The sequence below is a fragment of the Watersipora subatra genome, chromosome 4 (assembly GCF_963576615.1).
Source record: "Watersipora subatra chromosome 4, tzWatSuba1.1, whole genome shotgun sequence".
In the NCBI taxonomy this organism is placed as follows: domain Eukaryota; kingdom Metazoa; phylum Bryozoa; class Gymnolaemata; order Cheilostomatida; family Watersiporidae; genus Watersipora; species Watersipora subatra.
The window spans coordinates 16,333,377-16,477,555 of record NC_088711.1 but is presented as its reverse complement, the minus strand read 5'-3'; the positions used below and the strand labels follow the sequence as shown (position 1 = coordinate 16,477,555).

General features: G+C 36.1%; 8 protein-coding genes and 1 long non-coding RNA gene across 10 annotated transcripts; 5 read left to right on the top strand and 4 right to left on the bottom strand.

The window, feature by feature from the left end:
- Positions 1–10,188: 10,188 nt before the first annotated feature.
- On the top strand, positions 10,189–18,754 carry LOC137393982 (uncharacterized). Its single transcript, XM_068080698.1, has 9 exons — positions 10,189–10,420; positions 11,060–11,461; positions 12,844–12,891; positions 13,594–13,689; positions 14,975–15,150; positions 15,878–15,985; positions 16,821–16,926; positions 17,538–17,621; positions 18,402–18,754. Exons 1-9 carry the CDS (start codon positions 10,189–10,191, stop codon positions 18,440–18,442), a joined length of 1,293 nt encoding a protein of 430 aa, XP_067936799.1. The 3' UTR covers positions 18,443–18,754.
- Positions 18,755–20,595: 1,841 nt separating this feature from the next.
- On the top strand, positions 20,596–31,991 carry LOC137394726 (uncharacterized). Its single transcript, XM_068081489.1, has 9 exons — positions 20,596–20,711; positions 21,061–21,308; positions 23,796–24,077; positions 24,779–24,871; positions 29,272–29,426; positions 30,079–30,147; positions 30,416–30,488; positions 30,635–30,718; positions 31,576–31,991. The coding sequence occupies exons 2-9, from the start codon at positions 21,077–21,079 to the stop codon at positions 31,587–31,589; spliced, it is 1,002 nt and encodes a 333-aa protein (XP_067937590.1). The 5' UTR covers positions 20,596–20,711; positions 21,061–21,076; the 3' UTR covers positions 31,590–31,991.
- A 1,319-nt stretch (positions 31,992–33,310) lies between these two features.
- LOC137394594 (uncharacterized) lies at positions 33,311–43,486 on the top strand. 2 transcript variants are annotated; one of them, XM_068081326.1, is made up of 8 exons: positions 33,311–33,366; positions 33,577–33,915; positions 34,111–34,284; positions 38,014–38,289; positions 38,599–38,634; positions 39,528–39,590; positions 42,310–42,410; positions 43,351–43,486. In XM_068081326.1, the coding sequence occupies exons 2-7, from the start codon at positions 33,678–33,680 to the stop codon at positions 42,393–42,395; spliced, it is 873 nt and encodes a 290-aa protein (XP_067937427.1). In that variant the 5' UTR covers positions 33,311–33,366; positions 33,577–33,677; the 3' UTR covers positions 42,396–42,410; positions 43,351–43,486. The 2 variants fall into 2 exon arrangements, with proteins under 2 accessions (XP_067937427.1, XP_067937428.1); XM_068081327.1 differs by lacking the exon at positions 33,311–33,366 and having other exon boundaries at positions 33,574–33,915.
- A 23,564-nt stretch (positions 43,487–67,050) lies between these two features.
- LOC137394595 (uncharacterized) lies at positions 67,051–74,170 on the top strand. Its single transcript, XM_068081328.1, has 6 exons — positions 67,051–67,368; positions 67,563–67,988; positions 68,241–68,276; positions 69,479–69,541; positions 72,486–72,583; positions 73,548–74,170. The coding sequence occupies exons 1-5, from the start codon at positions 67,131–67,133 to the stop codon at positions 72,557–72,559; spliced, it is 837 nt and encodes a 278-aa protein (XP_067937429.1). The 5' UTR covers positions 67,051–67,130; the 3' UTR covers positions 72,560–72,583; positions 73,548–74,170.
- Positions 74,171–76,733: 2,563 nt separating this feature from the next.
- LOC137393980 (ion-translocating oxidoreductase complex subunit C-like) lies at positions 76,734–77,780 on the bottom strand. Its single transcript, XM_068080697.1, has one exon. The coding sequence runs from the start codon at positions 77,778–77,780 to the stop codon at positions 76,734–76,736; it is 1,047 nt and encodes a 348-aa protein (XP_067936798.1).
- Positions 77,781–87,915: 10,135 nt separating this feature from the next.
- LOC137393979 (cytosolic carboxypeptidase 2-like) lies at positions 87,916–110,525 on the top strand. The gene is made up of 23 exons (XM_068080696.1): positions 87,916–87,952; positions 90,238–90,382; positions 92,674–92,919; positions 94,256–94,386; positions 94,518–94,710; positions 94,956–95,110; positions 95,611–95,689; positions 96,100–96,362; positions 96,486–96,610; positions 96,970–97,158; positions 100,306–100,461; positions 101,030–101,175; positions 102,081–102,179; positions 102,913–103,109; positions 104,158–104,368; positions 104,830–104,935; positions 105,043–105,216; positions 106,927–106,986; positions 108,648–108,800; positions 108,975–109,194; positions 109,698–109,929; positions 110,192–110,270; positions 110,425–110,525. Exons 1-23 carry the CDS (start codon positions 87,916–87,918, stop codon positions 110,503–110,505), a joined length of 3,477 nt encoding a protein of 1,158 aa, XP_067936797.1. The 3' UTR covers positions 110,506–110,525.
- A 232-nt stretch (positions 110,526–110,757) lies between these two features.
- Positions 110,758–119,606, bottom strand: LOC137393320 (transmembrane 6 superfamily member 1-like). Its single transcript, XM_068079816.1, has 9 exons — positions 119,470–119,606; positions 118,857–119,061; positions 116,472–116,673; positions 116,076–116,161; positions 115,303–115,403; positions 114,622–114,726; positions 113,424–113,516; positions 111,396–111,518; positions 110,758–110,958 (listed from the first exon to the last, which is right to left on the bottom strand). The coding sequence occupies exons 2-9, from the start codon at positions 119,047–119,049 to the stop codon at positions 110,776–110,778; spliced, it is 1,086 nt and encodes a 361-aa protein (XP_067935917.1). The 5' UTR covers positions 119,050–119,061; positions 119,470–119,606; the 3' UTR covers positions 110,758–110,775.
- A 10,344-nt stretch (positions 119,607–129,950) lies between these two features.
- Positions 129,951–134,530, bottom strand: LOC137394696 (solute carrier organic anion transporter family member 4C1-like). The gene is made up of 6 exons (XM_068081459.1): positions 134,354–134,530; positions 133,888–134,086; positions 132,660–132,816; positions 132,311–132,492; positions 131,398–131,462; positions 129,951–130,933 (listed from the first exon to the last, which is right to left on the bottom strand). The coding sequence occupies exons 2-6, from the start codon at positions 134,064–134,066 to the stop codon at positions 130,677–130,679; spliced, it is 840 nt and encodes a 279-aa protein (XP_067937560.1). The 5' UTR covers positions 134,067–134,086; positions 134,354–134,530; the 3' UTR covers positions 129,951–130,676.
- A 3,164-nt stretch (positions 134,531–137,694) lies between these two features.
- Positions 137,695–141,366, bottom strand: LOC137392889 (uncharacterized). Its single transcript, XR_010978263.1, has 3 exons — positions 141,212–141,366; positions 138,433–138,551; positions 137,695–137,814 (listed from the first exon to the last, which is right to left on the bottom strand). It is a non-coding gene; the product is annotated as an uncharacterized lncRNA (long non-coding RNA).
- Between the last annotated feature and the right edge of the window lie 2,813 nt (positions 141,367–144,179).

Here is a 144,179-nt window from a genome sequence, read left to right as displayed (position 1 = left end):
TTCGAAGGTTTCTGTAATAAACGTAGACTGTTTGAAGCGTTGACCGATTTATAGGTACGAAATTGTGGTACACAGTTTATCAGCCTATGTTTTTTGGTCCAATCACCGAAGGTTTCATTTTTTAAAGCGTTAGCCAAAATTCTTTACAACTTATGTACAAGCTAGGGCCAAACTACAGCGCCCCTTTATGACGAGAACATTTTTTATTTTGCTGCAGTTTGCATGAAACTTTCAGACGTGTGAATGCTCATACTCGCTTTCTGTTAAAGATAGCTATCAAAACCGATTCTACATTCAAAGCAACCAACTTTCAAACTGTGTATAGTACACAGTAGCTTGCCATTTTACTTCTAATTTTGCATTTCAGAGTTATAATAAACATATTTCTTTATTGTTGTTGAATTACATACATTACAGTAGATTAGGCCTACAGCTTTATAACACTTTTATAACAGCTTTTATTTTGCTGCAGTTTGCAGAAATCTTCCAGACGCGTGAACGCTCATAGGTTTTCTATTATTGCTGTATTACTATATTAACAATATTGGTTATTCTAATAATATCAGTGCATTTTACTTCTAATATTGGCCAATATTGCATTTCTCCTATTGCAGGGGAGAGATTATAATAGACATATAATATTTTCCTTTCATTATTGCTGTTTGTCATGACCAAACACTTTTTAAATAAATTTTCTAAAAATCTATATAAATATAAACATCTTTTCCTTTCATTATTGCTGTTTGTTGTATATAATTGTTTCTGTAGGCCTAATCTCCAAAGCATTCGCGCTCGGGAGGATGACCAGAGAGAGAAAGAGAGAAGCAAGACCTTCTATGACAACTGACACCGCGCCAGAGAACTGCCACCGCTTGACCCGGGACAGCAGGTCTTTGTTCCAGATTCAAACCGTGAAGCTGAAGTAGCAGCAGCTGCCCTAAATGCTCCTCGATCCTATATCCTCCGAAACTCAAGTGGAACTTCAATTCGTCGTAACCGAATCGACATACTACCGATCGAGGATAAAGCTGACGATGTTGAACCACCACCGAGCAGTCCTAAGGGGCCTTATATATTGGAGTCTGGTCATACGGTTAGACAGCCTGTGAAGCTCGACTTATGAATCCAACAGCGTAGTGTCCGCCCCCTGGTTCAGACTCCAGCAATCAAGGTTCTGTAACTTCTGTAGGTTGGTGTACTCTTGTTGATATTAATGTGACAATCATTTTCCAATCAATATGTCCTTATGTAAATTTTACACTTTCAATGTTCATGTTTCTCAAAGAAAGAAAGATGTTGTATCATGCACTTGAGAGTTATCTTCCCACTTTGTGTTTTCCTGCCAATAAACAGTTTCCTGTCACCTATCGCATGGATCGCATCACACTTAATACACTCTTACTTCATCAGAAGCATCCACCAACAATATTACAGTGTGAGAGGCTTTGCCCCTTAAAGCCTAGCTGGCTTCCTTAGCCTAAGTTTCTGTAACATAGTCAGGCGAGCAAGAGACGCCTGCATATACAACAGAGGTAGGGAACCACTGAATCATACTACCCCTGAAATGGCATTGGGCTATCTAAACCAATGAACTTCCGCGCAACAATTTGAGCGCCATCTTGATCAATGCTACATGGGCCTCCGGCTGTAATTAGGGTAATGGTGGATCATTATTATCCCCAAAAAAAATCATTTATCTGCTAGAAATCAGTGTTTTGCCATTAATTGCTACCACTACAATAACCTTGAAACACGAAGGGTTAATGATATATCATTTCACAGGTGAGTTTAGCATTCTATTCCTGCATTAGTAGCACTAGTACAGCAGTAGCTGTTTAGAAGAAGCTTGCTAGTAGCTGGTTAGTAGTAGCTTGCTAGTAGTAGCTGGTTAGTAGCTTGCTAGCAGCTGGTTAGTATTTTGCTAGCAGCTGGTTAGAAGCTTGCTAGTAGCTGGTTAAAAGCTTGCTCGTAGCTGGTTAGTAGCTTGCTTCTATTACTACTCACAGCCAGCCTTTAGTGAACCTGTACCTGATTTTTATTATTTTACACGTCACTATCGTTGACTGTTTTTACTAGAATTAATTTGTGCTGCTGGTTAATCATCTGGCTGGTGTTGGAGACAAAGTAGGTCAGTACTGGCGGCGCTAAATTCAAATAACAACAGTCACTGTTCTGATAGATCGGTAGTGCCAGTTACATGGAAAAAACTTTGTTAGTAACTGCAATCCTTATCATTATCACTAGAGCAAGTTTTGTTCAATAAAGTAAACTTCTGTTAGTTGACAAGAATGTTTTAAAACACAAAAAACATCCTGAGCCTCAAAGGTACATTTTTCTAAAAAGTTGAAAGTCAATCTTTCAGTTTTTTCTTTGTCAATAAGAGTTTTCCCCTAATTATAACTGACTATAAGACCACAACGCACATAATATGCTTTGCAGTATGTGATTTCACCTGCTGGATATAGCTTTTCAGACCACACGCTGCTTTCAAGCAAAATAGATCAAGTGAGCCAAATCAAAAATGATACAAAGAATAATATCACCAAGCTTCAAGATAATGGGTGCCAAAATCTAAATATGATCAATTCATTTATTGCTGGACACCATGATATTGCTCGACTATGAATCTATTTTCTTGGTATGTTTGATTGTAATGGGGACATTTTGGCTGGTACCTTAACTGCCTAACAATTTTATTTTAAAAATCATTATTAATCAGTCCAGATTTTAGCACCATTTCCACTTTATTTCCAATTGCAACAAAGGATAACTGTTATTATTTCAGGAGGCTAGAACAACAACCCATCAGTAGAACAGTTCCAGCATATCTTTAGGCGCTTGGTTGCAAGATGTGGTGTTACACCAGAAACTACTGATAATGTCAGATCTATGGATACGCTGCATTGTTACAAGCTTCTACTACCTATGTGCCACCAACTGTCGGTAGTGAAGATTATGTTGAGGATGTTATTGACAGACAAACTATGCTTCCCGAAGGAATGCTAAACATTACATCACATCCTATTTTTGGTAACATTGCTGTATATTTATCTGGTTGGCTTGTCAGAAAACTGCTTAAAAAGTTGCGCTGTGAGCCATGTAGACTCTCCCTAATTCATTCTAAGGAAGTTAGCAAATATGATGATATTCATGTACTGTTAAGAGTTAAGAACAACGGTGGCTTGATTTCTCCTTTTGATGATGTTGTAAAAACTGTTTTTTGCATCGAAAAGTATCTGAAGGCGGCTACGTCAGCAAATCAATGATTGAATATCCCAAGATTCTGAAGTGTGTAGAAGAAGAGATTGCACGCTATGGTATATTTGAATTAAAGCAACATTGTACTGACACTTCTGTAGGAATTGATAATCATCACTTCTCGCTACTAGCTTTAGTGGTTGAAACATACTTTTATTTAAGACAGCACCACTTTGCCAACTTAAGAAACCTAGATTTACATAAAGGGAACATCAGACATAATGCTACAAAAAAAACATATTATTTAGAGGACAGTGAACTGTTATGTCGCTGTGACATAAAATGTCTATAGCCAGTTTAAGTTAGTATTTATTTTTAAGACTTCTCTATATATATGCATACAAATTGTACAGTTTACAGGCATGTAGTGGTTCAATTTATTATATAATTTATATATACTATAATGCTATTAGACGTTATATTAGGATCATCAGAGCATCTGGCTCATTAATTTTTCATGCATAGATCATTTATTTTCTGAATCACAAACAAATTTGATGGTCAAGCATAATGTACTTAAGATTTATAGTTTGCTTTATATATGTTTACAATATGTATAGTTCGAAGGCATTTAGTTGTTTAATTTATTATATAATTTTTATATATAATGCTATTAGACATTGTATTAGCATTCGAGCATCTGGCTCATTTTCTATGCATAGATCATTTATTTTCCAAATCACAAATAAATTTTGTGGTCAAGCATACTGTAGTTAAGATTTATAGTTTGCTTTTGGTCTATATCAACGAATAACACATATAAATATAACACAAATCAAAATATATTGAGTGTTGGGACCTACTGGCGCAATAGCTAAAGCTAATCTAGGCTCGAGGCCACTCCAACCACTTTTCGAACAAAGCGACGTAGGTTGCAAAATTTTAGTCAAATGTATACAACAGTTTTGGCCAGTTTTCTGCTCATGGTGATGTAAACAATTATTGTGATCTCTTATTAGATAGTTAATAAGTTTCAAAGCTAAAGTTCACTGGGCTGGTAAGGCGAGCAATTCCAATGATATCCTTAAATCCAGTAGAAACATCTGTTGATAAGAAATGCAAATTATATAGAGCCCATATAGAGTTGTCTACCTATTGTTGAAACCATGGCAATAGCCATCTACAACAAAAACTTATAGCCTATGAATCTGTAGATCTTTAGCTAGCTTGACTTTGATATAGGTTGAATGAATATGTAGATCTTTATCTTGACTTTGATATATAGGTTAATTAAGAATGAGAATGGATAAAAGCACCCACAAGCTCATTGAGATTAAATGTTGTACAATGCTGCTAGGTTACTATAAAGGGGAGCGTGACCATGTAGCATGGTTCAAGATGGCGCTCAAATTGTTACGCTGATAAATGACCCTGGTCATTCCAGGGGTAGTATAATTCAGTATAGGGAACCTATGGCTCTCGAGCCATATGTAGTAGAGCAGGAGGGCATCAAAAAGCTGTCAAAAAAGTGATTTATTCGTTTGAAGGTGGGCTATGTGATAAGAGTGGCATCTAGATCAGAATTTTGAACTGATTTCAAATATCTGGTTTCTACACCTCTCAGATTGTTCATTTTTGAGCAATATAATTAATATATTATTTTAATTAAATAAATGGCTGTAGTGTTTTATGTGCTTCTACCAACAATGTGACAATGAAAATGGCATATAAATACTAAATAATTAGCAATAACCTAAGTTGGAATCAGTTCTGATAACACTAAAATATTTATTATTCAATTATTAGAATAATATTATAATTGTATTATATTGTAGGTTCGATTGTGATGTGTTCTCAGTTTGGTTGGTTGATATTGTGGCAGCGTTAAAGTTTGTCCTTGTTATTCCGCAACTCCGATATCATTACAGATCTGCAAAACAAAATGAAAAGTATTTTTAAAGACTAAGACAATGTGTATATAATATTTTAGTATACATATATTGATCATTAATGCTTATTATGTTGAACCGTATACTTTATTATGCATGTGAAACCGCAATTAGTCAGTCTTTCATACGGTATGACACATACGTATTATAATCAAACATGAAGAACACCTCTGATTACAATACCACTCAAATACTAACCTTCTAATTCACAGTCATCTGAGTCTTCTGCATCACTACTTTCATCTCCATCATCTTTATTTCTATTGCTACAGCAGCTGCATCTGCACATGTCCGTACATTTGAGATCTGTATTGTTGCACTGACAGCGACGAGACTGGCACCCAGTTTTGCATCGACAAAACATGTTATGAGCACATCAGGAGGTGCTGGTTGTTGTGTCACCCATCAAGCTTTAAGCTCTCCACCGTCCATAAACCATCCATGTTGCTGGGGGATGGGGCATTGATGATGATTTGCTTGGCTCTTCTCCATATCGCGGCCTGATAGGCAGCCCTAAATATATGGAGATTTAAGTCATCTAGTGTGGGTGGTAGGTTTGATTGTGATGTGCGAGACGGTGATACCGTGATACTCATTACTATTGATGTGATCGATACTATTGATGTGATACCGTGCTTCATTGATAGAATTTGTCTCTTCACCATATAATCTGCTTATGAATGTCTCAATAGATTGTCTTATTGCACCATCAACTTCAAAATCTGTTCCTAATGATTTCAGTGTGTTACAGAACTCACGATTGTTCTTTAGCAGCTTGAAGAAAGTTATCTTCCCTCTGGAATAGAATGCGCTTACACTGTCGCATCCACTTAGAGCATGGAGCCCGAGCAGTGCTTTACATCGATCGGGTGTGAGGACGGTAGACAGACAGCCTATGTTTACATATCTCAACCACTCCTTACCACAGCAGTAAATGAGTTTTTGTGATGGCAGCTCATCCACTAGAGATAGACAGCTTAGGAAAACATCTGTGTCCTGGCACTTGACTAGAACTTTTGAGCTGGGTTTGTCTTCCATTATCTTTGCGATATGTGATAACATGCGTGTATCTGCCTCTTCGTGGTCTGATGCCAAACTATCTATTTGGCTTACAGCTATTGATCCATCAAGGTCATATCTGATCATGTGGCATTCTTGAGAAAAGCTGTTACAAGATCTAGCTTCTGTTCCACAGTTGACTTGCTGCACGTATCTTTCAAAGATTTCACTAGGGCTTTTATAACAGGCATAATGATATAACAAGTCTGAACTCTCATCAAAGTTCTCAATGTTTAGCACTTTTTGAGCAATTTCACATGAAATGCTTTTTTCTTCCAATATCAACCATCTGCTTGAATAATGTTTGGCTGTCGCATATTGAAGTTTAGTCACTCTAACTAGGGTTTCATTCACAGGCTGATCAAGATGGTGAAACAAGCAGTCTTGCTGCATTATTGGCAGGGATTAAAAAATGCTGAGAGTTGACTCAAAAAATCTTGAATAAAGGCATTTATTAATTTTCGAGATTATAAAATAGTTTTCTTTGTCTGATATGTAAGGTTTTCCAAACAAACTTGGAGTTGCCCCCTCCTATTTCAAAGTGCTCTCTAGCTCAGAAATGTGCAAATACATAGGTGTAAAAACATTATAATTGAATTCAGCATAAATTTCTGACTATGAAACATCTTTGTATGAATAGCCCACCCTCTGAAGGAAAAAGCCGAAAGATAAGTTTATGTTCCTGCTCTACTATATATGATAAACACCCTGCCTTGGCAGTGACAACGCATAAGCAGTGGGAGTTCGAAGGTGCTATACGATTACTACATCTGTCCTGGAACAGGTTTATTGAAACTCTGTGTTTAGATGCATGAATAGACCAGCAGCAGGGTGCCGGCTCAGTCAACAAACAAAGTCAATTAAAAAGGCTGGAATATTTTACAGCTAACTGGCAAACCATTACAGGTAATTTATATAACAATGTTATTCAACTCATTCTAGATCATATAATTTACTACTGGGAGGGGGGTGTATATCCTGCCTGATAAGTCAGCTAGAGTTTGTGAACTACACTACATGTATGAGCTTAGAGCAGGGGTGTCAAACTCACTTGTAAAAGGGGCCAAAATTCAAAACATAATTTAGGTCGCGGGCCGAACAGGATAAAAATTTATTTAACACACTAAAACTAAATGTTTTTGGAACATAAATACGAATAAAAACAGACAGGAATGTTATTTTGAAACAAACTTAAACCGTAAAGGTTGACTTGCAACAAAATCTATATTACAGTTATTTGGTATCTTAAGATTCACCTTGTCTTACTCTGCCATTTTGCAGGTTCAAAATATGTGGAAATGTGATCGCAACCTCTTAAAAACTCAAATATGAACAGGTAAAAAAAGTGGTTGTAGGCTGGAATCCCATATTTTGAAAACGTATTCAACTCGACAGGGTTATTGTTTAGACACGTAATGTTATCATTTGAAATCAAATGCCAATTAAAGGTTCAATATAAAACATCTTGTATCAATAGTTTATAACAAACACTTCGGGCTCTACCAGAAAGCCCCTATCAAATATAGATGCTCACTACTTAAAAGTTTCGTTTCAGCTCGATCTAATCATCTAGTCGTAATTTGATCATGTGACGATATTTCCCGCTATATAGTGCGAACAATTTCTGCAGCATTTGTCGACTATCACAGGTGACCAACAGGCTCCTCATGTTTATCAGAGGATGATATGCACCCCCTTAAGCTAAGGTTAAAAAATTAAACTGATTTTTAGGCTAGGTTTTGAGATATCAGTGCTGAAAGTGACAGCATTAAAATGATAATGAAATAGACGCGTAAGGTTAATAAACAGAGTTTCACTGAATACGTGAAGTATATTTGTGAAAATATTCCGACGAATGAGGTTGCATAAAAGTGTAAACAGAAGCACGTCGTGTTCAACTACGTCACATTTGAGCCGTTTTGAGAGGGATTCCAACCAATGGCCGTTTTCATGATGGCAGCAATCAGCTTTTCATTTTTGAGCTTTTAAGAGCTTTTGAGAGCTTGTAATCACATTTCCACAGAGTTTGGACCTACGACACAGCTAACTGAGAAAAGGTGAATCTTTTGATACCAAATAACTGTAATGTGAATTTCATTGCTAGTCAACCTTTAAACTACTTCTATTTATCTTTTGCTCTTCATAAAAATCTCTTATTAAAAAAAATCAAATTTCTCTGCTCCTATGTCAATTTATATAAAAAATAAACGTGAATGTCTAGGCCTGCCAACCCAAAAGTGGGGCACTGCGTGAGATTTGGTTCTGGGGCAATTGATGTACCAATGATAGTATATATAAAATTGTGGAAACTGGGGCAAAAATCTCACGCATTTTCTTTTTTTTCTTTGGGGTGATTGCGTGAGTCTCACGCCCAATGCATGAGAATTGGCAGGTATGTGAATATCCCAAAAAGATTTGACTCCTAAAAATATTTCCTATCAAAATTATACAAGTTAGAAATATGAACACGCTAAAAAACGTGGAAATATACATAAAATGTGTGCTGTTCAGCAATAACAGTTCAAATCATTCAGTTCTCTTTGCTCTTATGACTTTGATCTGATTATATGATCTGACCAGAGCAACAAATTCATTTATGTTCAGTGTAATGTCCTGTGTTATGGAGATTCTCAGAATAGACAGCACCGCTCATCAAGCTAACTGCTATAGACCTTTCAAGCATCAACAACCTTCAAAGTATGCATAAATGCAATCAATTGTAAGCATCAAAATCTACATAAATATATTGTTTATGGTTCATGGTAAGCAAAACCTTTTCTTTATTCAACGAACGATATAAAACTCATGACAGTACAGATGTCTGTAAAAAAACATTGAAAGAACAAGAGCTATTACTTCTTTATTGCAATAGCTTTTGTTCTGTCAATACGTCCATGGCAGAAATCTTTCACAACTGATTTTGTATCTATTTCAACATCTTTATATATGTATAACATTAGAAGATTATTTAGACAGCCTGCCCCATGGTGCTCCTCGTCAATGTTTTGATTCGCTTCAATGCAGAGTAAGATCACTCACTCATTGCATTAGTCGCAGGCGAAACTAATACTAGATTAGTGAGCTTTTCCACTTCATCGATGAAGTGGAGCTCAGAGCTCAGAGCGAAGAAGCGAGCAATGAACTGATTTAGGCTAATTTACTAGCAGCTAGCGCTGTAGCGTTAGTTGCTAGTTGCTGGAAATTCCAAGTGAATGCGCTTAGACTGCAATTCTTAGTACTTAGTCTCCGAAAGCCATTAAAAAGTTGGGGCGCCCATCCGTTCCAGGGAGTATGGGCCTGTCAGCGCTTCATATCAATGGGCCTTGGATAGCAATGATGTGAAAGGACTTTGCAGCCCAGATAAGATTACAAGGAGGGCCGGATGTGGCCCGCGGGCCATGAGTTTGACACATGTGGCTTAGAGCATATCATGACTTGAGTAAATAGTTTCATTTGATTGGTCAACCAAGGTAAAGAATTAACCTATTATAGGCTTACTAGCCGCATTCCATATGCATGCGTTTATTTACTGACCATGCTGGCATGTAAATCATTGCATTTCTACTATATCACTCGGTGTTGCAAGACAAACAGTAGGGAGAGCTACTTAGCAGGTAAGAGTGTCTGTTATCTGTCACCCATTTGTTGTCACGACCTTGTGTGAAGGAGTTGTTATTCAATTGTATTATGTGTACTTTGTCTTATTTCGTTGGTGTTTATGTTCAGTCATTATACACTTGGTCCAATCTAAGTGTATAATCTTTTATAAACATACCAAAATTTGACAAATATATCCGCTGATCAAATGATTAGAGAAAGGAGTTAGAGCAAAATAATTTTCAATGTTTTCTACCTTAAAGTACAGAAATTTTACTTATTTGTGCTTTTTCATTGAGTTAAAACCTGTTGCTTGCAGCATATGCAGCGTTTAAAGAAGAATCTGATAATCGATGGTTTTATTTTCAGTAGGTGAGAAATCAGAATGTTAATCAGGGAGCTATTAATACTCGCCGCCATATTGGTGAGTGTAAACAGTCAAACTATTCCTGAGAATTGTACCTGGTCAGAGAATGACTGCGAGGAGTTACAAACATCTAAAGATTTTCCAATCAACTGTGACAAGAGACACGACAACAATGGTGGCACGGTCTACAGTTGTAAGGAGGCTTGTTCCATCCCAGACAACTTCTTTTGTAGCTACGACTACTGCATAGGTAATGTATATAGCAGTTACATACCATATATTGAGTCCTCTGATTATCAAACAGGATCTGGTAGAGTTCCCAAGACCTTGCTTAGCTATGTTGAACATCAGAGTATGTGAGTATAGTGCATCACAGTATAGCATTACAGAAGAGAATATTACATACGTGTAGATGATATAGTAATATTGATTATATGTACTAGTGCTGGTAGTACTGTGTGTTGTGAAATATCAACATATGTAATAGGTATGTGCACAGTTATTCTTACATCCAGAAAGGTTATTGAGTGGTGCAGTGGTAGTGGGCTTGGTGTCACATTGAAATATTGAGGTTTTTTATTGTTACTTTACATTAGAGACACAATGTACACATTTCATGATAGAGTGAGAAATAAAAACGAGTGATGAAGCTTACTCTAATTTAAAATAAAGACAAGTATTGTAACTTACTCTAATTTATACTTTATACCATTTAAATTAACTTCATTCACATAATATGTGCTATTTATATGTCTTATTTATAATTTCTACCAGCTACTTAAACTGTGTTTCCAGACTTGTTTCGAGACCATTTAAATGTCATGTTTATAGAGTAGAATGCATTCAAGTTGGTGTATCTGTACTTTCATCGTGTCTGTATGTTTTGTAGGCTATCGTAGCTGGTGTTTAACATCTAAATCTTCCACTCCAATGCTCACTTCTACGCCTCCTCCATCATTTCCTTCAGCTTTACATTCCAGTATAACAACTGAGCGACCCAACACAATCGAAACACCCTCTCCTCAAGAAATAACCTCAAAATCTTCAGGGCCGACTGAAAGTCTATCAATCAAAATCTTTACAGCTTTACGTTCCAGTATAACAACTGAGCGACCAAACACAATCGAAACACCCTCTCCTCAAGAAATAACCTCAAAATCTTCAGGGCCGACTGAAAGTCTTTCAATCAAAAAGTTTACTTTGGAAATTGTGCTAATCGTTCTGCTCAGTTTATTTTGCTTGATCGCAATCTTCCTTATGATCGGATTCGACAAGGACAAATTCAGTAGACGTAAGTTCCTATATTAAACTAATGTTTTGCTTGGGATGTATTTATATATAAAATGAATAATATAAAAGCAGTTTGTCTTTTTTGTGGTACTTTTAGATCTTCACATATACCCTAGAGATGCTATCGTGAAAAGATATCAAAGAATATTTATTGTGCGATTGGGTCTATATACAACAAGCATTCGTTTAGTTCTATACATATCCATAAAGTTAGAGTTGCTTTCTCCATGCTGCTTTCAGTGATTTATGAATAACATGGTAATTACTCCATTGAATACCTACGAATGAATCCAACAGAACATTTATCGCAAGCACTTATGGAGTTTGTTGTAAATCAAGAGTTCAGTTATTGGTCTAAAACATTAAAATATTTATAAATATTTTTAAATATTTTTGACCAGTGTTTTTAATGTCATATTACTATGGATACAGTAATTTACTGTCAGTGGACCTCAAACAAGGTAAAACCTGAACTTCTCTAAAATTGTGAAAAGTGTACAATTGGAATCCAACCACCTCGTGTGTACACAATCACGCACTCTATCCTAAAGCATCCTTAATAATAATATTATTAAGGATGCTTTAGGATAGAGTGCGTGATTGCATACGCACGAGGTGGTTGGATTCCAATTGAACACTTTTCACAATTTTAGAGAAGTTCAGGAAACCAGTGCTTTTACATATTATGTAAAAGTACTGGTTTCACACATACAGTTATATTGTTGGCATGTACTTACATATACATAAAAACCTGAATGAGATGGTCATAGGATTTGCAGTTCTTAAAAGACAGCACATGAAAAAGTAGTCATTGATTGAACTGTTGGAACTGTTTTTTTATTCCATATGCCTGGTTTACACAAGGGTGAATCTCTAACATTACTGAGGAGAAACACTAGTTTTGCTTGGGTGGTCACACCATATCAACATTTGTTCAACTCGCTCACCCAGCCAATAATAAAGCAAGTTATATTCTGAGCGAGCCTGAACATAATTACTTTTGGTTTGAACAGATCTACTATTTTGGCCGAAATAATTTTGTTACAAGGTTTTGTTATAGGTTTCGTTAAAGATTTAGAGATTTCTCTCTGTGTGAGTTACCCTAGGCTTTAGTATTTCTTTATCTTGCTGTATATGCATGCAGTAGACCCGTGTGTTGGATTATGGAAAATTGTAAGCTTTTTTTTCAAACACTGTTTATTTTAAAGATATAGTTGAGTTAACAACTCAAATTAACCCTGTATAATATTAGTATTTTCACAGTGATAAAAGAGCGCTAGCGAAAGGAGAACCACTGATCATAGTGTAACAAGGAGATATGATAAACTATATTTTGGATTAGCTAGTTTGAAGATAGCTCCATGTTGTACTCATGTTTTGTAGGAATAAGCAGATGCCTACGCTGTCTCTGGTCTCCAAGTAAATATAATGGTAACTATTATATTTTTACAACATGTACATATTTGTTTATTTTGTGATATAGTAGACGAGGTCAGAACACAAAAGCATCACTTCTTTAAAAATTATTTGCAAGCCGATGTATCTTTTTCAAAATTCTAAAGATTTATACCCAAGCATTCAACAATCATTCAAGAGTTATGCTGAATGTACATTTACCAAAAGTTGGACAGAGTTTGGCAAACCTTTTATGGAGTGAAAAGTTTCAGAAATTTTTAAAAAATTTTAAAAAATTAAATGATTTGCAGCGTGAACTAGCTCAATTCGTAAGGGATCATTTGGTTGCAATAATCAATCAAAGCAGATTGACTGCAGTTCTCCTTTTCATGCAGAACAAGTTAGACTGCGGTAATAGACAATAAGAATAATTTGCATACTTGCACGTGTAATATAAATCAGCAGTGTATATCAGTCAACATACAAGTATTTACATGTACATACTTGTATGTCGACTGATATACAAGTATATATACTAGGTGAATGCTCAGCAATGCACTGGTAATGAAAATAATTACCCACTAAATTTGAGGAACTTATGCTAGTAGCTTAATTTAGTCAAAGAACGATAGTTCCAACTCCAGTTTGTTGTCTACATGTCTAAATCTGTATATGTAAGTACATGTAAGTCCATAAAATATCTAACTAATCTTTATATCTGTTTTCTACATTATTTAGACCAAGCTGCCTCAGCAGAGAATAGTGATATAGAAAGAAATCAAGGCAGTGACAACGAGGCAGCAGAACGGGGTATGGAGACTGGAGACTCTTTTGGTAAGCTTTCCTTGTTTTAATAACAGGTAATGACTAACAGTAATGCCAAAGTTTCTATTACAATAATAACATAACGATGATACTTGTTGTTCAAGAACCTAAAGTGAGACAGCCTAGTCATAGCTTTGCCTAATAACCACGATCAAGTTTTGTCGATTTTAATCTTGAAACATCCTGGCAGTCAGATCACCTCAACCATTCAAAACAAACCGCTAATCACAGAAAAATACCAATACTTTATGATAAAATCCACTAGGTTTCTGAGCAAGTTCCTTATTAACCAAACTATAATTGTGTTAGGCAGCTGAGTATGATGCCGAAACAGTTGGCAGCAATTCATATAGTACATAGAATCATTCACAAGTCAGCGAGACTAATCAGGCATAAGCCTATTGTACTCATGACACAAGCAGCCAACGAAATCAGGAGCAAACAATTGACATCAAATGAGAGTCGGAAGTTGTGTTTGCTTAGCCTACTCACCACACAGTATGGTTATCTTGAGCATTACATCACGTCACGTAACATTCCCAAATACTTGAAAAGTGGTATTCCCACTAGTCAGAGCCGTGATATTCCTACTAGTCATAGAGCCGTGGTAGTCCCAATTGAGTAATGGTTTTCCATGAGAGTAACAGCATGTTATCTTGAGCTATTATGTCACGTAATCTACGAAGCATTATTCTCGCATGTATTGGCTGTACTGTTTATCTTTAACAATACCATGCTAGCCTCAGATCATTTATTTACTACACCATACTACATGTACAAGGGCTAATTGATAACTTGCATTGAGTGGTTATTCATTAGAAGCAGCTAAAAATAGGAAGTCCTTATACAAGTCTAAAATATCTAGATTTTAAAAACAACAGCTGCAATTACAGCTTTAAATTTTTAAAAATCATTAAACGATTTGATATTGCAAAGAGACGATTCACGATATTTCGTGATATTATTATGTAAAAAAGTTGTAATTTTTTGTTAATGCTTTTTGCCTATTTCAACTTGAAAAGAAACTGCTATGCGCTCGAAACGTTTATTTCATGAACGCCCATAAGTACGGAAGGCCTCGAAATGAGGCAGGATGATTTAGCTCCTGTATAGCTTGCAAAATCATTAGGTGTGAGATAAATTGCCATGACACAATTATATTGTTTATATGATTAGTGGTATGTTTTTAAATAGTGGTGATTTTCAAATCATCTGCCTTACAATTAGCTACTAAACAAATAATCGCCACACTAGAAGTCAAAAACATTATTATTACATAACATATACTTGGCAGCGATGGCACAACAGTCAGCTCACTCTGCTGACAAACAGAATGATATAGCTAGGCTAATAGGAAAGATCAGCCGAGACGGATCCAAAAGAGATTATAAACAAACTCTTGATGAGTTTTTGAAGGTCATGGATGGAAAATTGAAGGCTGAACCTGCATATTGGCTTACTGTTTACAAGGTGATTATACGCTTATAGTACACCTACATCAGTAATTAGTACATGTATTGTTATAAACTTGGAGTGGTTTGTAATAGCTTCCGGTCACACTCACAGAAAGGAGGAGATCGAGTAGTAGGAAAATGGCTTTACAAAAAATGGTCTTTCAGAAAATGGCTTTACAGAAGCATGGCAGCTAATAAATGACATTTGCATGTACCCTCAAAGTGTTCCTTGTAGTGTTCCTCCAAGTGTTTCTCTAAGTTTCCAAACTATGGCGTTTCGTGATGGTTGTGATTAACTGTTCGTTTTTTAGCTTTTAAGAGCTTGTAATCACCTTTCCACATATTTTGTACCTACAACACAGCAGAGTAAAACACGGTGAATCTTTTAATACCAAACAACTGTAATATGAATTTTGTTGCAACTTGCAAGTCAACCTTTAAGCTTTGATCTCCCAGTCCTCTAGTGCTCAAGGTTATGCCTGCAGCAAATATTCCATTGATTGAATACAACCGATAAAAGAGTTTAATTCAATAATATATTTCATTTATTAATTAATTTATCAATTAAATCAAACTACTTTAGCAGTCACAATTAATAATGAATTGAATTATTATTGCTCCAATGAATTATTTGTATCTAACTTCAACCCAAAAGGAGAGCAAACTCTTTACACTATAAAACTAGATGCTCTGCACCTCTTATCATTCTGACACAGTCACTGAGCTGAATATCTGTATTCTAGCATTGGATGGAGTTAAAACGGTCAGTAGACAGCAGACCGAGTATGCACAGGCAGCTGTCTATTGAAGAGCCAGCGAACATCCCATCTGCTTCACAGCAGACTCCTCGGGTATGTTTTTACAGGATATTTAGGAGAATGAAGCTGTACTAGTTTTACATTCTGTACTCCTCTGCATGAATGACTATGGCTCACTTCCTTGAGAGCATCTCAAAGCTCAAGTTGTGTGAAATGGATTTATCCATTTGAGGAATAAAAAAATCAGCTGTTGTGTCTAGTGTATGGCTGTGCACACGAAAGTTATTCCACTGTTTAGCAACGTGCTTGTTATAATCAGCCGTATACATGACCGGCAATCCGTGTTTGTTTTTGTGATGATTCAATCGCTTTCATGCCATTCGAAACTTAACAATATAGTCACTGACGCATTTACTTTACATGAACCTAGCCGTTCTAACAGTGCAAAATCGGACCAGCGACTGTTCACCATTGTATTGCGCTACTTAATCATGTTAGGATATGTCAGCCATGGAATAAAGTAAGCAGGTGAACATGGAGGCCACTTTGATTGTAATCTATACTGTGGCATTTGTGGAACTCGCAGATAACATTGCCTGAGTTGTAAATAAACTCAATTCGCTGGACCACACTCTAGCTTGCAAGAAATAACTTGCTACACTAGTCTTATAATGAATAGAACTTTGCAAACATTGAAAAACTAAAAAGTCACATTGATATCTCATTCAAGTGCACTTTCCCACTACATACAGTGCCTATAGATTTCCTTTGTGCTGTCACTTTAAAATAAATAGATGTGATTAGACTATCTTCCTTGCAGTTACATTATTCTCTAGCATTAATCTCTTCAGTTGTTTCATCTATAAAAATGTATCCATCAGATGAAACAGCAAGCTGGAAGTAAGGCTATGCTTGTGCTATTTGGTAGGAAGCTGCTAAGGATAACTCCAAAGAGATGGCAACTGTAGAAGAAAAAACACAGTTACTGGCTGGAGAGCCAGAGGAAACTGGAATCATTGATAACCAGCATGCAGGTACCTGTCAAGCACTGTCATAGGGACTGCGAGCGTAGATGGTACCATTTATTAAAACTAAAGTCAAGTCGATACATGTTGACAGCTGTCATTTTTTCTGTACTCTGTTTTCTTTTTCATCAGATTTGAGATGAAAATGTATATGGTCACACCTCTACAAATGAGTGCCCCAACATGCGAAAAACTCGAGACACGTGCTGAATTTCTAATAAGTCTTTTCCTTGAGATATCCTTGAGATATGAGCGTATGAGCTGGTTTTCAATGACCACTACTCAAAAGTTATTTATAGATCTTCTCATTTAATCAGTTGGTGATACAAAAAATAGTAAAATGGAAGCATCTAGAACAGAAAAGCACTCGCTCAGCACATTTTTTATTAAGAATTAATTAATTATTTCGCTATTAAAATATTAGTTAATTTATTAACAAATTAAATTAATTATTGAATTAAGTAAATTAATTATTACATCAATTTATGAAATACAGTAAATAAATAAATTAATCAATTAAATAATGATTAATCATTTAATTAATTTATTGATTAATTTAGTAACTAATTCTTAAATTAATTAATTATTAAGGTTTTTGTTGAAATTTGTCTTTGTTGTAGTTATTAGAATCGATGCTGTGGACTTTACAGATATTAAGCTCTTTGACATACTAGTAATGGTGCAATGGTCTACTCATCACACAGGTATGTAAGGACATGTAAAACTATCAGAATGGCGCTGTCTCATCTCGTAACCTTGACAACGTTTTGTATATATTGCAAATATAATTACAATATAGTTCGGTAATATATTTAATCTACTACTAGCAGCATTAACGTCTTTGTTCATACAATATAGTAGGGTGAATACACAAAGAGCGTACACAAGTAGTACGGGTACACACAAGAGTGTACACAAGTAGTACGGGTACACACAAGAGCGTACACAAGTAGTACGGGTACACACAAGAGTGTACACAAGTAGTACGGGTACACACAAGAGTGTACACAAGTAGTACGGGTACACACAAGAACGTACACAAAGAGTGGTACAGACCAAAATATGTATTGACTCTAGATCTAGGATGCTGCCATTTGTTGACAGCATGTTTGTGTCTGAATTAGTTAATTCTGTGAGCAATGAGCACACAGTTCAACTTTTTGATAGTAATTAGTAATGGTAACTTACCATTACTAATGGACCATTGACCAACATACAACCAGTACATGATATTAGCTGCTAAAAATAAAAAACTCTTGGAGTATTTAGAAGAACAGACTTGCTTCCACGTCTTTCATAGCCACTAACCAATCAACAAGTTGCTTATCCAACGTCCTTGACCTATGACACCAGTTTGTGTAGCCACTTTACTTATCAAAGTATGGAATGTTTCTGTATCTCTACCAAAGAAGTTCTTGTATTCCATACTTTGATCTTGTGTTTATTCTCATGTTAGGTAGTATCTTAACAATTCTATTTTGTAGATATCCACGCCTTTGAAATGCCCTACCTACACTTACCTTGAGACAGTGTTTTACCAGTTAATAGATAGGTGACGATTCACCTCAAACAACCGTTCAACCATTCTCATATGAAGATGCTAAGAGAGAGCCTGCAAGATAGAACTCACCATTACGGATAGAAATCATTCAAAAAGGAACAGAAGAACATGCAAACAGACATATGAATAGCTATCGAGTCTTCATTATTGTACTGTTTAGTATTGAAATGTATAGTTCCTCTGTTTGGATAGGAACGTCGTGTGTGATCAGAAATTAGGATAGTGTTGTTATTTTCAGCCAATTAGCAATAATAAAAGGTCAGTGGGGTCATGAAATGACACACAGCTGCTTTGAAATGGGTAGCCCTCAAAAGGGCCAATGATAATCCGCTGATAGAGTTGTTAGCGTAGCACGTTCCTGTTAGTGGAACCAAGCAGACTAAAACTTTTCTCAGAGTGTTTTAACAAAGCAACGATGCTCTATGCTTGGTTACATCTATGCTTGGTTTAGTGTTTCTATTGTCGGCATGGCTTTGTAACATCGGTAATATCTTCAACTAAGATTGGTGCAAAGCACAATGTAACTGCTCTCCCAGATTGATAGTAAAAGTCTCATACAGGGGCTTTTAATGATTTTATATATAAGTTTATTTATTCCTGTAGGCATCGTCCTCATAAACACTGTAATACTACATAGAACTAGTACAAGGCTAGACTCGCATATAAATGAATGATTAACAATTGACAAAACATAATTCTATACAAGTAAAATGTGTAGTGAGTTTTAGCTGACATTCTTACTATTACCCATGATAGGCTGCGGAGCACAACATGATTCATTGCTGACTTTGTAGTTATGCTATATTAGCCTAGTCTAGTTCATTACTAGCGTATTGTGTTCTGTGGTTGCTTTGTTGTTGTCAGATTGTCTCTGGCACTGCAAATCTAGTAGTGAAATTATTTGGTTAAATAGTACATGCAAATAGATAAGAGAGGTTAGTCGTCTTAACCTTCTTGTAAGATTACCTAGAGTGGGTCATCTCTATGCCAGTTACATCTATAGGTAATTAATTCTATAAAAAGAGCGTAATATGGAAATCATATTTCTGTATAATAGGAACTAGCTATTCATCATAGCTATATCACCAAATCACCCAGTTGGTAGGCAAATAAAAGTCAACATGTTAGTTGTAACTATTAATTTTAAATTGTTCATCACAGTCTAACAATAATCAATTCTTTAGGGTAACACCCACAAAAATGGAAGGCATGCAAAATCCTTCACAATGTCGCACAATCACCAATATGAAGTGCTGATAGCAGCAAAAAATTATAATAAAAACAGTAGAGACAACACTTTGCTATTCAGAATTTAAAATACTGACAAAACAGAATTTTATACAAATAATGTGTAGGAAATTTTAGCAGTAAATTTTAAAACTTTAAAAACAATTTTTTCAAATTATTTAAATTGTAAACAGTAGAATTTTAAGCAGTAAAGGCATAACACTGCTATTCAGAATTTAAAATACTGTACTTTAACAGAAATCAAGTTAGAAATACAAGCAAGCTATATAAAATATAATAGTCAGCAAGTAACATACCTCTTTCACTTTTTCTACGAGAGAGTTGGTAGTAATGCAAAGTTGTTAAGCTATGATACTGCTAAATAACATTAATAAGATACACAGCTTCGCAGTCTGAGGAGATTTGTTAGAATGAACCAAAAAGAAGGCAGTTGCTAAACATCTAGGTAAAGCTATATGATAAACACCCTGCCTTGGCAGTGACAACACATAAGCAGTAGGAGTTTGAAGGTGCTATACAATTACCACATTTGTCTGGGAACAGGTTTAATGGCACTCTGTGTTCAAATGCATGAATAGAGCAACAGCAGGGTGACAGATCAGTCAACAAACAAAGTCAATTAAAAAGGCTGGAATATTTTACAGCTAACTGGCAAACCACTACAGGTAATTTATATAACAACGTTATTCAGCTCATTCTAGATCATATATCATTTACTACAGGGAGGGGGGTGTATATCCTTGCCTGATAAGTCAACTAGAGTTTGTGAACTAAACTACATGTACGAGCTTAGAGCATATCATGACTTGAGTAAATAGTTTCATTTGATTGGTCAACAAAGGTGAAGAGTTAACCTATTATAGGCTTATGTGACCCATTCCATATACACGCGTATATTTACAGACCATGCTGGCTTGTAGATCATTGCATTTCTACCATATCACTCTGTGTTGCAAGACAAACAGTGGGGAGAGCTACTAAGCAGGTAAGAGTGTCTGTTATCTGTCACCCATTTGCTGTCATGACCTTGTGTGAAGGAGTTGTTACTCACTTGTATTATGTATACTTTGTCTTATTTCGTTAGTGTTTATGTTCAGTCATTATACGCTTGGTTCAATCCAAGTGTTTCCTCTTTCATAAACATACCAAAATTTGACATATATACCAGCTGATCAAATGATTAGAGAAGGGAATTAGAGCAAAATAATTTTCAATGTTCTCTACCCTAAAGTACAGAAATTTTACTTGTGGTTTTTGCATTAAGTTAAAACCTATTGCTAGCAGCATATGCAGTGGTTAAAGAAGAATCTGGTAATCGGTGGTTTTATTTTCAGTAGGTGAGAAATCAGAATGGTAATCAGAGAGCTGTTAATACTTGCGGCCATATTGGTGAGTGCAAACAGTCAAACTATTCCTGAGAAATGTACCTGGTCAGAGAATGACTGCGAGGAGTTACAAACATCCAGAGATTTTCCCATAAACTGTGACAAAAGACACAACAACAATGGTGGCACAGTCTACAGCTGTAAGGAGGCATGTTCCAGCCCAGACAACTTCTTGTGTAGCTACGACTACTGCATAGGTAATGTATATAGCAGTTACATACCATATACTGAGTCCTCTGATTATCAAACAGGCTCTGGTAAAGTTCACTAGACCTTGCTTAGCTATGTTGAACATCCAAGTATGTGTGCATAGTACCTCACAATATAGCATTACAGTATACAGTATACATCACAAGTATTGCTCTATCCATTGTTCTCATTGGTTGTGAGAGCGCACAACTCCAAGTAATAATCTTTCCAAATTTAAAAGCCAATGGAGTAGAGGTTTATTTTAATGTCGTTCAAACCTGGTGCTTTTGTGGTACAGCGATAAATCTAGTTTTGAGTGATACTTGTTGCTACGCTCTTTCGAAGCCCAAAACTTTCGCACTATTAGCTTACTATAAAACCTCTATTTGAACTCCATGATGATTTATTTTTCAACCCTTCTATAGCTGCCTTTTGTTAGAAGTGTGTCAATTAGTTTGTCGGTATTTTGAAAAAAAGAACTTTCAAAGAAAAAACCATTAGAAAACAGACTTTAATACAAACAGCAACCACAAAAAAATTAATTGATTTTGATGTACAAGAACAAATTATTAGTACGATTTTTTAGACACTTTTCTACTGATAACTTGCTATTATTTATTTATAAAGATCAACGAATTTCAATGTGGCGATCAAATAGAGGTGGCATTCAATTAAAGGGTAAAGTTTTATTTTTTAACTCTTCTCATATAGTGGCGGTCAAATAAAGGCGGCGTTCAAATAAAGGTGGTGTTCAAATAAAGGTTGTATTCAGATACAGGTTTTATGGTAGATTTTTAAACTTAGCCATGATAAGCTTTCACAGGTTCACATCGAGCCCTCCAAAAGCTCCTTTTTCAATCCATGTACGGTTTTTGGCAAAAAAATACAAAAGCACAAATAAAATACAAAATGAAAATATTTGTTGAGAAAAATCGGTTGCACTAAATCTTTTGTCTGTCAAAACGGTTGGAGCTTTTAGATGCTTCATAGCTTTTAGATGATCAGAATGTAATCTATTTTGGGTATTTTATTTTAGAGCCCTAAAAAAGAATAATGGTATACTTTAAGTTATAACATACAAATATAAACACAAATATAATATAAATATACAAAAATACATCATATAAAACTATGTGAAAACTTACATGTAAAAACCTAAACAATACATAGAAATAAAATAATAACATAATAACTAGTAAAAATGTTTATATTGTTACTTTACATTAGAGACACGGTGTGCACATTAGAGACACGGTGTGTACATTAGAGACACAGTGTGCACATTAGAGACACAGTGGGCACATTAGAGACACGGTGTACACATTAGAGACACGGTGGGCACATTAGAGACACGGTGTACACATTAGAGACACAGTGTGAGACACGGTGTGCACATTAGAGACACGGTGTACACATTATAGACACGGTGTGCACATTAGAGACACAGTGTGCACATTAGAGACATGGTGTGCACATTAGAGACACGGTGTACACATTAGAGACACAGTGTGCACATTAGAGACACGGTGTGCACATTAGAGACACGGCGTACACATTAGAGACACAGTGTGCACATTAGAGACAGGGTGTGCACATTAGAGACACGGTGTACACATTATTGACACGGTGTGCACATTAGAGACACAGTGTGCACATTAGAGACACGGTGTTCATTAGAGACACAGTGTGCACATTAGAGACACGGTGTTCATTAGAGACACAGTGTGTACATTAGAGACACGGTGTACACATTAGAGACACAGTGTACACATTAGAGACACGGTGTGCACATTAGAGACACGGTGTACACATTATAGACACGGTGTGCACATTAGAGACAAGGTGTACACATTAGAGACACAGTGTACACATTAGAGACACGGTGTGCACATTAGAGACACGGTGTACACATTATAGACACGGTGTGCACATTAGAGACAAGGTGTACACATTAGAGACACAGTGTGCACATTAGAGACACGGTGTACACATTAGAGACACAGTGTGCACATTAGAGACACGGTGTGCACATTAGAGACACGGTGTGCACATTAGAGACACGGTGTACACATTAGAGACATAGTGTACACATTAGAGACACGGTGTGCACATTAGAGACACAGTGTACACATTATAGACACGGTGTACACATTAGAGACAAGGTGTACACATTAGAGACACGGTGTGCACATTTCATGATAGAGTGAGAGATAAAAACAAGTGATGAAGCTTACTCTAATTTAAAATAAAAACAAGTATTGTAACTTACTCTAATTTACACTTTATACCATTTAAATTAATTTCATTTATATGTTTTGTATAATTTATACTTCTTATTTATAATTTCTACCAGCTACTTAAACTGTGTTTCAAAATTTCCAATCTTTCAGGCCAATTTTGATGTGATATCTATATAGTCAATTGCATTCACGGTGGTAGGAGAGAATTCCATGTTTGCTGAATCTGTACTTGCACGATGTCTGTCTGTTTTGCAGGTTACCGTAGCTGGTGTTTAAGATCTAAATCTTCCACTGCACTCACTTCTACGCCTCCTCCATCATTTCCTTCAGCTTTACGTTCCAGTATAACAATGAAGCAACCAAACACAACTGAAGCACCCTCTCAACAGGAAATAACTCCAAAAGCTTCAGAGCTGACTAAATGTCGACCAATCAAAATGAGTACTTTGGAAATTGTGCTCATCGTTATTCTCAGTTTATCTTGGTTGATCGCAATCTTCCCTATGATCGGATTCAAAAAGAAAACCTTCTGTGATCGTAAGTTCCCGTATTAAACTGTTTTCTCTCTTGGAGTGTCTCCATATAGAAGTGATATTACAGAAGCAGTTTGTTTTTATGGTATATTCAGATGTTTACATATACCCTAGAGATCCTTGCGTGAAGCAAATGTCAGGGAATATTTATCGTGTGACGGGGTCTTCAAAAAGCATTCATTTTGTGCTATGCATATCCTTAAAGTTTGAATTGTTTTCTTCATTCCACTCTCAGTGATTTGTGACCAACATGGTATTAACTCTATTGAATACCTAAGAGTGAATCCAACAAAACATTTGTAGCAACAACAAACTCCATAGGTGTTTGTTGCTTTACAACAAACACTTGCAAAGTTTGTTGTAAAGCAAGGGTTCAGTTATCATTCTAAAAACATTAAAATGTTTATAAATATCCTTGACCACTATTTTTAATGTTACACTGCTATGGATGCAGTTATCTACTGTCAGTGGACCACAAACAAGGTAAAAACTGAACTTCTCTAAAATTGTGAAAAGTGTACAATGGGAATCCGACCACCTCGTGTGTACGCAATCACGTACTCTTATCCTAAAGCATCCTTAATAATATGTAAAAGTACTGCTTTCACAAATACAGTTATATTATTGGCATGCGCTTATATGTACATACTTAATGAAGTTATGAGGATATGACTACTGATTGTTAACAGAACATTATTGTTAAAGGATGGGGACGAATAAAGGCCAAACTACAAGGAAACAACCAGATGAACACACAAACTTCTGAGAACCTTGTGTTATCCGAGAGCCGTCCAAGAGGTGAATTCATGTCTGTATACGAAATGAGATACTATCCACACTTGAATACTGTAATGGGAATCACATTGCTCTTTCAAAGCCATATGTAGAATCCCAAAATTATATTATGAGTACATCTTTAAGGTTAGTCTTCAATGCTGACAGATATTTTAAACCATGTTGTCTGGCGGTGTATTGTTTAACAAAGAACCTAGAGATAGCTTCATACCTTTGTCCTTAGTCAAAGTTTAGCATATGACATACTGGTTTAAGGGGGGCAGGTATTAGCTGACATGGTTTTCAGTATTAGTCCTGAACCTCAGCTATGCTAATCTTGATAAATTACCTTCAACAAACTTTTAACACTATCTACTCTCCATTTACTCTGTATTTTCAGATCAGATCCTTCAATAGCTCATTAAACATGTGGCTAGTGTAAAACTCTGGTTTCAAAATTTTGCTAGTATTCCAAAAAGCTTCTGATTCAAACCTTAGTGTCTTTCAAACATTAAGCAAGCTCCTGTGTTTTTGTCTGGTGATCAAAGTTTTCTTGCTATTTAGCTCTGAGACACTCTAAGACAGTGTCTGTCCTCTTTGAGGAATGCAAGGGAACGCATAAAACCTTCGGTATCGAGAAAGAAGAAATAATTTTTTTTCTAATTATTTCACATCCATTACTCACACTTCATTCATAAGTAGGAAACATCTATATTTTAGTACTATATTATCAGCTGTGTTAGATTATCTTTTACGAAGGTTTGTTACAGAATAACTTCAACAAGAATATTACAATAACAATTATTATTATTATATTACAAATTATAATCACGGCTAAAGATGAACTTGGACAAAATTTCTGTAGATTTTATCAAAACGTATCAGTATTTTTTTAACATTTGCAATTATTTTCAATGTTTGAGGTAGTCTGACTGGCAGGATGTTACAAGATAAAAATTGACTAAACTTAACAGCTGTTAAAACGCTCAGAAGAAAAATACATTGCAAAATGACATCACTAGTAGCTAGCGTTGCTACAGTTGATATCGGCTATTGCATTCAAGTTGCAGGGTTTCGCTTCTCTATGCTGTTGGTCTCTTACAACTATAGACGTCATAATCACACTTTCCCTTGATCTGAGCATTTAAACCACGATCGAGTACTGTTGATTTTAATCTTGAAAGATTCTGGCAGTCAGATCGCCTCAAACATCAAGAACAACTGCAAGTGATAGCAAAGTGCCGTTACTCTCTGATAAAGTCTACTATAGCTTGTTCAAGTTGACCTCTAAGACTTGTTAACTCAGGATGGGAATTTGGAAATGAGTCACGGAATTGAAATGATGTGTTGCAATATTCGAACAATACATTGTTCGCATACTTGAGCGTAACTTGTATTGAAAAAGATGAAAGCAAAGGGCCGGAAATCTAAATATGTTTCGGTAGCCGGCTGCTTGAAAAGCTATAATTGTCAATAGACACATTCCAGTAAATCGATCAGACAAGGTCAAGGTCATGCAATGACTCAGTTAGCGCTGCTCAAAAGGTCGGTTGCCGGTCTGTTAATCTAGAAATTCTCAAGTGCCATTGTCACTAGGGTATTTTAGCATGCGGTGTGAGTGTCATTGAGATGTTACTCATGACAGACTGATACACTGTAGTTTGTTTTCATCTCGAGTATGTAATGTCGCAAGCATGACCACTTTTTGGATGTCTAAATTCTGATTATGATTACTAAAAACGCTTGGTCTTGAACAAACTACCTTACAAGCTAAAGAGCAATAATGTACCATTTTTTTCACATGGAACATCCACTTGTGCTGTGTGCAAAATCAATCTAAAAAACTTTTCTCGAATCTTACGCTCATAAGATGGCCCCAGTTTTGGCTCACCCTTTACAGGGCTACATAAAATGGTGAATCAGTAAACAATGTAGGCCTACATAAAGTTTCCTTCAGAAGCTCCAAAAACAACAATGGTACAAACGAACGTTTCTTTAGAAAAGTTACATTTCTAGCGTTTATGGTTACACGAGTCTATAGAACATAATGAAGATGATGCAAACAAAGAGAGATTTTAACACAAACATGGACTTGAAAAATATAATATAAACCAGCCTGAAATAGCAGGTAAATCTGTTGACCACCTCATAAGAAAATACGCTTGACCAATCCAGCTGTTTGTTTATTCGTCGATGACGATGCATACTCAATGTCACTTTAAACTAATTTTTTGTTAGCATTAAACACCCAAGTCATCAAAATCTTTTTTTTAATGGAAAAGGGTGCTCATTTTTACAAGAATTAGCTAATGGGAGCAAAAGTATTCCAACAAACACCAATGTAAATGGAACACGATCATATTGTACATACATAGTGTATAAATAAAACTCACACAATCATAGTGTACATCCAAAGTGTATAAATAAAACTCACACAATCATAGTGTACATCCATAGTGTATAAATAAAACTCCCACAATCATAGTGTACATCCATAGTGTATAAATAAAACTCACACAATCATAGTGTACATCCATAGTGTATAAATAAAACTCCCACAATCATAGTGTACATCCATAGTGTATAAATAAAACTCACACAATCATAGTGTACATCTATAGTGTATAAATAAAACTCCCACAATCATAGTGAACATCCATAGTGTATAAATAAAACTCACACAATCATAGTGAACATCCATAGTGTATAAATAAAACTCACACAATTATAGTGTACATCCATAGTGTATAAATAAAACTCCAACAATCATAGTGTACATCCAGAGTGTATAAATAAAACTCCCACAATCATATTGTACATCTATAGTGTATAAATAAAACTCACACAATCATAGTGTATATGCATAGTGTATAAATAAAACTTACACAATCACAGTGTACATCCAAAGTGTATAAATAAAACTCACACAATCATAGTGTACATCCATAGTGTATACATAAAACTCACATAATCATAGTGTACATCCATAGTGTATAAATAAAACTCACACAATCATAGTGTACATCCATAGTGTATACATAAAACTCACATAATCATAGTGTACATCCATAGTGTATAAATAAAACTCACACAATCATAGTGTACATCCATAGTGTACAAATAAAACTCTAGGCACAATTTGCTTCAAACTCATTTTGCTCAATAAAATATGATTACCTTAGAATATTTCATTATTATTTCTTTAGTATATATCAACATGATCAGTTGAGGGAAACTAGTCTTTTAAATTAGTCATTAATCTTTAGTTTTCATTAAAAAGCACACTTTATCGCAAATTTCACAATGGATATATTCATCAGAACTAAACAGCCGTTTTATTGGCAATTTCTTTTTAGATTTCAAAAACATTCTGGATTTTGCAGAAGTTTCTAGAGCAACTTATGATTTCATGATTGCTGTTTTCGTCTAGACAGCCATATAAAGTCTCATAACTGATTGGAAAATAAAATTACCAACCTGTTGGAAACTCAAATTACCAACTTTTTGGGAAATTCAAATTACCGACTTTGAAGGAAACTCAAATTACCAACCAATTTTCCTGATGAGTCATAAACTCTCCAAATTCTTGTGCTACCTCTATACTCTTGTTCAAACAGTAGAACTGGCATGAATAACAACCTATCAGTCAATATGTTGCATATCTGATTAAAATTAAGCAAAGTTCATTTGAAAGGAGAAAATGAAAATAAGGTTAGATTAGTGTCTATGGTAGGCACTTGTGCATTGACTACACAATAGCAGCTGCAAGTTTCAATCAACTACAAAACTTTTTGGCACATAACAATATTCCGATTAAATCATCTGGCTAAATTTTCAAAGAAAATAAGTAAATGTTACAGCTGGCTCCTTCCTGTTACAGCTGGCTCCTTCCTGTTACAGCTGGCTCCTTCGTTGTATTTCCAAAATTTCCTACTTGAACATGCAAAACATGAAAAAAGCTTGAACATGAAAAATAGTTTTCTTATTCAGATAAAAAGCTACTATTGATGCTGAAATGTTGTATTTTGTCAGCTTTGCCACCCACAATTTTCAATACTAAGTTATGAGTAAAATCAATTGCTCATATAGCTTGGACGGGTGACTACATCGTGAAGCAGTGTTGCCATCACATTGAGCGTGATTTATGGAAAAGAAATTAGTCAGCTCAGAGCCAACTCGAGTATTACTGGCCCATGACTTTAGATGATACAATGCTGACAGGTGCTGGCCCAGTTAGCCGTCTCTTGTAAACAATTACCAGAGCCTTTGTGTTGCATCAGCGATCCTTGATGTCTCATCATCTCTTAAACAAACATGGTTTTTAATCATGGTTACTGAATTTCTAGTCAATCAATATGCCCGGTTACTCTCCCATGTCTGTACGCTATTATTATTCCAAGTATAAGTGTTTTCTGTGTTCACAGGAGGAGAGCCTGAAGATGGTTTGTTGGAGAGTTTATTGAGACAGCTGATGAGTTGCAAGGACATAACCTGCTACGTGGGCACACTCAACCGTCTCTACAAGCTGTTGAAACAGAAAATAGATGCAGACCCTGAGTATTGGGCTAAGGTTGAGAAGGTATAAACTTCTGAAATAATGATATGAAACGACAGCAGATACGTTTGTGTCTACCCACTTCAAGGGTAGCATCTGCTGATTAGGTTCATCAATTAAAAATGAAAATCTCTGTGAATTTTATTATTTAACAAAGTTCCTGCATCACACGGCTAATAAAAACAGCTTATAAACATGGAATTACCTTACCTACTGCATTACCTTTACACTACATTACCTGCAACTGTTTATAAGCTGTTTTTATTACTTGTGCAACGCTGGGCATTCACCTAGTGAGACCAATCGATAATCGTTACGAATGATGCAATGTTGTGAATAACCAACAAAATGACAAGCACTGAGATTTATATACACAGCATAGAATAAATGTAATGTAATTACATTTTATCTTGTGCAGTATAGTATAGTATGGTAAAGTATAATATAGTATGTGTTGCATACTAATCAAGTAGTATCGTAATATTACAGAAGGTAATATGGCCGATCACTCAATTTTCTGAATATACATTAGGTTAAAAACTTTTTGTAACCTGCTAAACAAGTTCGCTGAATATATGTCACCACTCCTATTTGTGCTATATCATAAGTCTGTTTATTAATATTATTATATACTTTCAGATATATATATATGTATATATAAGTTTTTGTATTTTAGGCAAACGCGCAGATGAGAAGGAAAGGAATGCAGAGACTAGAATCCGAATCAGGGCCAATTGATCCTGAGGTGGTTAACAATGTTTTTACAGTTATGCTGTGATCTAACATCTCATCACATTGTCATATAAGATATTTTTGATGTTTTAAAAAGAGAAAAGTGAACGAGTGAATTAATTTATAGATTTTATTATCTTATAGATTTTAAAGAGGACATAACTGCCACTTTGTCTTGTTGCCATTTTATTAGTGGGATTCTTTGCCGTCTCTCTAATCAAGTTAAAAGACAGAACTGGGACACTATTTTTAAATGACATAGCAGACTCTTGTTGTTACAGAACCTGTCAACTGCAGATGGAGGTGCTTCAGAGAGTAGGAGACTTCTAAATGCCTCAAATGATGCGATATCTAGTAAGTTGAAAGCGATCAATAATATATAAGGCATCTACTTGGTGGTGTGTTACAACCATGATCTTTGAGCAATCTACAATTATGAGCTTTATAGACAGTTATGTATCTTATGTCTGATGTCTTGTAACTAAATAGTTTCATTTTAGGTGAAGTGAATTTCGCTGACTTTAAGCTTTGTGACATATATCATATGATTCAATCGCATTGGAGGCAAGGCGAGGACCCACAAGGTGAGACCTACAATACAGTGGCTAGTATTATGCCAATTTTGTTCCACTGTTTTTGTGAAATGAATAATAGGGAGGTCATAGGCTTGCTGACTCAATATCAACAAAAGACTAGTTTGAAACTAAAGTTATTTAAGTTGTATCAAGTAACTTGAAGATTTGTGTGTAAAGACAAGTTTTATACATAGTGGTGTGAAGGCAAGCATTTGTCCAACTGAAGCCGTTGAATATATCACTACATTTTTTAATATTCTATGTTCATACCGTTTGGTTTAGTCATTAGGTACATGGAAGGATGTGGTGAACATTACCTTTCGACGCAATCAAAACAACCTGAACAATTTAACCACGATGAAGTTCAGTCACACCTCACACAGCAAAAACAATCATAACTGATAGAAAAACACCAATTCTTTCTGATAAAATTGACTAAAATGTTGTGCAAGTTGGACTCAGAAATCTACTTAAAAGGTCCAAAGCTCTTTACTCTAGATTATGAAATGTTTAGGGAGACGAAGCTGACTTGATGTTGCCGCTAACAGGATAACGAAATGTTTTTCTGGAATAATTTGAAATTTCATTTGAAGTAGCTAATCGTGTTAAAGCACTTAGTTATTTGTGAACTCTATGAAAGCATGTGTCAAATCCACAAGCTATACCTTTATGTACCATGTGAGTGTACAGTATATACACTTGCTAACCCTATATGATAATAACAAGGAAAGCCATGTTTCAGCAATTATAGACCAGCTGTGTTTCCCCTCAATATCCTCACCACATGCTACAGACTAGCAGCGGGTAGTGTAAACTTGATACTGTATGTAAATTATACTATATTTGTTCTGGTGCTGCTTATTTAGGGAGACAAGGCTGACTTGCCGCTGCCGCTATCACTCAAGATGGATAAGCACAATTCATTTAGATGTTCTATATTTACTACTACAGCTGTTCACCGCCAACACTCTTATATTCAAATCATCTTTCTATTTGCTGCTGTCTACAGATTTCACATTGACTGTCGAACATATTTATAGACGATGCGATTGCGATACTCTGAAGATGACAATTAAATTGTTGTTAGAGTTTTTTTGCTCATTGAGTTTCATTGAATTCCAGTCATTTTTTCATTGGGTTTATTTGTTCATTTGTTTGTTCGTTGAGATTCTTTGTCATTGCTAGTAGAAACATACATTTGCTTTGTATTCTAATGCTGTGGGATTTGCTGGAACTACAAATTTTGCTTTCCTTTGAAATAAACAATGCGCTCAAGAAACTATTTGTTTGCAACACATTTTAGAGTGAGTGAAAAGTGAGATTAGTCAGTACAGTGATGGTTTGACTTTGAATGACTCAGTAAAGATCAGTTTAATATTAAATGGGTGATTGAATGAACACTGGGTGGTGTCGTCAAGCTTTCTTCCTAAAGCTGTCACATCAGAAAATTGTATGGTATCGTAGTGAAAGGGTACTGTGCAATATTGTTATCTACATTGAAGACAAAGTTGCTTGACTACTACTTTTCAACTGTGTACTTACACAAGTTCATTTATTGTTGATAAAATAGTCTTCGCACCCTTAAGTACAAGCGTACATACATGTGTATCAGATCTATATTTCTGACTGGCTCTACTACCAATCTTTATCACCTCTAAAATTGGTGCTTCCTTATATGCGATACAAATGGAAGATGCCGGCCGATGTCAGCAGATGCAGACTGATACCACTGATTCAGCAGATATTAGGGATTCCAAAATAGGAGTCACAGCATTTACTGAACATTAATTAACCAATAGGAGGCCCAGTTAAACACTAAAATACATGACTAACTATAATCCTGGACAGTAGTTATAAAGATTTGCCAAACCAAAACGAATGTTACGTACATCTATATATATATTTCTTAAAGTCCGTGTGTACGTGTGTTCATCGGAAATACGGCTATAGATCTTAGAATCTTGGAATAAATATTCCGTACCGAGGAGGTTTTGATCTCGGACTAAGCCATTTATCAGTATTACGCCTAGCCCACAAAACTACGAAGAAGTCGGGTTCTTAGCCTGCCAATATAAGTCATTATATCAGAGCAAAACCTAACTGCTTTGCGTGTGACGCGGGTCATAGCATAACGTCACGAGAAGCTGTTCGCTCACATTATTAAACTTGCTAATAGCAAAACTCTCACTACTTCTCATTGTTTATAAGACAAAAAACTTTTCTCATGATATGTAGTTTGAAAGTTAGAATGGCAAATTTTGTTATATGTTAAATACAAATCAATTTTCTGTCCAAACACTCTTCTATTACACGGGCAACGCCGGGTGACACAGCTAGTAAATAAATATAACATAGTCGAATACTATAATATCTGCAATAGGATCAGCAGTTCCTCATTCTCAGCTTTGTAACGGCTGTGCTGTAATAAAATAAAAGTGGTGAGTGATCTCTTTGATAGACACTGCCGTTGATATGCTCGGATAGGTTATTCTATTGCGTGATGAATGGTACAAATGGAAAACACAGAATTGCGTTTTAAAAATCCTATGACGCCATTGGAATATTTCTAAGTGTTTGCTCACATAGGTGTGAGCGTATTGAGGCTATTCACAACTGAACTGATCGTGTTGTTAGACCAATTACGACCATCACTATCCGTAAGTGCTTAGTTCCATAGCCATAATAATTACCATAGATTTTCTTTTCATATTAATGTAGATATAAACAAATGGCTATAACTCACAGCCACCAACTCAAGTAGGTATCAACTGGTTTTGGCATTAAGATGTTATTCGAACAGTTTATATAAAAGTTATTAACCAACTCATACCAATGATTCACCATTCGTGCCATCTGGTTCATTGTAGTTTACTCATTCGAGATCCTTATTTGCTAAGAAGTTGAAAAACAGTCCACAGTCGACAGAGATATCCTCTTTTCCTAAGAAATAGGTAACTAAACAACAAAGATGAGTAGCAAAATCCTATACGGACTTCTAATAACTATGACGGGGCTAGGTGTGGCTTCAAATCTTATCCCTCCATCAAACTGTAACTGGACTAAGGAGGATTGCTACCGCTTCAGAACAGACAAAAGCTTTTTCATCAACTGCTTCTTGGGAATAGGAGATGAACCAGGACTATGTGCAGGATACTGCCCCGAATCTTCCCCACCATTTTCTGCTCAGTGTAAAGGCTACTGCCCAGGTATGATTAACCTGAAAAGTTACAGGAAACAGGATAGTAGTAGGTAGAGATTGAAATAACTTGATGTTGATGCTCAACAACCGCTGGCTCTACAAGCTTTTTATATTTATATAATTAGACAGTTCTGAAGATTTAGAGGTCTTCAGGTAGCCTAGCAGTAGTTCATTGTAAAATGAAATGCTTCTTTTATTTTAGAGTATATTGGCGTCTGCCTTTCACATTCTGGTTCAGTAGTTCAGAGTTCCGCATCAACATCTCTTGCTGATCCTCCTCACCTTCCCCCTGATGCAGTTGATTCCACCATATCAACGAGTCTAGTCAGTAGAGCCTCCAACACCCCCACTAACACTACAACTGGTGTTGAAAAAGGTGTTACATTATCTGTTGTACATACGAGTAAGACACTCAGTGGCTAATATTATTCCAATTTTGTTCGACTGTTCGACAATTTTGTTTTTGTGAAATGAATAGTAGGCAGGTTATAGGCTTGCTGACTTAATATCAACAAAAGACTAGTTTGAAACTAAAGTTATGTAAGTTGTATCAAGTAATTTGAAGATTTGTGTGTAAATACAAGTTTTATACATAATGGTGTGAAGGAAATAATTTATACAGCTAGAGCTGTTGAATATATCCCTACATTTTTTTAAATTCTATGTTCATACCATTTGGTTTAGTCATTAGGTACATGGAAGGATGTGGTGAGCATTACCTTTCGACACAATCATAACAACCTGAACATTTTAATCACGATAAAGTTCGGTCACACTTCACACATCAAAAACAATCATAACTGATAGAAAAACACCATTTCTTTCTGATAAAATTGACTAAAATGTTGTGCAAGTTGGACTCAGTAATCAACTAAAAATGTCCAAAGATCTTACCTCTGAGTTGTGAAATATTTACGGAGACAAGGCTGACTTGCTGCCACTATCAGGATTATGAAATGTTTTGGTTGCGTAATTTGAAATTTCATTTGAAGTACCATAGCTAATCAAGTTAGAGTGCTTAGTTATGTGTGAATCCTATAAAAAGCATTTACCAAATCCACAAGCTATACCTTTATGTACCATGTGAGTGTACAGTATATACACTTGATAACCCTATATGACAACAAGGAAAGCCATGTTTCAGCAGTAGACTAACAGTGTTTTCCCTCAATATCCTCACCACATGCTACAGACTAGCAGTGGGTAGTGTAAACTTGATACTGTATGTAAATTATAACATATTTGTTCTGGTGCTGCTTATCTAGGGAGACAATGATGACTTGACGCTGCTGCTATCACTCAAGTTGGATAAACACAACTTATTCAGATGTCCTATATTTGCTACTACAGCTGTTCACCACCAAAACATATTCAAATCTTCTCTCTATTTGCTGCTCTCTACAGATTTCACGTTGACTGTCGAACATATTTATAGACGATGTGATTGCGATACTCTGAAGATGACAATTAAATTGTTGTTAGAGTTTTTTTGCTTATTGAGTTTCATTGAATTTCATTCATTTTTTCATTGGGTTTATTTGTTCATTTGCTGGTTCATTGAGATTCTTTGTCATTGCTAGTAGAAATATACATTCGCTTTGTATTCTAATGCTGTGGGATTTGCTGGAACTACAAATTTTGCTTTCCTTTGAAATAAACAAATGTATTCAAGAAACTGTTTGTTTGTAATACATTTTAGAGTGAGTGAAAAATGAGGCTAGTCAGTACTATGTTCGTTTGACTTTGAATGACTCAGTAAAAATCAGTCTCATATCAGATGAATGATTAAATGAACACTGGGTGTGTCGTCAAGCTTTCCACCTAAAGCTGTCATATGAGAACATTGTATGGTATCGTAGTGAAACTGTACTAATGCGTGTTTATATCTATATTGAAGACAACAATGCTTGACTTCTTCTATTCAACTGTGCACTTACACAAGTTTATTTATTGTTGATAAAATAGCCTCCAAACCCTGAAGTATGAGTGTATATACATGTATATCAGATCTCCATTTCTCACTGACTCTACTACCAATCTTGTTCTCTTCTAAAATTGGGGTTTCCTTATAATTTGATAAAAACGCCAGCTACCGACCGATGTTGGCAGAAGCCAAATGAAACAGTTGATTCAGCAGATATTAGAGATTTCTAAATATGAGTTATAGCCCTAATTGAACATTGATTAAGAAATAGGAAGCCCAGTTAAACACTAAAATATATGACTAACTAAAATCTATTATTATTATTATTAAAACAAAATAACTAACATTTATTACTAGGGCAACGCCTGGCATTCTATTAGTAATTGTATATGTAACAATTCGCCATTTCTGACTGACCTTTCTACCAATCTTGATCTCCTCTAAAATTGGGGCTTTCTTATATGTGATACAAACGGAAGATGCCGGCCGATGCCGACTGATACCGCTTATTCAGCAGATATTAAGGATTCCAGAAGATGAGTCACAGCACTCACTAAACATTAGTTAACCAATAGGTAGCCCAGCTAAACATTAAAGTATATGACTAACTAAAATTCTGGACAGTAGTTATAAAGATTTGCCAAACCAAAACGAGTGTTACATACATAAGCCTACATATGAAACAGTCGGGTACTATAATATCGACAGTAGAAGCAACAGTTCCTCATCTTCAACTTTATAACGACAGTGCTGTACGACCATAGCCTAAACCCAAAGGGTTGGATGAATTCTATACTATAAGAAGAACCTAATGTAAATTGAAGTTTTCCAATACATGTAAGAAATAAGATCAGCAATTGAACCTTTCACGTGCTTGCACCTTTCACCCTTGCTATGACTGTTACACGGAGGGGGGTTAAGTTAGGCAAATGCTAGTAGGATGCAGTTTCAGCTAATACACAGTTTTCCTATGCCTTCCATACAACATTTTTGCCTTACGATCCTAATACCAGAACAAATAAATGTTGTATGACGGAGGTCCACTGTATGTAATAGAATAAAAGTGGTGCTATAAAATAAGTACTCTTTCTGATAGACACTGCCATTGATATGGTCGGATAGGTTATTCTATTGCGTGATAAATGGTGAATACGGAAAACACAGAATAGCAATTGCGTTTTAAAAATCCTATGATGTCATTGGAATATTCCTAAGTGTTTGCTCACGTAAGTGCGAACTCTATTGAGAAGCCATTCACAACCAGCTGATCGTGTTGAATGACCGCGCCTATCGCTCTCAGTAAGTAGTTCCATAGCCATAATAATTACCATAGATTTTCTTTTCATAATAATGTTGATACTCAACAGTGGCTGTAACTCACAGCCATCAACTCAAGTAGGTGTCAACTGGTTTTGGCGTAAAGTTCATGTTATTTGAACAGTTTGTATAAAATTTATCAACTAACGCATACCAATGAATCTCCATTCGCGAAAACTGGTTTATTGTAGTTTACTAATTGCTAAGAAGTTGAACAACAGTCGACAGTCGACAGAGACAGCCTCTTTTGCTAAGAAATAGGTAACCAAGCAACAAAGATGAGTAGCAAAACTCTATACAGACTTCTAATAACTATGGAGGCATTAGGTGTGGCTTCAAATCTTATTCCTCCATCAAACTGTAACTGGACTTACAAGGACTGCTACCGCTTCAGAACAGACAAAAACTTTCCCATCAACTGCTTCTTGGGCATTGGAAACGAGCCAGGACCATGTACAAGATATTGCCCCGAAACCTCCCCGCCATTTTCTGCTCAGTGTGAAGGCTACTGTCCAGGTATGATAACCTGAAAGGTTACAGGAAACAGAGTAGTAGTAGGTGAAGAATGAAATAACTTGATGTTGTGCTCAACAACCATTGGCTCCACACGCTTTTTATGTTTAGATTATTAGACAGTTCTGAAGATTTGGAGATATCTAGGTAGCCTGGCAGTAGTTCGTCGTAAAATTAAATGATTTTTTATTTCAGAATATATTGACATCTGCCTTTCCCATTCTGGTACAGTTGACCAGAGTTCCACATTATCATCTCTTGCTGTTCCTCCTTACCTTCCCCCTGATGCAGCTGGGACTACCACATCTATGAGTCTAGTCAGTAAAGCCTCCAACACCCCCACTAAAAAAGGTGTTACATCATCTGTTGGACATACGAGTAGTACACCCAGAAGTAATGCTAACGAAGGCCTTGGATCAAGTTTTTTCAGCACTAGCAATCCACGGCATATTCAATCTACAAACAAAAAAAAACAAAATGTATTAATAAAAAAAAGGAACTCGAAAAGGAAAAATAGTATACAAAAGAATACCGAATCGGCTAGAGGGGAACCTATGAACATTGCTGAGCTATTATTGATAGTATTCGGAAGTGTGATCATCATTGGATGTGCAGCTGTCATCTGTAGTAAGTATCACTTTTTTGCCTTTTTCATTTGTGATTCATGTAGCAGGCATAATAGAAGATTGGTAGGAAAGTATAAAAAGGGTCATAATATTGAAAAGTTTTAAAAGCAGGCCAGTGTGTTGATATACTGAGCAGAAACATAGAGCTCACTTCTTACTAGTTGATGTAAAGAAGTTGAGGAAGTGGCTCCTCTAGTTTTTTGCATTATGATTTTGATTTGGGCTTGTAATTAATCATTAATATAAAGGAGCAGTATAATAAGCAATAGATTATCTGGACTATTAGCATAATAGTTTTATATTGTTGTAGGAGTATGGGTAAAGCTAGGGAGGACCAAAGAGAACGGTAAGAACTGTGATACTAGCAGCAGTGAGGTTCCTAGGTTATTTACAGTTATGTATGATTATGTACGAGCTGTTAAACTATTTGGTACCGGTTAATAACAGCTTTGCGATGGAATAAATTGGAAACGGGATTTTCCATTTTTGTTGAGTCATTCAGATTCCTACTTTTGATCACTCACAATGCCGAGCTTGTGTAAACAATCGAGTTCTCAAGTAATATTCTATCAACAATAAACTATTGCGACGCCGCCGGCATCTACCGGCGGTCCTCGGCGGCACCCGGCGCATACGTTCCCATTTCATCGCTAATAGCCTGTGGTGCTGTCGCCGGTATATTCATGATTACAGCTTGCTGATGAATTTACCGTACATCACAAATGTCAATACAAAGCGATGGATGCTATCATGTGGATAGCTGTTGCCAGTATGAACAGCATTATACCCAACAGTCATATGTAGTATGTAGTCATGCCTAATCACAAAAATGATAGCTTTTTATAATTCTATTAATGAAGTAAAAAACATCCCCAAATCTTACAAAGGAGGTGCTTTAAATCTAGTAAGCATGCTTACTAAAATCCAATAAAATCGCTGGAGGCCGTTAGCATTTCTATGACTCGTAATAGCTTTATGAATGTAGGCTTATGACCTTGACCGTAACTAAACAATCGTCGCTAATCAAGGTTTCAAAAACTTCGTCAAATCACCAATTGTCTTCACCATTTGGTAGCGGAAACTAACAAAAAAGCCTTAGTGGACATTAAACTAACTACAGAAATAAAACATGTTTGTGGATGAATATTTGAAGCGAAGCTTCCAAATTCCAAAGCAGACTTTCTATAAACACCTAAACACTTTTTGTTGATAAAAATTGAGGCTTTGGTTTTGTTACAGAGTCTGCAGGAAGGGAGCATCAAAATTTGAACAATGCCTCCTACAATCAATCTTCAGAACAAGGTATTATATTCTCACTAAACTATTTTCACAAGCAAATAGAGTTGAGAACAATTGATTTACATATTAATATAACAAACAGCAGACACATGCTGTCTCAAGTCTGTGCTAACCCATAGTTGGGAGTCTTCAACCTTAAATTATATGGCATTAAATTACTGTTCTAATGTATCTTACTCTATGTAATCAATCTCAACTTTCTAGCATTTTTCTTAAAATCGCACTGTTGATGAGAATGTGAATTACTTAATAATTTTGTGTTAAATACACTTTTTAAAGATTAATTTACAGAAATTTTTTGGAGATTTAATCAGAAAATATCGGTATTGTTTTATATTTTCCGATTGTAGTTGATGTTTAAGGTCATCTGATTGCCAGGATTTTTTTACATTAAAATCAATAAAACTCGATCACAGTTAAAACGCACAGAAGAAAAATTGTTGCAAAATGGTGACTAGTGGCTACTGTTGCTATAGTTGATATCGGCTATTGCATTCAAGTTGCAGTATTTCACGTCTTTATTCTGTCTCTTTGCAACTATTAAGGTCATAATTGCACTTTCGCTGGATCTGAGCTTTGGACAGTGATAAAGTCTAGTCAATTTTAATCTTGAAACATCCTCGCAGTCAGATCACCTCAAATATCTAAAACAATCACAAATGATAAAAAAATATCGATACTTTCTGATAAAATCTACTAAAGTTTTGTGTCAGTTAGTCTTTAAGCATCAGCATTTACTTTTACATTCAAAATCAATAAATATGTTGGCACATGTACACTTGTCGTATGAGGTAGGGTTATAGGATCATTGACACGTGTACACTTGTTGTATGAGGTAGGGTTATAGGATCATTGACATGTGTACACTTGTTGTATGAGGTAGGGTCATAGGATCATTGACACGTGTACACTTGTTGTATGAGGTAGGGTCATATGATCATTGGCGCATGTACACTTGTTGTATGAGGTAGGGTCATAGGATCATTGGCGCATGTACACTTGTTGTATGAGGTAGGGTCATATGATCATTGGCGCATGTACACTTGTTGTATGAGGTAGGGTTATAGGATCATTGACACGTGTACACTTGTTGTATGAGGTAGGGTTATAGGATCATTGACATGTGTACACTTGTTGTGTGAGGTAGGGTCATAGGATCATTGACACGTGTACACTTGTTGTATGAGGTAGGGTCATATGATCATTGGCGCATGTACACTTGTTGTATGAGGTAGGGTCATAGGATCATTGGCGCATGTACACTTGTTGTATGAGGTAGGGTCATATGATCATTGGCGCATGTACACTTGTTGTATGAGGTAGGGTTATAGGATCATTGACACGTGTACACTTGTTGTATGAGGTAGGGTTATAGGATCATTGACATGTGTACACTTGTTGTGTGAGGTAGGGTCATAGGATCATTGACACGTGTACACTTGTTGTATGAGGTAGGGTCATATGATCATTGGCGCATGTACACTTGTTGTATGAGGTAGGGTCATAGGATCATTGGCGCATGTACACTTGTTGTATGAGGTAGGGTCATAGGATCATTGGCACATGCATACTTGTTGTATGAGGTAGGATCATAGGATCATTGGCACATGTACACTTGTTGTATGAGGTAGGGTTATAGGATCATTGACACGTGTACACTTGTTGTATGAGGTAGGGTTATAGGATCATTGACATGTGTACACTTGTTGTATGAGGTAGGGTCATAGGATCATTGACACGTGTACACTTGTTGTATGAGGTAGGGTCATATGATCATTGGCGCATGTACACTTGTTGTATGAGGTAGGGTCATAGGATCATTGGCGCATGTACACTTGTTGTATGAGGTAGGGTCATAGGATCATTGGCACATGCATACTTGTTGTATGAGGTAGGATCATAGGATCATTGGCACATGTACACTTGTTGTATGAGGTAGGGTTATAGGATCATTGACACGTGTACACTTGTTGTATGAGGTAGGGTCATATGATCATTGGCGCATGTACACTTGTTGTATGAGGTAGGGTCATAGGATCATTGGCGCATGTACACTTGTTGTATGAGGTAGGGTCATATGATCATTGGCGCATGTACACTTGTTGTATGAGGTAGGGTTATAGGATCATTGACACGTGTACACTTGTTGTATGAGGTAGGGTTATAGGATCATTGACATGTGTACACTTGTTGTGTGAGGTAGGGTCATAGGATCATTGACACGTGTACACTTGTTGTATGAGGTAGGGTCATATGATCATTGGCGCATGTACACTTGTTGTATGAGGTAGGGTCATAGGATCATTGGCGCATGTACACTTGTTGTATGAGGTAGGGTCATAGGATCATTGGCACATGCATACTTGTTGTATGAGGTAGGATCATAGGATCATTGGCACATGTACACTTGTTGTATGAGGTAGGATCATAGGATCATTGGCACATGTACACTTGTTGTATGGGGTAGGGTCATAGGATCATTGGCGCATGTACACTTGTTGTATGAGGTAGGGTCATAGGATCATTGGCACATGTACACTTGTTGTATGAGGTAGGGTCATAGGATCATTGGCACATGTACATTTGTTGTATGAGGTTGGGTCATAGGATCATTGGTACATGTACACTTGTTGTATGAGGTAGGGTCATAGGATCTAGCTTTAAAAGTATTACCACCTGCAGATATAAGTTAACATGGCTCTATTATTGCTCATACTTGTAGTAAATCTCGTAACACCCACGGATCAGAACTCAGATACAACAAATGCAGCCTTAATATATGTGAACTCCCAGGAAGGAGTAGCCTGATGCGTCTGATTTGTTGTAAGTTTATGCAGTTTTATTATGCTGAAGTGCTTGAACAACATGTTGATACTGGCAGTGAAACTGTGATACGTTCTGCACACTTTCAATGATTTTGCGGTGAAGTTATGCCCTCTGTAATGGCACTCTTCTCAGGGGATTCATAGCACCATTAAAATCTTTATAAAAAGCCAGTAATGGCAACCCATAAAAGGGCTGCAAGGCCTGCATATCTTTTATACACTATTCTATACAATGCTGTCATTCTATTCTACTTACTTGGCAGCATTAAAATCTTGGCAATTTTGGCAGCATACTTGTGGCTATATGTTCAAAAAAATATGGTAGGATGTTGCATTAAATGCCTGTAGATATGCTGCAGGCCATCAGAATACTATAATATTCTAATATTTTAATTTAGAATATCATAATATCTTCTCGAACATATAGCCAGAGTTATGCAAAATTTATTATAAAGTATTATAATAGTATACAAGTATATTAGTATAGTATGCAATTGAATTTTGGAATATACCTTTGCAGGATAAGTTCTAGGAGTTATATCAGAGTTACGTCAGAGTATGGTGAAGTGCAACAAATCGCTTTTACCAAATTTCACCTTTGCACGCAGTGATCAATTTGTAAATCTTAATGAATTTACAAAGTAATCAATGCAATACATTTCGAAAGATTTTATGTATTGTACCACACCTAAATAATACATTCATTTGTTGTATTTTTTACACAAGTATACGAAACACTCACGCAAACGTGCACCCTTTCGTGATTACAGTAATGCAACACAAATGGCTTGTGCTGGTTTCTCTGTTAATCAAAGCACAGTAGTCACATATCTTCTTTAACACCAAATCTTTACACTTTTCAACTCCAACAAATTGTGCAAGTGGTGTATTCATTTTATACCATAAACATTTTCAAATGTTTTTCGTGTTTTTTACAGAGAGAAACAAAATGGGCAACCGTACAAAGAATTGCTGGGACTATTCATCCTACTACTAGATCACTCTCCGGACAGTCTCTTCACAAAATAGTCGTTCTTTGATAAAGTATTTTATTTATCGGTTTTTTAATAACCAAGTCCAATAAAAAAATAATTTCTTCAACTTAACCTCTCACACAATTCGATGATAAACATCTCTTTACGCCCATCAACGAATGTACGGTTCATGGATGCCTTAAAGCATTGCACGCTAGAACTCCTTGGTTTAGCACTTATTGCTGTAACAGTCATAAACGTAAACAGTCATAGTCGTAAACTTAAATAACAAGAAAAATGAAAGAGGCCATGAGGAGCAACTCCGCAGAGCTTGCCAGACTGGAGCAAGGCATTATTTCTAATGGACTGATACAAAGACGAGGCAACTGAACTGTTATATACGACCAGAAGACTTCTAGGACATAGATTAACACGTTCAAGACTGACATCGAATTATTTCGATAGGAGTTATCCTCTCCAGGTGGCTGACATCGAAATAATTCGTCCCGAGTCGTGTTAGTTCATGGGACTAGTTCTTAATTTTTGATTGGCTAATATTGCCAATATTCTGATAGCCCTAAGTTTCAGCTTTGTATACCAAAAAATATCTTGCAAATATGTTCAATAGAACTAGAAATATTTGCAAAAACCTCAAACTATGTCAGAATAGTAACTTGGTTAAGTTTTTTTAAAGTTTGAGAATATGGCTAGGAAGTTGTCCACGCATCAAGACACTCAATTAATAAAGAAATAGCTTCAAATATTGATGAGTTGGTAAATGACAGTAATGGTGAAGTAGGTGTGGATGACTCTGATGATGAGGAAGGTGAGTAAAATTGGAAATACTCACAAAATTAGGCGCAGTACATGGAAACCACAGCATGATTGAGTAAAATATGTCAGTGCAGTTTCACTTTATTTAGTTTGTCAAGAAATTGCTTGATGAATGGATGATTTAGACTCATCGATAGATCCCTGATGGTTGTAACTCATCTTGTTAGTCCAATCTTTGGTCACACTCATATCTTATATGATTAGTTGCTTCGGCCAAACTATTATTGGATATGTGAGTGACTACTGGCTAATAGTAGTAGTTTACTAGACTAGTTCTAAAACTGCTTCTAAGTAGTATTCTGCTGCAATGTAGGATATTTTACATTTTACATGCAAATATTTTGCACCCTTCCTCTCTGTTAGGGAGAAGAGGAATAGGGTGTGAAGAGATAGAAGGGGGGGGTGAAGAGATAGGAGGGAGGGGTGTGGAGGACTGAAGGGGTGGGGTGTGGGAAATATTCCTCCTCTTCCAATCCATCCCTGCCCCAACCGATCAATTTCCGAAGCAGGCTGTAGGCTACTCATACATTAATAAAGAATAGCTACGAAACAATTATAATTGTATTAGATTACAATGATGAAGCCGAGAAGAGAGTTGGTGGTAGATCCAATTCAGATAGTGAAATGGCTATGGATATGGATGATGATGGTGACCACATATGAGAAATTAGCGAAAGCGATTCTAAAACGGGTCATTATGTGTTGACTGATTTGCCTTATCATAGGCCCAACGGAACATAACAATAATAATATGCCATATCAGACATAAATAAAAGTAAATAACAAGCAATCAAAGTATTTACTGCAATAAGCATACTTTGTGCTCTGTTTACGAAAATTATCATTTTTGGTGTGAAAAGGCATTTTTTCCCCTGAAGTTGCATAGATTAGATTCAGCAAAATAAACTCATGTTTAGTATAATATGAAAGCTTGTGTTTTCAGTTTCACGATAATGTGCTCATACACAGCTTTACTAGCATTACAGTAGACACATTATATAAATGAAAAACCTCAAAATCGGCCAGTCACTGGGTGGAGGATTGTACCTAAGTGACCACACTTGAAAGTATTAACTTAGAATATATAGCAGATGCCTTTTACAGAGATTTCTAAAAACTTTAATGCGTTTGGCAGTCATTAACAAATTTATTTCTTCCGTTAGCATGTTAGTAAAGTCTCTTTATGCTCATGACTGTCTGTCGAAAAATTCTAGGTAAATTTTTTCAATTATTTACCAGCTGTTGAAGTTATTTCAAGCCATATTTTTTGGCTTGTGTTTATAAACTCAGAATATCATATCTTTATAATAGTGTTTTGAATTTATTAATTTATGCTCTCAGCCTGTCTTACTATTTTTTGTGAATACTGCTTCCGACCTATTATATGCAATTTTTTATGAGCTTCCTGTTGGTATCTAATTAGTTGTACCATAATTGATAATTGTCAGTCAATAATTTTTTATTGGTGCGAATGTGAAAAACTTACAAAGTCGATCTTCAGCAAAGTGATGTAATTGATCAGTTTGACCAATAACTGTTGAGCTCTAGCCTGCCTACTTATGCAATATAAATTTGTGCTGTTGCAATTTGTTAGGCCAGGCAGCTCGTGTATGGCTCTTGAAACATACAATATTATTGTTATTATAATAATGAAAATTGTATATTATAATACTATAGCAAAATTATTTATTTTTTAGAGAAATGTTACTTCTGTTCATTATTAAATGACTAGCACCAAACTCGGACAGGACTGCAACAATACTTACCACGGTAGATAACTAAAGAGCTATTGTTTTTACAGTTGAGCTCCTTGGTTTCAACAAGTTGTATTTTAAGAAGTGTTTGTTTCAGTGCACTCTGTTAGTTTCAGCAGAGCACAAGTGAGTTTTTCCCAGAAGCGTGTCATATATACGCCAAAAGTGAGATTTGTTTTCACCTCACTCCAACAGGTTTTGTCAGTGTGTTGATGTGCTTAGCGAGTACTTCAGTCTAAATAAGAGTGAAAAGGACTGCAGGAAGTGGCAGTAAGGCTCTCGGCAAAGCTCCTCAGCCAAATAACAGATGATATAATACTGGAAAGTAACCAACACTCTCTGAGTACAAAAACTTGATATATCCGAAGATTTACCGTAAAATGGTGTCAAAGAAGTTTATGTACTTCCACTACTCTCATAAACAGCCAACAGCCTTGCAAGCACCCATAGGTATAACGAATCAATACAAAAAACCTTAGAACACACTTTAAACCCTCTTTCTAAACATGAAATGTAAGCATGATGACTCAATGAGATAACACGGGATGCAAGAAGCTAGTGAACATGAGATAAGCATCAAAGGTTCCGGAAGGCAAGCGTGATTTCAAATACCATATTTTGTAATCAGGTACTTGGAGATTTCCAATTAGGTCATAGTAATGGTTAAAATTTTCCCAAAGTTTCCAAGTATGATTGCATCATTCATTCTATAATCCTGTTATATACTAGCATTAGTAACTTCCGGTAGAATTTTATTATGCTTGAAACTGCATCCGATTATTAGATATTTAATGTTCCTTATTTTAGTAGTTGTAAATCTTTGGGGCACAGTCTAAGGGAGGGCTCTATATTACTAGGAAAAAGCAACTTCATTAATAGTAATGTCGAATGCTGTCTCTCACGGTCTGGATGTGGTCTAAAGTGCGACCTATAAAACACTAGCTGATGTTCAAGTGTGTGAAATATGTTACATATTGTAATGTTAAAATAGTAAAATATGGCATTTCTACTAACATACTCTTTGATAAAATAACTGGAAGATACACAAGCAAACATTAGAGCATTGTACATTCTATTAATGTGGCACGCATCATTATTGCATATACTATAGGATTTGTACATATTGCATGTATTGCCCATGTAGTGCACAATGTTTGCATACACTGTAAATAATACACCTAATGTATCTAAAAGTACCTGATGTGCATGTTGCTTTGTATCATAGAAATAGTGTACAATTTACATCCATTGACATGCTGTACCCAATATTTGTGTATAACGTAAATAGTGCACATTCTTATATATTATCAGAATGTATGTGTTTGTATTACTATATTTCGGCTTTCGGCAAAGCTCCTCAGCCGAATAACAGATGATATAATGCTGAAAAGTAACTAACGCTCTCCGAGTACAAAAACTTGATAAACCCTAAGTTTTACCGTACAAATGACATTGAAGAGGCTCATTACTTCCTCTACTTTTGGTTAAAACTTGCCATAGAGCAGAGATTTACCAAATAAATTCTAAAATCTTTCAAACTCAGAATTTGATCATTTTTAATAAAGTAATTCCAACCAAATCCATTTTTAGAGATAATATTAAAAGTGTGTCAGAACTCAGATCCTTATCTATCTGGCTTAAAGCTTAGATATATATACAGTGAAACTCGGATAACTCAACCTTCAAGGGACCGAGCAAAAGTGTTCGAATTATCAGAGTGTTCAAGTTATCAGAACACTGTCACAAGTCCATGTATTCACTTATTTATTAGTAGATACATGAACATATACAAACTATAATATAAATCAAAAGCACAAATGGCTTGTTTCAAATTAAATGCTTCTAATGTAAAGTTTAAAACGTTTTTATCAAAAAGTATAGAGATTTTTCTATCACTTGAGATTGGTTTGTTGTTTGAGGTGATGTTATTGCCAGGACGTTTTTTAGATTGACATTGGCAAAACTTGATCGTTGTTGAAATGCTCAAAGAAAAGACATCTTTTTTCTTTTGAGCGTTTTACCCACGATCAATTTTGCCGATCTTTCTTGAAGTTTATGGAAAGATTACCTTACTTTACCTGGGATTCGTTAAGAGCAACACTCCGAGGCAGTTCAATTAAAAGTTTTACGAGGTTTAACAGTACATTGTATATCACTCACGCTTTTTGAATGGATACTTATTGAATGTACACACGTATTCTGTGTTTAGGTTAAACGATGAATAGTTTTTTAGCTAAGAAAACGTATACGTTTAATAAAAACAAATTTTAAGACGTTTTAAACATTCAACATTCCGACGTTGATTCAACACGGAATCAACTTCGGAAAACTATTCGTCAGAGGCTAGCCGGGTCACGCACTCAAGGATTTTCGCCACGCACATACAAAACAACTTGCGATTTTTGTTTTGTATGTGCGTGGCGAAAATCCTTGCGCCCGTGGCCGGGTCAGTCCGCGCTATTCATCGTATAGCAGTATAAATCAAATTTCACTAAACCTTTAGAACAGTCGTTGACAAAAATATTTTGCCGATGGAGGTAATAACGACGCTTATGAATTACGAAAAGTTGAGGTTTACCTCTATGGCTTGGAATAAAGTGATTTTCTAAAGCGATAGCAACCGTTTCGGTAGCCGTTGGGCAAAAAACAGTTCGTTATAACAGTGTTGAATTCGAGTTACATAGAGCCATTTATCATTACGTGGGAACGGACCAAGCAAATCCAGTCGAGTTAACCATGTGTTCGCTATATCCGAGGGCGAGTTATCCATGTTTCACTGTATATATATATATATATACTAGCGAAATGTCCGGCATTGCAGGGTATTAAAAATTAGCTTATAAACAATGAGAGGTTATGTAGTTGCCTGCCACTTGCTATTAGCCTGGCACATTGCCAATGGCTAATTTGAGTCAGCTTAATAATAAGAGCTAACTACTTAACTAACTGCTCTCCATGACGTTATGGCACAACATCATGGAGAGCAGTAACGAATTTGCACCCTTATAACGACATATATCGCCTAATGAATCCATCAAGCTCCTCGCGTGGCTTAATTGGTAATGGATTGGACTGGCGAATTGGAAGGGTAGATACATATATATGATATATATGTATAGGTACATATATATTTTATAGGTTATATATGTAATCTATATATATATACAAACATATATTCGTATATAAAAATATATATATTTTATATATATATGAAAAAATATATACTTTATATACATATTTTTTATATATAAAATATATTTCCAAACAATTGCTTACGGTACATATGTATATATGTTATATATATAAAAATATATATTTTATATATATATTTTATATATATAAAATATATTTTCAAACATTTGCTTACAGTATATATGTATATTTTATATATATATGAAAATATGTACATGAAAATATATGTATTTTATATATATATTATACAGTGTATACATAAAATATGTTTTCAAACAATTGCTTACGGTATATATATTTTATATATATATGAAAATATATATATTTTATATATATATGAAAATATATAGGCCCTATAAAACATATTTTTGAACAATCGCTTACGGTATGGATGTTTACCATCAAGTGAAAGATTTTTACCCTTTATGCACATATAGCAGTACAAATTAGTACAAAAGGTGAGATGTAGAACTCAATGAAAAAAGCTAAAAAGTATCTTTACCTAGGATTTGTCGTGCAATAGCAATACACATAGCAACTCTTGAAGCCATATCCAATACGATAGAACACAATTCTCCCATAATACTGCAATCTCTTAAATAAAATCTTTTGAGGCAGTATTTGAAGCTATTTTATGGTAAATAGACCGCAAAGACAAAAATATTATTTGTTTTCACAGAGGAAAGTATACTTTCCTCATATCAGACTTACATAGGTATACCTATGTAAGTCTGATATGAGAAGATTGTTGTTGATTCATTGTGGTTGCAAATTAAAATGTGACGTGAGAAATCGCATGCCCAAAGCAAAGCTCATGCAAGCTTGCGCAGTGGCTAGTGCGCTGAACCAGTCGTTTGGAATGCCAGTAAAGTCATTGAGAGGATAGGCTTGCGATTATAATTACAATGTGTTTGGTTATGTTTACACACATCTGTGGCAGTATTGAAACCGAAGCTGGAGCAGTTTATTGAAGTAGAGTAAAAGACAGGTGGCTCTGATCAACAGCAGACCATGCAAATCATCTTATCGAATAACCAACATTCACAAGACATGATATACCAATGCAGGGAAAAAAAGTTGTTTTTTCACTCTAGAATGAACCTTAAATGTTTGAGAGAGTTTGGGATGTAAGTAAACTTCAGTTAAACTTTTTGGAGCTGATTTATATTCGAAACCAAATTTGCAATTAGAGAGAGATTGAGCCATAAACACCATGATGGTTTAACGGCCGTAACTCGAACCATTGCTATACTTATATTGCTATAGCTAGAACTATACTGTTTCAACTATAGCAATTCCTGAACCTGTTCAACAACACAGCCATAACAAAACAAACTGTACTAAACGATTTTAGTGTATTTAAACTTGTTTGGTTAAGGTGGGCGACCGAATCGTTGCGTTTTTATTTTAAGACAGACCAGCATACCAGTTTAGGGTTTCTTTTATGTCAAGCAACACAATGAACTAAATATTTTAAATGAAGACTATATTTCTTACATATATGGTAAGACTACGGCTGATCTGAAGCGATTTTCCGGCATTGTCAGCCCAGTGACAAAACGTGCCATTACTAACGTCTCTTTGTAAGCCATAAACGGTTGCAGGTCAACTTTCTACCATTAGCTACTTCGGGGCAATAAAATTGCTTTTATTATTGTGTGAGGAATCAAATTATTAGTAAATCAAAATGAGAACTAAGCTCACTATCAATGACAACTTCTTTTTAATTTTAAAACAGATGTGAAAACAAAGGCATCATGTTATGACATGGGATAACATTACCCACTATTATGAAACAAAAAGTCATGATATGATGGCGTAACACACATAAAAGTACATGTAATTTACTCATGATATGAGAGCCCCAAAGGAGGTTGGGCATAGCATTACAGGGTTTGCCTTACAACTTGTTTGCTAAAGACTCACAAATAAATACACATAGCTGAAAATATAGAACAAAAGAAGCTAGCATTACGTACTCATTCTATCTAAACCACAAAGACTACTATGTACTGTTGTTGTCTCATCTCTATATTCAATGTACTTATAACTTGCAGCTCTATTAACATGAGAGTAGATCCCTTATTATGCCAGTACACTGTAATTTGAGTTAAACCATTATAGTAATCATTTAAAGGGTCATTAGTTGGTACCTTAGATATTTTGAAATGAATGTTGACTGTATTAACTACTTGCACACCTTCATTCATTTCAGCAATGTTTACCGCTGAATTCAGTGGTAGATGGTGGAGGAGTTTGTTTCAGAATTGCTATCATATCTGACATTTGTAATTACAAGCTTATTCCTCCAAATTATCACATATTCTTGTTTGGATTGCCTTTATCATAAGCTAGCATTTTGTCTAAAAATGCAGAAATGAATTCTTACACAATTACCACATTAGCGCGGATAGTTTTGATAGTGATAGATTGAATGGAAAACCATGTTTGTCACTATTTTTCTTAGCAATGTGAAATTTTAGTTCTTAGCAGCCTTCACCCTCGTCTGTGAATATTTCCATCTTTTTTCATCATTTATAAAGTATATTTATAGTCAATCAGCTCTATAGCCGTCTCAATATTTTTGGATATCTACTCTCCTGGAGAGGTGCACGATCATGATTGAAAATTGAATACTGAGTCTACTAGGACTAAACTGGCTAATGATTAATTAACATTTTGGTTTTCATGTTTTTCTTACAAACTATTTCAGTTGATGCTTAAATTTTAGTAACCAGTAAGTGAGGAGCTGGCTTCTGAAGTTGGTCTTATTAGATTTATTGTGTGCAGGTTTTAGTGGATGTATGACCATGGGGATCCTTCATTACTTCAAGACAATAATTTTGGACATTCTTTCAGTTGTTCTAAATGACATCAAATGTGCTAACATCCAAAAATATATGAAATTAAATTTTGAAATAAATAGGAGCGACAAGAAAGTTGTGTCTTCCGTGCTCTGTTTAAAGTAAAGGGGCAGAAATCTAAATATATTTCGGTAGCCGGCTGCTTGAAAAGCTGTAATTGTCAATAGCCACATGCCAGTAAATCGAGCAGACAAAGCCAAGGTCACGCAATGAGTCAGTTAGCACTGCTGAAAGGGTCGCTTGCCGATCAGTTAATCTAAAAACATCTCAAGTGCCATTGTCACTAGGGTATTTTAGCATGCGGTGTGAATGTCATAGAGATATTACTCATGACAGACCTATAAACCTTCTTTGTTTTTATCTACTATATAAACGACAATCGTTGTCTATCTATCTGTGTATCTGTCTGTCCGCTTTATAGAGTACCGTACTTTTCGGACTATTAGCCGCTACTTTTATATAAGGGCGTGACTATTCTGTGGTTTTTTCACCGCTAGGGCGCATTAACGGGAATCTCCGGTTAGTACACGCCTCTATTATAATACGTAACCTGCTATTCATCGTAGGGATGGACGATAAATACTGATATGCTAATAGTATGAGTTGTCTTCTCGATATATTGAGTCACCGATAACTCCCAAATATGAGCAGTATAAATAAATTATATGGCGGTCTTTTTTTTCGATTCGATCGTACGAAGCAAACTTAATTAATATGTGTAGTAACGGTAAATAATTTATAGAGCGGTCTTTCTTTTTCCATTCGGTCGAACGAAGCCAATCGAATTAATATGAGTACTAATTATCATAATTTCGTAATATCGTAATTTCGTATTATGGACTATTAGCGGCTACTTTTCTCTGACGATTTGAGCCAAACGGCTTATATAAAGGTGTGGCGATTCTGTTGTTTTTCTTTCACCGCTCGGGCGCATTAAACGAAATCCCCGGTTAGCACGCTTTTTAAACGGCAAATTTTCTGCCGTGTTAAAAAGCACCTTTCCTGAGTTCTGCGGCCTATACAAAGGTGTCTATACAGCTATACAAATGTACTATTTGTTAAATAAAATAAATTAATGAGTAGTTATTTACATGCAATTAATATTTACTGCCAACGTGTACCGAGAAGGTCACGTAAACGTTTGTTTCTTGCAGCCACTGGAAAAACGCATTTCTCACCTACTAAATTTCCACATCAAAAAGGTAAGTGTTTCTTATACGATGTTGTATTGTCTATGAATTGCCACATCTCCACTACTTAATAACGTTGGATTTGCCGCTGTTCGTGATAGTGGGTCATGTTCATTTCCTTCAGCAGCCGAGTTACTAATTTTTTCCAGCTACGAGTAGGCCTACTGTAACTTACTATTACAGAACTTTCACGAGTACTCCGAGGGTTGCGATACGTTATTGTGAAAAGAAAGAGAGCAGCTGCTATCGACTTACTGTCACCCTGCATCAGCCATGACCAGCTATACATCGCCTGCTCAAAAGTAGGCACACACCGAAAACTGTTTCTTCATACGCCTGACAGAAAAATCAAAAATGTTGTCTATCCGCAAGTGTTGCGTTGAACTAAGGGAGAGAGAGAGAAAGGGAGAGAGAGGGAGAGCGTGGAGGAGAGGGAGGAGAGAGAGAGGGAGAGAGAGAAGGGGAGAGAGAGGGAGAGCGAGGAGGAGAGGGGGGAGAGAGAGAGGAAGAGAGAGAGGAGAGAGAGGGAGAGAGAGGGGAAAGACGGAAAGAGGGAGAGAGAGAGGGAGAGAGAGGGGAGAGAGGGAGAGAAAGAGGGGGAGAGGGAGAGGGGGAAGAGGGAGGGAGGGAGAGAGGGAGGGAGAGAAAGGGAGAGAGAGGGAGAGCGAGGAGGAGAGGGGGGAGAGAGAGGGAGGGAGAAAAAGAGGGGGAGGGAGAGGGGAGAGACGGAGAGAGGGGGAAAAAGGGAGAGATGGAGAGAGGGAGATGTAACTGCTTATTTGGAGTGGTTTTACAGTATGAAAGCCAACTCTCAATAAACCTTATGCTGCACGTGAATCTGTTACAGTAGGCGGGTAATGTAGCTAGTCTACTATATAAACGGCAATCATTGTCTGTCTATCTATCTGTGTATCTGTCTGTCCGCTTTATAGACTACCGTACTTTTCGTACTATTAGCCGCTACTAGGTATCTAGGGCGCGTTAACGGGAGTCTTCGGTTACTACACGCCTCTATACATAACCTATTCATAGTTTTACACGGAGCACGTCATACCCGGTTAGCGCGCCTCTTTACGGCGCCCCAACGACATTGGTGCGTTCGGAACAGTAAAATTGCGGCCGTGTGAAAAAGCACCGTTCTGAGTTCGGCGGCATATACAGCTATACAAATGTACTAATCATTAAATAAAATAAATTAATGAATAGTAATTTACATGCGATTAATATTTACTGCCAACGTGTACCGAGAAGGTCACACGAACGTTGATTTCTTGCGGTCACGGGAAAACGCAGTTCTCACCTACTACATTTCTACATAAAAAGGTAGGTATTTCTTAATCAATGTTGTAATGTCTATGAATTGCCACACTTCCACTACATAAACCTTTCACTTGCATTCGTGTACAAATTTAGCTATCGGCCTACTGCCAGCCATTTTGCCGATATTGCTTAATATGTGTACGATATTTTTTCAATTTCAAACTCCATCTATACTGTTTGTTTTGGTTATATATTTCATTTTGCCAACATGTATTTTGCCAACTGCTATACAAAAAATCGTTGTATCTATATTTTGTGCATTTTTATTATCTGTCATGTGTCATCAACATAAGTAGTTATTTGTTTTTTTTAACTCGGATGCATTTAATGAACTCGCACAAAAAATCTTCGTTTTTAAGTTAGAAATTCTCGAACGAAGATTTAAAATTAAATTTTAGGCTAATTTTATAGAAAAATCTTTGGACAACACTGTCACTACTATAAAAGTCTTAAAGACCGTTGGTTATGTTATCAACGAATAATAAAATTCAGTTACTAGCAATTGCTGGGAAAGTCACAAAAATGTGTCTATGGCGGTCGACCATAGAAAACGCATGAGGGAGTCTACTTCAGTGAAAGGGTTGAAAACGTTGGATTTGCCACTGTTTGTGATAATAAACATGTTCATTTCCTTCCGCAGCTGAGTTACTTTTACTTCTTTTTCCAGCTACGAGAACTACAGAAACCACAGAACTTGCACGGGCACTCCGAGCCTGGCGATAGGCAGCGGTGAGAAGAAAGCGAGCAGTGTATATTACAAAAAGCACACCATCTCATTCAATGTTAGAAACGCTTGAAGCAGTACAATGCCTTCCAAAAAGCCTACTGCCCAAACGCAAAAACAGATTGATTCCCGTAGAGAGAGATCGAATTTGCGAAGCAGCAGCAAGACGAGCAGAAACTGCAGAGCAAACGCAGCTACGCCCACAACGGAACTGCTGCTGCAGCTGCTAGAAGAGCAGAAACCGTCGAACAAACACGGGTACATCGAGAACAGGCCAGAATAGATGCTGCAGCCGCTAGAAGTGCAGAGACTACTAAACCGACCCCAGCAGTAATTCAAACGGCTCAGAGCAGCCGCTACATCGGCCAGACGTGCAGAAACCTCCGAGCAGATGCAGCGGCGACAAGAACATGATGCACTAGCTACAACAGCTGCTCACCGAGCTGAATTTTCGGAGCGGATGAAACGGCGACAACAGCGAGATGCACTAACTACAGCAGCTGCTACCAGGCGCCGTGTATAGACAGAAAACTTCGCGCTTGACTACAGTCATGCAACACAGTATAGGGTTGAATTTTTTTTATGGGACGAATGTCCAAAAATGCTCCAGATGTAATGCCTTACGTTGAAAAGGCGAGAGGCCATATATGTAGTTGATATAGTAGATTTTATTAATAATAAATTTTATCAACAACCGCATTACTGCTGCACAGTTTGTATATACCATGTCAAAACACGGGCTATAGACGAAGAACTGGTGAGTCATGATTAGTGTTTCAAGCATGCAGAAGTCTCAATTCAATAAAAGCTGGCGATAGCTAAGCAGTGCAACAGCAAAATATTTTCTAGAATTTCTTAAAATATGTAAAACTTTTCCATACTGCCAGTTTGAAGAGCGTCAGTTTGCCTAGCAATGTCAATTTCATTATCAGTTCTGTGTACAAAATTAGGACAATGCCGATTTGAGTAGTTCGAGACTGATGCATTGTAGACTAGCTGTAAAACACATTGCATATCTTCAATGGGCTTTCCAACATTATTGACATGTACAACTGCATATGTGTATGCAGTCAGATCAGCACAAAAATTTCAGTAGATTGCATATTTGGAGTTGTTTTACAGTATGAAAGACAACTCTCAATAAAACTATTGCTTTACGTAAATCTGTTCCCGAACACGGGTAATGCAGCTATTCTTCAGTATATAATGCTGAAAACATTACCAATTTTGAATGTCTAAACTCTGATTATGATTACTAGAACACCGCGCTTGGTCATAAATAAACTACCTTACTAGATGAAGAGTAACATTGCACCATTTAGTTCACATGGAACATCCACTTGTGCTGTGTGCAAAATCAAACTAGAAAACTTTTCTCGAATGGTACGCTCATTAGATGGCCCAAGTTTTGGCTCACCCTTTACAGGGCTACATAAAACGGTGAAAGAATAAACAATGTAGGCCTACATAAGGTTTCCTTCAAAAGCTCCAAAAACAACAATGGTACAAACGAACGTTTCTTTAAAAAAGCTACATTTTCTAGCATTTATGGTTACATGAGTCTATAGAACATAATGAAGACGATGCAAACAGTAAGAGATTTTAATACAAACATGGACTTGCAAAATATAATATAAACCAGCCTGAAATAGCAGGTAAATCTGTTGACCACCTCATATGAAAATACGCTTGACCAATCCAGCTGTTTGTTTATTCGTCGATGACGGTGCATACTCGATATCACTTTAACTGACGGTGCATACTCAATGTCACTTTAACTGATGGTGCATACTCGATATCACTTTAACTGACGGTGCATACTCAATGTCACTTTAACTGACGGTGCATACTCAATGTCACTTTAAACTAATTTTTTGTTAGCATTAAACACCCAAGTCATCAAAATCTTTTTTATCGATGGAAAAATGTGCTCATTTTTACAAGAATTAGCGAATGGGAACCAAAGTAATCCAACAAACACCAATGTAAATGGTATCAATTACACAATCATAGTGTACATCAATGGTGTATAAAAAAAACTCACACAATCATAGTGTACATCCACATTGTATAAATAAAACTCACCCAATCATAGTGTACATCCATAGTGTAGAAATAAAACTCACACAATCATAGTGTACATCCATAGTGTATAAATAAAACTCACACAATCATAGTGTACATTCATAGTGTATAAATAAAACTCACACAATCATACTGCACATCCATAGTGTATAAATAAAACTTACCCAATCATAGTGTATATCCATAGTGTATAAATAAAACTCACACAATCATAGTGTACATCCATAGTGTATAAATAAAACTCACACAATCATAGTGTACATCCATAGTGTATAAATAAAACTCCCACAATCATAGTGTACATCCACAGTGTATAAATAAAACTCTAGGCACAATTTGCTTCAAACTCCTTTTTTCTCAATAAAATATGATTACCTTAGAACATTTCATTATTATTTCTTTAGTATATATAAACATGATCAGTTGAGGGAAACTAGCCTTTTGAATTAGTCATTAATCTTTACTTTTCATTAAAAAAAACACACTTTATCGGTCAATTTCACAATGGATATATTCATCAGAACTAAACAGCCGTTTCATTGGCAATTTGTTTTTTTAGATTTGAAAAACATTCTGGAATTTGCAGAAGTTTCTAGAGCAACTTATGATATCACTTTTGCTGTTTTTGTCTAGACAGCTATATAAAGTCTCATAACTGATTGGAAACTAAATTTACCAACCTGTTGGAAACTCAAATTACCAACTTTTTTGGGAAATTCAAATTACCAACTTTGACAGAAACTCAAATTGCCAACCAATTTTCCTGATGAGTCATAAACTCTCCAAATTCTTGTGATACCTCTATACTCTTGTTCAAACAGTAGAACTGGCAGGTATAACAACCTATCAGTCAGTATGTTGCATACCTGATTAAAATTAAGCAAAGTTCATTAGAAAGGACAAAATGCAAATAAGGGTAGATTAGTGTCTATGGTAGGCACTTGCGTATTGACTACACAATAGCAGCTGCAAATTTCCATCAACTACAGAACTTTTTGGCACTTAACAATATTTCCGATTAAATCATCAGCGATCCTTGATGTCTCATCATCTCTTAAACAAGCATTGTTTTTAATCATGTTCACTGAATTTCTAGTCCATCAATCTGCCCAGTTACTCTCCCATGTCTATACGCTGTTATTATTCCAAGTATAAGTGTTTTCTGTGTTCACAGGACGAGATCCTGAAGATGGTTTGTTGGAGAGTTTATTGAGGCAGCTGATGAGTTGCAAGGACATAACCTGCTACGTGGACACACTCAACCGTCTCTACAAGCTGTTGAAACAGAAAATAGATGCAGACCCTGAGTATTGGGCTAAGGTTGAGAAGGTATAAACTTTTGAAATAATGATATGAAACGACAGCAGATACGTTTGTGTCTACCCACTTCAAGGGTAGCATCTGCTGATTATGTTCATCAATTAAAAATGAAAATCTCTGAGAATTTTATTGTTTAACTAACTGAATGCCTGCATTACACGGCTAATAAAAACAACTTATAAACATTACATTACCTTATCTACTGCATTACCTTTACACTACATTACCTGCAACTGTTTATAAACTGTTATTACGCATGCAACGCTGGACATTCACCTAGTGAGACCAATCGATAATCGTTACGCATGACGCAATATCGTCAATAACCAACAAAAGGACAGGCACTGAAATTTATATGTACAGCATAGAATAAATGTAGTGTGATACGTGCGCTTGTACTCTGATTTTATCTTGTGAAGTATGGTATAGTATGGTAAGGTATAAAATATTATGTGTCGCATACCAATCAAGTAGTATCGTAATATTACAGAAGGTAACAAGTCCGAGCACTCAATTTTCTGAATATGCATTAGGTTAAAAACTTTTTGTACCCTGCTAAACAAATTTGCAAAATGTCACCATGCCTATTTGTGCCGTATCATAAGTCTGTTTATTAATATTATTACATACGTTCAGAAATATATATAAGTTTTTGTATTTTAGGCAAACGCGCAGATGAGAAGGAAAGGAATGCATAGACTAGAATCCGAATCTGGGCCGATTGATCCTGAGGTGGTTAACAATGTTTTTGCCATGGTGCTGTGATCTAACATCTCATCACATTGTCAAATCAGACATTTTTGATGTTTTAAAGAGAGAAAAGTGAACGATGGAGTTAATTTATAGATTTTAGTATCTTATAGATGTTAAAGAGGACATAACTGCCACTTTGTATTGTTGCCATTTTATTAGTGGGATTCTTTGCCGTCTTTCTAATCAAGTTAAAAGACAGAACTGAGACACTGTTTTATTAGTGGGATTCTTTGCCGTCCTTCTACTCAAGTTAAAAAACAGAACTGAGACACTATTTTCTTAGTGGAATTCTTTGCCGTCTTTTTACTCAAGTTAAAAGACAGAACTGAGACAGTATTTTATTAGTCGGATTCTTTGCCGTCTTTCTAATCAAGTTAAAAGACAGAACTGAGACACTGTTTTATTAGTGGGATTCTTTGCCATCTTTCTACTCAAGTTAAAAGACAGAACTGAGACACTATTTTATTAGTCGGATTCTTTGCCGTCTTTCTAATCAAGTTAAAAGACAGAACTGAGACACTGTTTTATTAGTGGGATTCTTTGCCGTCTTTCTACTCAAGTTAAAAGACAGAACTGGGACACCATTTTATTAGTGGGATTCTTTGCCGTCTCTTTAATCAAGTTAAAAGACAGAACTGAGACACTATTTTATTAGTGGGATTCTTCGCCGTCTTTCTAATCAAGTTAAAAGACAGAACTGCGACACCATTTTATGAGTGGGATTCCTTGCCGTCTTTCCAATCAAATTAAAAGACAGAACTGGGACACCATTTTATTAGTGGGATTCTTTGCCGTCTTTCTAATCAAGTTATAAAACAGAACTGAGACACCATTTCATTAGTGGGATTCTTTGCCATCTTTCTACTCAAGTTAAAAGACAGAACTGAGACACCATTTTATTAGTGGAATTCTTTGCCGTCTTTCTAATCAAGTTAAAAGACATAACTGAGACACTATTTTATTAGTGGAATTTTTTGCTGTCTTTTTAATCAAATTAAAAGACAGAACTGCGACATCATTTTATTAGTGGGATTCTTTGCCGTCTTTTTAATCAAGTTAAAAGACAGAACTGGGACACCATTTTATTAGTGGGATTCTTTGCCGTCTCTTTAATCAAGTTAAAAGACAGAACTGATACGCTATTTTATTAGTGGAATTCTTTGCTGTCTTTTCAATCAAGTTAAAAGACAGAACTGAGACACTGATTTATTATTGGGATTTTTTGCTGTTTTTATAATCAAGTTAAAAGACAGAACTGGGACACCATTTTATTAGTGGGATTCTTCGCCGTCTTTCTAATCAAGTTAAAAGACAGAACTGCGACACCATTTTATGAGTGGGATTCCTTGCCGTCTTTCCAATCAAATTAAAAGACAGAACTGGGACACCATTTTATTAGTGGGATTCTTTGCCGTCTTTCTAATCAAGTTATAAAACAGAACTGAGACACCATTTCATTAGTGGGATTCTTTGCCATCTTTCTACTCAAGTTAAAAGACAGAACTGAGACACCATTTTATTAGTGGAATTCTTTGCCGTCTTTCTAATCAAGTTAAAAGACATAACTGAGACACTATTTTATTAGTGGAATTTTTTGCCGTCTTTTTAATCAAATTAAAAGACAGAACTGCAACATCATTTTATTAGTGGGATTCTTTGCCGTCTTTTTAATCAAGTTAAAAGACAGAACTGAGACACTATTTTATTAGTGGGATTCTTTGCCGTCTTTCTAATCAAGTTAAAAGACAGAACTGAGGCACTATTTTATTAGTGGGATTCTTTGCCATCTTTCTACTCCAGTTAAAAGACAGAGCTGAGACACTATTTTATTAGTGGGATTCTTTGTCATCTTTCTAATCAAGTTAAAAGACAGAACCGAGACACTGCTTTATTAGTGGGATTTTTTGCTGTCTCTCTAATCAAGTTAAAAGACAGAACTGGGACGCCATTTTATTAGTGGGATTCTTTGCCGTCTTTCTAATCAAGTTAAAAGACAGAACTGAGACACTGTTTCATTAGTGGGATTCTTTGCCGTCTTTCTAATCAAATTAAAAGACAGAACTGAGACACCATTTTATTAGTGGGATTCTTTGTCATCTTTCTAATCAAGTTAAAAGACAGAACCGAGACACTGCTTTATTAGTGAGATTCTTTGCCGTCTCGTTAATCAAGTTAAAAGGCAGAACTGGGGCACCATTTTTAAATGACATTGCAAACTCTTGTTGTTACAGAACCTGTCGACTACACTGGTAGATGCATCAGAGAGTAGGAGACTTCTGAATGCCTCAAATCATGCGATATCTAGTGAGTTGCAAGTGATCAATAACATATAAGGCATCTGCTTGGTGATGTGTTACAACCATGATCTTTGAGCAATCTACTATTATGAGCTTTGTAGACAGTTATATAACCTATGGCTAATGTCTTGTAACTAAATAATTTCATTTTAGGTGAAGTGAATTTCGTTGACTTTAAGCTCTGTCGCTTATATCATATGATTCAATCACATTGGAGGCAAGGCGAGGACCCACAAGGTGAGGACCTACAACACAGTGGTTATCATTATGCCAGTTTTGTTCTACTGTTTTTGTGAAATAAATAGTAGGCAGGTCACAGGCTTGCTGACTTAAAACTAACATAAGACTAGTTCAAAACTAAAGTTATGTGAATTACATCAAATAACTTGAAGATTTGTGTGTAAATGAAAGTTTGATACATAATTGTGTGAAGACAAGCATTCGTCCAACTGAAGCTGTTGAACAAATCACTACATTTTTAAAAATTCTATGTTCATACCGTTTGGTTTAGTCATTAGGTACATATAGCAGGATACGATGAACATTATTTTTCGACGCAATAAAACAACCTGAACATTTTAATTGCGATGAAGTTCAGTCACACCTCACACATCAAAAACAATTTTAACTGATAGAGAAACACAATTTATTTCATATAAAATTGACTAAAATGTTGTGCAAGTTGCACTCAGTAGTCTACTTAAAAAGTCCAAAGCTCTTTACTCTAGATTATGAAATATTTAGGAAGACAAGGCTGACTTGCTGCTGCGGTCAGGATTATTAAATGTTTTTCTTGAATAATTTGAAATTTCATTTGAAGTAGCTAATCATGTTAAAGTACTTAGTTATTTGTGAATCTTATAAAAGCGTTTATCAAATCCACAAGCTATACCTCTATGTACCACGTGAGTGTGCAGTATATACAATTGATAACCCTATATGATAACAAGGAAAGACATGTTTCAGCAATAGACCAGCTGTGTTTCCCCTCAATATCCTTACCACATGCTACAGACTAGCAGTGGGTAGTGTAAACTTGATACTGTATGTAAATTATACCATATTTGTTTTGGTGCTGCTTATCTAGGGAGACAAGGCTGACATGCCGCTGCCGCTATCACTCAAGTTGGATAAACACAACTCCTTCAAAGTCCTATATTTGCTACTACAGCTGTTCACCACCAACACTTTTATATTCAAATCATCTCTCTATTTGCTGCTCTCTACAGATTTCATATTGACTGTCGAACATATTTATAGACGATGCGATTGCGGTACTCTGAAGATGACAATTAAATTGTTGTTTTTTTGCTCATTGAATTTCATTCATTTTTTCATTGGGTTTATTTGTTCATTTGTTTGTTCATTGAGATTCTTTGTCATTGCTAGTAGAAATAGACATTTGCTGTGCATTCTATTGCTGTGGGATTTGCTAAAACTACAAATTTTGCTTTCCTTTGAAATAAACAAATGTATTCAAGAAACTGTTTGTTTGTAACACATTTTAGAGTGAGTGAAAAGTGAGGCTAGTCAGTACTATGTTCGTTGGACTTTGAATGACTCAGAAAAGATCAGTTTAATATTGGATAGATGATTGAATGAACACTGGGGTGGTGGTGTCAAGCTTTCCTCCTAAAGCTGCCATATAAGAAAATTGTATGGTATTGTAGCGAAAGGGTACTGTGCCATGTTTATATCTATATTGAAGACAACATTGCTTGACTTCTATTCAACTGTACACTTACACAAGTTTATTTATTGTTGATAAAATAGTCTCTAAACCCTAAAGTACAAGTGTATATACATGTATAACAGATCTCCATCTCTGACCTACTCTACTACCAATCTTGTTCTCTTCTAAAATTGGGGTTTCCTTATAATTTGATAAAATCGCCAGCTACCGACAAATGTTGGCAGAAGTCAAATGAAACGGTTGATTCAGCAGTTATTAAAGATTTCAAAATATGAGTCATAGCCCTAATTGAACATTGATTAAGAAATAGAAGCCCATTTAAACACCAAAATATATGATTAACTAAATTAAAACTAAATAGCTAAAATTTATTACCAGGGCAACGCCGGACATCCATCTAGTACTTGTATATGTATCAAAGCTTGTATGCTAAGTACAAGCGTACATACATGTGTATCAAATCGCCATTTCTGACCGACTCTACTACCAATCTTTATCACCTCTAAAATTGGTGCTTCCTTATATGCGATACAAATGGAAGATGCTGGCCGATATCAGCAGATGCAGACTGATACCGCTGATTCAGCAGATATTAGGGATTCCAAAATATGAGTCACAGCATTTACTGAACATTAATTAACTAATAGGAAGCCCAGTTAAACACTAAAATATATGACTAACTAAAATCCTAGACAGTAGTTATAAAGATTTGCCAAACCAAAATGAATGTTAGGTACATAAATATATAAACTAGAAATTGCCCTGTCATACAGCCCATGACCTGGTAATGGAATAAGTGATTATGGAAAAAAGAAATGGTATTGCTGGTTGTTGAAAAAGTAGTTGTCAGCAGGAATTCACAGAGTATAGTGTAAACGTTTCTCATTACATCCAGTACATGTGAGCTGGTATATGTTGTTGTCAAGTCTGCCAAGAAGTTGTAACGCAGTTTTTAAAAATCAGGACAATCTAAAGATTGAAAATGAGGAATGTGATAAAGGGGGGCAGCATTGGGAGGAGCAATATTGTTTTGTGCAATATTTGCATGGTCAATGATGTCCATAAAATCATGATCATCATCTGGAAACCAAGGGGCTGCCAAGTCCATGTCATTTACATCGCCTACAACATCTATTAAAGAATTATCTGAATCAGATGAGTTGTTGTTATTAATTTGAGTAGCGTGTTGTTGAACATTAGCATTTGATGTTGATGGTTGCTGTGAGGACCTTCTATTTATTCTCCTATTGAGCTGTAATAATTGAGAGACACGTGGACGGCCACTGCGTCGGCCAAGACGAGGTGTTTTGGGAAGTTGTATGTCCATGGTAGTTGTCAAGTTGTTTTGAAATTAAATTCAAAAAGTCAATGATGGAAAACAAAAGGTTGTAAAAAATCACATCTAATCAACTACTATCTCAAACCTATGTTTTACAACAATAAAATAAATATTAGTTAAAGCTGTAAGCCTAACCTACTGTAATGTATGTAATTTAACAACAGCAATAAGGAAATATATTTATTATAACTCTGAAATGCAATATTGTTAAGGTCAAGCGCCTTCCCTTAACGGGCTACTGCAATCCACCCCTGTTTCAGGCAGAGAAAGAGTGTATAAGTTCAAAGTGAATAAGTCTGTATTTGACTGTAAGCGCCACAATCAATGTACAACAGAGGCATTCACGACTCCACTGGGAGCCTGGCCCATTTTGCCAAGTCACCCAATTTACTACCATATAAAAGGAAGGTGGATATGTACAAAAACAAGTAAAAACATAGCACACGGTCGAAACTGAATATAATAATAATAATATAAAAAGAAGTATAAGTATGATTAAATAATTATTGGCGTCGCCGATTAAAAACGTACAGAGTAATAAGAAATAAGCATATACAACAGACAGGGGAGACGAATCACGATATTTAAAAGGATAAGACAGAATAAGGCATATAGGAGTAAATAAAGTAAATGCAACGTCCGCCACACTATTAGAAGTAAAATGGCAAGCTGCTGTGTAATATACACAGTTTGAAAGTTGGTTGTGTTGAATGTAGAATGGTTTTGATAGCGATCTTTAACAGAAAGCAAGTATGAGCGTTCATGCGTCCGGAAGTCTTCTGCAAACTGGAGTAAAATAAAAAAATGTTCTCGGCATAAAGGGGCATTGTAGTTTGGCCCTAGCTGGTACATGAGATGTAAAGAATTTTGGCTAATGTTTTAAATAATTTAATGAAACTTTTGGTAATTGAAAAAAAAACATAGGCTGATAAACTGTGTACCACAATTTTGTACCTGTAAATCGGTCTACGCCTCAAACGGTCTACGTTTATTACAGAAACCTTAGGACAAATTCGAAAAATTATTCTCATAATTAAATCTTATAATGATTTTATAAAATCGAATAATTATTCTTTTAATTAAACATTTTTGCAAGATATTAAAACGAGAAAATGTTAGAAACTTTCGGCAAGTGAACAACACCATAGACTGTGAAATGAGCACGTTTTTCTCGTGAAATGCGCACTGCTTAATTATAGTTCTACTATCTGTCGCATGACTTTATTGGCGTATCGTTGGCCGGTTTTAATTATGATTAAAAATAGCTTTTTAGGTGTTTTATTGTGATTTCAGGCCAAATTAATCTGTCTATTTGTGTATAATACAATCAGATAGGTAAGGTTTAGGGTGTTGTTTACAAATAATAAAGACTTAGTAACATATTTAAATAGGTTTATATGTGTTTTGTATAGTTATTATACTTAAACGACTCCATTGAAAAATGGTTAAATTATTGATGAGATTTCAGTGCAAGGGTTTGTGACGGTGTTGATAAAGAATTGTCGTGAGTTGTGTGCACATATGCATTTATCATAAAGCTCCCAACAATCGCTTCACTCGTGTTTGGTCGTGGGAAAAATAGTCGAATACTATGATACCTGCAATAGAAGCAGCAGCTCTTCGTCCTCCATTTTGCAACGACTGTTCTGTCCTTAGCCTAAACCCAAAGGATTGGATGAATTCTATACTATAATAAGAGTCTAATGTAAATTGAAGCTGTCCAATACATGTAAGAGATAAGATCAGCAATTGAACCTTTCACGTGGTCACCTTGCTATGACTGTTTTTACATTGGGGGAAGTTGGACAAATGTTAGTAACACAAAGTTTTAGCTAATACACAGTTTTCCTATGCTCTCCATACGACATTTTCGCCTTACGATCCTAATACCAGAACGAATAAATGTTGGATGACGGAGTCCACTGTATGTAATAGAACAAATGGATAAATGGATTCTTTGATGGAGACTGCCATTGATATGCTCGAATAGATTATTCTATTGCGTGATGAATGATGAATAGGGAAAACACAGAATTGCGTTTTAAAAATCCTATGACGCCCACTGGAATATTTCTAATCTCCTAAGTTTACGCAAGTGCCAATATATTAAGGCTATTCACAATCAGCTGATCATCGTGAATGATCAACCGTCCGACTCTAACTCGCAGATATCCGCTCAAGTAGGTGTCAACTGGTTTTATTATTAAGTTCATGTTATTTGAACAGTTTGTATAAAAGTTATTCACCAGTCTAATTCGTGAAAGCTGGTTCATTGTAGTTTACTCATTCGAGATCCTTCCTTGCTAAGAAGTTGAAAAACAGTCAACAGTCAACAGAGATATTCTCTTTTCCTAAGAAGTGGGTAACCAAGCAACAAGGATGATTAGCAAAGCTCTATACGGACTTCTAGTAACTATGATGGGGCTAGGTGTGGCTTCAAATCTTATCCCTCCATCAAACTGTAACTGGACTAATCGGGACTGCTACCGCTTCAGAACAGACAAAAACTTTTTCATCAACTGCTTCTTGGGTATAGGAAACGAACCAGGACCGTGTACAAGATACTGCCATGAATCCTCTCCACCATTTTCTGCTCAGTGTAAAGGCTATTGTCCAGGTAAGATTAACCTGAAAAGTTACAGGAAACAGGATAGTAGTAGGTAGAGATTGAAATAACTTGATGTTGATGCTCAACAACCGCTGGCTCAACAAGCTTTTTATGTTTATATAATTAGTAGTTCTGAAGATTTAGAGGTCTTCAGGTAGCCTAGCAGTAGTTCATCGCAAAATGAAATGCTTCTTTTATTTTAGATTATATCAGCGTCTGCCTATTGCATTCTGGTTCAGTAGTCCCGAGTTCCACATCAACATCTCTTGTCATATCTGCGAGTCTAGTCAGTAGAGCTTCCAACACCCCCACCAACAATAAAAGTGGTGCTGAAAAAGGTGTTACATTAACTGTTGAACATACGATAAGTACACCCAGAAGTAATGCTAACGAAGGCCTTGAATCAAGTTTTCCCAGCACTATTCCCACGAGCACTCCACGTCCTAACCAAACTACAAGCCAAAAAAAACAAAACACGTTCATAAAAAAACGGAACTCAAAAAGGGAAAATAGTCTACAACAGAATACCGAATCGCCTAAAGGAGAACCTATGAACATTGCTGAGCTATTATTGATAGTAGGCTTATGTGGAAGTGTGATCATCATAGTATGCGGAGTTGTCATCTGTAGTAAGTATCATTTTTATGCCTTTTTCATTTGTGGGTCATGTAGCAGGCATAACAGAAGATTGCTAGAAAAGTATAAAAAGGGTCATAATATGGAAAGTTTTAAAAACAGGCCAGTGTGTTGATATACTGAGCAGAAACATGAGTTCACTTCTTACCAGTAGACATAAAGTAGTTGGAGAAATGGCTCCATTAACAGTGTAATAAGCAATAGATTATCTGGGCTATTATCATAATAGTTTCATATTGTTGTAGAAAAATGGGTAAACTCGAGGACGGTTCCAGAGAATGGTAAGAAATATGAAATTAGCAGCAGTGAGGTTCCTAGGTTATTTACATCATGTGCAAGCTGTTAAACTAGTTGGTACTGGTTAAGCTAGTTAAGCTACCGGAAACACAATTCTCAATATTTGTTGAGTCATTCAGATTCCTACTATTGTTCACTCACAATGCCGAGCTTGTGTAAACAATGATCTCAAGCTTTCAAGTAATAATCTATCAACAATATGTTCATCCACTACAGCTTGCTGATTAATTTACCTCATGTCAATACAAAACAATGGATGCCATACGGATAGCTGTTGCTAGTATGACCAGCTGTAAAGGATTTTGCCGGCCTTTACTTTTGCACGATCTAGAATGTTGCATAAAGAAGAGAGAATAAGTATGGTTTTTTGTTCATTTTATTTATGAAAGAAAATCCATTAGTTGAGGAGCTTACGACTACTGCTCTCCTCTTCTATCAAGTGCGCTCCCTTTATATACATTCATGTTACCCGTTCCGGATGATGGAACTGAGTAAGAAAAACCGCATAACAATAAATATAAATCGAGTCACTAACGGGTTTGCATGGTTATAATACATTACAACAGTGATACAACATAGACGAAGGCAAAACATAATAGCGATATAGTTTAGCGAATAGGTTATTAACGACATAACAAAAAGAGTAAACACAACATGCAAGATATATACATATAGAAATATTCACAAGAATTAGAAAGCCACGGCTCGGCGTCCACCACACAGCATTACCTACATTCAGCAGTCATATGTAGTATGTAGTCATGTCTAATCATGAAAATGATAGCTCTTTATAATTCTATTAATAAGTAAAAAACATCTCCAAATCTTACAAAAGAGGTACTTTAAACCTAGTGAACGGGCTTGCTAAAGTTCGATAAAATCGCTAGAGGCAATTAGCATCTCTATGACTAGTAATAGCTTTATGAATGTAGGCTTATGACCTTGACCATAGCTAAAAAATCGTCATTAATCAAGGTTTCAAAAACTTCGTTAGATCACCAATTGTCTTCACCATTTGGTAGCGGAAACTAACAAAAAAGCCTTAGTAGACATTAAACTAACTACAGAAATAAAACATGTTTGTGGATGAATATTTGAAGCGAAGCTTCCAAATTCCAAAGCAGACTTTCTATAAACACCTAAACACATTTTGTTGATAAAAATTGAGGCTTTGGTTTTGTTACAGAGTCTGCAGGAAGTCAGCATCAAAATTTGAACAATGCCTCCTACAATCAATCTTCAGAACAAGGTATCGTATTCTTGCTAAACTAGTTTCACAAGCATACTGAGTTGAGAACAATCTATTTGCATGGTAATATTACAAACATCAGACACACGTTTTTTCTATAGTCTGTGCTAGCCCATAGTTGGGAGTCTTCAACCATAAACTATATAGCATTAAATTACTGGTGTTCTAATGTTTCTTACTCTATGTAAACAGTCTATGCTTTTATCATTTTTCTTAGAATCGCACAATTGATGAGAATGTGAATTACTAGATAATTCTGTATTAAATACACTTTCTATAATGAACTTACACAAACCTTTTAGTAGATTTATTGGAAATTATCGGTATTTTGTCTATCTTTTCCGATTGTTTTGATGATTGAAGTGATCTAACTGCCAAGATGTTTCAAGGTTGAAATCGACAGAACTTGATCGCGGTTAAAACGCACAGAAGAAAAATTGTTGCAAAATGGTGACTAGTGGCTACTGTTGCTATAGTTGCTATCGGCTATTGCATCCAAGTTGCAGTATTACGCATCTTTATTCTGTCTCTTTGCAACTATAATGGTGATATAATCGCACTTTCGCTTGATCTGAGCGTTTTAGCTGCGATAAAGTTTAGTAAATTGTAATCTTGAAACATCCTGGAAGTCAGATCACCTCAAACAAAAAAACAATCATAAATTATAGAAAAATATCAATACTTTCTGATAAAATCTACTAAAATTCTGTGTAAGTTTAGCTTTAAGCATCAGCATTTACTCTTACATTCAGAGCCAGGAGATATATTGACACACGTACACTTGTTGTATGAGGTAGGGTCATAGGATCATTGGCACATGTACACTTGTTGTATGAGGTAGGGTCATAGGATCATTGACACATGTACACTTGTTGTATGAGGTAGGGTCATAGGATCATTGACACATGTACACTTGTTGTATGAGGTAGGGTTATAGGATCATTGACACACGTACACTTGTTGTATGAGGTAGGGTCATAGGATCATTGGCACATGCATACTTATTGTATGAGGTAGGGTCATAGGATCATTGGCACACGTACACTTGTTGTATGAGGTAGGGTCATAGGATCATTGACACACGTACACTTGTTGTATGAGGTAGGGTCATAGGATCATTGGCACATGTACACTTGTTGTATGAGGTAGGGTCATAGGATCATTGACACATGTACACTTGTTGTATGAGGTAGGGTCATAGGATCATTGACACATGTACACTTGTTGTATGAGGTAGGGTTATAGGATCATTGACACACGTACACTTGTTGTATGAGGTAGGGTCATAGGATCATTGGCACATGCATACTTATTGTATGAGGTAGGGTCATAGGATCATTGGCACACGTACACTTGTTGTATGAGGTAGGGTCATAGGATCATTGACACACGTACACTTGTTGTATGAGGTAGGGTCATAGGATCATTGGCACACGTACACTTGTTGTATGAGGTAGGGTCATAGGATCATTGACACATGTACACTTGTTGTATGAGGTAGGGTCATAGGATCATTGACACATGTACACTTGTTGTATGAGGTAGGGTTATAGGATCATTGGCACATGTGCACTTGTTGTATGAGGTAGGGTCATAGGATCATTGGCACATGCATACTTATTGTATGAGGTAGGGTCATAGGATCATTGGCACACGTACACTTGTTGTATGAGGTAGGGTCATAGGATCATTGCCACATGTACACTTGTTGTATGAGGTAGGGTCATAGGATCATTGACACATGTACACTTGTTGTATGAGGTAGGGTTATAGGATCATTGACACACGTACACTTGTTGTATGAGGTAGGGTCATAGGATCATTGGCACACGTACACTTGTTGTATGAGGTAGGGTCATAGGATCATTGACACATGTACACTTGTTGTATGAGGTAGGGTTATAGGATCATTGACACACGTACACTTGTTGTATGAGGTAGGGTCATAGGATCATTGGCACATGTACACTTGTTGTATGAGGTAGGGTCATAGGATCATTGACACATGTACACTTGTTGTATGAGGTAGGGTCATAGGATCATTGACACATGTACACTTGTTGTATGAGGTAGGGTTATAGGATCATTGACACACGTACACTTGTTGTATGAGGTAGGGTCATAGGATCATTGGCACATGCATACTTATTGTATGAGGTAGGGTCATAGGATCATTGGCACACGTACACTTGTTGTATGAGGTAGGGTCATAGGATCATTGACACACGTACACTTGTTGTATGAGGTAGGGTCATAGGATCATTGGCACACGTACACTTGTTGTATGAGGTAGGGTCATAGGATCATTGACACATGTACACTTGTTGTATGAGGTAGGGTCATAGGATCATTGACACATGTACACTTGTTGTATGAGGTAGGGTTATAGGATCATTGGCACATGTGCACTTGTTGTATGAGGTAGGGTCATAGGATCATTGGCACATGCATACTTATTGTATGAGGTAGGGTCATAGGATCATTGGCACACGTACACTTGTTGTATGAGGTAGGGTCATAGGATCATTGACACATGTACACTTGTTGTATGAGGTAGGGTCATAGGATCATTGACACATGTACACTTGTTGTATGAGGTAGGGTTATAGGATCATTGACACACGTACACTTGTTGTATGAGGTAGGGTCATAGGATCATTGGCACACGTACACTTGTTGTATGAGGTAGGGTCATAGGATCATTGACACATGTACACTTGTTGTATGAGGTAGGGTTATAGGATCATTGACACACGTACACTTGTTGTATGAGGTAGGGTCATAGGATCATTGGCACATGTACACTTGTTGTATGAGGTAGGGTCATAGGATCATTGACACATGTACACTTGTTGTATGAGGTAGGGTCATAGGATCTAGCTTTAAGCAGTATTACCACCTGCAGAAATAAGTTACCTTGCTATATTATCATTCATACTTTTAGTGGGATTCACACCACCGAATCAGAACTCGGATACAACAAATGAACCCTTAATATTAGTGAACTCTCAAGAATGAGTAGCCTGATGCATCAGATTTGTCGTAAGTTTATGCAGTTTTATTATGCTGAAGTGCTTGAACAACATGTTGATACTGGCAGTGAAACTGTGATACGTTCTGCACACTTTCAATGATTTTGTGGTCAAGTTATGCCCTCTGTAATGGAAGTTATGCCCTCTGTAATGGCACTATTCTCAGGGGATTCATAGCACCATTAAAAAACTCTATAAAAAGCCAGTAATAGCAACCCATAGAAGGGTCGCAAGGCCTTCATATATTGTATACAATATTTTATATAGTGCTGTCACTCTGTTCTATTTACTATGGCGGCATTAAATTATTGGCAGTTCTGGCAGCGTAGTTGTGGCTAAATTTTTAAAAAGATACAATGATATTCTGCATTAAATGCCTGTAAATATGCAGCAGGCCACTAAAATATTATAATATTCCAATATTTTAATTCAGAATACCATAATATATTTTCGAACATATAGCCAGAGTTATGCAAATTTTGTTATAAAAGAATATAATTATGCTATTATGCAGGTGAATTCTGAACTGCACCTTTGCAGGATAAGTTCTAGGAGTTATATGAGTTACGTCATAACATGGTAAAGTGCAATAAATTGCTTTTACCAGATTTCACCTTTGTCTGCAGGGATTACTTTGTAAATCCTAATGGATAAACCTAAGAGATGCAACGATAGGTGTGGTGCAATACATTTCATGATATCTCATGTATTGCACCACACCTATCATATATAATACATTCATTTCTTGAATTTGTGCAGAAGTGTTCGAAATACTCACACAAACATGCACCCTTTCGTGATTACAGTACTGCAACACAAATGGCTTGTGCTGTTTTCTCTGTTAATCAAAGCACAACAGTCATATATCATCTTTAACACCAAATCTTTAAGCTCTTCAACTCCAACAAATTGTGCAAGTGATGTATCCATTTTATATCGTAAAAATTTTCAAATGTTTTTCATGTTTTTCACAGAGAAGCAAAATGGGCAACCGTACAAAGAATTGCTGGGAATATTCATCCTACTTTTAGATCACTCGCCGGACAGTCTTTTTACAAAATAGTCATCCTTTGATAAAGTATTTTACTTATCGTCTTTTTAACTAACCAAGTTAAAAGGATAACTTTTCCAACTTAACCTCTCATATAATTCAATTACAACGGCCTTTTAACAAAAGTACGGTTCATGGATACCTTCTAGGCAATATTCTAAATAATTTTCAATTATTTACCAGCTATTAAAGTTTGCTCAACCCATATTTTTTCACTTGTGTTTATAAACTCAGAATATCATATCTTTATAATATTGTTTTGAATTTATTATTTTATGCTCTTAGTCTGTCTTACTATTTTTGCGAATACTGCTTCCTACCTATTATATGCAATTTTCATGAGCTTTCTGTTGGTATCTAATTAGTTGTACCATAATTGCTAATTGTCACTCAATAATCTTTTATTGGTGCAAATGCGAAAAATTTACAAAGTGATGTAATTGATCAGTTTGACCAATAACTGTTAAGCTCTAGCCTGCCTGCTTATGCAATATAAATTTAAACTGTTGCAATTTGTTAGGCCAGGCAGCTCGTGTATGGCTCTTGAAACACATAACATTATTGTTATTATAATAATAAGAATTGTATATTACAATACTATAGCAAAATTATTTATTCATTAGAGAAATATTACTTCTGGTCATTAGTAAATGACTAGCACCAAACTCGGACAGGACTGCAACAATACTTACCACGGTAGATAACTAAAGAGTTGTTGGTTCTACAGAGTTGAGCTCCTTGGTTTCAACAAGTTGTATTTTAGAAAGTGTTCGTTTCAGCGAACTCTGTTGGTTTTAGCAGGTTATGTTTTAAGAGGCATTTGGTGCAACGAAGTCTGTTAGTTTCAGCAAAGCACAAGTGAGTTTGTCCCAGAAGAGTGTCATATATACGCCAAAAATGAGATTTGTTTTCACCTAACTCCAACAGGTTTTGTCAGTGTGTTGATGTGATTAGCGAGTACCTCAGTCTAAATAAGAGTGAAAAGGACTGCAGGAAGTGGCAGTAAGGCTCCCGGCAAAGCTCCTCTGCCGAATAACAGATGATATAATGCTGGAAAGTAACCAACACTCTCCGAGTACAAAAACTTGATATACCCGAAGATTTACCGTAAAAATGATGTCAAAAAAGTTCATGTACTCCCACTACTCTCATAAACAACCATCAGCCTTGCAAGTACCCCTATATACACCAAATCAATACAAAAAACCTTAGAACACACTTTAAACCCTCTTTCTAAACATGAAATGTAAGCATGATGACTCAATGAGATAACACGGGATGCGAGAAGCTAGTAAACATGAGATAAGCATCAAAAGTTCCGGAAGAGAAGCGTGATTTCAAATACCATATTTTGTGATCAGGTACTTGGAGATTCCCCATTAGGTCATAGTAACGGTTAAAATTTTCCCAAAGTTTCCAAGTATGATTGCATCATTCATTTTATAATCCTGTAATGTACTAGCATTAGTAGCGTCCTGTAAAATTTTATTACGCTTGAAACTGCATTCGATTATTAGATATTTAATGTCCCTTATTTTAGTAGTTGTAAATCTTTGGGGCACAGTCTAAGCCCTAAGGGGAGGGCTCTATATTACTAGGGAAAAGCAACTTTATTAATAGTAATGTCGAATGCTGTCTCTCACGGTCTGGATGAGGTCTAAAGTGCAACCTATAAAACACTAGCTGATTTTCAAGTGTGTGAAATATGTTACATATTGTAATGTTAAAATAGTAAAATATGGCATTTCTACTAACACACACTTTGATAAGATAACTGGAAGATACGCAAGCAAACATTAGAGCATTGTACATTCTATTAATGTGGCACGCATCATTATTGCATATACTATAGGATTTGTACATATTGCATGTATTGCCCACTCCGTTCACGATGTTTGCATACACTGTAAATAATACACCTAATGTATCTAAAAGTACTTGATGTGCATGTTGCTTTGTATCATAGAAATAGTGTACATATTACATCCATTGACATGTTGGACACAATATTTGCGCATAACGTAAATAGTGCACATTCTTATATATTATCAGAATGTATGTGTTTGTATACGGTACACATTTTGCATATATTCCCCTGATGTGCATGCTATTTGTGTGCACTGTAAACAATGTGTATATTATTGCCCATAAGATTTGGCTAGTACAAATGTAGTACAGGCTTTTCAACTTCATAAAAAGTTATATATTTCTTATAATTGCATTAAAATATATTTGGCTGAGCCAAGGCTACAAGGCTCAGGAGATGTAAAATATATTGTCATGCTACTATTTGCAATGTTACCGCCTTTCACGGTTGACTCTTTTATATACATTTACAAATCTGTCTCTAACCCAGGCAAATTATTATGGAGATAATGAGCTGGATTGAGATTTCCTATTAGGTAGAAGGTAACGGCTAAAATTTTCCCAAATTTTCCCAAAGTTTCCAAGTATGATTGCACCATTCATTTTATAAGGCTGTGTTGTACTAACATTAGCAACTTCCTGTAGAATTTTATTATCCCTGAAACCGCATCTGATTATTAGATATTTGATGTGCCATAATATTTTAGTAGCTGTAAATCTTTGGGGCACAGTCTAGGCGAATGGCTCCATATTACTTGAAAAAGAGTAACTTCATTGATAGTAATGTTGAATGCTCCGGTCTCTCAGTGTAGGAATCCAGACTCGAGACACATAGCGTTCTAAGTGTTCAAGTGTTGTGAATCCTGCCTAGAGTGTTTCGCCAGTAATCCTGATGAGCAGTCACCCATATGAGTGCGTTTTGACAAGAAGTTCTAGGATAAAGTGAAGGCAATATAGTGAAAGTTGATTGTATGCCGTGAAGGAGGACAGCTATAGTAAAATGGTTTAGTCTGGAACATTCCATGTTACGAAATGGAAGAAAAGTGTAATTTTTGTATGAGATTTACTCCTGATGGCTTGTAGAGAGAAGGCTACTTTCTTGGATTGAGTTAAAGCTACTTTCTTAGATTCAGCTAAGGCTACTTTTTTGCATTGAGCTAAGGCTACTTGCATGGATTGAGCTAAGGCTACTTTCTTAGATTGAGCTATGGCTACTTTCTTGGATTGAGCTAAGGCTACTTTCTTAGATTGAGCTAAGGCTACTTTCTTGCATTGGGCTGGCTACTTTCTTGGATTGAGCCAAGGCTATTTTCTTAGATTGAGCTAAAGCTACTTTCTTGGATTCAGCTAAGGCTACTTTCTTGCATTGGGCTAAGGCTACTTTCTTGCATTGAGCCAAGGCTATTTTCTTAGATTGAGCTAAAGCTACTTTCTTAGATTGAGCTAAGGCTACTTTCTTAGATTGAGCTAAGGCTACTTTCTTAGATTGAGCTATGGCTACTTTCTTGTATTGGGCTAAGGTTACTTTCTTGGATTGAGCTAAGGCTACTTTCTTGCATTGGGCTAAGGCTACTTTCTTAGATTGAGCTAAGGCTACTTTTTTGCATTGGGCTAAGGCTACTTTCTTAGATTGAGCCAAGGCTACTTTCTTAGATTGAGCTAAGGCTACTTTCTTAGATTGAGCTAAGGCTACTTTCTTGCATTGGGCTAAGGCTACTTTCTTAGATTGAGCTAAGGCTACTTTCTTAGATTGAGCTAAGGCTACTTTCTTGCATTGGGCTAAGGCTACTTTCTTAGATTGAGCTAAGGCTACTTTCTTGCATTGGGCTAAAACTACTTTCTTAGATTGAGCTAAGGCTACTTTCTTGGATTGAGCCAAGGCTATTTTCTTAGATTGAGCTAAAGCTACTTTCTTAGATTGAGCTAAGGCTACTTTCTTAGATTGAGCTAAGGCTACTTTCTTAGATTGAGCTAAGGCTACTTTCTTGCATTGGGCTAAGGCTACTTTCTTAGATTGAGCTAAGGCTACTTTCTTAGATTGAGCTAAGGCTACTTTCTTGCATTGGGCTAAGGCTACTTTCTTAGATTGAGCTAAGGCTACTTTCTTAGATTGAGCTAAGGCTACTTTCTTGCATTGGGCTAAGGCTACTTTCTTAGATTGAGCTAAGGCTACTTTCTTGCATTGAGCTAAACTTGATGGTCTCTCTGAGACAGGGATTACAGGGAGTCTCAGACCGGTTAGTTGACTACTACAGGCAGTTCCATTATGAAAGCCTGGGCCATGCTCCATGTAATCCTTTCAGAGATTACATGGAAGATAGCCCATTAAGATGAAATATCACAGCTTGCATGTATAATATGCATAGAACCTACTTGTAGTTGCTTTTGTCGAAATTAAAATTATGCCCTACAGTTGAAGCATTCACAAGAAATTGCAGCAGAGTTTTGGTACAAGACAAGATAAACATTTATACAGATTAAAACAGATTATACAGATACAGATTGAATAGGTAAATCATAAGATTTGAGCAAAATTAAGCAACTTGTACGCTTCTGCTCATTGGGTGTATTTATTTGAGGATTTCAGTCTCTGGAGATGCTACTAAATGTGACTTGACAATTTGGGCTTAGAGTGATTCTAAGTTGGGTACCCATCTCATTGACTTAGCAAACGGAAACCAGCTAGTATAAATTCAGCAATGAAAGTTGGCCAGGCATATAAAACTTGACAAAAAAAGTTTTCATTTCACAAACGCATCACCAGCTGTGCCTATCAGTTGGCCCCAATATTATCAAATTCCTTGAGGCTTATTACTAACTTTTCATCGCTTAGCCACACCCAAAGAGACTGACCTATTTTTTTAATCCAGCTATGCTGCCTAGCAAAACGAAACATGCCTCTGATGTACGTATTATTCTAGCGAGTCTTCCTCTACTTCAGATCGTTCACAAGTTTGCTAATATTAAGCAATATTGAAGTAGTATTTGAGAGCTCAAAACATCTTTTACAAAAAATGTTAGCTTTGAGATTAGAAAGCAAAACTTCTATCATACAGGAGTTATTCACTCTTGAAAAAAGGCTTGCGAAGTAACTACAAAATCTCCACATTGTTTTCAGCTTTTCAACTTTGATACATTCAACAGACGTAGATGTTAGAATTGTTTAAACTGTTGCATCTCTACCAACTCCATATATTACCAAACAAAAATTAGTTTATTTTATCAATACACAAACATTATACCACAAATGTATCAGCACACCACATAAACAATTGCCAAAGAATACAAAACTGACCTGGTCATTTTTGTCAATGATTGTCAATATTTCTCTCATTGATTCAGTCATCGGGTTTTTCTTATTTCCTTACTAGAGGCTACTAGATTCAATGCCACTAGACTTAATTCTGTTTATAGGCATTTTTGTTGTTTCAACTGACCACAGAAATGCAAAAAAATATTTATAGTTTTGAGGCTGAGTATTCTATGTTCCATCATATGGGATTTACTTAAATGAACTGAACTCATTCATATATTGAAGTTTACCAGTATTTTTTGGGATTAATAAGTGGTTACAAAAAGAACCAAAAGGGTGATATGGAAAAAGTCACTGATAAAGGGGTGGTATACGTTTATAAAGAGGAATACAAAATAAAGCAGGTCAGACATTAGAAGGAGGTCAAATGGTTTTGTGGTGGAAGTGAATGAGAAGTGAATAATTAGGAGTGAGTAGTGAATAAACTAGCTTCTAGGTGATTTTTGTCATTTTCATCAGCGTTAAATAGTTTCTACCGCAGATCAGTATTTAGGAATAATAAAAAAACCTTATTGGTACAGAGCTGGAATGAGACGGAGCTGGTTTCATCATAGAATGGAAAACCGACAGAGAGTATTGCCAGACAACTCGCTCAACTTAAATACAAAGAATGAATACAAATGGAGAGAATAGCCAAGAAGTTTGGCTAAAATTCAGAACTAGGAATCATAGAAAGTGTTGGAAGATGAGTGAGCACCGCTGAGATGGCTGCTACCTACATGAAGCAGAATTTGAAAATAAAAATATTTTTTGTAGTTGCACTTGTTCAATTGTGGTAAGAAAGATGTCTGTGTAGGCACTGACCTTCAACTGGTCAGCCAACCAATATCTAGCAGAACTGACGATGCCTTGTTGGCGTGAGAAATGTTCATATCATCCTCAGCTTTAGTCTGGTAAATAAACAGACCTAAAAGTGCAAGTTTTGTAGGTAGTCAGTCACGTCTGACTATACTGCGTAGAAAGTCATATAAGACCAAGAAACTTCTGTGAGGTTCCAATATACCTAATAGGCAATGATATAACTCTTAATCATAAAGGTACATGTATATCGAAAAAGTAAAATGAAAGAGATTTTGACATCACTTGATTATCAACCGTACTCTTCATTCGATCAATGTGATGAAGGAAAACTTCATCCATCCTTCTTACTATAGCTACTAGTGTTGTCGGTATTATCGTTATCATCATTGCTTCCATTATTCTTGCTAGTATACCATTCTCTGGCCGCTCCGTATTGTATTTCTTTGCATGACCAGTTACGGTGACTAATACTCCAAAAAAGTTATTTAGTGTCACGAATGTAGTCGGCCATATTGTGTACCTGGCCAATAACCTTTGTAGCCATATTGTTTTGAAACTTCAACTGTCTAAAAGTAGAATACATCGTAATCATACAAACAATTACTCAGGTTTACCATTTTATTCGAGTCTTTAACTCGGTCCTAGCTGTGTAAAAATGAGACAACTCCCTATGACTACTTGAACATGCTAATGATTAAAAAATGATACAAGTATGCTAACACTAGCAGTCACATCTACTATAACTTAATTGCACTAATATTTGTATAATTACAAATGATAAAAGATTTTAAAATCTTCAACTATGCTCAATACTCCAATAATATCATGATTATGAAGAATTAACAGCAACAACAAAACTCAGAGTTCACCTACACTGAACTAAAATATATATGTGGTTTGAAGGAAATTGATTGTTCCGCATTCTTTTTAAGTTTTTAATGAGCAACGTATACTAGTAAGAAAATCATGCAGGCGTAAGCCATGTATTTGCAGTGAGCAGGAATTTATCACAAAAATTGGTAGTTGTCTGACCTTGAAATGAAGATAATCTCCAAGCTTTTTTGCAGTTACACTTTCTATGACTCATGGGAAAAAGCTTTAACTATTTTTAGCTTTATTTAGGTTCTTTGGATGTATCATATAGCAAGGCTAGCTGTGCGATATAGCAAGGCTAGTTATGTGATATAGCAAGGCTGGCTATGTGATATAGCAAGGCTGGTTATGTGATATAGCAAGGCTTGTTATGTGAATGGTGAGCAGTAAGAAAAAATGATATCTGTTTGGATAGTTTCTGTCTACAGAAATTCAGCAGCTTGTATTATTGATAGAGTTGACATTTTTTGTAGCTGGCTGGATGATAGGTAGAGATTAGCCATAGCTCATATGTACAAGCATGGAGCACTGTCCAGCTAGTATCTTATCAGTTGAATAGTGTATTTACTGAAGTACTTTCCCGTAGATAACACTAACAGCTGTATGTACATACATGCAGATTACCCATACTACATAGTATAGGCATCAAATGTCACATTTAAACCTGTGCTAAACCAACTTTTTCTAAACCCCTTTTAAGATCAATTTCTACAATTCCCTTACAACAACAGTGGATAGCGGTGGAATGTATTCCTTGTGCAGTGTGGTTGATCAGTTCAATATATGTATATTTAAATACTGGTGCATGGGTAGTTCTATGATTTTATTATTACTCTATAAATCGGAAAAAATTGAAAGGGAACATGGCAATTCTCTGTATAGGTTATTTAAATTAAGAGCATCTAGAACAGGGGTGTACAAAGATCTATTTGCTTAGCTCAGGGGTGTATAAAGATCTATTCGCTTAGCTCAGGGGTGTATAAAGATCTATTCGCTTAGCTCAAGGGTGTGCAAAGATTTATTTACTTAGCTCAGAGGTGTAAAAATATCTATTCACTTAACTCAGGGGTGTACAAAGATCTATTCGCTTAGCTCAGGGGTTTACAAAGATCTATTCATCTAGATCAGGGGTATACTCACTCTATCAGCCTGAGAGCTACTTATGACATGACCTGAGTCCAAATGATCTACCACCTATGACTTATTTTTGTGCAAAACTCAAAAACATTGTGAATTATTTTATATTAACTGTATATGCTGGTGCACCTTGCATTACTGCGTCAACCTATCTAGGCAAACGTACTTTGTAAATGACATTGTGAAAAAAAGTCCTCTTCTCGTTCCATATGGTAGTCTTAGGTCTTAGGCTCTTTACTTGGTCTAGTTTTTCCACTCGTATTTATCCTCTTTCTTACTATGATGATAGCTGGCGAGGACTTGATGCAATATTCATAGAAAGCGAAAGAAAAACAGGCAAATCTACTCGCTAAACTGCTTGCTCTATAGATATGAAAAAGTGTTGATTTCCAACGATAGGCACAACATTGATTTCTTGCGGTATAACTTCAGTTTAACAAAATTTTTGGGTTTCATTGTTCTTTTTTCACTGCAGCGCCATCTTACACAAGCATCATAGAATCATTTCAAGGTTAGGTATCGCTTGGCATCATAGAATCATTTCAAGGTTAGGTATCGCTTGGCATCATAGAATCATTTCAAGGTTAGGTATCGCTTGGCATCAAGTTCATTACTAAAATTATTTCCAACCATTTTCAAACACTGTAGGCTATGCGATCTACTCACTATGCCTTTACAGTGCTTTTACGCCTGACCAGTCGATCACGATCAACTTAATGGGCATCCTTGCCCTACATTCTACAATAAATGGGGAAGGAACGGTTGACTTGAGCTGTCGTGCTTCTCCAAAAGGGCTCAAACAGCGTAACGGAGTCAGCGCATATGTATGCTTGACTGATCAATAATGTGTCATATTGTTTGCTTTTGTTTGGAATTATAGTAACGAAGGATATGGCTCTTAATCTTTTAATCACTAGTAAACCAATCGATGGTATTATGTTTAGTCGAAACCCGTTTCTTTTACTGACGGTTATTGGCTCTATTAATACAACAATAAGCAGTTATTTAAGTAAACAATAATGATCTCAAACACGGATAAAGTATTATCCCACCTACGTTTGTTCGTTATAATAATCTACTCGGCTGAGCATACTTAACGAGTCACTGATACGAGCTCAAGTAATATTGTATGTCACGGGCGGAGCAGATCTATTGATTGTATAGCCTGTCAATTATTGACCATGTCAAGAAGACAAAATCCTTAACAACGGAGACGAGACGAGGCTCTGCAAAACAAGTAAGCTGGATATTAGCTCTTACAATTTAAGCTGTCTGGAGAAGAACATTGAGTGTCACGACGGAGCTACTGGGCGTAAACTGGCTGCCATCAGAACTTGCTGCACCCAAAGCCTACTGTCACCAGGACTTGCTGTCGCCAGATTTCGCTATCACCAGCACTCGCTGTTGCTGGACAATGTCGTCGACTCAGCTGAGCAAATTAGAGTATCTAGATGATGAACTGGAAGGGTCGCCTAAAACAGAAATATATTCGATAGAACAGTACAAAGAGCTGGAGCAGATTTACAATAAATTAGTTGTGACAAACGGTAATTACAAAGCTAATTACGGGCCGCCAACGCAGCGAACCCTCATTCCAGGAGCTCATGCTCGTAAGCTTGGAATACGGCTCAAAACGTCCAAACAGCTTTCTGAAAAACGGCAAGAAAATCAACAGCGACTAAAGACAGCTGCTCCTAGGCTAGGATTACTAACACAGGAAAAAGTGATTGCAATGGCATCACCTTTTCCTTCTGAGCTTATGTGTCAAACTCGGGTGAGCACGGCATTCACCGGTAATTCTCCACATCAAACGCTACTTGATCTACCAAATCGAAGCACGTCTAAGTCAGCACCACCCGGTTGTGTTCGGGACATCGCCGCCAACTCGGCTAATAAGACACGAAGATTGCCACAGTCTGTAGCAGATTTAGAGCCAAGGTATAGTTCACTCGCCATGTATAGCCCACAAACGCAGCGATTTACCTTGGAACAGTTGGCTTTGGAGCAAACACGTGTTCTAAAACGCCTATCTCACATCCAGACACATAGGGTAGAAAAACGATTTTATGTATCAGGTGCGCCGTGTGACCTAAAAGAGAGGTATGAAATCGATGAAGAGCAATACAGTTTGCTAATGGAGATAACTAACAAGGGAAAGTCAACCAATCAGCAGTTAGCTTCGCTCAGTCTGTCCAATTCAGTCTTGCGACATTTCTCTCCTCAGTTGGTGAGTCCCCGGCTTCCGACCAGACCACTTTTGAATTCAAAAATCCGAAGTAAGCGAGTTTCTTTAAATATCAAACCGGTGAACAGAGCTCCTGTTTCACCTAATCAATCGCTATCTCATGCCGAGCCCCATAAAACACCTGTGCGAACCACACCTGAAGAAGCCCAGCCAGACTCGCAACAGGACCCAGACGAAGCAAAGAAAGAAGACGAAAAAGAAGAGGCTGAAAAGTCAGACATAAAAGTAACGGTGATCAGTCAACCTAACAGTTTGGCTCCTGATGCACTGGTCGAAGACCAAATTGAAAAGGAGGGTGAACATATTGCCCCTGAAGGTAAGTCTAAAGTTAGTTTACCCATAATGAGTTTTAATTATTATTTGGTTTACTTTGTAGACCAAGTATTTTTTGTCAAGCAATTCTGAACTAGTTTTAGCCAGATTTCTTGATGTCATTGCATTTTGATGATAAGAATAATTCTTCTTCTTATCCTGCCTTCATATATCATAGAAGTTGTAGCGATATTTACTTCTTACATAGAAAAAGAATTCTTTATCATCAGAGCTTAACTTTTATCTTTGGACCTACATGGATTGAACTAAGATGTTTGCCTATGTTTGTGTAATCTTTTCCAACTTGTGCTGTTTAAACAATGCATATTCCCAGATTTATCAGTTTGTCTTATACCAATATGCAGAACTCATATTCACATCATGGTCTGGCTAGCTATCTATTAAAATGAAGTTCTGGGAAAGGTTTTTGTTTGTAGCAGCACTAACTGAAAATCCACCAATCGTTATTAAAATGTTTTAATACAGTGATAGCTCATGCTTGCTATTTATCCCTAGCATTAGCAAATTTGGTATAAAAATTTTATTTTGTTTAATGTGTTGACTTTAATTTCTCAATCAACTGTTTAATGTTAGAGAATTAGATGAAATGTTGATGATAATATAATAGTTAAAATTGCTTTGATGAATAAAAATTTAAATTTTTATGGTTAATATTGAAACATTACTTATAAGACTTCAGAGTCTGCATTTCAAATTAATCTCTTGACTGAATTTGGCTCACGAGACATTGTCCTGGCTTCAACAGCAGAGCAATCTTGTTTCACAGAGGCTGGTGCATCCCCTCAAGATGTGAGAAAAGAAGATAACTCCACAATACCACCGGAATAACCATATCAGCTCCTTAAAATCTTATAATACTCAAGATCCTAAACTCATACTACTACTGTTAACCACTTTAGGAGTTATTTGCACTTTCCAGACTAGGAATAATTATTCTTCTTCCTTTATATTATGGCTTTGTTGCTAGGCAAGGACAGGATAACTCTTAAATGTTGATACTAGTTAGTTCAATGGCATGAGGAAAGAACACCCAATGGCCTGGAAGATTGAATCTACTCGATCTGAATGATATTATATAATTATCTCTAGTCTACAACTTATCTTCTATTTAGCCTTATGTTTGTTAAATTATGAAATTTTTGAGACGTGATACACAAAACTCACATTTTAAGGTACCAATAAAAAGAAAATTACTAAACTTGCTATTTCGTTTTCATAATTTATGGAGCTACTTTATGTATCCATGTGTAGATGTGCTCAAGGTTTAGTCCACAAATAAACGATAGGATCTTGAGTACTGGTGAAATCAGTCGGATCTTGAAACTGCTAGGAGATTTCTTTATCAAAAATATAGTCTTGTGAAAACACTGCATATAGCCCAAAACATCTTGGTCATTTGTGTTTTTAGTTTAAGGTTTGCGCCTTATGTAAATTCTTTTTATTGCACTGTTTCGAATAAAAACTATGTCTGACTAACTTATTGCTTACTAAAGATCTGTGATCCCTCGATGCTATGTATAGTGTTTCTTGTGTACCTAAGGCTACATAAATATAAACTGCCTTACATTTATAGCTGACACTTGATTGCTGAAAGAAAGCTGACTGACAGCATTCAGTCAGCGCATTCCCTATTATGCATCATTTCTAACACTTCTATGCTTAAATTTCAATGTCAATATAACCACAATTACTGTACAACTCGGTAAACATCAGTCATTGTGTATGAAAGATATTAATCTGTAATACATTGTATGTTATTGTTCTTCTGTCTCTGAATTATTCAAAAATTGAATACACAGAGCAAAATGAATTAAAAACAATACATATTATGCTGTACACGACCGGTTCAAGTGGCGTGCAGATGTGTTTGTGTCGGAGTCTACAATTCGAGATATCAACATTTTGCTCTGGACAGGTATGTTGTATGTAGTTGGTGCTACACGCAGCATGTCTCGAGACAATTAGAACAACATTTGCTAGTGTTGCTGAGTTTCTATAACATTTCAACTCTGTTTACGTTGTGAAAAAGGACTGGTAATAAGAGTTATAGAATGTAAATCATCTGCATGTTTGACAGCGTAGTGTCATTGCATCATCTCAAGTCTGTATTGGAGGTAAAAAGCCTTGTCAAACAGTAGATTTGAACAATCAGGTGAGAGTCATATCAGAACAGGCAGATTTAATCTGAGTGTGAGATGCAGCCCACCTTAGGACATCTCTTGTAGGTTGTCACAAGTAGTACAATCATTGTTTGACTGTATTTTTTTATCACTTTATTGCCAATAATTTCATTTTAAGCAAAAATATTTTAAAAGTTATGCCAAACAAGAACCATAAAAAGGTAACGGTGTTAATTAACAGTTAATCAAATCAAATGGTTTAGCTTATAGCATTTAAAATACCTTTCTTTGTTAAGAGGACAGATATTAGGTGAAACGTTGCTAGTAATAATATACTTCAAAATAATTGTTAGAAGTTGTATACACTTTGTTTGTATTACGTACGCTGAAATGAGTTGAAAGCTGTAACATCATGTCTAAAACGAAGACACAAACCAGGAAGGTATTATAAGAAATATATAATTCATTCAGCTTGATCAAGCTGAGAGTCAAATGGAAGCAGATGTCTTTTCACAGCTTATAAAAGATTACAGAAAATTGTGATAAGAGAACTAGGCTAGTAGAGTGACTCAAGCATGTTTATTTATGTATTAGTAGAATAGTGTCAAGAAAAAGAAACATGTGGGCATGTCGGGTTTTTGTGAGTACTAATATGATAACATCAAGAGATCATTACATGTTGGTATACTTCTCTTGTACAATAGTGTCATCGCACTTTACATGTTTTCGGCTGATCTACAAATTGTTAGCTATGAAGATGGGTTCTTTACATAGTGCTACTATTTGCTTAGCTGGCAATAAGACATCATCTACTAACTAGTATTTAGCAAATATTACTACAGATTTCATATCCAGAAGGTAGGCATAGTCTGAAACTAGCATATATTTGGAGTTGTATGCACTTCTTAACAATAACCCATGTTGTTTGTATTAGATATCTGCTTAATAAAGAATGGTTGATGATTTTGAAACAGTTTCCTGTGTCTTTTTGAATATAACACACAGAGAAATTCGCAAAGGTACATGTATATGCATGCAGAACCCTTCAAATTAGAGCATCGAGTCAGCATTTAATAGGCATAACATGGCAGTACATGTGAAAACAAAGCCTGTGTTCCGTTCAGTGCAGTATGCATAGAATCTCACAAAGTGTCAGTCTAACACCAAGTGACTTTAAAAAGCAAGTACAGGGAAAGCAACAGCAGGCTAATGAACTAGAAGCTCTGCCATGCAAAGTGTTTTTTGATATTGTATTGGTTAATGCTTCACCTCATGCTGCCGGAGTATAGAATTGCATTGAAATGGGTGAACTAAAATTGATCTGGGCATTGTGTTAATGAATTCATTAAAAAACTGCTCCCTAATACTCTATTTTGAATGTTCAGTTATGTATTCAGGAGTCGTAGCGACAGGCAGTCCAAGTCTATACAGGGGTTGTAACTATTTGAAATGTCTCAAATGTTATTCGAGTGCTTGTCAAATAAACACTGAGTTGAAACGGTCTATCAGTAGCAATTGAGTATTTGCTTGAATTATCTTTTATACCCGCTGCCTCTAGTTGATTTCCAACTTACCTCTGACTTTTGCTGACCTTTAGATAAGAATGTCGGATTCAGACGACTCAAGTCAGTGGACAGAAGGTAAGTCATATGCTGAGTTACTTAACTTTTGTCTTTTATCATTGGCTGTACTTTCTGCTACGTCTGGCTACATATCATAGCTGTACTTCTTGCTACGTCTGGCTACATATCATAGCTGTACTTCTTGCTACGTCTGGTTACATATCATTGCTGTATTTCTTGCTATGTCTGGTTACATATTATTGTTGTACTTCTTGCTACGTCTGGCTACATATCATAGCTGTACTTCTTGCTATGTCTGGTTACATATCATTGCTGTATTTCTTGCTATGTCTGGTTACATATTATTGTTGTACTTCTTGCTATGTCTGGCTACATATTATTGCGGTATTTCTTGCTATGTCTGGCTACAGAGCATTGCTGTACTTCTTGCTACGTCTGGCTACATATCATTGCTGTATTTCTTGCTACGTCTGGTTACATATCATTGCTGTATTTCTTGCTATGTCTGGTTACATATTATTGTTGTACTTCTTGCTATGTCTGGCTACAGAGCATTGCTGTACTTCTTGCTACGTCTGGCTACATATCATTGCTGTATTTCTTGCTATGTCTGGCTGCATATCAATGCTGTACTTCTTGCTATGTCTGGCTACATATCATAGCTGTACTTCTTGCTATGTCTGGCTAAATATTATTGCTGTATTTCTTGCTACGTCTGGTTACATATCATTGCTGTACTTTCTGCTACATCTGGCTACATATCATTGCTGTATTTCTTGCTACGTCTGGTTACATATCATTGCTGTATTTCTTGCTATGTCTGGTTACATATTATTGTTGTACTTCTTGCTATGTCTGGCTACAGAGCATTGCTGTACTTCTTGCTACGTCTGGCTACATATCATTTCTGTATTTCTTGCTACGTCTGGCTTCATATCATTGTTGTACTTTTTGCTACGTCTGGCTACATATCATAGCTGTACTTCTTGCTATGTCTGGCTACATATTATTGCTGTATTTCTTGCTATGTCTGGCTACATAGCATTGCAAAGTTGGAAGTTTGAGAAACAAAATTAAAACGGAGCTAGCACCCAATTCTCTTCATACGCGATTGCGTTATTGATTTACTTCGGTTTATGGGCTGCCTACTTAATAGGACAAAATTGACTTCTATTCTCAAGGTTTTTGCAGCAAAAGGTATGCTCCATCAAACAGCAGAAAGCATGATGGTGCTATGTAAGTTGTGACAAATGCAGTTTTTGCTCAGCTGCAAACTTGAAGTTGTTTTTGGTTTCAAACATTTTATTGATGAAGAATTTGAGGTACTTTCTTGCTGAACACCGAGAACCATTTGATGTTGACTGCTTACCAATTCTATACATAACTTTGAGTACAATCAGAAAAAAACGTGTACTTCTGTCATGAATGCTTCTCTTCAAATCACCTACCAACATTATTTTAGATCCAACCTTTGCAATACTTGTAACCTTAAATACTTTCATTCTTCTTTTCACTTAATAAAATAATCACTTTTATTCTCTGAGTTACTTGAGTCTGGCGCTGTTAAACTGACTAGATTACTTCTGTAATCAAACAATGTTATATTTAACTAGAGGATAAATTGGAGAATTCTTTACCACTTTCGTGTCTACATGTCGAACAGTTCTCAAAGTTATCCACCCTTGACATGGACACACTACAGGTTATGCGCTAGACTTTAGTCCTCATTGCTTAATGCATACTACAAGATGTATGCTGCAAACTAGATAATACCGTATATGCTATGTATCATACACTATACATTGTTTACTTCGTGCTACACATTATTTAAGGGCCTCTACACACTTCAGCCTGTAAGCTATACTTTATACAGATGTAAAGCACAGTATGCAAAGCTTAGTTCACAAAGATATCTTTGGAACAAAATAAAGATATCTGTGGAACAAAAAGTTATGTTGTAGTATATTATGCGTGTACACATGCATTTATAACCACCGCGACAAATTTTGGGGAAAATTATGATCATCTATTTGTCACAAACTCTCAGAGGAGGCCGTTTAAGGAAAGATTATAATGCTGACAGCTTGTTTACTCGTTCAACAGCGCAAACATTTGCTCCAGCAGTTCCAACGTTCTCATATGAAATTTATTTACATGTTTTGTTAGTTTTGTGATAGTCATTATATTATAATCATTGTAATAACAAAGCTGGAAACTGTTTCACAACGACTCCCTCCCGACTTACTCAACTCGCATTATTCTATAGGTAATCAATAGAGGCGCTCACGGCCTGTTTATCATGAGTATTCTAACCCAGGTAACTCCAGTTTATTGGTTGACAGATGATGGAGAAGAAGATGAGTGGAAGTCGTCTGTGAAGACAAGGATGGAAGAGGAGTTGGCAAAAAGGGTCGCTGATGCCCTGCCCGAGACACCGCCCTTAGAACGTCTGCGCAAAAGACAGGAAGCAGCGCGTCGTGCACAAGAGTAAGAAAAAAAAACGTTCCATGATACTAGGATATATTCAAGGATATTCCGCTTTGGGCAATGAATGAACTAGCATGTTTTAGGTCTAATTATATTGTGGGCAACCACTTGTGTTAGCCAAAACATAAGTTGTTTTACACAACCATAGCTCAAAAAATGAGCTAACAAGCAAAATCTATGCATATGCATGTACATTTAGAAATGTAAGTATTGTTTAAATATATGTCCAGGTAAGTATTATTTTATTGACTTCTCTATACGGTATGGAAGGCTAAGCATTGGCTTATGACATTGATCTGATGTCAGTCTAAACGCAACTAGGCTTACAACCTTTCATAATATTTTGTGAAACATTCGCAATGTAGCACGAACGAAGTTTTCAAATCAATGGATCGTTTGAATAGTGGCAGTAAGTTATTGGGTAGTTAAGTGTGAAAGGTGTTCAGTGGGGCTAACAGCAAGGGACCGGTATTCAGGCACTGTTCAATGTCTGCTTTAACTCACTATGTCCAAGTGCTTAGCCTTAGTTTCAGAAGAGTCTCGATAAATGGAGGAACTCCTCACTAGCTCAAAATGTCATTTATATTGCTTCTAGCTTATTTCTCAAAACTCTCTGTGTGTAGGAAAGGTCTTGACAGTACAAAGTAGGGCCATTAGCACCTCCACCCTCCCTTTGGTGAGAAGTTGAGGCTGTTCTAGGTTTAACCTTTTGTCTTTGACATATGTGGTAGTTTCAAATATTAAAAATCCTACTTTTGACTCACAGACTATTTTTTAAGCTTTTAAATAAATAAAAAGGTTTGCTGAATAGGCGGTTTAGTGGGAGTTGTCATCGAATGAGTGTTGTTAGAGTGCGGCAAGGATATCGAAACAGTTCGGAACATTTCCCACAGTTGTTAGTAACCTGTAAGAACTTGATTTTACGTCTAGTTGATCATATCGTTTGTCAATAATGAAGAACAGCACAAACACGACAGAAATACTGTCATGTGAACTCGATGTATCAGTATGTATGGTTTTCCTTGTTTTGGTTTTGATCATTTATTGACGTTAGTCTTTCCTTCCTTTGAGTAACCCAAACCACACAAATCCTACTTACCGATAGCTGAGAAGTTAAAGGTCATGTGATCAAAGGATTGAAATATTAGCATGACAAATAGCGGCATATCTGGTCTAAAGTATACATAAGCCTGACTCTACTCACAATGTATTGTGGGCTGTGAATGTAAACTAATACCAGGACATGGGATAATCAGCTGAGTTGATTAGCTGATTACATATTAGCTACTACAGCAAATATCCGTGACTAAATCAGCTACTACAGCAAACATCCGTGACTAAATCCCGTCTTCTTCAGTGACTGATCGTTTTCATCCATTTGTAATAAAATGAAAATCTTTTTTATTCATTCTCGGTGAGTTACAGAGACTCTGAAGATCAGTGTTGCCCATGTTCAATGCCCATGTATATATTGCCAGCGTTCAGCATATTTGTCACCCATGCTCAGAATATCTGTCACCCATGCTCAGGATATCTGTCACCCATGCTCAGCATATTTGTCACCCATGCTCAGAATATCTGTCACCCATGCTCAGGATATCTGTCACCCATGCTCAGGATATCTGTCACCCATGCTCAGCATATCTGTCACCCATGCTCAGTATATCTGTCACCCATGCTCAGGATATCTGTCACCCATGCTCAGCATATCTGTCACCCATGCTCAGGATATCTGTCACCCATGCTCAGCATATTTGTCACCCATGCTCAGAATATATGTTTTCTATGATTTAGAAGTTATATGTAGTTTTGAATAAATGAATATATATATATATATACATACATATACACTATACGTAATTGTATATATTGTATATATATTTCTTTATTAAAAAATTAATATAATGTACAATGTATAAATATATATATATATATATATATATATATATATATATATATATATATATATATATATATATATATATATATATATATATATATATATATGTGTGTGTGTGTGTGTTATATAATAATATAATACATATATATACATATTTATATATATGTAATTGTACATATTATATATAGATTGTGTATACTATTTATAATATATGACACTGACCCGGGACACAGTTTGTTTACTTCAGCCGTGAACTCCATTCCTATAGTAACAACCCAAAGACCACTCAATTACCGCCCTTACTATCCTACAGGCATATCACATGTCTTCTTTTTCTTCCCTTCACGTCTTACTTGTGGAGGTGCCTTTTTACTGTCTCCCATTTTTACAGGTTTGACCCTGATGACCTCAACGCTCATCTAGACTTCTCCGAGGAATTCTACTTGAAACGAGAACAGGAAACGATAAGCCAGATAAAGGGTCGTTTGCTCGGACTAGATGTCTGGGAAAAAGGTAAGCGAGTGGAGGAGGAGGAGCCAGAGGAAGAACAGACTGAAGAGGGGACGCAGATGAAGGAAGTGACAAGGCAATATCAATTTTATGAACCTCGCGATAGACCAGCCGGCGTGTTCCAACAGTAAGTGTTTGTTATTCAAATACATTGAAATGGAAAGCTAAAGAGCAGTGTGGAAAAACAGCCAATTATAACGAAAGTGGTTCAAACTACCGAGATACCTGGTCGAGGTTCTTGTTTCAACAGTGTGATGTCAAGGTTCCTATGCTAACAGTGTGGTGTTGTTCAGGTTCCTATGCTAACAGTGTGGTGTTGTTCAGGTTCCTATGCTAACAGTGTGGTGTTGTTCAGGTTCCTATGCTAACAGTGCTATGTTGTCAAGGTTCCACTGCTAACAGTGTGGAGTTGTTAAGGTTCCTATGCTAACAGTGTGGTGTTGTCCAGGTTCCTATACTAACAGTGTGGTGTTGTTCAGGTTTCACTGCTATCGAGTCAGAGATGCTTGAACAAGTTAAAAAGACTCCACAATGTAAAGGAGTCATCGTCAGACTCAACTTCAGCTTTCAATAAGCAGGTGGAGATAATGCTCAAAGCGTCGAATAATTAACACAAATGTAGTGCTAAAAACCTAATTTGAAACAAAGGTAGTGCCAGAGGTAACATTTCATAATCGAATCTTATACAAATGTGGAAAAAAAAGTCTGGAAAAGGCTCCTTCGATAATGCTGGCCTCATTTCCATAAAACTAATGTATAGGCCTATAGGCCAGGGTTAATACATCCGTCAAATCAGATGCAAGGTTACACATTCATAAGTTTGTTTTGTAAATCTGGATTTGAACTGAACATTTAAACCATGATGGTTCAAAGATCCTCTGAAGCAGTAGCCTCAAATCTCAACAGATATTTAATGCAATTAGAATTGAACTAAAGCTAAGGCTGAGCCTACAGTCAAAGGAATACTAGTTGGGCTCATTTCCTCTACCAGTCAATCAGCTCAATCAGTGTTTAATCAATTAGCTTCTAGAATGTTCCTATTCTTATCCTCTCGCTGAGATTAGGAGCGTTTGGCTAGCCTGAGAAAACCTGGACATCTCCTGCAGAGCCAACTTTTTACAATGCTAGTGTAACTTTATTTTTTCTAGTTGTCTTTGCATGACGTAAGAAGCGTTTGTGAAAAATATTCAGAGTTTTTGGAAGTTGATGGTTCCAAGCCTTTACAATAGCTGCTATTTTTCAAGAGTCTACAGAATACTGAAACCCTTTGCAAAAAATGTCTGCAAACAGACATGCCACCTGTGTCTCCTATATTGTGATTATCAGCTTTCATCAGTTATACGTGGAAATCCTTGTTAAGGAATACTTATCAGGAGCCGGGAATGTGCTGCCCCTAGGACTTATGCTGTATGAAAAGTAAAGGTAAATAAAATTACATGAATTATGTTTTATCTATTACGCAGTTTTGGAGTAGTTGCGAGTACTTCACAGACTTCATTCGATGCCAACTCACTAGTACCTCTTCTGCCACATCCAAAGCTGGAGCATATCATACCCGCAGAACCAGAGCCACTTTACTCCTCAGTGAAATATGGTACGGTGTGATATTCTATTGGCAGCGCTTATTAAGAGATGACAAAGGTTTTATAAAGATATCTGCAACCTTCCTTTAGGCCTCCGCAACCATCCCTAGATATTTGCTTCATGCTTTGGCTCTCCTTGCAGTCATTGGATCAAGAACATATGAGAATCAAGTTACTCCATTTACACACAAATTAAGAGGTTCCGGAATTGTCTATGATTCACAGAAATCTCCAAAAGTGCAAAAAGTGGAACAGCCAACCAACCCACTTATAGCTCCAAATTTAGTCTTCGAGTCACGATTCGAAAGCGGAAACCTTAGACAAGCCAGAAGAGTGTGAGTGATACAAAAGACAGTACATTTATTTTCATCTAATAGTTAAGTATGGTAATCACATCACCTAAAAACTGTCTACAGTGTGTTGTTTGTGTATAATATACCGGTACATATAGTGTCTCGATCATGCTTCCAGCTAGTAGCACACTGTCTACTTTCAGCCTAAGTTTAAACACCTATGATGATGCATTTGTTTGTTTATTGCTATTATGCAATTGCTAAAACTGTATCCCTGTCAATTTTAGAAACCAATTTGAATATGAACTGGTGCTCAAGACGGACATGTTCACCAAGCGGCACACACAGTGGTATTATTTTCGTGTGCAGAATATGGTGCCAGGAATTATATACAAGTTTCGAATAGTCAACCTCTTAAAAAAGGACTCTCTTTACAACTATGGTATGAATCCTCAGTAACAACTGTATGAATCCTTAGTAACTACAATACGAATCAATTTTGGATACAGTTTTGGGTATCTAATAAAGTGCCTCACGGCAGGCAGTTATGTTGCACCTTTTAAAAGCGCAACATGAAATGTTCTGCTGCAAGACAAACTAAAATTACTCTATTAAATATCAGCATGATGGAGACAAGGCTTATTCAAGTCTAATTCATTTTCCTTTTTCATTTTTATCAACAATACACATACACTTAAAATTTGATTTTCAACATTTCATAAAATTCTTGAAGGTTTCCGAGTAAAATTCTTAAGATATTATGGCCTGCTTTAGTGTTAATCTTCTTCACATGTTTAAAGTTTTCTGCAATTTTCATATCTTTGTAGAGCAATTTTAGCTTGATTTTCATTAATATGGTTGTGGCGACACTGCGAGCATGTGTGTTGCCAATAATATCACAGCCTAAGTCTATGTTTTATATATTTATTACACTATGGACAGGTATGCGACCCCTCATGTACTCTGAACAGCTAGTCATTCACAAGAGACAGGGTTGGATCAGACACGGGCATCATATAAGGTGACAAGCACACTGTGGCTGCTGCTCTGTTACGTAAAAACTATCTTGTCTTGTTCAGTTCAAGAACAACTTTTAGTTATATTTTCTATACTGCTGCAAAGCCCATGCATTTGGTATTACCTCATACATGTACGAGTTTCGATACTACAACACGGTTCTTCTTCAAAGTGGTGCATGATTTAGTTTGTCTTCATTTTTTGATCTAGTGCTTGAGTTTTGTGTAAATTTTTAGAAGTTCGGGGTTTGGGATTTTTGTGTGAATATGCATTTAGTTGTGGTTTTGATACAATTAGTTTATTGATCAAAAAATGGAATTGAATGAGTCGCTGTTAGATCAATTGTCCATGACCGGTAGTTGTGGTAAGAGGAGTTTAAGAACGAAGCAAATGCTAATATAACTCTGTTTATAGCTATGGCCGGAATGTTCAGCACCTTCTCAACACTCTGCTCAATCGTGAGATGGCATACTATGAACTGGAGTGGCAGTTGGAATTCCCATACAGAGGGGATACTTGCTACTTCGCGCATTGCTATCCCTTCTCCCACTCAGACCTCAAGATTGATCTCGCATCGTTGACATGTAACAATAGGTACAAGTCATATCTCAAACAGGAAGTGATGTGCACATCACGGGCGGGACATGAGTGCTATTTGCTCACCATAACCAACTTTGGTAAGCCCCTAGAAATGTGTTCTTGAGTCTGAGCTCAATGAGTTGGAATAAAGATTTCCTTAAATGTTGACATAAAGGTGGAAGCACATTCTAAATGGTTTTATATTGAGTATAATGTTACAGAAAAGACACACTGCAATAAGAAGTGTATAGTTGTGTCAGGTCGAGTTCATCCAGGAGAGAGCAACTCCAGTTGGATGATGAAAGGGCTCTATGAGTTCCTGATAAGTGATGATCCGGATGCAAAGGTAGAAGATACATTGAAGCTTTAACAGCTATCAATAAAATTGTTAAAAATGTTTTTATGTAGCAATTTCAAAAGAAAAAATAATGACAGTCTTCAATATAAAAGTAAAATCTAATCTTATAATAGTAGCAAGCCTATTTCAGAAATGAAATTGTTGGTTATTGTTGTCAGTAATACATTCAAAAGGTATTAGAAGATGTAGACAAAACATGCTGTAATAGTAATTTGATAAAAGAGTTGATGATTGGCTAGTTAAAAGTCTCTAAACCAATAAGATGACATTGAGCTTTAGCTCAGTCTCTACAAGATTGCAAAATATACTAACTCGTATGAATGTGATCCAGTAACACAATCCTTCAGGAACTAAGGGATCGATTCGTATTCAAGATCATTCCTATGCTGAACCCGGATGGTGTCATAGTAGGCAACTACAGATGCTCACTGCAGGCTAGAGATCTCAACAGGAACTACCGGTGGCCGAGTAAAGACCGTTTTCCTACAATATGGCACGTGAAGAATCTAGTCGAATCATTGCAACAGGAATCTGGTGTAAGTAGGTTTTTGCTACGACTTGACAAAACTGTCTTTCTACTGCATGTGCTTAATGTTTAGCATGTTGCATAATATAACATAGCATAATAATATAATTAAATTTATAATTGTTTTATTTATATTTGTTTTAATTATATCTAATATATTTATAACTTATTTATTTATTATTTATAATTATATTAAGTTATATAATAATAATAATAATTATAATGTATAATAATACTGTGTAGTAAGTAGCATCTCTGTTGCTTCTCATGCAAAACTTTTACCACTTCTACATTCTTCTAGTGACACGGCTAGATTCGTTTTTACTAATTCAGAATTCTACATCGAAACTTATCTATTCATTACCTTGAGTTACCTTCACTTAACATATTGAATGTCTTTTAAAACCAGACCAGTGAGCATTGATCAAAACTCCAAATACGGCATTTATAAAACACTCACATAACAAATATGAAAAATTAAGTAATTGTCTCCCCTCACCCATTCAGTTCCTGAGATCCATCTTTATTGAGGGCGGTGTAACGAACAGCCTCAACCACAGTCTTCCAAAATAGTCTTCATTGCGCTGTGACTCCACTGCTCCAATTACCCAGCAAACTGATGATCATGTCTTAGATTATCAGCTAACTATTTTACCAGTTGTTATTCCTGTCAGTGGTTATACCCATCAGTGGTTATACCCATCAGTGGTTATACCTGTCAGTGGTTATACCCGTCAGTGGTTATACCCGTCAGGGGTTATACTCGTCAGGGGTTATACCCGTCAGTGGTTATACCCGTCAGTGGTTATACCCGTCAGTGGTTATACCCGTCAGTGGTTATACCCGTCAGGGGTTATACTCGTCAGTGGTTATACCCGTCAGTGGTTATACCCGTCAGTGGTTATACGTTATCATGAAGATAGCATTGCTGATAGAACACGCGTAGGCTTGAATAGAAAAAATGCTGCATGAGAAAGATTTCTAGTTTCGATATGTCAAGTCGTAATAATAGTAATAATAATAATAATAATAATAATAATCAAACAAGAAAGCAAAGAGGTATGTAATAATCATAGAAAACAAGTTGTAAAACAGTTTAGTTTACTTTTGCATACCAGTATATCTCAAAACAGTTGTAAAAATCGCCAAGAGTTTGTATCGCTAACTGTCATTGACTACAATCAAATAGCAAAAAATGGAGAAAATAAAGTTTAGCTTGAAATGCTTTGATACAAAATTATTAAAAACAATTCAGTTGCATTTTTTTCATGTATCATAACAGAAAATGCACTTAAACAAATGGAATGAAGAGTGTTATGTCTTTTTATATTTGTACACTTGGTAGGAATAATAACAATGAATATGTAGTTCAGTGGTGTATATTTGTACCTCTTTTCTGTAAAGAGCTCCACTTATGAACGGTGCCTACAAAGCAAACTGAAGATATAAACTGCTTCCTCCAAACAAAACTGAGCTGTGTAATAATAGTATTTTAGTAAAGTATAACTTATCAAGAAGTTCTATAAATAGCGAGCTTTTTTCTATAAAGCTGATCATGTAGCTGATCATTTATGATGTTTATGATATATCATATATGTCCCTACATATGTAGCTTCATATGTAGCTTCATATGTAGCTATATATTTAGCTATATACATGTATGTAGCTATATATTTAGATATATACATGCATATAGCTATATATTTAGCTATATTCATGTATGTAGCTATATATGTAGCGATCATCAAGCTCATTTGTAAGCATTCCTGTAGCCCGTCAAACAGTGCATCATATAATTGATGTACATATAATGTTGAAACATGTCAGAATGGATCTCAAGTAGTCATAAATGTTAGCTGCTGATTTTGGTACTTGTCTTTGACTTTAGCTGCAGCATCAGTGGCATCATGTAAGAATGAGTAACTAGAAACAATCTATTATCAGCCATTGTTGTAAGGCTGATCCTAGGAAACAAGCTAAATGAACTTACGGCCGCCATCTTGTTAGTTAATAATATGAACCAATGGTATGCAGTTTTCCTGCTTTCCTAAATTAAGTTTAAAAGATTGAATTGAGAACTTGGAAGCAGCAGAGGTCTATTATTACTCTTACTACAGCCCTGCATCTTGTATTGTTAAGTCAATATTTCTTGTTATCATTTGGCTGACCTGAGTCTAGCTATCTGTCATATGCCCAGTCATATGTATAGCTATCTGTCATATGTCAAGTCATATGTATAGCTGTCTGTCATATGTCCAGTCATATGTATAGCTGTCTGTCCTATGTCTGGTCATATGTATAGCTGTCTGTCATATGTCCAGTCATGTGTATAGCTGTCTGTCATATGTCCAGTCATTTGTATAGCTTTCTGTCATATGTCTGGTCATATGTATAGCTGTCTGTCATATGTCCAGTCATATGTATAGCTGTCTGTCATATGTCCAGTCATTTGTATAGCTTTCTGTCATATGTCTGGTCATATGTATAGCTGTCTGTCATATGTCCAGTCATATGTATAGCTGTCTGTCCTATGTCTGGTCATATGTATAGCTGTCTGTCATATGTCCAGTCATGTGTATAGCTGTCTGTCATATGTCCAGTCATTTGTATAGCTTTCTGTCATATGTCTGGTCATATGTATAGCTGTCTGTCATATGTCCAGTCATATGTATAGCTGTCTGTCATATGTCCAGTCATATGTATAGCTGTCTGTCCTATGTCTGGTCATATGTATAGCTGTCTGTCCTATGTCCAGTCATATGTATAGCTGTCTGTCATATGTCCAGTCATATGTATAGCTGTCTGTCCTATGTCTGGTCATATGTATAGCTGTCTGTCCTATGTCCAGTCATATGTATAGCTGTCTGTCATATGTCCAGTCATATGTATAGCTGTCTGTCATATGTTCAGTCATATGTATAGCTGTCTGTCATATGTCCAGTCATCTGTATAGCAATCTGTAATATTTCCAGTCATCTGTATAGCTATCTGTCTTAAAATTTCTCCACTTATGTTGTCTGTACTGAGTTCCTCTAGAGCGGTAAACAAATATAATTGAAAGCATGAGGCAATGGGGCAAATGCTTTCCCTTTGCCTGAGAGCAGGGATCGTAAGGAGCAGCCAACCCACTTATGCAAACTTGTAATTCCATTTACAGGTGTTTGTCTATTGTGATTTCCATGGGCACAGTCGGAGGGCGAATGTCTTCATGTACGGTAACAGCTTGGCTGACCCGAGCAACCCTGATGTAAATGGTGGAACTATCAAAGATTTCTTGAGTGAGAGGATGTTGCCATTCATGATATCCCAGCTGGTAAGCATTTTATTATTTTTACAATGATAGTGGTTGTTTAGCATTAACTGTGATGGAAGTTGTCTGTCCTTATTGTCCAACCTATGTAAATGACTACTTTTTTGGTTCTCAAATTATGAAAAAACTACAAGGCTTGGCATCATCCATGTATACGTACGGTTGTATGTGTTATGTATAAAAGTTAAAATATACCAACGGCTAAAGTTTAGGCTGTAGAGGTTTCTGCACGATTCTCAATGGTTGTCCAGTTGTCTCAGCAATTGAGAAAGTTTTACAAATGACTATCTCTATATTCTTATTTGTTTCTTTCATGATTGTGTACAGTTAAAACGCAAATGCTGATGCGCACACACAACAAACAGACCCATTCTCAGCAGAACAAAATGAATCATTACAGAATACGAGGGATGTTTGTACACATTAACATTTACAACATGTAATCTCTGTACCCACAACACACTTTAATACCACTGCTAAAGTAAATTAATGTTTATGAGAAGTTGGCCGAGCTGCAACACCCTCTTTCAACCTTTGGAGTCATATAATAATTTATTTATGGTGTTTTTAGGATCCAGAAATGTTCAACTTTCAAGGCTCAAGGTTTGCAATAAGGAAGTGCAAGGAGTCAACAGGCAGAGTTGTTATGTTTCGACAGCACAACATCGCAAATAGCTTTACTATGGAGGCAACATTCTCAGGGACCAAAATCGACCAGTGAGTTGGGTCTGTCATCATCAAGCCTAACTTTTCAGTTACACACAGCATCAAGTTTAAAGCTCAAGGATTCAATAACCTGCAATTGGAATTCTAGAATTTTCTAAACCGCGTGCTACTTATACTAAACGTCTAGGTCAAGGATTCCCAACCTTTTTCATTCAATTCCCCTTTTGCCTTTTCATAAATTTGGTTTCTCCGCACTTTTAACTCACATGATTAAAAATAACCAATACAAATTATAATCCCATTTAATTGTACATATCTAAACATATACCAACATACTATTAATTTTTATACAGCACGCATTCAACACACAACTAAACATGGCCTTCAGCATGGTGGTGAATCGGTTTATGACTAGGTTAACTTGCTATCCAATCAAAATCTGGATGGATGTGTTCACATATATTTGGGTTCTGACTAGTAGCTCATTATTAGCAACTAGTGTTATAGATAAAATCAAAATGTTAAATGATGAAACACAAACTCACACGGGACTCTAGGACAAACATCAAATCAGACACCTCTCTGTTTCTCCGTTGTATATTCAAAATTCTCTTCTGGGGAGAAATTCTTCCCTAGTTGGGAACCGCTGGTCTGGGTTGTTGTGGTTGGTCAGCTACCCCTGATCTAGGTTGTTGTGGTTGGTCAGCTACCCCTGGTCTAGGTTGTTGTGGTTGGTCAGCTACCCCTGGTCTAGATTGTTGTGGTTGGTCAGCTATCTACAACTTATAAATTTATCCAGCTATGAAGATACATTGCAAATTTATCTAATTTTTTTCCGTTTGTTTCAAGGTTTTGATGCGAGATGATTAAATCTGTGCAATTATTGATGTTTGTCTCTAAACGCTTTGCTAAACTGCTGCCTGTTGCAATAATTACACACAGAAGGCGTGTTGTAGAGATGGAGCAAGGCATTATAATCAACAGGACTTCATGGACGCTGGCGCACTGTTTGCAAGAGGCGTGCTGCGCTACTCTAAAGCCATAGAAGACAAAGAGTAAGTCGATGAGTCTCATATTAACTAGAGATAACTTTTAAGAGTTACTATAGAAGGTCAAGGTCATTATGTCCTGATTACTAAAGCTGCATAGTGGTGATAATGTCCATAACTTCTACACATTTTAATGAGTTTTATTCAGTGGATTACTAAAATATTTCTCAATTGCTGATCATCACTACTGCAGGTCTTCTAGTTCACCTGCTGACTCCTTGAAGTCCTTTCAGTCTACCTGCTGACCATTTATAGCTTTTGTAGTCCATCTGTTGACCACTTATGGTTTTCACAGTTTACCTGTTGACCAGTCATAAGTGCTTCTCCTGCTAACCAACCACAGTTCTTGTAGCTTAACTTCTAACCAATCATAGTTCTTGTAGCTTGTCTACTAACCAATCATGGTTCTTATAACTCATCTGCTAAGCAATCATAGTTCTTGTAGCTCACCTGCTGACCATCACAGCTCTTATAAATCAAAAAATTGTTTCTTTGTTTACAACTTGTTAAACCTTGACTTTATTCAACACGCTTATAAATTATATACCAGGTGTAAATGCGTTATATTCAGTAACTCCCAATACCCTGTGACATTTTAGTATGCTAACAGTTAGCCTTATGACAGATGGTAAAAATTGATGGAAAGAAAATTAATTGCTCTAATCATTACATAAATAGAAAAACTGCAGCTACAAATACCATAGTTACAATGTCATCATAATGCACTGCCTCGTTTTAGAGTGGAGGCTCAAGCCTTTCTCCAATTAGCCAAAGACATTACGCAGCAGGTATTGAACAACTCTATTAAACGTAAGCTCATCACGACCACAAAACAGGTCTGTGAAAGTCAAACTGCCGAAGGTGAACAACCAGAGAAAGAGTCGACCGAAGAAGATAATTCTATTGGTGAATCAGCCAAGGGACAACCATCCTCAAGTATGTACATCATAAGCATCTCATTGTTGGGTAGCAAAAACATTTGAGACTCCCTATAAATAATTAAAAAGACTTGAGGCCCAGTATATGTATAGATTATTAAAAAAATTGAAATTCACGATAGATTAGCAGAGCAACTTGAGACTCGCTACAGATTAGTAGGGAGACTTGAGACTCGTTATAGATTAGTAGGGAGACTTGAGACTCACTATAGATTAGTAGAGAGACTTGATAATCACTATAGACTAGTAGGGAGACTTGATAATCACTATAGACTAGTAGGGAGACTTGAAACTCACTATAGACTAGTAGAGAAACTTGAGACTCACTATAGATTAGTAGAGAGACTTGAGACTCACTATAGATTAGTAGAGAAACCTGATGCTCACTATAGACTAGTAGGGAGACTTGAGGCAAACGATAGATTAGTAGAGAGACTTGAGACTCACTATAGATTAGTAGAGAAACCTGATGCTCACTATAGACTAGTAGGGAGACTTGAGACAAGCGATAGATTAGTAGAGAGACTTGAGACTCACTATAGATTAGTAGGGAGACTTGAAACTCACTATAAATTAGTAGAAAGACTTGAGACTCGCTAAAGATTAGTAACAAGACTTGAAACACACTATGTGATGTCATTTCACACTTTTTTTGGCATCTTAACCGCGATCAAGTTTTATCAATTCTAATCTTACACATCTCAACAGTCAGATAACTTAAAACATCAAAAAAATCGCAAATGTTAGAAAAAGTACCAATTCTTTTGAATAAAATCTACTAAAATTTTGTGCAAGTTTATTTTGACACATGTTGGTAAGTTTATGATTTGTAAATTGAGAAAAATGCATGTCTAGTGTAAAGTGGGTAAATGCTAGTCAATTACCTGTGAATCAGTTTAAAAAATATATTTCCTTATTTAGGTCTGAAGAACAAAACATGAAACGATGAACATGTTTAGGTTCTAGGCTGGTCACACTCACTACAGCTAAATAGAGTCACCACCTTTAACTATGCATACAAATTATTTTGTTCTCTTTATCTTTAGCGAACAGAAGGGATAGCAAGAGTCGGAAAAAGGGGAGGGGAGCGGCAAACAACTACTCCGATGAAGCTGACCCTGGAATCAGCGTCAGCCATGCAAAGGCAGCGATGGAGCAACTTAAACTCATCACAGACAGCAATGAGAATTCTCTTCAGGAGTGCTTTGGTCTACTAGAGAACCTTTCTATAGTGTCCAGCTTTACCCAACAATCAGAGTAGGTAGCTTTGAGGAAAACATTAGAAATAATCTGAATGGGTGTGTCTTTTCCTTAGTACCACTTACAAGTAGATGGATAAATACTTACTTGTAGTTGGATGGTCATTTATCTATGTATTTCCTTTAGTTGTTTTATTTACTAAACTATTAATCATCCATCTCACGGATTTAACCCACTTGTATATAGGTATACATAAAATTAAAGATGAAATGGTTGTCTTGTTACAAGTATTATAAAGCTGACTTGTGTGTAATATTTTGTAATACTGTATGTTGTAATATGGGTAAAGTAAGTGCCAGTGACCATCAGGATGTGCAACAGCTTTAAACACAACGGCTTAAAGCACAGTTTGTAAACCAAGTGAATACGTCGTCCGCCCTGGTAAATTCCATGCCTAACTTTGGTATTTATTTCTATGAAATCTTAGAGCTCTTTTGAGACTCTGCATTTCTTTGCAGATCTAGTGACAGCGATAGTGAGTCTGAACCCGAAGTGTCTCAAGAGAAACCTAGAAAGAAAAAAAAGAAAAACAAAAAAAAGAAAGACAACAAAAAAGCTGGAAAGGTGATCAAATTAGCCACGATTTTTGGGAGTTGTCTATACATGTACAGCTACTATTAACTTGTTATGTAACGAGGAATCTGTGTTGCTGCAACTATTTTATTTTGTAGACACTTTCTAATATTAGTGATGAATATGTTTTGAGGAACTTCAAGCCCGCTGCTACAAAGACATCAAAACCAAGTAATGCTACGGGCGCACCTGCGGGTGGGCAGCCCAAACAAATAGGATATTCATCTGCGCCTCCAAGACAGTCGCAAGAAGAGGATTCAGTCAAACTAGCGGTAAGTTTTACAGCTTGAAACATGGCTGATAGTATCAAATGATTGTGTTCTTATTGCAATAAGCTGTGCCGAGTCTGACGAGCTTGCTCCCAAAGGCACCTTTATTTGACCTTCAATTATCCGCTGCGAAATGCGTGTACACCTAATCATGAGTCTCAGCGACTGCGATGTTGCTATCTACCAGAAATATTTTGTGCAGAACCAAACTGTGATGCTTGGCTGTCAGTTGACCAACAGCATGTTATGGTTGCATTCAACCGCTACACTTTTTTCATTTATTCGTACTATAATAAGGGCATTTTTATTTCAGTGATTTGGCTAACTAGCAGCCAATTCTAGTTAAGATATTATGAATATGTAAAGTTTTTAAGTCCTTATCACCATGGAATCTTGCATTATGAATTTTAAAGATTTTACTGCAAAAATTGCATTTGTAAGTTTTATGAATGGCCATTACTGCGTATCATTGTGTGAATCGGAGATACCTAATCTAATTTCTGATATACTTTCAGAATTATTACTCGTTTTTGAGAAATCAAAAATTGATTATATCAAATGATAGACACTCTCTTGGTTTCCTGTAAATACATGTAATTTGTGAAAATTTTATGGTGTAAAAAGAGGAGAGGGTGTAACTTTAAGTTAGACTGGCTCACATGTCACATTGCAATCATTAATCCCGCGGTAACAAGACTGTAAATTAAGAAGAATATTCAATGATTCACTTCAATTTACATCAATTTTCACTTTATTTTATAATTCAAAAACAAAAGCTGCAATTTCATATTCTCTCACAAGTTTTTATTATGTGACATATATTGGCATACTAGCTGTGCCTCCCGGCGTTGCCCGGGTAATAAAAAAGTCTTTGGACAGAAAATTGATTTGTATTTAAGATAATTATAACAAAATTTGCCATTCTAACTTTCAAACTACATATCTTGAGAAAATTTTTTTGTTTTATAAACAATGAGAAGTAGTGAGAGTTGCTCGCTATTACTCAGTTTAATAATGTGAGCGAACAGCTTCTCGTGACGTTATGCTATGACCCGCGTCATATGCAAAGCAGTTAGGTATTTGCTCTCATATACTGACTTATATTGGCAAGTTAGCAATTTGATTTCTGCAGTCTAGTGGGTAAGGCGTTAGACTGGTGAACAGCAGGGTCAACGTTCGAGTCTTTTTCGGTACGGATTATTTTTCCAAGATTTTAAGATCTTTAGCCGGACAATCAATCCTACAAACCTACATACGACAAACATTAAGAAATATATATATAGATTACAATAGATTCCAGCTTGATAGCTCTAGTGTGCTTGACAATTTGCTTCAAATTTTAAGAAACTAAATAAAAATAGCACCCAGGTCACATGACCTGTTGCAAACCATTCAAATTTAGTTTTGTTGTGTTGCTAACAGATAGCTCTTTCAGCCTAGGTGAAAGTTATCTACTTCAATATTTATGGTAGGACAACTCTACAAAACTATTGTTACATATACGTAACATGGGTACTGTGACCATGGGTAATGGGGAGTTAACTCCATATGGGTAGTGGGGGGGGGGTTAATTCCACATAACCTATTTGAGATACATAATCTTCAAGAGATTCTATGACTAATCAACAATTTGGCCTTCTATAATCAGTTGCCCTACATTGTGTCGGCTACTCTATAATGTTGCATCTAGATATATTGGTCAGATCTTTACAGGTCCTTCCAGCTATTAAGGACCAGGAAGGAGAACCTACATTGTCAGTCAGCTCTGCAGGGGTAAGCTCACCCATATAGATATTACTTTATACTGTTATACTAGTTTAAGCACGCCTAGTAAAGCTGACCACTACATTTGATATGTCTGAGACTGTAAAATACACCAAGTCAGGATAAACATATCATGACTGAAATCTTCAGTATTTATAAAGCTGTAATGTCTGAGTGGGTAGAAGAGCTCATGATTAAAACTGATTGACCAATCATGGGCAAGAATAATTTGAACATTATTGAAAAAGAGTTTCTCACTAAAAAACCTATAGGTGTAAAACCATTTTAAGGAGTAATTATCCTTTCTGTTTTACATTTAATTCCAGTTTCATGTATTGGCATGTATTCTTTAACCCAAGGTGTATAAGTAAACACATGAAGTGGCTGAGAAATAGGAAAAGATAATCTTCGCGTTCTATTTTAATTTCTATATCCACATCAATATTTATTTTTAAAGCATTCATCCTTCATATCCTAGGAAGCTTTTTTATTATTACATTGTAGTCATAACTAAGAAATGCTAGTGTTGGGTTCGCTTAATCGGTCTTTCACTGACATACTTGTGGTTGGACCATGATTAGCCTCATGCAGCTGGATAGTAAAACATGAGCTAAAGCTGTAAATGGTTGTCTATGCATGAGTAGTAAGACAAGTGTACATATATTTTGGTGTTACTTTTTTTCACAGGTCGTATCCTCAAGGATATGTCATATTTTTCCCGATAGCCCTGAGAGTAGCTTCAAAATTCCATCTTGGCAGCATTATTCTAGTACAGCGCCTTTAGCATTGACCACTAGCATATCTTACACTAACCAGAACTGTCTAAGCAATCCCATCAGCGTAGCCAATATTCTGGAACAATGTGACATTAGGGTAAGAGACAGTAGTCATATAAGCATCCCCAACCATAGCTACCCCAAACAGCTTCCCCAAATTCCAAAGTCCGTGTAGGTAGACTACGTATAAATATGTCCCCACCATAGAGGAAACTACTCATCGATGGTAAGATGGAGCACTTCTAGCTAGTCATTTAGATCATCTCTTTCTTTCCAACTTATTTCATTTTAAAAACATCCTCTGTCTTTGTTGTGTTACCTTTTGTTCCAATTAGTAGCACCAAGAAAGTGTGGCTACAGTGAATCTGCTGCTTTCTTATGGGCAGCATAGAATCTTCGTTTCAGCTTGTTTGATCCCCAATACTGTTTTTCTTCTTTGGCTATCAGAAACTACTAATTTGTACATATTCCATAGTGTGTGAACTCTTTGTTGTTTCAAGCTAGTGTGGTAGCGCATGGATTGCCAGCTAGATCTACATTATGTACATGAATATATAAACCTTTGACGAAGTTGTCTGCTCCTAACACACTATTTTTATGGGCAGCCAACTTCTAAAGCTTGATTACTGTTTGGTATTTGAGCATTTAAAGTTTAGTCGATTTCCACAACTCTCAGTTATCTAAATTATTTTTCAATCAATGGTTTATAGAGAATTGATCTCAGAAGCCCAAATTGTTCTACTGCAAACATTAAAAATGGCAGAAAAAGCATTTCGAAAACTGTTGTGCAATGACAAGATTTTCAACAAATGTCCTTGTTATTTTTAATCTCACTTTTGGGATGCATTTAATTACCACTTTTGACAAAGTCCATACTGTCAATTGATTTTTTAGATGGAAGATAAGGCAAGATGTAACCAAATATTTGGAGCATCCCTAGACAGCGCTGATAAGCTTCAGTCAGGATTTGCCAACCCATACCAACACAGGTCTAATGGAGGGATACCATGCTATTCTGAAGAAAGAAGCCTAGAGCGTGCCGCTAAGGTAACATACAGCTTGCTCCATGGTTTTGAGACAAGTTAAATCACTATTAGCATACTTTAAAACCTCAATTTATAAGCATTAGAGGATTTTAATATGGCCTTTTTCATACATACGGTATGTACTAATCGGTTTGGATCCACATAAACTCGAAAGTTAAAACCTTGCTATATACAGAAAATGGCTGAGCTCCAGAAGAAGGTAGAAGAAAAGGCAAAACGCCAACATAACTACCACCACAACCCTTACAACTCTAATGACTACGCACCAGAATTCGACCTTGACCTTCAAGAATTGAATGCCCTCAAGCTTGAAAAGAAGCATGTTCAAGACAGTTTTAACAAGTCTATCAGAATGCTCACTCAATCATGTATACCTGACCTGGATTACTACCGAGGTGAAGGCCATTTGTAATTATTACATTGCTGGCTTAGAGGCTGTCTTTAATAATCATTTAAGAGTTGTCAGAGCCTAACGTTTATCTATACCAGTAGAAACCAGTAGACAATAGCAATGCAATAGATGTTATTGTAATGTTAACAATAACATAGAAAATTGACATATCATTGCGCACGCATGCATTGTTAACCATGTTAACAATGCATGCATGTACACCATGATATCGGCAGGTTTACAGATATCGCTTTGCGAAATACTTACATGGCCAGTCTTTGCCTCGAGTACAATCAAATTTTGAAACAGGATTAGTCAAAGACTTTTAGTTAGACTGAGTACCACTAAACAAGTAGATATGCATAGCTGTTGTTTAACAGACTGAACAACACCCAATCATGAGACATTATTAACTTCAAAACAATGTACGTGAATGAACTAACACCGCTGAGCCTACCAGGTGCCTCGAATGCAGACTGTATTTATAACAAGCATCTACTCTGACAGGTAAATTAGAGCACGGAAACATTCCATCCTTCGAGTCAAACTTGGGTGACATGAACAACTTGGGTGACTTGAGTAACTTACACAGAAGAAAACATAAGTCACTAACACCTATTAATGGCCCGTCGCGTGATTCAAACGGAGGCAAGTGGCAGTGGTACCCGCAAGAGTCTACTCACGCTCGAGAACGCAATCTTCCAGGAAACCACAAAAGCCGAGATCTTTCACAAAAGGGGTAAGCGCAATAAAAGATTTGAAATGATTAATACTAAAATCCACCAGTTGTATACCTGTACTAAAGTTTTGTAGATCATGATTACGCTTCTAGCTTGAGGCCTGGAAAGTATCATGTACAAATTCACAAACCACGTTATCTTTGCTAATAGCTGGTGTAATGGTAGGCGCAGAACTTACCAATACTACCAACACCAAACAGTGTGTCTAAGTTGTCACGCTAGGTCCTATCATTAAATATACTAATCAATGGCTAATTGCAGGATGCCCCCGAATGTTCTAGTTGGAACGAGAAAACAAGCTGCAGGCAAGCCCGCGTTTCCTCCAGTAAGACTGGGGCCAGTAAGTTCACAACTACACTACTACAGTACTTGTTTTTATAATATTGATCAGATTTTTAAGCCATGGTATTTCTTCCGATATGGGGTAAACTAGATAGCCAGTTGAAGTGGCTACGATCCTTTCAATAGGAAATACCTGCTATTTTTATGTGTAGGCACCGAGGGCCCCACAAGCCTCCAGACTAAAGAATAGCCTGCGAGTGAACCCCCTGCACTATCAGCATGGCTGTGAATGAGGATGAGGAGACAACAGCTAGTGGTATTCCCCTTCACACTGTATGGTGCTAAATACAACTGCTCAATGCTCACACTGCTCTTCATCAAACTGACAGGAGACGATTACTCCCTCAGTTACATTGTAATATTTATGTATAGTACAGGCATGAGTGAAAAGGTTGTCTATTCAAATGATAATTTTCATGTAAATGTAAAAAAACTCAAAGCTTTTATAATATGATATAAAGAATCACAGTGTGTTTGAAGGCATGCTGGTGATAACGCTCAAGTTATCTGCTCTTACGCTTTGCAGCCTGCACATAAGGCTGGTAGCAATAAAAAGCAAAGATGTGTGGAACGATAGAAATAGTTGCATTTGTTATCCAGAAAGCCCACCACATCCAATCCTGAGCAAACTCTAGAACGTAATCTTCAGATTGTCGTAGATAGGGGCCGGTGTAGCCAACCTGAGCCTGTCGATAAAAACAGTGGAATATTTTGCTAGGAATGACTCACTATTTGTGTTTTTGGGTAGCCATTAGGTGTTAAATAGAGGGTTAGCTTGAATTTTACACAGGTCTGGCAAATGGAGCACTGTGTAGATATCATGCTATCAAGCATATGTGACCATGACATTCACGAACATGTGACCATGACATTCAAGAACATGTGACCATGACATTCAAAAACATGTGGTCATGACATTCAAGAACATGTGACCATGACATTCAAGAACATGTGACCATGACACTCAAAAACATGTGACCATGCCACAATCCTAACCATTCATGCTGAAACCTAAGTCTAAACTATGCATGTTGAGAAGGGTGTAGTTGGTTTCCTCCTGTTGTGCATATACATATAGAAACAAAGAGAGACCAAGGAAAAAATACTGCTAGCGCCCACTCACATTAGCAGCGACTCCTGCATAGAGCAAACTTGCATCCACTAGACCAGGAGACTTTTTGTTCCTCACCAAGCAGAACAATGCATAAACATAGAAAGGCAGTCCATAGAATGCATACACCAAACTCTGCAATATTAATAAATAATGTTATCAGTAGTGGCACCATGAGTGAGACCTAATATAGGAAAATGATCTAATGAAGTCGGTTGTCTTCTCTTGATACAACTACCCTAATGGATGACAATATTCGATGGATTTAATAATTCGCGATTTCGCGAACAGACAATTCCGCGAATTATTAAATTCCGCGAATTATTAAATTCCGTGAGTAATTAGTTCTATTTTTAAACACAAGGGAGAATAACTACTGCCTCAAATTAAAAACTAGCGGCTAGGCAGAAGTACTAAACTTAGCTGAGATCCAAACTTTTTTTAAATCATCGCCGGGGTTTCGAATCAACCCCATTGCCAATGCATCACACTTCTTTACAAAATTATTACCTATGTAATGTACTACTAATGTAATGTAGGTAAGATTTCAAGCGTCCAACCTAGGGCATAGAAGGGCTGACAACTCCGTTTATGGTGTACACATATGAATACTAATTTCAAAGATAATTCAAGTAACTTTTTAGTTTCTCAACAGAACACTGATTGTACTATTGTAATTACATTATGATCCCTACAGGTAAATACCTAAGCATTTGTTTGTGATACCGTTTCAATATATAAATGCATGGTTTAGCAACTGCAGCTGAGAATAGTGCATCTTTCTGCTCAGGTAACGTATGCATTTAATAATTCAACTCAGTTGGTAGCCCTTTGTTATGAAGGGGAGCTATTTTTACACATTTCCACTAAGAGAATAAGTTTCAGTCTAACGATATATAAGGACGTTGAGCTGTGGTGAAGCTTCTTGCATGTTTAACATAGTTGAGTATCAAAGCTGGTAATACTAGCGGATACTTGTATACTAGAAACTACCAAAAGAAGATGCGCCGAATACATAAATGTGTTATTCTTGTTTCAACTAGCCCTTAAAATTGTTCAATGAAAATGTTATTGTCAGTGGTTGTTGCTATGCAATGATAGTATGTAAATGTATGTAGCTAACGTGTTATTGTCAGTGGTTGTTGCTATGCAATGATAGTATGTAAATGCATGTAGCTAACGTGTTATTGTCAGTGGTTGTTGCTATGCAATGATAGTATGTAAATGCATGTGGCTAACGAGTTATTGTCAGTGGTTGTTGCTATGCAATGATAGTATGTAAATGTATGTAGCTAACGCGTTATTGTCCGTGGTTGTAACTATGGAATGATAGTATGTAAATGCATGTAGCTAATGTGTTAATGTCAGTGGTTGTTGCTATGCAATGATAGTATGTAAATGTAAATGCATGTAGCTAACGGTACCACAATTAGCCAAAGCACACTGTTAAAACCCGAGTACATATAGCAAACACCGATACTGCTATGTCTCTCCTCAGCTATAACAATGTTTCAAATATTTAAAACAGTTGATGGCAAAATTATATAGTGCTTCAAATTATGGGTCACTAAACACTTGCTGAATGAATTTAAATGTAACTATATTCGGCAAGACACAAATGTAAACCACCGAGGCACAGAAAAAGCTAATAATACTGGCATGCATTTTTGACTATTCACAAACTTCAGAATGTTTTGTATAACAAAAGCTTACAAGATTAAATTGCATTGACCAATGCCATTGAAGGACCGCGTTGGTTTGACCAATGATATTAATGGAAATATTGCTTTTACCAATGATATTGAAGTACAATATTGTTTTGACCAGGAATATCATTTGTTGTAAAGTTAAGAAGATATTTGTTGCAAAATATTCAAGGGTCAGATTTAATATGCAAGTCAATCAAAATGTCTAAATGAGGTTGTGGAGGCCTGTGTACTTGGGCACACAACAAAGAGATACTCATGCTATTAATACATGAACACAGCTAAGTTCACGTGATGCTTTACTGCAACAGGTTAGATAGGTAATCTCACTTACGGTGATCCGCCCATATCCATGTGCATGATTGATAGGTTGTTCAATTTGGTTTTCATAGTATCGAAAGATTTCTCTGTCAGCTCCTAATGCAATCTAAACGCGGTAAAACAACATCTAAGGTAAAAATGGAACAAAAGCTTAAATGGTGTCATAATAGTCAAACTAGATATGCCAGGTTTGACTGTAGCAGATGTTTGATATGCAAGGTTTAACTGTAGCAGATGTTTAATGTGCAAGGTTTAACTGTAGCAGATGTTTGATATGCGAGGTTTGACTGTAGCACAAAATGATATGCAAGGTTTATCTGTAGCAGATGTTTGATATGCAAGGTTTAACTGTAGCAGATGTTTGATATGCGAGGTTTGACTGTAGCACAAAATGATATGCAAGGTTTATCTGTAGCAGATGTTTGATATGCAAGGTTTAACTGTAGCAGATGTTTGATACGCAAGGTTCAACTGCTTTAGATGTTGATATGCGAGGTTTGACTGTAGCACAAATTGATACTCAAGGTTTAACTGTAGCAGATGTTTGATATGCAAGGTTTGACTGCAGCACAAATTGATATGCAAGGTTTGACTGTAGCAGATGTTTGATATGCAAGGTTTAACTGTAGCACAAATTGATATGCAAGGTTTAACTGTAGCAGATGTTTGATATGCAAGGTTTAACTGTAGCACAAATTGATATGCAAGGTTTAACTGTAGCAGATGTTTGATATGCGAGGTTTGACTGTAGCACAAAATGATATGCAAGGTTTATCTGTAGCAGATGTTTGATATGCAAGGTTTAACTGTAGCAGATGTTTGATATGCGAGGTTTGACTGTAGCACAAAATGATATGCAAGGTTTATCTGTAGCAGATGTTTGATATGCAAGGTTTAACTGTAGCAGATGTTTGATACGCAAGGTTCAACTGCTTTAGATGTTGATATGCGAGGTTTGACTGTAGCACAAATTGATACTCAAGGTTTAACTGTAGCAGATGTTTGATATGCAAGGTTTGACTGCAGCACAAATTGATATGCAAGGTTTGACTGTAGCAGATGTTTGATATGCAAGGTTTGACTGTAGCACAAATTGATATGCAAGGTTTAACTGTAGCAGATGTTTGATATGCAAGGCTCAACTGTAGCAGACGTTGATATGCAAGGTTTAACTGTAGCAGACTGCAGTGAATGTATCAACTAGTACTCACCAGGCCTTTGAGGAGGGCAACTCCTATGGAGCATATGAAGAAAACAATGAAAATTCCCTGCACTATAGACTCCCAGGCGCATGTTGAGAAGGAGCTGCTCTGAGGCTGCAAGTAGGTCTTTAACATGTACAATAGCATACTAAATGAATGACTGTGAATTACTGTGTGGTCTGTTTCAAGTGTCCTTGAAACAGACCACACAGTCTACAACTCTAGTGGCATGGGCATCTAATAAACATTTTAACAGTGAACAAAGCTCAGATTCATACTTTTAAAGTAATCATAGAAATTTATCTTTGAAGTAATGGATATTGCTTAGAATGGGAACCAAAACATTTCAGAAGTAAAACATGGAAGTCAACAGTTGGCGGATGTAATTTTCTGTAAGCTGTCTGAGGCCAATTAACCTATTGCCTCAGCGACAATCCCAAGACTAACTTGTGTAAATGACTCCTTCCAAGATAAAGAAGAAAAGCGTTGAATCTCTCAAAAACGTTCTAGCAAATATTGTCCAGCAGATATTGTCTTTTTAAGCTTAAATGTATTGACCAGCTTCATTTCATGTGTAATCTGTGATTCCCACAAGCAAAGAGAGAAAAATATTCTGGAGTAATCTTAAAAACGAGAGCAGTATTTCAAGTAAATAAAGAGTGCGGTAGGTCAAGGACAGGTGAAGCATACCGTAAGAGGTTTGGTAGTACTGAGGAGCCAGCATAAAAAAAAGACAGGCAGCAACACGTATGGAAGGTTGAGAAGTATCGGAGGGTAGACTGGGAACGGCCCTGGAAACATATAATATTTTGCATGCATGAGACAAGCACAAAAACAACTGTTTGGACAAAGATCACTCAGTCTATCTAAAAAATTAGAATGCTTTCAAAAATTATGTTTTAGGGTTATTCTACCTGATATGAACAGTTACTATCTGCGTCTAAATACCCTTTATCCTGAGGAGCTACCTAAAGGTGTTCTTAGATATTTGCTGTTTAACATACTCATATCACATCCCCAATCTGCCTGACCATACATTATATTCCTACTTCCTCAAAAAAACCTTCAATTCATACCAGACGGCAACAACTTGCCAATTTACATTATAGAACAGGATTGAGCAAAGGGAGCTTTTTTTCAATACGCATAATTTTGCTTTATTATTTTTTGTTTTTGTCTCATGTTCTAATTTACTGTAAACAACATTGATCAGTGTAAATAATGTTAATATCTATCAAACAAATAACAAAAATGATGTGAATAGTAATATTGCTCTACTCAACCTTGACAGACAGATAGAAAACTGCTGCACATGTAAACATATAAACAGACAACAGAGAGAAATGGATAGACAGACAAACGAACTGATTGAGATATAAGTTGGTATAGAAATAGGCGGATAACCAGAAAAACCGGAGTACACCATAAATAGTTAAGGAAAGGAAAAGGTGAATAAAGCTCACCAATGAGTGTTCCTAGCATCAGTATAACGCAGCTGATGAAGAATGATCCAAACCAATAGAGTCCAACAGCGCGGAAACAAGCTTTCCTGCAAGCAATAGTCATTAGAAACCACTACTAGTAAAACACTTTCCATAATTTTACTATATGACTAAAATGTAGAACTGACGAGATATAAAAGCATTTCAAAGCAAGCAGAACAAGCAAGAAACTATGATGCTTAATTCCCAAATGTCTATGGAGAAACTGCTGGACTCTGAATACGGGTTACATAGCAACCACAAACAGATTGCTACGCTATAGCATGAAATGCTAAAGGCATAAAACTTACTTGGATTTCATCTCATGCATTTGCTTCATGAAACAAAATACAAGTAGAAGATATGTAAATTGCGTACCCTTTAGAGAAATAGTGAAGCATTGCCCAGTACAGCAAGAAGTGCACTATTCCATCCCAATAGCATATCGCAGTGCTGTAGGCGGTGCCAAGGTAAGGCTCTCCTTTGCTCAAGTAGAATGACATGTAATTGGCCAATATTCCATCATTCTCGAGTGAGACAATTACGTCGATCGCCGAGGCAAACACAAAAATACTAAAAACTAAAAGAATACAAAATATCTCAAGCAGCTCTGTAAAACTATGAACATCACACAAAGCCAGGGTCTTTTTGGCTAATGAGCAAAAGCAAATTTTAATAATGCCTCTTTATATAGCGTACATCGGTTAATCCAGAATATTAGTTTCAATATTATGAAAGAGAAATATTAAAGAGTTGCATACCCATGGAGGATTATTTGCAAGTGCCAGGAGAAGACAACTACAGATTCGGTTCACATATTTGAATTATTTTGGGACATGAGCACTACTGATTTGAACTATCGTTTTATTAATCTACAAATTGATGAAATTTATTTATATTTTACAAATTGATTTTATTTTACAAAATATATCAAGCAGCTCTGTGAAACTATGAGCATCATATGCTGATGACACTATCACTATACCATACCATATCTTAATTGCAGCCTTTTATACAGTGTACATCAGTTAATACAACACAATTTTTTCAATAGTATCAAAAAAATTTATAAAGCTTTGCATGCCCATGGAAGATCATTTGAAACTGTCATGAGTAGACAACTACGATTTTGGTTCATGTTTTATTTTTTGGAACAATTTAGGCACTAGTAATTGGAACTAACCTTTTAATAATTTACGAATGAATTCTATAAATCAAGGAATGTTTCCCACTAGTTAACGTCCCCAGGTGTCAAACACCAGGCTGCCAAAAACAGCAAAAAGTTTAATTTCTTACAGGTGATCAAAATGCTTACACAAATGCAACAATGAATTTTCTTTACCTCATGAGGTAACATTTGAACTAATAAGATTACTGATAATTAAACACAAGGTCTGATTAGTCCAGCACCGTGAACTTACAACTCTAGGAGCTAATTTGATAAATTGCATATTGGGTAAGCAAACATAGGAACAGGCCAGATTTGGCATATTTTAGAAGCAAACTAAAAATATCAGATCCATTGGAACAGTTCTTGTCTCCTTACCTTCTACTAGACATCTGGACAAATATTGAAGGTGAGAAATGCAAGTGCTAGTGAAACTTCAGAACTACTAGTGATGACCACCTATATGTAGGTTGTTAAGGTAAGTGTCGATGCTTAGACTACCTCTACCATTATATAGGAGTCAATTAGTTTCCCGTCATCACCTTTTAACAGTTGCCCCTTGTCAAAACATATCATAATGATTTATAATAAAGATTTCACCACAGAATGTCTCCGAGTTTACGAGTACATCTATAAAAAAAACTTTGAATAAATTATTTAGGCTATTAGGAGATGATCTCTCTATGCCCTCAACTTGCTCTTGGTGTACATGGCACACTAATGTGGCTAAGTGTTGCATAGATTGCCTACATTCAACTTCAGAAGAAATTGACATATTTTGCAAACAATTAGGCAGTCTCTCAATCAACTACTGGCTAAGCTTTATATCAGTAAATAAACAAAATTTTCAACAAATAACTTGAAATTAACTAAATGGTAAATGTAAATATTAGTACTTGACTGCTTTAAATAGGTTATTGTTGAAACATGCTGTTTATTTTCATGAAATTCTTTTGTAAAATGAACTAATTCAATGTTTCAATCATAGACCTATTAACTATACTATATAGTTAATAGTGTATAGTTAATAGGTCTATGGTTGAAATAAAATGATGTGCACATACGTGTAGGTAACCCCTCAAAGATTGAGTATGGTGCGTGCTTTCCTTACTTCCTTACACTCCTTAGAGTGTGTTTTTAAGAACATTGTTACACGACAGTTCAGTGATCTTGGTTGGGCATGTTTGAGTGCAGTGGCAAAAGTACATTGATGACTAGAGACGACCAGTTGCAGAGGGAATTTAAGATTAGACGTCAACCATGTAACCACCGGTGGCCTTTAGCGAGAATTGGACCCCACCCTGTTGATCACGTGTCTGGTGCTGAAGACTAATAGCTGCGCCTTTTATATGAACTCTAGAATTATGTACAATTTATAAAGCGCTCGATTATGATGTGTTTTTATAAACTATGGTAAATAGAAATGATACTATCTGAACACCTAAAAATGTAAACCTCAAACCTGAAGTATGTCATATGCTGCGTCACGGCACTAACATATCAGACACAGAACTTCAATTACTGTGATGATGAATATGATAATAAAGAGATGATGAATGATAGAGGAATGGTGAATGTGCGTCGACAGAACTCACATGTTGCCAAGTTTACTTCGCCTGGTGAGCCTCTAGCAAGGAATCTGACAGCCACCGGCAGACATAGCAGGGTAAGCACGGAGCCAGCAAGAATGACCCAGCTCGGAGGAGACCACCACTGAAAGGACCTTGACATCGGTATCGCGGAGAAGGTGATGATTAATAAAACGGTGGAATATGGCAGCACGGCCATGACTGTATTCAACTGAAAGATCAAGTAATCACTAGCTGACTAAAGAAGCCAACTTCAGGTTCATTTTGGTTCCAAACACAAATCTTCTTTAAACAGGATGCAGTAAATAGTCACAAAATCAAGATTGAGCAAATTAATCATAAAAAAACATTGATTATGAATGAATCACTATTTTTGGATCTGAACCAGTGTTCCCTTCAAGCTTTTCATGCGCTTTTAAAGCCCCTCTGGCAAAAAAGTCACGCTTTTTGGCAAGCCAACGTTCTCTCCATGTTTTAAGATACCATCCAAATACAGTGCCTGCTACAAATGTGCCACAGATAATAGCCATTCCTGTTCTGCTAGTAAGTCGCAAGGCCATAGTGTATCTCAACGGAGATAATAAACAAGTACTTTATTGGCACAGAGAGTAGCACGTACAAGGCAGTATTCTAGCAGTATTTGCTGTCGGGTTTTTCTTGAGATAAGTTTGAAGAGCTAAGCTTGTTGAGCACTAGATATCTTCCGGAACCAGTCAGTTTATCATACTCTTGAGTCTTGGGATTTCACTGCCTTGCAGCACCTAAAACAACATGACAATACTTCTATGTGGCCAATCGTTTCTACACTAACGGCAGTTGGTTAGCTTTGCTTATCAGATATCATCTTTGCTTATCAGATAAATCCAGCTTCATCTATGGCAATGTTGATGCACACTGGCCATGGCTGTTATGAACAGGTCCAGAAATGACAGCAACAAAAATGCTGATGACCACATTTGATATAATTAATGACAGATACTGATATAAAACTTGTACTATTATTGTTATGCAGCCGTAAGGCGACACACTCACAGCCCGACTGATGGCCACTGAGATTATCAAGTGTTGCATTTTTTATACATTAAGAAAAACAGAAAGCTTCATTTTGTTCGTTAGCTACTAAAAATGTTTTATGCAAACAATAATATAGGATCAGGTATAAAAAAATCCAAATGTAAAAGCTTGACAGTTCAATGTGTTACTTTGCACTTTATACATAGCTGTTTTACAATACAATGTTTTTGGCATTGTCGATAAGGTAAATAATTACCAAAGTCATGTGCGTGCCACTGAAAATCATACAACCCTTGCTTGCCATATTTTCTAAGGTGTACCACAAGTTGCCTCAAATTATACACTTGTAGGACGCTACAATGGGTTGTCCAACAAGTGTAAGCAATTCTCAAAAATTATGGTAGACCTCGGAATTGTAAAATACCAAAACTTTCATTACGCTTGTTACTATTAGCTGCCTCTTAACATCAATACTGTAAAGTGCATAGCGTTTGGCATCTGGGTAACAAACACTTTCTCAGTAGTATTTTTATGAGTCTAGTAGAGGCTGTTGATATGGTTGTGATTGTGCCAAAAGACATCTGCTGACTCAAGACAGCTTGTTCAACACTATTTCATATTAAAATATAAACATGTGATAGATAGATCAACAAAATGGAAATTGATTTCATTATTAGAATGGCATTACTTATGGCAGTAAGATCGGAATATCTCAAATAGTTTTAAAAAATTTTCCCTGTTTTATTTTGTAGAGAGAGTAGCAATCAATTCTGTCAACTCGTTTCTAGACACACAGACATGTGGTTGTTGTGTCTTATACACAGATCATCTTTGCGGTCGACTGGGAGATACAGAAATCAAATCGTTTTGTTCTCAGATCATAATTCTCAGATAATGGTCAAGTTGTGCTCTCTGGATGCAAATTCATGTTAGTCAGATTATGAGTTTTGGATAACATTGCGTTTTATTATGAACTGTTCCAAAGAATACACACTTTTTATTAAATACATTAGAGCAATTAGGCATCGAATACTAAACGTCGATCCAAAGTGACACATGACTCGTATACTAGCATATTCACGCTGATGAGAACTTTGAATAATTTTTTCATAACTACATTCGATCAAAACTTTTTGGGTTTACTCGAACAGCTCAACTGTTAGCAGCAGAGTAGGACAAGACAGAGGAGCTTTGTTATAAAAAAATTGTGTCTTTTTCACTTTGGTAGCATGAACATTTACTCTTCTTCCCATGTAATTTTCACCCAATCCCATACTATTTTTAGACATTCACGGCAAATTGATATAATAGCATGATCTAAACATGGTAAATGAAAGTTACACAATGTTACGTTTAGTTACTTACTAATCTCAAACAAAATGTATTACCACGCTACCACATGCTTTGGAGCAGTCTGCATTACAAATCAACAATGAAAGAAAGTTTTTCTTCAGATTTCTTAATAGTAGTGGCATTTTGCGAGTATATCAGCATTTAAGAAACACTTTTTTTCTTCTTCAGACGAGTAACTAGAATATTCGAGTACACTAGGAAATCTTCCCGTTAAACGGAAACTGTAGCAACAAATTATGAAATAGATGTCAGTCATTCCCCTCGATATGTCATGAATTTTAGTATTGCATTCACCAAGCATTTCAGCATTGCATTGCCATTGATCTATCAATAGTTTTCTTATTGCGATTAGCTTAACAGAAAAGAGACTAGGAGAACCTTTTGCCACTCTTTTTTCAATGGTGTGTTCTTCTAGGAAACAATAAATAGAGCAACACACAAGGGTACTTAGATTTTTCATTGCTTTATATTCATCGTACAGCATGTTTCCTTAGTAATTATCACATAAAACTTGTGTACCTTTTTGGAGCATGTGCTCTTACATGCAATGCAACTCTGTGTTGTAAAATGTAAGTAGTGAACTCTACTCACACTACTAGAACTTCATCATTTCATGCTAACGGTAGAATTGGGTGTATTGCCAGTTTATAATTCGAATAGAAATTGTGTGGATTACATTTGGCTCATTTGAGTTTAATGGCTTTCCAAGAATGAATGACTCCCTTATCCTACCCAAACAGAGATCATAAGTAGGTATTACCATTATAGAATGTGAGCTGAAGTAGCAGAAATTATAGGCATTTTTCATAGCAAGACTATGTTAACTCTGATATCAACCTTGCATCATAAATAGCAAGCACTCTAGTCTACCCTCACCTCCAAAAGTAGAAAACCACACCAACTGACTGATGCAAATAGCAGTGAAGCTGAGCCATTGAGTAGCAGTTACTGCTTGGGAACCAAAAAGAAAAATTTGCCATTGGTTTGCATACTCTTGGAAGACAGTCTTATATAGTAGAATATAGCACAACTATACCAATCGTTTATACCAATTCGGCAAAAACTTGTGCAGTAGTTCTGAGCAAGCAACATCAGAAATAACGTAGTTCTGGAAGCTGCAATTAGTATCATTCCAATAACTCAAATAAGAATGGTTATACTAATCCATTGCAGCAGATTGTTTTCATCAATGAAACTCATTTCCAAATGCAAAAAAAAGTCAGCACTGCATTCTCAATGCATCATTTGCACTAGCTCATTAGCGAGGTTCTAGAAAAATATTTACTTTTTTGAAAATAGATAAGCAGGAACTTTTTAGTTTAAAAAAGCATTGATTTGGGCTGTCGGTACCACAAGGGTTGGATGAAAAATTAAGGATGCGTAATATGTATTCGTTTCAAAACTATAGAAATTCTATAAAAAAAAAATACAATACAAATAGAATACAATCGCTGATTGGCAAACATTTCAAAATGGAATCTCCAAAATCATACATGTATCTAGAATTACACGCATACTAAAGTGTTTGAAAGCTATATCTAAACACGTAGGTAGTTGATCACATTTTGGTATACAAAGCATGCATTTTGAGCGACTATAATTTGTGGCTGCAAAAGAAGAACACAAAAAGATCGTTTCTTCAAGACTGAATATTTTTATGCGCCCTTGCAACCGTGCGCTTGTTTATAAGCATTTGCGGTGGCACACTACGCATTGGCTTAAAAAAATAATAAATCGAATGTTATTTCTATGTTATGATCAAGTAATACGTTTTTAATGCTATAATACGCTTCAAGGTTTTTCACTCGTTCATGTGTTGCGTGTTTTAATTTGAGGTACTCGCAAACGGCATCTTGTGGGAATGAACTCCATAGTTACAGAGTCAGTAGTCGACTCGCCGGTAAGTGGCTCTGCTGCGATCTGCCCGCACAACTAATGAAAGCGAGTTTGTCACTAGAAGAGCGAGATCCTTCGAGCTTGGTATAGTGGTTGTCTGCTCATGGTAAAAGTCACTTTCTTAGGAGTAAGCAACTCTTTTTTTCTTCGTCTATCATTTGGACCCCTTTTGATGGGGAAGGGAAGGATTTCCTTGATGGTGTGTAATTTCCTTTCTTCTTTGCTAAAATTTATTTTGTACCCCTAGATAGATGAAACATTTTTTACAATAAATCTGTCCATTAGTTCTAGTAGGAACATGAAAAGCCTGATAAAGCTGGATGCAGAATTTCAAAAAAGGTGTTAATTTAGTTTAAGTTCAATAGTGGTGCATGGTAAGAAACTGAAAAGGTGATGATCAGTGTTACATGTAAAGGCTGTTGTACCAGATTTTGATTGTATATTGGTAACGATCTCATTAACTTAGTAATTTAAGAATAAGAATTATAAGACTTGGGAACTAGTCATGATGAACTTTGAAAAGCATGTTTCTACTGGCTCTAGTTCTCTTGTCTTTTAGCAAATCTAGATTTAACCCTTCTTTTTCTAGCATTACTGAGAAATGTCTCCCTTTGCATTCTCAATAAACCTGATAGCCTGTGACTGAATTCTTTCAAGCATATCCATGTGTTTTACCCTGTATGGGTCTCAAGCTTCTATTGCATATTCCAGTAATGGTCTACATAAGGATAGGTATGTTACATACTTTACTTTAGGAGAGCTTAAAATAGTACATGTTCTATCAATCTAAACATTCTACATGTTTTTTACACACTGTTTCAATATGCACATCTTAGGAAATACCCCTACTGATATTCACACTGAAATATTTTTTAGTTTCCACACAGCTCAAAGGTTAACCGCACAAGTAGTAATTTTTAAGCATATCTTGTCCAAAGACTACAACATGTGATTTTTCAGGGTTGAACTACATCTTCCATTTATCTGCAAATGTATTAAGTCTATTAAGGTCATCCTGAAGTTCCATGCAGTCCTGTTTTGATTTAATATGATGGTTAAGCAAACCATTATCGGCGTAAAACCTGATTTTTAATGTTTAATCATATTAACTATGTCATTTATGTATAGGACTAGCTGTGCTATCTGGCGTTGCTCTGGTATTAAAAATCAGTTTATAAACAATGAGAGGTAATGGAAAGTTATCTGCCAATTTCTATTAGCCTGGCACATTGCCAATGGATAATTTGAGTAAGCTTGCTAATAAGAGCTACCTCTCTCCGTGACGTTACCCCATGACTTTGCGCCGAGACCGAAACCAGTAGCCTATTTGCTTTCATGTAGCAACATATATCGCCTAGCGAGTCCATTAAGCTTGTTTGGCTTAGTTAGTAAGGCAGTTGGACTGCTGAATGGGACGTTCTGAGATCAAATCTTCTGCTTTAAAGATTTTTTATTCCAAGATTTTAACAGCTATAGCCGGACATATACAATGACGGCAAACTCTGAGATATATATATAGATAAACAACACTAAACCTAGAAAAGAGCCCTGAGGAACTCCAGATGTACATGTAGCTAGCAATATTTCTGAAAGTTTATCATTCACCACAACTTGTCGATACCTTTTGGACAAAAAATCTTGTATCCATAACAAAAGCTTAGGATTTACGCTGTATTGAAATTGTAGCTTAGGTATTCAATTATCTTGTTCAAATATCTTCATGTTTAAATATTTTGCAGGGTGTGCTTGTAAGTGAAATGATTGTATAATTTTTTGAATCATGTTTATCTCCACCTTCTAGCATAGAACAGACAATTGCTGTTTTCCAAATATTTGGCAACTTACATTTGTAAGTATGTATGTGTAGAATTAAAAATTTTAGCTAGAATTGTTGCTGTGGTGGTAATAGCTATGCATAAATCTTCCTGACGAGATGATCTCACTCAAACGCATATACATTATCTCTGGACAGGGTTAGTCTACAAAGACAAAAATGACATCAAATTTTAGCTGATGTTTTAGCCTTTTATTGGTCTTAATTTCATTAAATCTACTTTTTTGACGTAACAACATCTTTAAGGAACCTTTCCATTTTTAGCTCTTTTATCAATTTCATGACTCCATCTTCACATTCTGACATTTGATGATTGAATATATTAGTTTTAATATTGGTGTCATTTTCAATTTCAGCTTTTTGTAAGTATACGCTACAAAAGTACTTGTTTAGTATATTTGACATCTCAGAAGGAACATCTTTTAAGTTGTCATATTCAGTTTTTAACTCGTCAATTGTAGCTTTACAGTCCTATTCATAGATTCTTGTTTAATGGTCTTTCAACTTTAACTCATACACCAAAGGAGCCAATCGTAACTACCGTGTATCAACGTACCCATATAAAACTTAAATACATCGATGATAATGAGGACAGAAAAAAGTTTTGAAAAACAATTTTCAAATAAAGAGTAAACGTTCTGTATGTTTAAACATTTCATTCGAGCAAATTGGCTTTTTTTCTGTAAGTGTCAGCAACTGCACCATGTGACTTGTCCGTGTGTTGGAGGTATCATCAGACTAGAAATGAAAGAATTCTCTGGCATCGCTCAGCATACTGCAAGTGTAGTAATAATTTTCATATTTTTAACAGTTTTCCAGTTACATGTATTTAATGACATGGCAAAATCTGTGTACTTTTAAAATATGCATATTGTATTGAATATAAGCTTCAAAATAAGCAATAAAAATGCTAAAAACCAAAAAATCCTCAACAAGTGAATCTTTCTTTCGTGGTATACTTTGTTTAATAAAAGTGCAGTGCTATGGCATAACTGATTATAGCAAAGATACTTTTTTGGTTTTGTAAATATAAGTTAATTTAGTTATAATGTAAAAATTAAAAATAAAGATGAAGTAATTCATTTTATGTAATCGTTACTTTATTCAGTAACTAACTAGGAATAAACACAATGGCTACTTTACTTATCGTCAGCTGAAACTATCAACACGCATCATCATTAGAGCAAAGTGTACACTACAACACACAACCCTAGAATATATGTATTTATATATTTTAGGGTTATATATTATTTTATATTTATCTCTATATGTACTTGAAGGATTCTTTGAAATGCCGAAGGTTGGATGTTTGAGGAGACTTCTCAAAGCAAAATGCTGGGTTTATTCAAGCTTCATATGAAGTTGTACTGTTCATAGCTAATCAAAGGAAACTTCATAACATCAGAGAATCACTCACTGAACTTGCTCATTGAAGACACCAAGGCTTGTTCTTGGAGAAACTAGTTAGAAAAAGGTGCAGCAAATATTATTGTCAAGTTGGTGCGGTGCAAAGACAAATAAGTGAAATGTATTTAAATGTGAAACACCAAGTAGTAGTGGAAATTAAAGCTTTTTCAATGCTTACAGTTAAGCTTGATGAATCTGCTTTAGTCAGCCAATGTTCACAGTTGCTCATTTTCATAAATACCTACATGTGTATGTTGAAATGGAACAATGAGGAATTCTTGCTTGGTACTGAGTTAGACATCACAACGAAAGCCAATGATGTGACGGATAAAGTAAAAATGCTTCTTCAAATTGTCGGTTTGAAAAAGGAAACTTTTTGCGGTGTCTGTACTAATGGTGTACATTCCTTGCTCTGCTCGGTGACAATCCTGGTTTCCAAGAAAAAGTAAAAGCCAACGCACCCATAGCAAAAAGTGTACATTGCGTGATTCATCGTTATGCTCTTGCAGGCAGAACACTTCCTCCAAGTCTGCGAGACATTTTGAATATCATTAGCACATTGTCGAGTGCTTCCAACACTCATTTGCTTAAAGAAATCTGTAAAGAAATCAATGCTGAACAAGAAGCTCGCCCCAACTACAGCTGTAAGATGGCCCTCACGTGAATTAAAGCCATCTTAGGTAGGGAAGGTAGAAGGAAATGTTTTTTGAACACTGTGAGAAAATTGGGACTTTTTAGAAGATAAAAAAATCGACCTGGCAACATATATATAAGATCGGAATTAGCTGAGTGTTGCATACTTACCAGACGTATTTGAAAGATTATAATAAAACCAACTTGAAACTCCGAAAAAAGAAACAGGCATGATGTTGCTGCAAGGCACATTGCGTGTTTTTGTCCTGAAGTCACTGAGTTGAAACAGAAAAGTGGAGTTTAGCAACAATTCCATGTTCGAGAATTTAGGTGTGATAATTGAACACTCAGATGAGCCAATTAAAAGAGAGAATAGAGAGCACTTTGGCTCATTGGTATAATAATTTAAAGGTACTTTCATGAGCTCATAGAAAATGATGTTTCATTTGTACGAAATCTATTTTTTGCCTTTTTAAACATTGTATGTGTTCCTGTTGAAATCCCAAATGAGTAGCCTACTCGAATCTCCACGCTGTTTTCGCTGCAGATGACATCTTCAAAATTAAATTATCAGTAATGAGTTTTGGTGAGCTGCGAAAAACTCACATCATAATGCAACCTTGCTTTCTGTGTTTTGTTGCCATTGGTCTCCATTTACATTTGAGGAGCTAGATTTCTGTTCTTGGTCACTTCAAAACAAAGTTTAAAAACAAGTTTTCTGCTGAGAATGACTTGAGATTGGTGCTGATCAAAACAGGCTGGTTTCTTGCACCCATCAGCAAGTAACACATTGGAGCAGTTGTCTTATGTATAGAATGGGTTACTACTCACCCACCTAATTGTAGTCCCCTGTCTGTAATTGACAGTGTTATATTTCATACTATAACAAAGTAATTTATTGCAAAAGGATAAACTGTACATATAATATGATATTCTAAACACGCTGTACATATAATATGATATTCTATACACGCTGTACATATAATATGATGTTCTATACATGCTGTAAATATAATATGATATTATATACACATTGTACGTATAATATGATATTCTATACACACTGTACATATAATATGATATTCTATATACACTGTACATATAATATGATGTTCTATACACACTGTACATATAATATGATATTCTATACACACTGTAAATACAATATGATATTATATACACACTGTACATATAATATGATATTCTACATACACTGTACATATAGTGTGATATTCTATACATACTACAGACATAATGTGACATCTATACAGTAATAAATAATACATAAATACAGTTGAGTCCTACATTGTAGTAATTGGTGGAGACAGTTGTCCTATATTCTGAACTTGATAACTAGTATTCACAAAATCAACTGCAGGAAATATTGTATGTTCATAGATGGCTTTTAGAGAACTTCATATAACGAATTAGCTCACTCTTTTTAAGGCTATAAATTAATAAGAATAAAGGAAATAAACATGTGCCATTCGTAAAGTGATTGGAACCAATGATATACAGCCCCCCCCCCCCCCAAGGATAGGCGACAGGCATTATATGGGCGGGGTTTAATGATCGTTCTCTGTTGGGATGAACCCGAACACGGCACCCGAACAAACAAATATGCTGAATAAAGCCCCTTTGTAAATTTACAAATATTATGAATTATAGAGGTTATTTTACTGATCTGTTGAATTCATTTTGTTGTCAAATAAATATAGTATCCCAATATTGTCACCGTTATGATCAACCGGTTGCCATTCACAAGCATTCATGATATTAATAGTCACAATTGTAAAATAGCCCAAGTTCGGTTTTATATTTAGATTTTGAGTATGAAAACTACACTGCACAGGTTTGCCTGCTGTCCCATCTTATTGACCAGGTAAAACAATGTGACAACAATGAATGACTTTGGCATTTTATATTAGGGTGGCAAAATATTAATCAAAAACTAAAAAAAAAGGCCATTGTTCGAGTAACTTTGGGTAAATTATATTCAACTTTAAGCATATACTACGACCTTTACCAATTTTAAAATTAGTAAAAGTAGGTAATTTGATGTAATAATTAATGTTTTATTTTGCATGGATCTATTATTTTGGTTAGGTGTTATCCCTACATTGTAGAAATTCAAGGTTTGCTATTGTGAACTGGGGGGTCTACTGAATGAGCTAGTGAAACGATAACAGTGAGTCGTGTATTCCAAAACCTAACAAGGCAACACGACCGCCCCGCAAAAGTTGTGTTTGCTGTGAAACCCAGGCTAGCACAATCCTAACAGAGAATGATTATTAAAGCCCGCCCATATGATAGCCGGCGTCTATCCTTGAGGGGCTGTATATCATTGTTGTAACTCAGCAATGTGCTGTTATAGGTGATCATGGTACTGTTATTACAATAACAAGACTGCTATGGTGGAGAAGAGGGCTCACAGTGCGCAAGTCCTTGCCACAACATAAGTAATTACTTCTTAATGAACTAGGTCAACAATTGACATATTTTTGTGTAATTATGTCTCCTATTGTCTGTATCCGCGTGTGTGTATGAGTGTCTCTGTCTGTCTGTCTGTCTGTCTGTCTGTCTGTCAGTCAGTTTGCATAAACGCTGTGCTTTTCCACATTCTTGACTAATTTCGTTCAAACTCCACACACATCGGTTTTGGTCCTTTGTGTCAGCTTGCCAAGAATATTTGGTTACAAAACTCCGTCTGGTTCCTGAGAACCATCTTCTTAAATACCCACCAGATTAGAAACTTAAGAATGGCCCTTCATATGTATTAAGGACAATTATTGCCCTCAGTGAGCCTGTTCATAGATTGTTGTCACGAAAGCAGTGTGGCAGTTTGAGTTGAACGCCTACACCCATTCTCCAGGCTATATGATTGAAAATAATATAAATTTCGGTCATCAGGGGCTGAATGCTAATCATAAATAAAGAATCATAAACTTCTCTTTGCATTTGTTTATTATTGCTGTGTATCTTATACACTAGCGGAAAATAATTCGTGACTTGCCTATCAAAGGTAAATACAAATAAAAAAAATATGTAAATAATTACAATTTAAGAGATTCAAACAACTATTATATCTTTCTACATTCTTTCATTACTAAATAGAAAAGATTTACATCATAAAAAAATTTGAAAATACTTAAAAACTATTTACACGAGGACGAATGTGTGATATGTTGTATACAATTTTTCATGGTACCATAATTTACACAGTTAACTGGTTATGCTCTAAGCTTAGTTTTCTGTTGCATTAATAATAGTAATAACAGTAACAGCGAAATAATAACAATAACTGATAATAGCTCAAGTTATGAGTAAACAATTACTCATACGCAGAAAACAGCCAGAAGATGCTTTGACTACAATATAAATACTAAACCTGCAAATACATGGTTTATAATTTATCTAATTCTGCAAACTTTATAAAAAAATATATATTTCTGTCTAGTTAAAGACCTGGTCAATCTTATAAAATGCAGTACTCAGAATTGTTGAAGGGTATTTTGATTTTAAGTTTACATGATTTGGTAATATCAGGCTAGCTAGCATTCATCTACAAATAAATTATTACTGCAGATTCATAATATATAATTTAATTTGTATATATTCATAATTTATTACAAATTAAAAGGTAATTTGTAGTATGTTGCTTTGTGAATATTTTTTTATAGATTTTTAATTTATTCATGGCATAGATCATACTCCAACCTATCGGCGCAGTTTTCTTCATCGGCTGCCAGTGGTGTATGTAACCTGAAGGCTAAACATAAAGCTATGAGCGATAGCGTTTTGCCAAGGATGACCGCAGTGAATGCGCTGACACCCATCAAGCTGTTATCATAGATGGCGCACGAGCCAGCATCTTCACACTTCTCTTGCCAGACAAGGCAGCTGTTGTCTAGTAGCCCTCCTAACAGCAGAAGACCCGGAACAGAACCTACGAGACAAAGTGAACAATTAAATACTGTTTAGAATGAAACATGGATAAATGATTGTGAGAGTGTTTTCATGAGCGTCTCTGTTTTTGCAGTGTAATGGCTGTGGTTGCAAGAACTGTGGCTTACATTTCTGGTTTCCTAGTAATATATCCTGAAAGGTAAGCGGAAAGCTTACACAAATCCACAGACGCGTTACATTCAAGTATAAAGTAAATGCATATGATTGATTTTCGATTGTTTTCTGTCAACTTTGGATCACTTGAACTATTGAAATACGCATTATTATTATTATTATTAAAATAAAATATAATTACAGAAAAAATAAAGAAATAAACAGAAAACTCTAGAGGCTGCTGATCAGAACAAATGATAGAAGTATTGATTTTAGCCTGCCCTGAAGCCCTTATGGTAAGGGATGGTGCTTTACGCCCCACACTTGAATGTTTCGTATGTCCTCACTTACCGAATAATCTCATAAGAAACTGTTCAGCAGCTATAGCCATGCTGGTTTGACTAGAGTCCACACTCCTTCAAAAAATAATATAGCTACATGTAGAATGAACTCAATTAACCCTGGTCAAGGAAGGCAGCTTTTTATAATTACAAAGTTTAGTCATTCTGTGTTTATCCTAATACATGCATGCAGAGCCATATAGCTTCAGAGTCTCACGACCAACGAAAGCGCATATGAGAGCTCACGCGTTTCCAAACAAACAGGCCGCGCTTACTGTTTTTATAAAAGTTATAATGGAGAGGCCACAACACTGACCAACAAAAATTACTCCCATTGGCAGTCGCTCTGAAATTGATTGTTGTATTGTACACGATTTAAAAGAAGACAAAATTCCTTACAAGAAGCTACCAATAATTTGTTGTAAAAAAGTAAAGTAAATGCAAAAAAGGGAGGTATTGAGAGTGAGGTAAGAATATTCCATTAAAGATCAGTATGTCGATCGAGTTTGTTTGGAAACGAGCGTTTTTGTTTCCGGTTTTTGTCGCGGGACTCTGTGAAGCTATTCAACACTGCATGCGTGTCATTACTGCTTCAACTGGTTGATAGCTAGCAGGTTTTAAAGTTTATCAGACTGTATCATATGTAAGTCTTGTGCCACGGTGTTGCTCAAACTCAAAGAACTCAGTCAACCTTGTACCCACTCAAGTGGTTAATAGATTTCATGATTCTCAAAAGGCTTCAACTAATTTCCAAGAACAACTTTCATCAATCCGTTTGTGCTCACCAGCCTTCCTGGATTATTAGTTATTGCACCGTTTTAGACAACTCAATTCTTTGAAACCTTTTTAGCAGCTTTACCAAGAAAATCTGCTAATCTCTAGTAGTAATATTATTGCAATGAAAAATGAGTCTTTTTACATACCTTAGAACTACGGTAGTAGCTGGAACCAGAAGGCTGAAGGTGCAGAACACAACCAGACCAATGAGCGGTAAAAAGATATAGATGTTGTTACAGCTGCTCGTGCACTTGCCTCGCACAGCCGTTAAAGCACGACGTGTGTCTCCACTCATGGCAGAAGACGGGCAAGTACAGTTATAAAGCACCTGCAACATGAACACGCAATTATTCATCGTGCAACATTCAGAGTCCTAGCAACAGACGCAGATGAATATTTGATGAGAATATACTAGCGGCGTGTCAAGTCATTTCAGTTGTTGGATGGAAAGAGGCAAATTTTTGACAAGCGAAAAACCGCTGGTATAAACATTACCTGGGACGTCGCGTTCAAGTCGATTGAACAACCAGCGTGACAAGGTGTGAAGTACTCTACTCCATTAATGCAAACAGGGTCATAGCTGGCTGTTGAACAGTGGCAGTCGGAGTTGCACTTCCAAGGTAATATCTCGCTGCCATTTGTTGTTTGTAGCCTGCAAATAATAATGTAAGTTGTACTTAATGCTACGATGATAATCAACTGTGTGTCGACTAAAAGCATAAACAAGAGAAGATGACTCTGGTCTCTTATAGGCCTGATCATGGATGCAGCTAGATCTAACTATAAAAGCTCTTAAGAAAAATGCTAATAACAGAAATGGTACTTAGATTATAATTTTGTAATCTTGGCTCTATTAGGATTGCATTTCTTTCTATGATTTTTCTCTTAAGCATGTAATCCCACAAAAATAACGCTTTATTTGTAATTTATGAAGCTACTCACGCATTTTGCGGTTTATGTCTTTTTATCCGAATTTCTGAAAATTTGGGTTATTTTAATCCGCTTGAGACTCTTGCGGAAAAAAGTATGCATGTAAATATTACGCTATAAATATGCTAATTTGAATATTAATAGTATAAATATAATGCTATAAAAAGTATGAAACATTAGCATTCTAATAAACAAATGCAAAAATCAGATTGTCTTTTTTTCACTTGTTTTCTGGCAGAGCTACTGGAATAAGTATAGCAAAAATATGATGACTTGGAAGAATTCTGAGCAAAAGAGCCTTTTAGGTTGAAAGATAATCATGTCATTATAATAAAAGTGTTCTAATCACAACATCATACAACTATATTACAAAACTTAGATATGAACTTTATTATCAGGGGTCAAGGTCGTTCAAAGCAACTTAGACCATAAGACAAAAAAATAAAATTATAACTAGTAAAGTATTCTTGACTCCTAAAATAGCATTATGTTTTATACAAAATAGAATTATGATATCAAACAATGTACATGTACCTATGTAGTTATACACCTCTTAGATTTATAGATGTTGGGATTTATCTCCCTCACACTTATATGCTGCATAGTGCATATTACTGAGCTGTATGATGTTTATGAGATATGCATTAAAATATGTCACATCATGTAGTTTCAGAATGATAGCCATCTTAAAAACGTTAAGACATGTTTTTAAACAAAAAGACAGACAGAAGCTCAAACTATACTACACTAGAAGCTTTCTAGTTCTGCAGCATGCATAGACTCAGATTCTTACCGAATGACATCGTATGGTACCGAGACACCCGCTATAGGGTTGAGCTCACAGCCAACCAACAAGCTTCCTGCCAGAGCCATGCTGATAGCTGTTACAAATATATTTAGCTTGAGTATTTTTTTTACAGCCGAGTTACACATTCTGACTAGAGCTCCTCCGGCTAGTTGTCCAAGGAACATTGATGGGACGGCAGCTAAACCTGTTTAAATAAACAATACCTGGATAAGTTTGACTCTAAACTAGGGTATTTAAGCCTTTTAACATAACAAAAGGAATTTACTTTGATCACTTTTACTACTGTGCAGATTGCTGTTACAAACACCTTTTTAGTAAACATAACACGAGCGAATCTAAATAAGCAAAGATATTACTCAAAGGGTAGACAACTCCATATAGATAACTTTTTCCACCCATCAATAATGTAAGCTATTCTGAAGCACCTGTTCAACCTTTCAACTACACTTACCAACAACTGTAGCTGAGTACTCCAAGTCCACATTGAACTGGTTGGCCACAAACTTAGTGATGTATTTCGCAAAGCCAACAACAACCAGAGTTTCGGCGGCAATAGAAACGCATTGATAGAGAAAGGCGGGATTCTTTGCAAGAGATAAGAGAACTTTTCGTAAATCTATAGTTTTGTTGCTGTGTGTTGTAGTATTTCCTTCATAATTTACATCTAGTGAGTGTCTAGTATGTGCTTGTTCCGTCCTTGTACCGGCTTTGCTCCCTGAAAGCACGTAAACAAGTAGATGGCATGCAGAGGATGGTGATGAGGAGGCGGAGAATGTCAGCGCTATAACATAGATGTTATTATTTGTAATAAATAATAACATTGTTGTCATTTACAAAATTATTAAGATGGAAATTGACCCTATTACTTGATTTTTTTCTGTTTAGACACGGTGTTCAAAATTACCTGGCAATATTCTGGCAAACATGAAAAGACAAAATGTGGTTGCAAGGCCAACAGCAGCAGAAATCAGCAACCCAGTCCACCAGCGTCCATATCCTTTCTGGTTACTACAATAAATAGAGTGAGCTTGCCGTAGAATGCCTTGTTTATTTATGGATGAGCTTTACGTCAATTTCATATCAACATCCTTATTCATTGATCAACAAAGTTTTGAACAAATTAAGACTGAGTTAAAAGTGACATCAATTGTCATGTAACAAATGCTAATAAATCAACATTGGCCCAAGACTAAGAAGGGCATGTGCATTGGCAAGCAGGATATCCTTGCATCCAAGAGAGTGTTGAGTTATTCATGTCTAAGCAAAGGAGCCGTTTAGGTTGATATATGTACGTATATATATCATGTCATTACAATAAAAATGTTCAATTTACAACATTGTACAATAGTAAAGTATTTTTGATTTCTAAAATAGCATCGTGTTTTATAAAAAATGGAATTATGTTATTAAGCAATTTACTTACATGTATGTAGTGATACACTTTTCAGTACCTTATATAGCAAGCATTTTACTGTAAATTTATCGAATATTTACTATTTCCACAGATTTGATAGAGTTTATCAGGTGATCACATATTATTACAGGTCTACCTTTCAATCTTCTCAATATTTCTTAAGCAACTAGCCCGAGCTCTAGCAAAAGTGTAAAAAAATACTAAAGCTAAACATCTGCCTGACAGCTATCTGCATGGCTCTGTCAGTAAGTTTCCTGACTGCAACTTATTCCTCACTACAGAAGTAGGTTATTTGGTGTAAAGTTAAACTAAAAAGGCTTTTTTGTTAAAGAAAATCATTAAAAACTCTCAACAGTGTTTTCCTATAAATCAAAAAATCATCAATTGCATTTGGACAGCTGGCACTGGTATGATTTGCTAGCGGCGTTTGTCGTGCACTTACAGTGAGTTTACTCTTCCCACTTCTTAGACTCAATACATTTATAACTGTTAAAGTGTCAATATTTAAAAATATGGAATCAAATGCACCCTCATCTCAGTTGATCTTAGAACTAAGGCTAAGAAAACTTAGGTAGCAGATTTTTTATAGAGAGCATCGACAGTCTAAGCTTATCTGAGACTAAATATATGTAGAGTGTCACTTTATTATAGAGTGCAGGTTTGGCATTAATTATGTTGTGCAATATTTAAAAGGATGATAATTAATTAAAATATTTCAATTATTGAAATTATTTAAATTATTAAAATACAATTAATATGTTGTGCAATGTTTAAAAACCAGATTTTAATAGCTTTTTAAAAAGGTTTCAAATTTTAATTTTTATCATGTAAATGCAGAAGAAGTGGTCTGTCTAGTTCCTCTTGTTACAGCAAAGCTTGAACTTACCTTGGAACTAGCTGTGAATGGTCGATTGTGCTGTTAGATAGCCAATCATTGAGTATGTAACTTGTACTTGATCCCAAGATCATAGATGAATAGAACAGACCTACCAAAATAAAAACTACTGTACTTCGAGTTCATCTTGGCTAATACCAGATTATTTCAACTTGATTTTAAGGTGAAATAAAGATTAACTTCTAGTCAGCTTAATTCTGCAGTAATAATTTGTTTGTAGAGGAATGCTGGCTGACATGAAATTTACAAACTTATCGAACTTGAAATTAAAATACCCTTCAACAATTCTGAGTATTGCATTTTTTAGGATTGGCCAGGTCTTTAACTAAATGGCAATTTATTTTTTTATAGTTTTAGCAGCATAAAATATAAAAAATAACATAAAATTTGATGAATTTTGAACATTTTAAGTCTGATGTTAAGTTGTTTAAATTTAAAAAACAATTTTAGACGTCATTTTGAGCAAACTGATGATAACAAAGTTAGGTAACATAATCAATGAATACATCATTTCCGCAAAGCGTAATGTGGGAAGAATAGATAGAACCAGCCACTGCAGGTCAAAAATGCAGCTCATCAGAGGTCAACAGTTTATTTTACCTGCAAAACGCTAACAACTGTATGACTTTTTATCGAGTTTCACATGTAAACAAAAACAAACACCTTTGAAAAATAATTTGTCGAACACTGTTTATTTAAACTTCTATATACATGTATACCTCAGTGTTTGTTTGTCTGTTTGTTGGTTTGTCTGTCGCCTGTTGTTTGTGTGTCCAGTTATAGCAATAAAGTTTTAGGTATGAATAATCTACTTCGTAGACGATTTAAACTCAGAACCTCCAGGTCTGTAGACAGGCGAGCCAACCTACTAGACTCCATGTTCAACTGACCATACCAATTAATAATAGTGAGGATATTAATTACATCGGTTAACATACACATAACGACGTTGCATCACACACAATGATTACTAGTTGGCCTCACGGCTCTTATTGTAGTAAAGACTAGATGAATTCCCGGCAGCTGGTAATAAAAACAGCTTATAAACAGTTGCAAGTAATGTAGTGTAAAAGTAATGTGGTAGGTAAAGTCATGTAATGTTTATAAGCTGTTTTTATTACCCGTGCAATGCCTGGCATTCATCTAGTTGTTTTACACGCATGTAATTTACTTACTCATGAAAACTGGTGATTGTTTCCTTGAAATGTTCTTATCGATGAAGTATAGCCCGACTAAATGGAGTAACGCTCCCGATACACCCAGCAGTAGCTCTCCAACCAAAAGCAAGTATAGATGGTTACTAAATATTGATGAGTTTTGATTAACTCCTGCTGTACAGAGTGGCACTGAGAGGTTACCTACAATAATAAACCCAACGGTGAATTATAAAAATTTACCTAATGATAAAGAAATTATTTTTATATATTTTTATAGACTTACCTCCATGATTGCAGGACTGTGGTGAGATCTGCATAGGCTGATAAGCATCAGTTAGGAGGCTGTGGGATGCCGATAGTAATGAACCAAGGGTAAAAAATATAGAGGAGATGATGAGTAACTTTGGTTGGTTGTCTTTTGCAATAATATAACCTCCTAGTAGTAACTGTAAGAAAGAAGGCAATGTTTTATAATATTATACAGCTATGGCACCACAAATTAAGTCCAGGTTGTAATGCTTGCTAGCATACTTTAAATCTTTTTTTTAAAGTTTTTACGTAAGTTAGGAGCACATGCTAAGTGCTAGCTGATCTCATTTTATTAACATATATCTTTACTGTAATTTTATATTTATATATATATATGAATATAAATTATGTGATTATCAGATATATAAATATATGTGATTTAATATATATATTTAATATATATATATTTAATCACAATATATATATACATATAATGTATATATATTGTGATTTAATATATATACATTATATATGCAAAAAAACATCAAATTGTATGTAAGTTTTGCTATGATTACATTCCCATGGTGTTGATGTAAAAGGTAAGTACAAACACAAACAGCAAAAAATTAATTGAAGTAATTAAAATGCTATTTTTCTCTTGATGGCTAGTCGACTTTTTTGGATTTTTTTGCGTTATCAAAAATCATTTTTGTTAAAAAGTAATCAAAAATAAAAATGATAAAAGTTGAACCGCAAATAAAGCAAAGATGTGCTTTAAAATATGGAAAGTCATTTGAGTCATCAAGTTTTCTTACAGCAGCGAGGAAGCTGATATAATAAATGCTGCTCATCAGACCAGCTTGAGCATCTGTTAGGTAGAATCTCCTTCCCTCTTCAGAAAGGCTTGCATGATTTATTCCATTTCCCACAAATCCTTGAAAAGAGAAGTATTACAATGTCAAATTGAAATTGACAAAGGATTTGTCTTCTCTATGTAATATTTTGTGAGTTGGTAGTAATTAGCTTGCTTAAAAACTGCATGGTTGATATTATTATTACCCTTTTAACAAAATGAAAATATTTTTACACTTCATTTAAATATGTGTTTTTACATATTAACATTATTTAGGACAAAATATATGTCAGGTTATGCAAGTACATTCTTGCTTGGCGCGTAAATTCAAGTGCCACTCACAATAATGTCAGGCATCGCAACATTGGCCGAAGGCCAAACAAACATCGCAGAGTCATTTCATTGGGTCGTCAGAGTTTTTGAACTGAAGCCGAAGCTAATAGTACAATAGAAGGTGACATATATTGATAGGCAGACGCATCATGCACTGAATGACCAAATCAATTGGTTAAACGATGGCGTGCCGCAAATATCAATGTTTTACTGTGTTTTGTCTAATAAATATTCAGAAGCAGGCTATATTATCAGGTCAAAGTAAATAGATATTAAGAAGTGCTATTTTTAAGGAGATCATTCAAGGTCATTGGAGCTCAAGGTCATTGGAGCATCACTCAATCCTTTCCAACAGCTCTGTGTCATCAGTTTAGTTGTGCGAATCATTGCAAGAACATAATCGCTGGTTGTTTGAAAAGTGAAATAATTGTTATTAATGGAAAAGGGAAGCTTTATGGACTAGCAAAAAACTGTGTAAATTGGCTGAATGATGCCTTAAGGTCCGGCCACACGTAACGAATTATTCGTTTAATCTGACCGAATCCACGAATTTCACAGAATTCACAGATTTATTCTGCCGAATATCATAGATTCGTCTGAGCTGTGCATGCACACCGAAATCGTTAACGAAACGTTTTTAATTGGCTAACCAATTGTTTTTAGCGAGCACGGTTCTAGTAGCTTTGACAAGTGGTATAGTCCAAGACACGTACGACGACCCACAATAAAAGTATGACCGCGATATGACTTGATACATACGATGCAACGGCCTATGTGCGCTATTGTTGGTTCTTTCTCGTTGGTTCACCATGACAGGAACTTCTCATCGTGTATCCAGAATTTTATTTTAGATGTTTTAAAAACTATGAATTATTTCTTTTTCAATAATGATAATTTATTTTATGCAACAAAAGCTCCGTCGCAAAAAAACAGTCGCTATCTCTAGCGCATATTGACAGTTGCATCGTATGTATCAAGTCATTTCGCGGTGGTACTTTTATTGTGTGTCGTCGTACGTGTCTTGGACTATACCACTTGTCAAAGCTACTAGAATCGTGCTCGCTAAAAACAATTGGTTAGCCAATTAAACGCGTTTCGTTAACGAATTCGGTGTGCATGCACAGCTCAGACGAATCTATGATATTCGGCAGAATAAATCTGTGAATTCTGTGAAATTCGTGGATTCGGTCAGATTGAACGAATAATTCGTTACGTGTGGCCGGACCTTTAGCTGTGTTCTACGAGTTTTAAGGTTACATAAGTTTGTTTTGAGCACCGTCCAAGCTCAAAACCAATGTTTTCAAAAAGGCGGCAAAACAAAACAGTGCCGAATTCACTCAAAAAGGCCCTCGATGTTCGTTTGTGCTTTGTATGTTATTTTGTAGCATGTTTCTTCTGTCGAGCTTTAAGAGTGAATAACATACAGGGGGTGCTCAGTATAAAGCCTTCACATATTTATAGTAAATTTGTAAAATAACGAAACACTCTTCGTAAAACAATCTACCTAGTGATACCTTTGAAAGAGGCTATTAAATCGTAAAGGTTATGAACGATATTCTCCAAATGAGCTTTAGTTCTTTATGTTTTAACATCTCACTCCCCCTAATTGTCTCTAAAATCAGAGCTTTAACGCACCAAACACAGTCTTCATTATGATATTTGAAATTATTTTAAAGAGAAGCTAATTCATGATTTAGTTTACTTATCAATACTATAATATACATGTGTTTACTATTTGCAGTTAACAAAGATTCTTGCTAACATAAACATCAAATTTAGACAAATTTGTTTGTTAACATGAACTGGTTACTTGAAGGCCGGTTCACACTATATCGCCGTTTTTCAGCGTTTTCCTTTCGGCGTACGTTGTCGATTATGTGAAGCGTGAACCGCTGGCATTGATAAAGCAACGCTGTCACATCGGGAAAGTTTGCAGCTGTCAAACTTTCCCGATATTTCACCGAGCATCGACGACCGCCTTTTAAATGTGAACCATTTTGGTGATAATAATTCGCGGTCGCTGATAGAGTGATTTATTCATATCCGTTTATGATAGTCGCTGCGGGACTAATATGTTATTCCGCAGAAACAAAGAGGTTTCTTCGCAAAAATTTAAAATGTAGAAATGAGAAAATTACGTCACGGAGAATTTCCAGTTGCAAACGCGGAAAGGTTTGTGATAGTGTGAACATTGTTGCCATCGATGATCACCGAAGTATCGTGGCATCAACACCAAGATACGGCGATATAGTGTGAACCAGGCTTTAAGCATGACAAATGACTTGACCTGCAGAGCATTGCTGCAAGTCAAAAATCATTCACAGCCATCTGAGGTATTTTTATGATATCGTGATGTAACCATAATACAGGCCTGAAGATCAAACAATTTTATGATGAACATAATTTACCATGTGCCGCGCAGAGCAGACAGATGAAAAGCATGAAAACTTTGGTGAAATGGAGGTCCGTTACGGAGTATGCAGGCTTCTGTCTGTGCTCTGTGATATTTAAAGAACTCCAGACAGGGGCTACTTGTTCAAACACTTCCTCATTGTCACCAGCGGCAGAAGTTAAACTGTTTAAAATATATGCAATAATAGTAATAATAATACAGAATATGCAACAACTATTTAGAGACCTGTTTTTATTCATGACTGAGAAATTACTTACTTAAATTGCAAGTTGTAAAATTAGTAATTACTGGCATGTAAGCTTTTTTTTAAATTAATTAAAATTCTTTACATTTTTAATACATATGCATATGCTGTACCTATATACATAAACATTTATATATTATATATATATGCATGCAGATATGCATATAGGCCTACATATACATATACTTCTATGTGTACATAGACATACATGTACATATATCCACTTGTATATACAAATGCGCATACATTTACACATGCACATACAGCTACAAATACAAATACCTATACACATCCATATACATATGCATATACGCAAATGCATCCATGTACATAAGCATATGCACGTGTATGTCCGTATATCTACTGTACATATGTATACGTGTGTATATGTATACTTATACACATCCATTATATAGTTATACATATGCATATACATATACACATTCATATACATAGGTACACGCGTATACACATCCATATGCATATGCATATGCATGTTCACATCTATTTCATATGCATATATACATATATGCATACACATACAATTACATATACATGTACACATCATACCTATACACATACATACATACATACATACATACATACATACATACATACATACATACATACATACATACATACATACATACACACACATGTACAGTATCAACCTAATATTCTTGTAGCTTTCACTAACCTCGTTTCTGAGTTTTCCATTTCACTCAGCCCACTTCACAGCTGCAAAACAGACACTGGCTATAGAAATGCTCTAGTTGAGGTCCTGACAAGCAATAGATGCTCTAGAAGGATTACACAGTATATGAAGAGCTAGCACCGCATTCTTTAAGCGATTTGGTTCATTGCTCCCGCGACACCGCTCAACTCGTCAAGTCATTCATCTCAAGTAACCTCATTGAATTTTATTGATGAGCCATGAACTTAAAGGTCGTCTTTCCAATAAATTGGTTATACGGTTAGATATTAGCGCAAACGATAAACCACATAATCTTACCGGCTTCAAAATTCCCATCTTATTGGATTACCTTGCTAGATACGCAAGATGAGACTATAGTGTCTGTTCAAACCAGTCAAGCATGATTTAGAGCAGCCAGGTACGAAGTGTCCTCACAGCTATGACATAGCAACACACCCGTATGTTTTTCAATGCCTTCATGGGAACAGACATGTCAATCTCATTCTGTCATGATTCAGTGATGCTGTTTGGAAGCAGAACACCCGTGTGGTGCGCCATATTTGTACCATAAAAATGGTATTAACGATCACCGTGTCTCACTTGTGAGTGTATGCATAGGTTAACGATGCAACTTTTACATAAGGCGTCGCCCAATCATCGCTGTGCTATAGAGCCCTATGGAAGCATAATCTGCTTGTCGGCCCAGCGCAGTGCTTCGGCACCGGCGTATCCTCAGGTGTCGTTACACTATCACTGTATAGAGACAGTAAATATACTCATTGGTGTGCTACATACAGGTTCATGAACTTATTATCTTCAAGGGTTCTTTCCTTCCGGTATGTTCATATATCTACAGAGAGATTTGATCTGAAATCGTCTAGCCAATCTAAGAAATCTCACTTTCAGCACATTTGTCAATTGTTGTATAACTTCACTGCAGCATCACACTAGTAGAGGATCTCACAGATTGTGCCACATCATGTTCAAAACAGGTTTTAAATTGTTACACTCAGTAGCGTGGTCACAAAACCTCACAAACAGATTAATAAGTTAGTATTTTCAGCAATACTAAACGTTCAAAAGAATAGTTTTCTCGATAATTGCTGGATTAATTCAGTTCAGATGTAGAGTTATGGGGCTTTATGACGTATGTCAAGATCTTCTCTTATAGTCATGTAAAAATATTTTTCCAACACATCAACTGATTATAAAAATTAATCACAACATTTCAAAAGTTATTGTCTTCATTTAGATTATCTGTCTGCAAGCAGCTTGCAAGAGCACACACAGATTCAGCGAGCGATTGTCAGGGTTTCTCGCTGGCTTTTCTCAGTGCAAAAAACTTTGACAAATTCAGAATGACTAGCCTTACATTGTTGCTTTTGCTAGTAATACATAGCTGTAGGCAGTACAGGTGCTCAAGCTATAAGACAGTATAGGTGCTCAAGCTATAAGACAGTATAGGTGCTCAAGTTATAGGACAGTATAGGTGCTCAAGCTATAGGACAGTATAGGTGCTCAAGCTATAAGACAGTATAGGTGCTCAAGCTATAGGACAGTATAGGTGCTCAAGCTATAGGACGGTATAGGTGCTCAAGCTATAAGACAGTATAGGTGCTCAAGCTATAAGACAGTATAGGTGCTCAAGCTATAGGACAGTATAGGTGCTCAAGCTATAAGACAGTATAGGTGCTCAAGCTATAGGACAGTATAGGTGCTCAAGCTATAAGACAGTATAGGTGCTCAAGCTATAGGACAGTATAGGTGCTCAAGCTATAAGACAGTATAGGTGCTCAAGTTATAGGACAGTATAGGTGCTCAAGCTATAAGACAGTATAGGTGCTCAAGCTATAGGACAGTATAGGTGCTCAAGCTATAAGACAGTATAGGTGCTCAAGCTATAGGACAGTATAGGTGCTCAAGCTATAAGACAGTATAGGTGCTCAAGCTATAGGACAGTATAGGTGCTCAAGCTATAAGACAGTATAGGTGCTCAAGCTATAGGACAGTATAGGTGCTCAAGCT

What these genes read in the sequence shown, in the direction of transcription:
- LOC137393980 (XM_068080697.1), bottom strand. Translation starts at nt 77,780, where the DNA reads ATGGAGCATGGCCCAGGCTTTCATAATGGAACTGCCTGTAGTAGTCAA.
- LOC137394696 (XM_068081459.1), bottom strand. Translation starts at nt 134,066, where the DNA reads ATGTTCCTTGGACAACTAGCCGGAGGAGCTCTAGTCAGAATGTGTAAC. An exon ending in GTACCATACGATGTCATTCG is followed by an intron (nt 132,817 to 133,887) that starts GTAAGAATCTGA and finishes TATTATTTGCAG; the next exon opens with GCTACAAACAACAAATGGCA. An exon ending in ACTTGAACGCGACGTCCCAG is followed by an intron (nt 132,493 to 132,659) that starts GTAATGTTTATA and finishes TTCATGTTGCAG; the next exon opens with GTGCTTTATAACTGTACTTG.
- LOC137394595 (XM_068081328.1), top strand. Translation starts at nt 67,131, where the DNA reads ATGATTAGCAAAGCTCTATACGGACTTCTAGTAACTATGATGGGGCTA. An exon ending in GTGTAAAGGCTATTGTCCAG is followed by an intron (nt 67,369 to 67,562) that starts GTAAGATTAACC and finishes CTTTTATTTTAG; the next exon opens with ATTATATCAGCGTCTGCCTA. An exon ending in CAATCAATCTTCAGAACAAG is followed by an intron (nt 69,542 to 72,485) that starts GTATCGTATTCT and finishes TCATACTTTTAG; the next exon opens with TGGGATTCACACCACCGAAT.
- LOC137394726 (XM_068081489.1), top strand. Translation starts at nt 21,077, where the DNA reads ATGGTAATCAGAGAGCTGTTAATACTTGCGGCCATATTGGTGAGTGCA. An exon ending in AAAGAAAACCTTCTGTGATC is followed by an intron (nt 24,078 to 24,778) that starts GTAAGTTCCCGT and finishes TTATTGTTAAAG; the next exon opens with GATGGGGACGAATAAAGGCC. An exon ending in CAGGGCCAATTGATCCTGAG is followed by an intron (nt 30,148 to 30,415) that starts GTGGTTAACAAT and finishes TTGTTGTTACAG; the next exon opens with AACCTGTCAACTGCAGATGG.
- LOC137393982 (XM_068080698.1), top strand. Translation starts at nt 10,189, where the DNA reads ATGTTAATCAGGGAGCTATTAATACTCGCCGCCATATTGGTGAGTGTA. An exon ending in TAGCTACGACTACTGCATAG is followed by an intron (nt 10,421 to 11,059) that starts GTAATGTATATA and finishes TATGTTTTGTAG; the next exon opens with GCTATCGTAGCTGGTGTTTA. An exon ending in GTCTCCAAGTAAATATAATG is followed by an intron (nt 12,892 to 13,593) that starts GTAACTATTATA and finishes TACATTATTTAG; the next exon opens with ACCAAGCTGCCTCAGCAGAG.
- LOC137393979 (XM_068080696.1), top strand. Translation starts at nt 87,916, where the DNA reads ATGTCGGATTCAGACGACTCAAGTCAGTGGACAGAAG. An exon ending in GCTCACCATAACCAACTTTG is followed by an intron (nt 96,363 to 96,485) that starts GTAAGCCCCTAG and finishes ATAATGTTACAG; the next exon opens with AAAAGACACACTGCAATAAG. An exon ending in AAAGCCATAGAAGACAAAGA is followed by an intron (nt 102,180 to 102,912) that starts GTAAGTCGATGA and finishes GCCTCGTTTTAG; the next exon opens with AGTGGAGGCTCAAGCCTTTC.
- LOC137394594 (XM_068081326.1), top strand. Translation starts at nt 33,678, where the DNA reads ATGAGTAGCAAAATCCTATACGGACTTCTAATAACTATGACGGGGCTA. An exon ending in ATGTGCAGCTGTCATCTGTA is followed by an intron (nt 38,290 to 38,598) that starts GTAAGTATCACT and finishes ATATTGTTGTAG; the next exon opens with GAGTATGGGTAAAGCTAGGG. An exon ending in AGGGAGGACCAAAGAGAACG is followed by an intron (nt 38,635 to 39,527) that starts GTAAGAACTGTG and finishes GTTTTGTTACAG; the next exon opens with AGTCTGCAGGAAGGGAGCAT.
- LOC137393320 (XM_068079816.1), bottom strand. Translation starts at nt 119,049, where the DNA reads ATGGCCGTGCTGCCATATTCCACCGTTTTATTAATCATCACCTTCTCC. An exon ending in CGAAGTAAACTTGGCAACAT is followed by an intron (nt 116,674 to 118,856) that starts GTGAGTTCTGTC and finishes GTATTCTTTTAG; the next exon opens with TTTTTAGTATTTTTGTGTTT. An exon ending in ATGGATATGGGCGGATCACC is followed by an intron (nt 111,519 to 113,423) that starts GTAAGTGAGATT and finishes TTAATATTGCAG; the next exon opens with AGTTTGGTGTATGCATTCTA.